This window comes from Fomitopsis serialis (genome assembly GCF_022376445.1).
Source record: "Fomitopsis serialis strain Sig1Antser10 chromosome Unknown B0H18scaffold_150, whole genome shotgun sequence".
Classification (NCBI taxonomy): Eukaryota; Fungi; Basidiomycota; class Agaricomycetes; order Polyporales; family Fomitopsidaceae; genus Fomitopsis; species Fomitopsis serialis.
The window spans coordinates 1-101284 of NW_025955110.1; the positions used below are offsets into that span (position 1 = coordinate 1).

General features: G+C 57.4%; 26 protein-coding genes and 1 non-coding gene across 27 annotated transcripts; 12 read left to right on the plus strand and 15 right to left on the minus strand.

Moving 5' to 3' along the window:
- Window positions 1-1239: 1239 nt before the first annotated feature.
- Window positions 1240-2108, minus strand: B0H18DRAFT_121916 (uncharacterized protein). The gene is made up of 5 exons (XM_048036712.1): window positions 2028-2108; window positions 1934-1975; window positions 1821-1873; window positions 1468-1761; window positions 1240-1270 (listed from the first exon to the last, which is right to left on the minus strand). Exons 2-4 carry the CDS (start codon window positions 1940-1942, stop codon window positions 1566-1568), a joined length of 258 nt encoding a protein of 85 aa, XP_047886762.1. The 5' UTR covers window positions 1943-1975; window positions 2028-2108; the 3' UTR covers window positions 1240-1270; window positions 1468-1565.
- Window positions 2109-2336: 228 nt separating this feature from the next.
- On the plus strand, window positions 2337-3674 carry B0H18DRAFT_1043956 (uncharacterized protein). The gene is made up of 5 exons (XM_048030693.1): window positions 2337-2469; window positions 2525-2765; window positions 2818-3383; window positions 3494-3543; window positions 3605-3674. Exons 1-3 carry the CDS (start codon window positions 2383-2385, stop codon window positions 3174-3176), a joined length of 687 nt encoding a protein of 228 aa, XP_047886763.1. The 5' UTR covers window positions 2337-2382; the 3' UTR covers window positions 3177-3383; window positions 3494-3543; window positions 3605-3674.
- Window positions 3675-4268: 594 nt separating this feature from the next.
- Window positions 4269-4828, plus strand: B0H18DRAFT_886608 (uncharacterized protein; the record flags this gene model as incomplete). The annotated part of the gene is made up of 3 exons (XM_048041129.1): window positions 4269-4439; window positions 4571-4574; window positions 4695-4828. Coding segments are annotated over 3 exons (309 nt in total), but the record flags the coding sequence as incomplete, so codon positions are not given.
- A 60-nt stretch (window positions 4829-4888) lies between these two features.
- On the plus strand, window positions 4889-6045 carry B0H18DRAFT_121762 (uncharacterized protein). Its single transcript, XM_048036694.1, has 5 exons — window positions 4889-5186; window positions 5242-5257; window positions 5317-5398; window positions 5459-5490; window positions 5547-6045. The coding sequence occupies exons 1-5, from the start codon at window positions 5051-5053 to the stop codon at window positions 5785-5787; spliced, it is 507 nt and encodes a 168-aa protein (XP_047886765.1). The 5' UTR covers window positions 4889-5050; the 3' UTR covers window positions 5788-6045.
- Window positions 6046-6344: 299 nt separating this feature from the next.
- Window positions 6345-9152, minus strand: B0H18DRAFT_1125286 (uncharacterized protein; the record flags this gene model as incomplete). The annotated part of the gene is made up of 12 exons (XM_048034992.1): window positions 6345-6660; window positions 6719-6804; window positions 6856-7044; window positions 7098-7345; window positions 7399-7419; window positions 7467-7502; window positions 7562-7645; window positions 7703-7822; window positions 7990-8293; window positions 8344-8416; window positions 8469-8522; window positions 8575-9152. The coding sequence occupies 12 exons, from the start codon at window positions 9150-9152 to the stop codon at window positions 6345-6347; spliced, it is 2109 nt and encodes a 702-aa protein (XP_047886766.1).
- A 758-nt stretch (window positions 9153-9910) lies between these two features.
- On the minus strand, window positions 9911-10009 carry B0H18DRAFT_t148. The gene has a single exon. It is a non-coding gene; the product is annotated as a tRNA-Met (tRNA).
- A 1000-nt stretch (window positions 10010-11009) lies between these two features.
- On the minus strand, window positions 11010-11738 carry B0H18DRAFT_1043991 (uncharacterized protein). Its single transcript, XM_048030694.1, has 2 exons — window positions 11269-11738; window positions 11010-11219 (listed from the first exon to the last, which is right to left on the minus strand). Exons 1-2 carry the CDS (start codon window positions 11405-11407, stop codon window positions 11032-11034), a joined length of 327 nt encoding a protein of 108 aa, XP_047886767.1. The 5' UTR covers window positions 11408-11738; the 3' UTR covers window positions 11010-11031.
- A 2015-nt stretch (window positions 11739-13753) lies between these two features.
- B0H18DRAFT_1043996 (uncharacterized protein) lies at window positions 13754-15113 on the plus strand. Its single transcript, XM_048030695.1, has 3 exons — window positions 13754-14286; window positions 14343-14459; window positions 14512-15113. Exons 1-3 carry the CDS (start codon window positions 13971-13973, stop codon window positions 15072-15074), a joined length of 996 nt encoding a protein of 331 aa, XP_047886768.1. The 5' UTR covers window positions 13754-13970; the 3' UTR covers window positions 15075-15113.
- A 3366-nt stretch (window positions 15114-18479) lies between these two features.
- On the minus strand, window positions 18480-18998 carry B0H18DRAFT_886615 (uncharacterized protein; the record flags this gene model as incomplete). The annotated part of the gene is made up of 1 exon (XM_048041130.1): window positions 18480-18998. A coding segment is annotated over one exon (519 nt), but the record flags the coding sequence as incomplete, so codon positions are not given.
- A 2012-nt stretch (window positions 18999-21010) lies between these two features.
- On the minus strand, window positions 21011-21269 carry B0H18DRAFT_1044000 (uncharacterized protein). The gene has a single exon (XM_048030696.1). The coding sequence runs from the start codon at window positions 21258-21260 to the stop codon at window positions 21096-21098; it is 165 nt and encodes a 54-aa protein (XP_047886770.1). The 5' UTR covers window positions 21261-21269; the 3' UTR covers window positions 21011-21095.
- Window positions 21270-25156: 3887 nt separating this feature from the next.
- B0H18DRAFT_1044003 (uncharacterized protein) lies at window positions 25157-25429 on the minus strand. The gene has a single exon (XM_048030697.1). The coding sequence runs from the start codon at window positions 25411-25413 to the stop codon at window positions 25231-25233; it is 183 nt and encodes a 60-aa protein (XP_047886771.1). The 5' UTR covers window positions 25414-25429; the 3' UTR covers window positions 25157-25230.
- Window positions 25430-25518: 89 nt separating this feature from the next.
- B0H18DRAFT_1044004 (uncharacterized protein) lies at window positions 25519-25905 on the plus strand (the record flags this gene model as incomplete). The annotated part of the gene is made up of 2 exons (XM_048030698.1): window positions 25519-25535; window positions 25603-25905. Coding segments are annotated over 2 exons (194 nt in total), but the record flags the coding sequence as incomplete, so codon positions are not given.
- Window positions 25906-26868: 963 nt separating this feature from the next.
- Window positions 26869-28330, minus strand: B0H18DRAFT_1044006 (uncharacterized protein; the record flags this gene model as incomplete). Its single annotated transcript, XM_048030699.1, has 2 exons — window positions 26869-28191; window positions 28213-28330. Coding segments are annotated over 2 exons (1441 nt in total), but the record flags the coding sequence as incomplete, so codon positions are not given.
- Window positions 28331-28719: 389 nt separating this feature from the next.
- Window positions 28720-29580, minus strand: B0H18DRAFT_1125289 (uncharacterized protein; the record flags this gene model as incomplete). Its single annotated transcript, XM_048034993.1, has 4 exons — window positions 28720-28886; window positions 28946-29311; window positions 29407-29438; window positions 29492-29580. The coding sequence occupies 4 exons, from the start codon at window positions 29578-29580 to the stop codon at window positions 28720-28722; spliced, it is 654 nt and encodes a 217-aa protein (XP_047886774.1).
- Window positions 29581-30269: 689 nt separating this feature from the next.
- On the minus strand, window positions 30270-31959 carry B0H18DRAFT_959628 (uncharacterized protein; the record flags this gene model as incomplete). The annotated part of the gene is made up of 7 exons (XM_048042836.1): window positions 30270-30520; window positions 30569-30667; window positions 30726-30809; window positions 30867-31034; window positions 31123-31438; window positions 31625-31657; window positions 31723-31959. 7 exons carry the CDS (start codon window positions 31957-31959, stop codon window positions 30270-30272), a joined length of 1188 nt encoding a protein of 395 aa, XP_047886775.1.
- Window positions 31960-32176: 217 nt separating this feature from the next.
- Window positions 32177-33402, minus strand: B0H18DRAFT_959629 (uncharacterized protein; the record flags this gene model as incomplete). Its single annotated transcript, XM_048042837.1, has 9 exons — window positions 32177-32363; window positions 32392-32459; window positions 32495-32623; window positions 32699-32711; window positions 32747-32850; window positions 32910-33001; window positions 33049-33110; window positions 33172-33187; window positions 33258-33402. The coding sequence occupies 9 exons, from the start codon at window positions 33400-33402 to the stop codon at window positions 32177-32179; spliced, it is 816 nt and encodes a 271-aa protein (XP_047886776.1).
- Window positions 33403-41715: 8313 nt separating this feature from the next.
- B0H18DRAFT_838686 (uncharacterized protein) lies at window positions 41716-42265 on the minus strand (the record flags this gene model as incomplete). Its single annotated transcript, XM_048039469.1, has 3 exons — window positions 41716-41898; window positions 41953-42126; window positions 42194-42265. Coding segments are annotated over 3 exons (429 nt in total), but the record flags the coding sequence as incomplete, so codon positions are not given.
- Window positions 42266-46086: 3821 nt separating this feature from the next.
- Window positions 46087-47831, minus strand: B0H18DRAFT_1125294 (uncharacterized protein; the record flags this gene model as incomplete). The annotated part of the gene is made up of 6 exons (XM_048034994.1): window positions 46087-46419; window positions 46470-46703; window positions 46758-46790; window positions 47016-47049; window positions 47101-47327; window positions 47382-47831. The coding sequence occupies 6 exons, from the start codon at window positions 47829-47831 to the stop codon at window positions 46087-46089; spliced, it is 1311 nt and encodes a 436-aa protein (XP_047886778.1).
- Window positions 47832-48810: 979 nt separating this feature from the next.
- Window positions 48811-53279, plus strand: B0H18DRAFT_1125295 (uncharacterized protein; the record flags this gene model as incomplete). Its single annotated transcript, XM_048034995.1, has 9 exons — window positions 48811-49150; window positions 49207-49400; window positions 49455-49748; window positions 49814-50555; window positions 50614-51507; window positions 51559-51909; window positions 51978-52315; window positions 52371-52598; window positions 52653-53279. 9 exons carry the CDS (start codon window positions 48811-48813, stop codon window positions 53277-53279), a joined length of 4008 nt encoding a protein of 1335 aa, XP_047886779.1.
- A 243-nt stretch (window positions 53280-53522) lies between these two features.
- Window positions 53523-54505, plus strand: B0H18DRAFT_1125296 (uncharacterized protein; the record flags this gene model as incomplete). Its single annotated transcript, XM_048034996.1, has 3 exons — window positions 53523-53696; window positions 53748-53972; window positions 54029-54505. The coding sequence occupies 3 exons, from the start codon at window positions 53523-53525 to the stop codon at window positions 54503-54505; spliced, it is 876 nt and encodes a 291-aa protein (XP_047886780.1).
- An 830-nt stretch (window positions 54506-55335) lies between these two features.
- On the plus strand, window positions 55336-55962 carry B0H18DRAFT_959632 (uncharacterized protein; the record flags this gene model as incomplete). Its single annotated transcript, XM_048042838.1, has 1 exon — window positions 55336-55962. The coding sequence occupies one exon, from the start codon at window positions 55336-55338 to the stop codon at window positions 55960-55962; it is 627 nt and encodes a 208-aa protein (XP_047886781.1).
- Window positions 55963-58231: 2269 nt separating this feature from the next.
- Window positions 58232-58906, plus strand: B0H18DRAFT_959633 (uncharacterized protein; the record flags this gene model as incomplete). Its single annotated transcript, XM_048042839.1, has 3 exons — window positions 58232-58418; window positions 58539-58636; window positions 58688-58906. 3 exons carry the CDS (start codon window positions 58232-58234, stop codon window positions 58904-58906), a joined length of 504 nt encoding a protein of 167 aa, XP_047886782.1.
- Window positions 58907-59716: 810 nt separating this feature from the next.
- Window positions 59717-60724, minus strand: B0H18DRAFT_959634 (uncharacterized protein; the record flags this gene model as incomplete). Its single annotated transcript, XM_048042840.1, has 4 exons — window positions 59717-60016; window positions 60072-60254; window positions 60298-60534; window positions 60590-60724. 4 exons carry the CDS (start codon window positions 60722-60724, stop codon window positions 59717-59719), a joined length of 855 nt encoding a protein of 284 aa, XP_047886783.1.
- A 1684-nt stretch (window positions 60725-62408) lies between these two features.
- On the minus strand, window positions 62409-65755 carry B0H18DRAFT_1125300 (uncharacterized protein; the record flags this gene model as incomplete). Its single annotated transcript, XM_048034997.1, has 10 exons — window positions 62409-62447; window positions 62498-63257; window positions 63306-63417; window positions 63468-63659; window positions 63709-63861; window positions 63909-64248; window positions 64299-64461; window positions 64512-64555; window positions 64872-65453; window positions 65507-65755. 10 exons carry the CDS (start codon window positions 65753-65755, stop codon window positions 62409-62411), a joined length of 2634 nt encoding a protein of 877 aa, XP_047886784.1.
- An 11756-nt stretch (window positions 65756-77511) lies between these two features.
- Window positions 77512-80101, plus strand: B0H18DRAFT_959636 (uncharacterized protein; the record flags this gene model as incomplete). Its single annotated transcript, XM_048042841.1, has 8 exons — window positions 77512-78018; window positions 78425-78594; window positions 78631-78825; window positions 78889-78910; window positions 79069-79209; window positions 79254-79289; window positions 79313-79492; window positions 79547-80101. The coding sequence occupies 8 exons, from the start codon at window positions 77512-77514 to the stop codon at window positions 80099-80101; spliced, it is 1806 nt and encodes a 601-aa protein (XP_047886785.1).
- A 2211-nt stretch (window positions 80102-82312) lies between these two features.
- B0H18DRAFT_1108209 (uncharacterized protein) lies at window positions 82313-83103 on the plus strand (the record flags this gene model as incomplete). Its single annotated transcript, XM_048032737.1, has 3 exons — window positions 82313-82476; window positions 82509-82598; window positions 82843-83103. Exons 1-3 carry the CDS (start codon window positions 82369-82371, stop codon window positions 83101-83103), a joined length of 459 nt encoding a protein of 152 aa, XP_047886786.1. The 5' UTR covers window positions 82313-82368.
- A 10780-nt stretch (window positions 83104-93883) lies between these two features.
- Window positions 93884-94744, plus strand: B0H18DRAFT_1044022 (uncharacterized protein). Its single transcript, XM_048030700.1, has 3 exons — window positions 93884-94071; window positions 94200-94354; window positions 94409-94744. Exons 1-3 carry the CDS (start codon window positions 93889-93891, stop codon window positions 94608-94610), a joined length of 540 nt encoding a protein of 179 aa, XP_047886787.1. The 5' UTR covers window positions 93884-93888; the 3' UTR covers window positions 94611-94744.
- Window positions 94745-101284: the final 6540 nt, after the last annotated feature.

Consider the following 101284-nt stretch of genomic DNA (forward strand, 5'->3'; position numbering starts at 1 on the left):
CAACTTACTGACAAGTTATACCGTAGTGTAACGCCACCAACCTGTGTCACGTCCGGCGTATCAAGCGCCAGTGTGCTGGCGCCTTACTTGCGGCGACCTATAGTCTCCTGTGGGCAGACTCTAAACGCGACCTCTGAGTGGGGGAGGACGGTAGACGAGTTGAGCACTATACCGTTACGTGGAACCCACAGGCCTGAGTAGCATCAGGCAGGTGGCTGGCCGCTGGGGATTAGCAGTAGGGTACCACAGTGGCGGGCTGTGGCTACGTACGTCCTACTTCGGCCTAGTACTTTGAACAATAACTTATGCAGCTATCAGCAATCACATACCCCACATAAACCAGCACACACGTAGCTGGCGGTAAGCCTACTCCCATACTTTCAGCATCACCTCGGATCTCTGTCTACCGTCCATCCAACTCGGCCTCGCACTCCAGAGCTCCGAGCATTGTTATACATTCACCGGCAGTTACGACGACGGTCGCCGGCGTCATCCACGCTGTGTCCAATCTCCATACTGTGACTCGGACCATGTGAACCTGTCCGATCGTCTGCACAGTAGCCGTGTAACTCAAAACCTTATTTTTTGAGACTCACTGTGCACAGGATCTGGATGCGGCTCGCGCCGATCTGTAGACATGAAGACGGCCCTGGGTATGCGGTGTAAAGTAATGGCTTGCTACGCGATCCGAGAACAATTCGAAACGTGGACACGCCGCACACGAGGCTCGACTTGACTCAAACCGGATGCATCCTCCTAAGTACAGGTTGTCTCGTCAGAGAATTCGGGGCTCTGCATACACACATCCATCAGCATGCAGAGTGAATGACATGAGGGCTATCGGAGACGGAAAGTCGATCAGAGCCAACGTTCTCCGACGGGTCGTCGGTGGCGCGCACCACCAGACTGTCGGCAACCAGCAAAGACCAGGGTGCTGCCTACGGAGGCATCAAACCCGTGGTACCAGCAAGTCCCAACTTGAAAACACCCGTCTCCCGTAGCTCAGGGCGAGTCTCGACAGAGGTACTGATGTCAAGCTAAGGAATGCAAGTTAGATGTATCGAGACTCCAAATCTAGCAGAACCTAACATGCTGATACAAATCCGGTCAATCTGGACGGTCTACGAATAGACATAAGTACCATGAGTTGGCAGGGTGTTAGCGACACGAGTAGTGGCCTATGAGACTGCCAACGTACGTATGTGCCACGCGGCGACACCTCTCAGCACGCCTGAGTCATACCGAGAGAGCGACGTGCGCATTCGCGGAGCTGTCAACGTTACGTAGCATCAAGCAGCAACGATCAGTATGTATGTACCTAGTTCGACAGAACGGATTGACAGCGTGCACATGCTTCGATGTCAGCGAATCTGACCCGCGCGAATCAGCATATGCACGCGTCAGACAAAAATATCCTGAGGCACGAAGGAATTGTCTATGTCTGCCTCAGGAGACTGATGCACGCACCGTCCATACCCCGAATTACTCCCCCAAGGCAGGCCTGAATCGCTGAGTGATCGGTCCGAGCGACCTAAGCGGAGGTATAGAGCGCATTCCGCCGTGGGCTACGATGAAGGGGCTGCAGAGACAATTTCCACCCGCAACTTGAGGCTGCGTCGATATATAACCACGGCGCCGTTAAGTCTCGACGCGTTGGCTTGCTGAAGCGAACCGCGATGTTCATGCCGGTGTTTGGCCGGTGTACTCGAAAACGGAGCACTTCGGTGTGCAGAGCGCATCCGGAATGAGCCTACTCCACCCCTGCGAAGTGTCTGTCAGTTGTATTCGTGTATCGCTGAGGGATAACAGGGTTCACCGACCTGATATCCGTCGACCTGGTACCTCTGACGTTTGGTTCGTCGACAAGCACAGGCTACTATCTGGCAGCTGAGCATTTGCGAGGTATGGGAGTGAATACAGATGGACCACGTACGTATGTCATGCGCCGAGACTGCGCGTGTGATTGCAAGTAGTACTGAGGTAAGTCAGACGATGACATGCCACGACAACTCTGAAGAATCCCGTACCGGTGATACTGTCCCAAGAATGAGACTATGTAGTCAAAGAGTCGGGGCCAGAGGGTCGAATGTTCTAGCCATACTCAGGTTGAAAGCAGTGCGATACCTCAGCTCCTCGGAGACCCCGATTGAAGTCATAAATCAAGAGGGTGATGAGCAGTACTTGCGTGACTCGCGAGGGTTTGTTCTCGAAGATGGTGAGTATGTACTAGAACAATGATAAGGCCTTCCTCACTGAGGTACTGACATCTGACTAGCACTTGTTCAACTGGCAAAGGTGCGCACTGGGTGCAGCAGCACAACGGGAGATCTGAGAGGCGCCGGCAACGCCCGACGCGTCGTCCTCCCCACAGCCACCGCGACCATGAGCGAAACGGAGCAATCCTGCGCAGCTTGCTCAAAAGCATCAGGCACCAAGCGCTGCTCACGATGCCTTTCCGTCAGATACTGTGTGCGCGTTTTCGGACATGGCTGACTGGATATACACGTGCTGAAACACATCGCAGAGCGCAGAATGCCAGCTCGCCGATTGGCCTACTCACAAGCGCGTCTGCCACCCCACCGAGAACAAGGACGCGTCGAGCACCTCAACGGCCGTCCCAGAAGGAATAGAGGAGGAAGTCGTGCGCATGCGCGCGTTTGTGGAGGAGGTCAGGGTCTTCACAGAGAGATACATGTCGGGCAGCCGGAGCGGTTCTGGGCAACCAGACCCTACGCCGCTCGTCGAGGCGCGTGCAAAGCTCGCTGGTGCGTTACGTCGACCTCTCTGCATGTCAAATGAGGCTGACTACGCCCACAGAGTTCAAAGTCTCTCCCGGATTTGAGTTCTCTCCCGCCGTCCTTAGCGTGTCCCAGCAGACGTTGCTGAGCATGATACGCACGTTCTGGATCTGGACCCTCTCGGGCTTCACACCTGAGCAACGCGAGCGGACGGCGTTTATGCTCGACGCTACCCCTCCTTACGGCAAACGCGTCCCAAGGTTCAACGGCAAGGCTGTCGTTGACAAACCCGGCGACTGTTCGGCACGCGTGTACGAAGGCCTGTTCCGCTGCCTTCCTCTCCTTGTGTTCCAGGTGCCCGGTAAAGAAACCTCGGACGAGGCTACCCTTTGGAGGGAGTTTGCCGAGGTCGCTGTCATGGCTTGGGAGGAGGACTAAGGCACGCCGCGCTGCCGTACGGCGCAGTCTGTCCACCTGCATACAGTCATCCCGAACATGCCATTCTCAAGGCCTCAACCGTGTAAAAACAACAGTGCTCCTTTTGTACAGTACCATGTCTGCGATCGCAATCGCTACGCGAAACGTATCTCCGCGAGCGGACAGAGCGAGGAAGGCGACCTGACAGCGGGCCATGAGTCAAACAAGGTGCGTCATTGGAGCCTGTCGCGCGGTGGGTAAGTACGATGATCTGCGCATGGATCTAGTCTTCTTCCCGGGCTTTTCGGATACAATGTGCTCAAAGGCGGTATGGGCAGGCCGGAGGAGTGGTTCATCCCGGCGGCGTCGCGAGACGACACGGGTGGCTGTGCGTACTTGCCACGCATTCCCCCATATGTACTAATACGTGTATCGCGCCTTCTCTCAAGTGGCCGATACGGCTCTGTCCGGGCTCCTTGCGCTTCGCCCCGAGATCCGTGCAGCATCTCTGAGCCAGGCGATAACACGGGACCTGCCTTGGTGGCGTATGCAGCAGTAACAAGAATTCGTTCAGTGTGGCCTGCGGCGAGCAAGCTCGCTGCTAGCTTTGGTGCGAACGGCCAAGACTACGCGCTCTGGCAGTCGATTCTGCCTAGTCACTGATCGCAACAAATCGACGCGGAATGGAGGTCTAAACAAGGACCGACGTGTCAAAATAGATCACGGTCCACCGGCTATCAACTCCCTCTGTTCGGCCTCTACCTTAGAGTGGACGAAGCAAGGAACATTGTTGGGATGTCGACATCGACGCCGCTCTTAACTGGGACGCTTGCGTGCTTGAGGCCTGTGGAACGCGCTGACGGGCCCCTGTCAATCCCATGGTCGCTCTAGTGGGTCTCTCGTTAACACCCGCGGAGGCGAGTTTGGTTGAAGGGTACGTGCTTGGCATGTGTCGATCGGCGCAGATGAGGCCCACTGACAGTTATTGCCACCACGCAGTTTCCTGCGATTCTATTACTACTTTGAGAACTACCTCTACTTTTCGGCGACGAGTGAGTAGACGATCGTTCGGCCTATGGTCGCGGATCGTCGCTCATCGTTCATGTCGCTGCAGCACTATGTTGTTACGACTGGTGTCTGACATTCGATCGTGAGGTCAACTTGATATGGAAGAGTAAACTGTCGCCTATCACAGTCCTCTTCTATTTTTTGCGTTACCCCGCGGTCTTGAACACCGCCGTCGAGCTGCTCAGCCGCGCCTCGTGGCGCTGGCAATCCAACTCAGTAAGCACTTCCTTCTCGATCGAGTGGGTACCAGTCTGATCTCCACGCTTCGAATGTGCGCCTAGAGGTGAGACTTCATGTTTGGATCACCCTACGGCTCTGGCGATGTCTAATAACACGTCTTATCTTAGCTGTGTGGTCCTTTTACGCACCGAGGTTTCCTTTGCAGTGATCATCTCGGTCAGTGCCGCCGGTGAGACGATACTCTGTACCCAACATCGCTTTCGCGCACGCTACTCACTCCGCAACCCGCAGTCTTTGCATCCCTCCGCATATATGCCATCTTCGACCGCAACGCATGGATAGCTGCCGCCGTCCTCCTCCTCGGCCTGGCCAACCCGGTCATCATCACCGTACGTCCTCCGTCGCCCGAGGGCACTCCTGGCTAACCATGCGATCCGCACAGTACGTCTTCATGCAGTCGCAACCCGTAGTGAGCGGCTTCCTGGGGTATGAAGTCTGCACGCTCTCGCTCAATAGCGGCCCTGCGTATTCGATATATAGGTAAGCCCACCCACCATTCTCCAGATGCTATGTGCTCGTAGACCTATTGCAGTTGTATGTGAAGTCGACGTCTTTCCGTGCTGATCGCTGAGAGGGTATTACCAGTGATGATGGGCGCGCGGGCTGCGTCGCTGTTGTCGGACGGCATGGTGTTGGTGCTCACAGCCGTGAAGACGTTTTGGATCAAGAAGCACACGTCGATCTCGAGGGGAACGATGATCACAGATATCATGCTCAGAGACAGTACGTACGACCTCCCTCTTCGCGCAATCTACATCCCGTTGACGAGTGATGCCAGCGCTGCTATACTTCGCGTGGGTCGCATATGGACGCCGACTCTTGTGGCCAGTGCAGAGACTGACGTTTACTGCAGTTTGCTCTGTGTCGTCAATGTCATCGGTCTGGTCACCGGGCACTTGACGACTGACATCGCCGGCGTTTTGTGTACATGCGAGGTACGTCGGCGCTCCCGCAGACTTCCCGCCTTGAGCACACTCCCTTACCTGTTTCGTCAGTTCATCGAGGTCTGGCAGCTGTGGTCATGCATGTGAGTCCCTCGTCGCGTCGCCATCCGACTGTCTCACTCAACCTCGGCGCGCCCAGCCTGAACTCGGTGCTGCTGTCGCGTTTGACGTTGGATCTGAGGGGCGCGGCTCCGGGGTTGGATTCGTCGATGACGACCGCTACGCGGAGCGGCTCCGTGCGGCCGGATGGGGATACGCAAGAGTCGGAGGCCATCGAGTTGGACACGGAGGTGTCGGCGATGTGGATGGGTTCCCGCTCTGCTACGGGTGTCGGTGGCTTGGAGACTGCAGATGCACCTCAAAATGCGGGGAGCCCGTAACGGCCGGATGCTCCTTCTCGCGCAGATTGTGTATAGTAATACTCCGACAGTCGCTATTGACTGTTGTCAGGCTTGAATCTGTCTGCAGATCGGCTTCTCACGCGCACCCACATAAGTATGTATGATACTTTTCATGACTCGTTGTCCCAGAACGTCTTTCTCGTACTGCATGTACTTATAGTACCGGGCCTGGGCGCCCTACCCTGCATCGAATCTCTACCGCTCGACGCTCTCCCAGGCTCTCGCTCGTACGCCCGCTCGCACGTCCGTATCGCGCGCGCCTCAACCTACGCGGTCCTATGAACGCGCTTTCAAGTCGACGACGGGTCGCCTTTGCGCTCTTGGAGAATCGGGGTGACGGCGTCATCGTCATTAGTGAGTCATACACTAGTGTTGCAGAGCCCTCCCGTTCGCCGTCCTCTCTTCCGAGTCCCTCGAGCCCTTCGTCCATCCTCGACTCTTCTACCGACTTGGTGTGTCGGGCGCGTGTATCCCTCCGACGCCGTCCGGGGCTAACTAACTAATCGCGGTACGTCGGCCATCAAAAGCCCACTTCATCATACGCTCTGCAGTTCGATTGCCGTTGGGATTGCGAAGTTGCTGGACGTCGATGGCACCGTGTCTTGGTCTCGGTTGGCGTGCTGCTTCTTCTGCACAAACTCGCGCATCCGAAGCTGGGATTTGTCGTACACTTGCTGGTACAATTCTCGCATCTTTTGGCGGAGTGAGAACCCACCGCCTTGCCACATGGTGTGCAGAGACAGGGCGACGAGGGCGACTGCCAGGCCCCATGCCGTCGTCGCCACAACGAGAGTCGGGATGTCGAGGATGCGGAAATTCTCGAATGCAAAGGCGAGAAGGAAGGCGAGGACTCTGATCCGTGAGTGGTCAGTGTGATTAGAGCGATGGACACATGCTGATCTAAACTCACGCCCACATGAGCAACACATATGGTAAACTGTGCACGAGGCTCAACATCTCAAGCCTTAGCCGTGGGTGCTTATACAGGTGAATTGTCTGCAAGCACAATCAATGGTCGTCGCATGTGCTTCTAGGAGAACTGCTCACAGCATCCATCGCCGTGTCTGTGGAGCCCATATGATACTGGCGGACGAGCAGCAATGCTATCATTGTCGCAGAAATGCTGGCGATGGTGGATATGTAGCTCGCAAGCTGTGATGGTATTCGAGAACCAGCGCCTGAGTCAACATCGTTGATGGTCAAGAATGATATGTTAGCGTTGAGCAACACGGTGGCCTGTCACATCATTTCCGTGAGATCACATTGTCACCATACTCGTCAGGACGTACAGTGACCACCACGTCTTGCCAGTCCCTTTCCAATTTGGCAACACATTTGGCCCAGGCCAGCTCCTGGATTTCCCCATCGATCCATACTGTCTCGATCATTTGAAGGTATGCATCGGGTACGCGAAAGAGGATCAAAGAGATAAAGGCAAATGAAGAAGACCGCTCCCCGATGTCGTGGTCGAATATGGGCTGGAAGCGGTCTAGCCGTGCGGCCCTCTGTCCGAACGAGAAGTTGTACCTATTATGAACTGGAACACCTCAGTCTATAGTTTGCGCACTAAAAATCTGTTAGTCTCCGTACCAACGTTATGCATCAGACGTCCTTGCGTAATCGTTAATCACTGCTACATTTGTGAAGAAGATACCTACCTATAACACAAGCAATATAGTCATTGCTGCCGAGCTCTACATCTCTAATGAGTTTAAAGCACGCCAATGATCTTGAACACGAAACCCTCACTGACCTTTCGATATTTCAAGCATCTTCGTGAGATACAGCATTTCGTCGGGCTTCATGGAAACGGTCGATGACTCTGATAGGATTTGGTCTGAACGACGCAGAAAGTGAATTACAATGGAGTCTTATCGAACAGCAGCAGACCCACCGACATTGGCATACATGAGAATGCACAGTACCTCAGTCCTCAAAGCTTCCGTGATTGTTTGCCCTACCGGGAAGTGCTCCATATGTTTCCTACCGAGCATATCAACATCGGTACCAATAGCTTACAAAGAAGATGAGCATCGGGCGTGTAGGACGTGGGATGGAGTTACATACAACAGCACGACGTGGTTTACTACCAATAATATGATTCAACGAGATGTTCTGTGCAAGCCGGCGAGAGTGCGTCAGATAATATGTTATGACACACGATGCTGTAGCAAGACCCACTGAGATGAAAATCCGATTGTATGTGTCTGACTTGCTGTACGTCGTCTTCGAGATCGTATTCTGTCAACCAAAAGAGTACCCTCTCGGCATGGTTTACATAGTAATATGTCCAGTAATGGGTGACATCAATGGCGAGACCTGCAACATGTGCTTCTTCCGGAACATCTTCCAGCTCGAGCACAAGCTCTGCATTGGGTGGCAATACGAAGTTATTCTTCTGCACTTCTTCGTCCAGCCGATGTGCGAAATCCTCGATCTCCTCTAGTATCGCCGGGTCATAGATCCATGCTTCTGTATATATTCTCTGCAAATAGTCGCCGGTGAGAAGCATAAGTCATGAGAAGGCAAACATACACGAGATCGATTGAAAAAGTACAAAGCGCCTTTCGGGTGGGTATGTGCTTCCCAATCACCTGGAGGCTCAGCCCTGTGATTGTCATGATGTACCTCGATAGTTACAGTAATCATCAAAGACGCACAATTTGTAGGACATCTTCACGGGCTCAACTTTATACGCGAGCTCCCTTTGTTCCCTGATAAAGCGAATGTCAGTGCTGGGGTTGAATGCACCATACTATTACTCACCAATCCTTCGCCGTTTTGTATCTGTCTGTTACAACTATAGGGTACGTCTTCTGACTTCGTCTCTCATGCAGCAATCGGCCAGCAGGCAAGGTAGTGGGCGAGTGGTCGCCGTGCACGAGGTTGCATCGGATCGACGAATTCGTTGAGGTCACGATGGAGTCTTCCTGAACAGTGAACGGGTATGGACCAGTTCCCCGAACACTCTCCCTTGAGTCCGCGTTTAGATCAGACAGCGTTCGACCCCCAGGTGAAGCGCTGTCGGAGAGTACATGACTCGGAGACCCAATACGTTGACCCTGCATCGAGGGGTACGCAGCAGGTTCGTTGCCTGCAGTGACGAACGCAGGAAGACTGCCGAGCACGTCGTTTGCGTCGCTCGCAAGTGCAAAAGGGGAATGTTCACTGATGCCCTTGTCCCTTTTCGTGTCAGGCGGCAGGCTTCGGTCTGCGCCTTTTTTCATATAACATTGCCAAAGGAGTCGGAGGAAAGCAAGAGGCCGTGCAAAGTGTCGAAGAGGCTTCCAAGAGGGGATATACTGCAACAATGCGCGTAGCTGTTGAAGCGGGCAACGAGACATGGCTGACGACTAGCACAGAGAGGGCAAGAGTCGAGGTATCGCGCACAACCACAGAAGACCGCAAACGTACGTTATAAAGCAGATAATAGACTTGTTCCGATGCTATGCACACATGGTTTCGAAGCAGTCAATACGACGGGCCAGCCACGTACCTTGCAGTGAACCTTTTTTTGCTGCTACCTGGCCGTGCGTCGGATATGCAGCAGCATCGTTGAAGCTCGAGGAGTAAGTGTTCCGCCATGTAGATGTTTGGGGATGGGACTCACGCTTGGAGAATTGAGCGTTTCAGACATACAGATATCTGTGGGCTTCGAACCGCAAGGCGCTCGCGCTACAACTGAGAACCATACTTATCGCCACGAAGACACTCACGGGAACGAGAAGTGAGCGCTGAGGCGTCGCAGTTATGTACGGTTGCTTGCACGCATACGCAATGCTGAGCAGGCCTCAAAGTTCAGACGTCCGAACAGACGACATCAGTACGACATCGCGCCGCTAGTGCTTGACTGAGTACTGAGCAATTGAATGATTATTGAGGAGCCATACTCACTTACTACGACTCGTCCTCCATCTATCATTATTGTTCATCATTGTTCAGACGTTCAGTACTAGTGAGCCCAGTGTACAGGCCAACGCCGTGGACCTGGAGGAGCAACGGGGTAGGATTGTGGACTCCAACGGTAAACCTCCTCCTTTACACGTGACGCTAAACAAGCGCTTAATTCTATTTTCAGGTAAGAGAAAAATATACGCCGAGTTAGCAACTCCTGGTTTCGATCCAGGGACTTCGGGGTTTCTAATTACGTAACATGCACGTGATTTATGAGCCCCGCACGCTTCCACTGCGTCAAGTTGCTATAGTTGATGAAGCACATAAAGCATACAGATCCAGAGCAGTCCTTATGTTTTTTGCAGCTGAGACTTGTGCGAGACTTTTCGTCCGGTTTGATCAACTCAACCGCTTCTTGCAATGACGTTCGGTGAGGTTTGTGCTCGTCAAAAGCTCCATTCATGTTGTTGACGTCGACACACGCACGCTGCCGGAATTCCCCATGGCAGGTGCAGGGACAGCTGTCACATCAGACATCCTGGACGCAATGCACTACTCCGAGCATCGTCGCAACGCCGACCGCATTACTTACGGGTGGTACCAATTAGGTGGTACACATATATCACAGCAATTTCGACGCGGCTCAGAACATCATCTCCTCGGAAGTGGCGAAGAGGTTTGTTGGTAGACTGTTTTTCCAAAGACGAATCCGAACCTTGTCACGCGGTCATCGTGAGCAGACAGGAAGATAACTCGATCACGGATGTCCCTGCGATCGCGGCGTTGCGTTAGGTTGCGTTGCGCACATCCCTTCACAGATGGAGCGTAGTTCAAGGCCGTTCGACGGACGTCGAGCATGTCTCCCCATGACCACAATATTGTCGGCGCGCTGGATGCGTAGCTGAACGCAGGACGATTGTCACTTCTTCTCAGAAGCCCCCCTCCACACTCTGAAATACCAGGTACATATTTCCGACGACGGAGGCCGCAGTACCCACTGAATTGCACCTGTCCCAGAAGTCTCGAATCGATGGCCAGCGTGTCGACATCAGGCAGGAAGACCCAGAAGCAGCCTCGCAAGAAGGCCCCCTTCCACCGTGCCGCTCCCGGCCAGAACGTCGTCTTCCTCGACAACGGCGTCGTCACCCATCCGGGCCGTTCCCCTCTCCCGCGACATCTCCCCGCGCAAGTAGTCACGTCCGACATGGTCACAGAGACCGTTGTACCCAACGCTGGGGCCCACGCCGTCGGTCGAAGGGAGCAGCTTCGCGGTCTCTCGCTCCCTACGACGTCTCACTTCTCGACATTCGCTATGGCTTCGCCCTTCGTTCAGAGCTCGCCTCTACCCTCCTCGACGCCGTCGCGAGCCGAGACTCCCGAGGGGCGCATACAGTCAGGTGCCGAGACGTCCCCCGCAAATTCCGAGCCGATGGAGCTATGCTGGCACATCGAAGACGAGGCGGAGGTCGCGCTGGGGTATGAGAGGTTGAAGGTTAGCAGAGCCGTGAAGTCGGAAGGTGTGTGTAGAGCGGTGTTTTCCCCTCGATTGCCTGACCATTAAACCAGAGCCACGAGATACCGTCAAGTTCACCACTTGCGTAGAACAGCGTGAGGGGCCGCCACCTACTGCCGATACTGCCCAATCCCACGAAACTCGTGACGTCCCTGCCACCGCGACGACCGCTGGGAGGACAACAAGCCGCATTCTGGAACCCGTCAAGGATGTCTACTCCCTTCGCGGACGCCCAATGAGGCAAGCTGCAGTCAACGCTCTGCGTAGCATCACCGACGCGCAGCCCGCACCACGCACTCGTCGCACGCGCAAGACCGAGCCTCCAGCAGACGAAAACGCGCCGGCCGCCAACAAGTCAGGCACTCGCATACCTCCGTCGCCCAATGTTAGAGCGGAGGGGGACGACATGCTCGTGGACGACAATCTGGTCAAGCCTCCCTCGGCGACCGGTAAACCTCTGAAGCGCAAGCGCGGGTCACGCAGGCTCGGACGTGCGGAGTCGCGCGTGAGCGAGGAGGCCACGGAACCCGGCGAAGCCGTCGAGGTGTGCGCTGCCGAGCGTTCCCCTGTCCCCGGAGTCGCGCATACATCCAGTGGTGACGCGACCGCGAGTCCGCAGACCTCGCCCACTACGCAGACACAGGCGAAGCGGACGCGCTCGGTGCGCAAGCGGACGAAGTCCAAAGCTGCTAAGAAACGCGAAGTGCAGAGACCGCCGACGCCGGAGTCGGAAGATGAGCCAGACTTACCTGTAGGCGCGACGCCGGGTGACTTCAACGGTGACGATGAAGGTCGTAAGCGTCCACGGTTGGAGGACGCTAGCGAGACGGAGGAAACGGCAGGTCCGGCCTCGGTCGTTGAGTCAGCGCGGGAGGAAGTGGACGTGAAGATGGTGGAGGAGCCGGCTCGCGGTGGCGTGGAGGGCAATGAAGAAACTGCTGATGTTGATGAAGCGAGCGGGTGCCCTCGACCGGAGGACGCTCAAGAAGATCGCGCGGATCCTGAGGTGGATGTAGAAATGGAGCAGCCAGCACGAGGCGACCCTCAGGAAAAGCCCGGGTGTCCAGATGTAGACCCCACGAGCGAACGCCCTTGGCCGAGAGACGACGAGGAATGGTGTCAGCGTCCCCGGCAAGAGTGCGCCGGCGAAGATCTCAGGGAGCCTCGGAGTCTCCAGGAACGGTCGACGAAAGATCGAATGCATGTCGAGCGGGATGATACGCCGGTTGGAGTCGATGACGCTGGCGACGGGGGGCGCAAGTTCCGTCTTTCGGAAGGCGACAGCGAGGAGCCCAACTTTGGAACCACTGAGGGTACGGGCGGCGTTGAGGTATCTTCTGGACCTATTCAAAATGAAGACCTCGATATCAACACCCTACTTGATGCTACCGACGCGCTTGCGACGATCTCTTCGTCTCCAAGTATGGGTAATGGCGGCGTCGACATCGCAGAAGCACCACTTACAGTGCCGGTCTCGGCGGAACAACCGCAGCCGTACATCGAATCTGTCAGAGACGTGATCGAGCTCGAAATGGACGCAGCCGTCGAAGCAATGCTCGCCGGCGGGTCGCTCACCGAAGAACAGCTGGCTGCTTTGGACGCACACATGCTCGACGCTGGGACCACTTGGGGAACCTCTGTCGTCGACGAAATGTTTCCTCTCGACACGGATGCGCATATACCTGGCTTGGCACTACCGGACTGGATCATGGATGGCCTCATGCCTGACTCGAAGGCGTATATGCTCGGTTTGGAAGACTACTTGTCGACTTCGCAGGCGCATACATCAACCCCCGCGGACCCGTCTGAGTTGATGCCTGCTATGGGACTGGACGTGCTAGGTCTGGATGCGCACCTACTGCCTCTCGCTGAACTCGAGGCGCTCGTACCGGGCTTAGACGACGGTACACTGGGACTCGATCTGGACTTGGCGGCTCTCGCGACGCACTCTGACGTTACTGGGGTCGATCTTTCTACTGGTACCGACAGCAACGTGGGCGTACGTGTGGATGAGGGTGGTGGAGGCGGAAGGCCGCAGCTACGCCTCGTTCCCGTTGATCCTGCTGCATTCCATGCACAGAGGACTGGGGTGTTACCTCAGTGGGTTCTTACTTCTGGGACCTCGTACCAGGATGTACTTCGTCGGGATCCTGTAATGCCTGGTTTTGACAGTTCTGTTCCTGGTCGCGCGATCACGCCTATTCAGCGTGTGCAAGGGTCGGGCACGCGAGCACACGACTTGTCACTGCAACGGGATGTGTGCGTGGAGGATCAGCTCCCTGTCGACAATCTGGGGCCTTCTTCGTTCGTATCGCCAGGTAGTCCCGCGCATATGTCAAATGGCCCGTCGCCTACGCTCGGTGTTCAGCCCTTGCCTGCGCCACAAGGACATCATCATTCGGACGCTCTGCCGGCAAACTCGCTGTCGAGCGGATCTGCGACGATGGCCACTGCCGAAAATCCTCGTCAACGACTATTTGGTACTCTGTTTGCCTCGAATACGTCTACGGATTTTCTCGTACCTCAGGCTACTGAGAGCGATGTCTCTGCGTCGTGCCCACCTCCCCCGCAAGCGCTTGGACCGCGCCTGCAGCCGATCCCACTGCCATCCCCGGAGGCCGTTACCTCGCCTACTGTACGTTCATCAATTGGTTCGGATACTACTCAGCAAGCAGAGTCTGCCACGGCTTCAGGTGCAATCTCGACCGACCCGTCGACAGAAGGTCCCTCTTTCGGCGGGGCAGCGTGGTCGGCTATGTTCCATCACTTAAAGCAGACGAAGCAGACGGTGCCTATTCGAAGGCGAATTGGAGTGTTGCGGAGGTACGAGGAGGGACGTGAGTGGATATGGGATGACGGGAGTGTTGTGAAGGGAACGGGTGAAGCAGGTATAGAAGATATGATGGGGGAATGGGAAGAGATCCAGCAAGAGGCTTATGGCGAGGGGGAAACGCAAGGCATCAGCGGGAGGCCGGACTGTTCCGACAGAGAGGAGCATACAGGCGGGGAGCGGTCTATGCAACCTGAAATCATTGTGATCGACGACGACGACGAAGAAGAAACGCATTCAAGTGAGTCTGATTCACGAACGCAGAGTTGAATCAGTCGTATGCTGACAGACACACAGCCTATTCAGGACCACTTCATAAGTGTCCGCTGTGTCCGCGCACCTTCAAACTCCCAAACGGCCTCGCGCTTCACCTGAAGTGGCATTGGGGTCAGACTTCATTGGATTGGAAACGAGGTGCGTGTGCGATTTCGACGACGTCAATGTCTTTACTCATAATTCGTTGCAGGGATCGGCAAGCACGGGCGGATTATAGAACGAGCAAATGAGGCAAAGGAAGCTGCTGAAGCTCGTGCCAAGGAGATCACAGAGGCTCAAGCCGCCAGTTCATCACCAACCCTGAAGCCAGCCTCTGAAGGCACGGCTAGGCAAGACTCAGATGACATGTTCATCTCTTCAGCAACAGGACCTGTGCCTCGTCCAATAACGGCCCCTGCAGGTCCAGGTGGTTTCTGTATGCCCTTCATGCCAACGGCGACCTCCGAAGACCCCTTCAACTTCTTTCCATCGCGCCCGTCTATCGAGAGTCGGAACGATGCGCCACGACCTTCACCCACGCTGCTCCCTCCCGTCCGCGCTGGTGCCTTCGATATCGGGGTTGGGAGTTCGCGCGGAACATCCGACCCATTGTCCACGCCAGAACTAAGTCCGGGCCCGTCGAGGTCCAGCGATGGAGATAGCATGGAGTGCAATCGCAACCGGGAGTCGTCCTGGAGCGATGACTTGTTCGGGCCGGATGAGGAAGAAATGCAGGTACGCTCGACTACACTTCATGGAACACGGGAAGCTTAGTGTACATCTTGGTGCACAGCGCGACAGCCCTGTAGGCCTTGGGTCGCAGCTCGGAAGAAATATAGGGACCAACGATGACCACGACCGTGAAGAAACATATCGGGAGCACAAGGGTAGTGGTCTCGAGTCAGGACTATCCCCTCTGGCCAACTTCGCTACTTTGCAGTTGTTACCATAGCCATCAGAATAGTATACACCGTTGTTGCACTGTCACCCTACTGTCTCGTTTTGGTAGCCATCGGATTTGTCATGTTTTCCGCATACTGTCACCTAATGCCATGGTTTGACTCGTTCCCTTGTCTCGTGCGAGCCTATAATGAGGTCGCGCCCCTGATCGGCTTCCTGTTTTGAGGTAGGTTTGTTGAACATGCTCGATTGTTCTTTGTCCTTCAAGGTGCAGAGCGCGACACGATGTCGTCGTGGTGATGGTTGCATTCAGAGGGTAGATTTATACGCCGACCACTTGGGCGATATCCGCTTCACAAACCGACAGAGTCAACCGGGTGGTTGAAACGTGTTCAACAGATATACTCACTTGTGCTACACACTTCGAGGGCCCTGCCGTCATTGTTCTGAGAGAGCTCCATAGCGCCTACCCACCCAGATTCTTCTGTGAAAACGAGCGACTCAACCGTGCTGAGTACTGCTGTACTTGGTTGACTGTGGATATGGATCGCCGAATGTAGGTCAAGCATCAGTCGGGACAGGAATATGGAAGTCAGTCTGGGAGTGTAAGGGTGAGTGTTGGCTGTACCTTGCTATGCACGCGGCGTGGAAGACTCACATAACTGTCAGAGTTGAGATGGCGTCGATGAACTGGGAAGGGATAGAAAACTGTCGTAAGATAGGACCGCGGGACTTTGTTTGGTGGTCCACTCACTTCAAGCTGAGCTATGGCAATGCATATTCCGACGATATTTAGGAGAAAGAGAAAGCTGGAAATCAATGATTACACGATGGAACCGATGAGGTTGGATGCGGCGGAGTGATCGTACCCAAAGTATATGGCGGCTGGTAGCGAACTAGCTATAAGCCCCCTGCTTGAGCTGGTGTATATGACACGTACTGTCAGTCACGTATGGCGTACCGTTTGACGCTTTATTATCCCAGATCTAATCTTTGTAACACTCTAGATCTAATCTTTGTAACACTCTATATCTAAAACTTTCGTGCATCGTATATATAAAACTATCGACACTCGTATATCTAAAACTGTCGACACTCGTATATCTAAAACTTTCGTGGCTCGTATATCTAAAACTTTCGCATTGCCAACATATCTAACAAGTCTTTGGCGCCCACCATCGTACTTATGATACTCGCTCACAACAATATATTGTTCTCGCGCGACACGCTCAACGCGACCGACGACGCGTGATGAGCGTTGTGCGTCACGAGCCCGCGTCGGCGGTGTGCGCTCCGAGCGCTGCTCTCGACCGCCACCACCTCGTCCTGACCTCGTCTGTGACCGCGATTCGGGCAGCCACACCGACCGCCCGACTGCACTAGGGCATGCGGCGACCCTGCGAGCAGACAAGACCTCCTCCTCCTTCCCCGCCTGGTCGACAAGCTCCACCCGGGAGCACTTCACTCGACTCTCGCATGAAAAGGGATATTGATTTATCGTAGGGATAGTGACAAGCCCCTAAGGCTGCTTGTACCATCGTTGGCAATCACAAATGAGGGAGCATTAAAATGGAAGAAGTACAAGTAAAATTGGAGCTGAAGTATGGTTCAGTGTCTGGTAATTCAGCAGGAAAGCGAAACACTCAACAAGATTTGGAAATCAGGGAGAGGACTAGTGATAGAAGATGTCCCGATAGTCGTGCCTAATGCGCTCTGCGACAGACTGGATGATCTGCTCCTCCTTGTTCCACTTTGGGTTATACTTCATCGCCTGCACAACCTGACGATGGCACGAAAAGCACAATCCCATCTCTTGCGACCAGTCAGTGATTGACTCGAGAAGGACCTGGTCTGAAATCGGGTTGTCGGGATGCACGAGCTTGGGGCCAAGTGCCTGATGCCATGTCGCCACCCATCTGGCACTGCATCGAGCCGCACTGGCCTCACAAACTATACCTTGAACATAGGTCGGAGGGTCCCAGGCGAGGTGCTTGCGGTGGCGATCAATGCGGCGCCAGAGCATGTTCACCTGATTTGAGATGTTGGCATCCTTGAATAAGTGGAAATGAGGTGTGTCCCACTCGACTGGCCCAAGCAGTAGGACAGCACGCAGGCCAGGAACAAGCCACTCGTCAACCCCGTACGAGAGGCAACATGCAACCTTCGCGATCGCACTCCAATCGTGGTTGCCAGTGAGAGGGAGGGCATCAAGCTTCTCCACCGCATAGCTCCGTGCTCTCGTGATGTCCCACATTGTTGCCAATTTAAGGATCCCGACGAGCTCTGGCACAGAGGGGGTGAACAGGGTTGCCCGCTCTCCCAACTGACTGAGTCGCCCAAAGTTCAGCAGCATAATGAGAAGATCGCACTGCACGACTCACAGTACTGGACCGATCATCCACTCAAGAAGGGCTTCAAATGCAAACGTGTCGACATGCGAGAGATACAGCGGGCTCGTCTCCGAGGTCCCTTCGGACCAGTTATCACCAGGAGGTATGTGATACATGTCGTTGAAGACAGACGAAAGATTGGCGAACAGGCCGCGATAAAGCCGGTACAGGGTCGTACCAACCTACAATGGGTTATCAATGAATGCAGGACAGTATATGTAAGTATGCTCACACCAATCACTGTGTTTCCATCTTGTAACCAGTATCGCGACGATCGTGTCATCGCCCGAACTGCACCACTGATGAGCCTGGCTCCCTAAGTCGCTCAATCGTAACCATCAACTCAACCCAGTCAGCAACAGCAGCACTCACATCGGGATTGGCAGGTATCATAGCATTAGACCCTGTGCCATGACCTGCTAGCGACGATCCTCCCAACCCCTCGCCGACCTGCTGAGTCGCTCCAGCCTGACGCCCACCATAGGGGATCAGCACTCCAGAACCCCATTGGGCATGCTCAAATGGTGTCTGCGAAGTCATGCAGAGTGCAGCAGCAGTGAGGACAGCAGACGAGAGCAGCGGTGAGGGCAAAGAAGTGAGAGCAAGTAAGCGAGCCTCGCTGCGCGGAGCGAAGGCAGCAGCCGAGATTCCTGCCACACCGCACGAGCCACACCCAGCCATTGACTCTGGCTACTGCAGCAGGGCTGATACTGCAGTAAACGACATAACCTACATACATAGTATACCTACCTAAGCTCACTACATCTATCGGCTTCGCACTCCCTGCCTACCCGCGCACCACTTGCGCACCCTCTTCAAACTCGTACTCCCGCCACTCGTACTCCCCCACTCGTCCCCGCCACTCGTACTCCCCCTTACTCGCATTCTCTCACCTCCTTGCCTGCACCCCCTCCCACTCGAAGGGAAGGCATGGGCTGTCCGTGCCCTTGCTGACCAGCCCGAAGCCAAAATCGACCCTCGAGCTCTCATCGTACTCCTGCACCGCAAAGCCAGCCGCGCTGAACCACCGGCTGGGATCCCGCACGTTCGCGTCCTTCCAGATGAGCGCGTCGAGCTGGCTGAGTGCAGGTGACGCGAGGGCGGTGTGGCTCTTGGGAACAACGTACACGTTGTCCTCCAGCAGTGCGGCGAGCGAAGGAGGCGCGGGCAGGCCGCTCCGCGCGTAACGCCTGATGCTGCGGATGGGCGAGTGCATGCGGAGCGGTTCCTGGAGGGTGGCATTGAGAATAGGCAGCGACCTCATGTCCTCGTATGCCATCTCGCGGAAGCTGCCTCCTGGGAGCCCGAGGTGCTCGACCTGTTCCTGATGCAGCTGCTCGCTGAGGGGCTGGTCAGAAAGAACGGTGGAACAAGCGATGCGAGACGTACGCAATGGCAGGGTGGTTGGCAAGGCGCAGGAGGATCCCAACTCCCTCTATGAGACAATGGTAAGCCTGGGTGGCGATAACCTTCAACTCAATCAGTACCCTCTTGGAGGCCTCTACGTAGCTCGGGCGCTGGGTGGGGTCGACGAAGGGGCTCGTCAAGATCTTGTGGACAACGGCGGCACCATTAGCCTGATCGCCCAGCACGTCGGTAAGGACGTGATCGCCCGGCGACGAGAAGAGGGCCTCGACGATCTGCGTAGACGCCTCGGGCTCGACCTTCTGGTTGACGATCCTGAGCACTGTGAGCGATGCGAGCTTGTGGGTACGCAGGTGCGAGAGGTGCGGCGTGAATCGAGGCGCAAGCAAGTTGTACCTAGACGGGAAGTTCGACGTGTCCAGCAGCCACGCCAGAAGCAGCGCGCCGATCGGGTTCGTCGCCAACGGGATCGAGTTAAGGATGATCGCAGTAGCGATGCGGCGCTGCTGGCTAACCGTAATGTTGCTGCTCTCGAGGCAGGCACGCATACTACGAGCTCCGAAGCGGCCTTGAGCGATCTCCCAGAGACGGTCGGCCATCGCGTCGAACAAGAAATCGGTGGCGGGTGCGCCGAAGCGCAGGCAGCATCTACCCGGCTATCAGTATGCATCCCCATACACGCGTACTCTCACACTTACTGCACGACGTAGTTACCGAACTGGTCCAACAAGAGCGGCGGGACGTAGGGCCTCAAGTTCTGCGTGACGAGCCACTTCGTCTGGAGTCTGCACGCACTCGATGATCTTCTGCGCGGCCCAGGTGCCGCTCTTGTGGATTCCGATCATGGCGAGGTGCGGGCTGAGGCGCTCGAGCATGGCAAGGCGAGGCGTTGGAGAGCACTTCTCGAAAAGCTTTTGCACGACCTAGAGACACCTGTCAGAACCGATTACGGACGTCCGAAGCGGGAGACATACCGTGTTACCAAGCCAGCCGGACGCGAGGTCAACGATCTCCCCGTCGAGGAAGTCGGCCGCGGTATTGTTGATTTCTTCGGTAGAGATAGTGCTCGTGCCGAGCCTCTTGCGGAGCTCACGCAGCTTCAACGCATCGCACCGTCTGTTGTGAGGCCTCTCAGACACCAGCGGGATCGTCGTGTAGTACATCATCGGAGGGCGGAACTCTGCTAGTACGTCAGTGCTGGATCACTAAGCCAATCCCAGTTAACTCACCTGCAAGGGCCTGAATGTCAGCCTCAGCGTCGGGACTTCCACCACTGAGCTCCTTCATGACCAGCTGCTGCTCCGTAACCGCCGTTGTCCAGCCCGCAGGCTTGCCAGCCGAGTCGAGCATGCCCGCATGCGCCCCAGAGGCAATCATGCTCAACAACAGGTTGGACCGGTAGTTGTCCACCGCGCCGCTGAGGACCTGCTGGTCGACGGGGATAGTGGTCGCGCCCTTGATGTTGCGCAGCGCGTCGATGGTCGCGCCGACGCTCAGGTCGCCAACACCCTGGACGTTGAGGCCGTTACCCTCGTCTTGTCCGCCGGTGCCCTCTGAACCGTTCTTGACGGGCACCTTGGCGAAGCCGATGCGGATGGCGCCGACGTCGCTGCCCAGGACGTCGCGGCCGCTGAGAGCCTTGCGAGCGCGAACTGCATCGTCAAGGCACTCGAAGTTGGCTGGGGCACCAACATCAGCCTCCCGAACATCCTCATGTACACAGACAAAAACTTACTAGAGCCACAGTTCTTGTGCGTGAGAACCCTCGCAGACTCGATGGGGCCGTGCGGGCTGAATACGCTAAGAATGGTCGCAGGCGTAGTCGTCGATGGAATCGACCCAATCCAGAGCGCTCTCGTTGGGGTAGACTGCAGCTGCGCATCCATGCCCGCCAGTCCGACGTTGTTACCCGTCGCCTTACCGAGCCTGCTACCAGGCGAGGTCGCCGACGGGCTGTTCATGTTCGTGCCCTTCGTGGGAGCGACCGGCGCGCTATCAGCCTTTCCGAAGCCAATGCGGACGGTCTGCCCGTTCGGCATGCCAATGTCTCCGCCCAGGCGGTTCAAGATGTCCTCCTTAGCGCGGATCGTGTCCGCCTGGTCGACAAAGTTCACGAAGCCGCATTCCTATTGTGTTAATGTTAGCGCGGTGGGAATGGGAAATCAATGTACAGGACACGGACCTTCTCAGGCAGCAACCTGAGCGACTCGATGGCACCGTACGGGGCGAACACGTTGATGAGCTGTTCGCTGGTGGCGGAGCTATCGAGGTTCCCGATCCAGAGGGAGCGGGTCGGCGTTTGCATCTGGGAAGACCCCTCCGACTTCGGTGACGTAGCGCGTTTCTGGTTCGTCAGCGGAGCGGCGAGGTACGAGTTGCTTCTGGAGAGTTCGCCATTGAAGAAATGGACTGAAGGGGAACCACCACCTCGGGCATTAGCCTTGCCAGCACGAGGGATACCGCCCACGCTCGTCTGGATGGGCGTATCGTTGTACGCCTGAGCTTCAGCCGCAGCCTGGCGGCGGGCCTGCAGTGCTCGCGTCGTGTCGTCGAGGTTTCCAACCGAGATAGCGCGGGGACGTGAGCCAAGACCGGCGGAGAGGTGGTCGCTCTGCTTGAAGCCCTTCGCCATGTACGCAGCCGAGAGATAGTCGCTCTCCGTGTCCTGGTAGGCGTTGAGACTCTGCCTGCCATACATACGCTCATCGTAGAGCTCCTCTTCTTCCTCTGCACTGGGAGTGTGTGGCGTCCCTTAATCCTCGGGCCCGGTATGCGCTGTACCCAGTCTCTATTCAGAGGGACTGTCTACACGTAGCATACATGGGGCGATGAGGATGGTAAAGGACTGAGGTCTCGCAGGTGCGCTGGCACGCCATACGAGCCCTCGAACAAACAAGAACAAGCATACGAGATTAGATATACCGTAACGGGAATATCCGTTACACCCTCCCCCACTGGACACGACCACGGGTCCCAGAGATAACCAGAGAAATGAAAAGAAAGAAGGGATTGTACACGCGACAACACAACGGTGGTAGTGATTGGCAATACAAGGGTGGTGCCATACTGTAGACAACGACAAACTACTTCGTGTCAGTGAGCAGCATGGCCATCCACTCTCGTCATACATAACTCGATGGAGTTATGCAGCCTGCAATAGTGATGGCGACAGTTATCGGCAACAAGAAAATGGTGACCTGTCACTGTGTCGAAGAACTGTGAAGTTCTCCAGACACATCGCGGACGATGGTGATAGGGATGTACCTCGAGCATGAAGCTCGATCTCTAACCCATGAGCCCGATGCGCAACCGTGCTGGACACGACCGACGTGATTCTCAAATCACCGTCGACCTCCTCATCGTGGACGTCGACGGAGAGGTCCAACGTCTGTGCGTGGGCTACAGACCGACCGGATACATCGGTCAAGCAAGTAAACTCGCCGATTGTACCGCGATGTATCGTCGTGCCGGGTGCGACTCGCAGGTCATCCCCCGGGCCGACTGTACCACTGTTGTATACAGTGACTGCCACGACAACCAATGCGGTTGTCGTGGTCATCACGGGTGGTGATTGCGGGGTAGGGAATGGTGGCGCGAATAAAGAGGGTACGTCCAATAAGGACGTACCTTTGCTTTTCGAGCTCGCAGGCTCGTCTTCTTCGCCTACACCGCACCCTTCCTCCTCTCCTCCTTCTGCCTGACCTTCCTCATCTGATTCTCCTGGTTCTGCATCCTCGTCCACGTTTCCTCCATCCTTCCATTCCTCGCGCGATCTCCGGGGTGCATGCGAGGTCGCCGACTCGTGGCGCCTGTCGTAGTCGCCATGGGTGTCGAGGGCCGCGGGGAGGTCGATAGGGGTTAAAGTGTGGGTCCTTGGGAGCGAATCCTCGGCGAGAACTGTAAATTTCTCGCCGAGTTGAGGGTCAGAAAACCGTTCTGGTCGGTCGGGGTCCGTAGGCGCCGGCTGCTGCACTACACTTAGTGCAGCAACTCGGTCACGGTCTTGAGCTCGCGCGTCCATTAGGGCTACGCAATCGTCGAGCTGCACCGTCGACGGGGCGCTTGGTTCACAACGAGAGTGGCGGTCGCTCAACCAGTCGAGGTCGAGGTTGTATCGCAGGCTTCCCAGCTGAACCGTGAATGGTTCAGTTGTCTTGACGGGACCGGGGGCTTGCACTTCCTGTTGGGAGTGCAAGTCTTCTGGACAGACGGCAGCGCGTGAGTGGGTACCATCAGGGACGGAATCGATGCCGTTCCACGACCCTGTCAGTTGAACTACTGCGGGTTCAACTGCACCGGATGTTCGCACTTCCGTGATGAAGTGCGGACCGTCTTGATGCGGGGCCGGGCGTAACCTGTCGCTGCCGGACGGAAGGTCGAGGAATTCACGGAAGAGGTCGTCGGGGTCGTCCCGCAGCTCGGCCAGTTGGACCACTGGTGGTTCAACTGCGCTGAAGCAGCCAGGGACCCGTACTTCCGCGGGGACGTACAGGCTGTCCTGCGCGGTGCGACTAGCCAACGGGAGGTCAGTAATGATCGGGGGATGGTGATCACTGACGCCGTGTACGTCGAGCGGCGGGCTAGACGTACACACCACATCGCGTGCAGTCAAGGTTGAATTGGGCACGTTGGGCATGCATCGCTGCATGTCCATCGTGCCGCCTTGCGAATTGGAGGTTATGACCGCGAGGTCGTCCCCTAGCGTAGGTGTGCTCTCTTGCAGAGCGGGCCTGATCCCGGGCAAGGAGGATGTCGAGATGGGTACGTCCATCAGGGGCGTACCTTCAGCTCTCGATCCTTCGTGCTGGTCGGTAGCGTGTACGTCAAGCCTTGAGCTCGGCATACTCGCTATCCGATGGTCGGTGATATATGGGTGGGGCACGTCGGACGTGCGAGACTGCATGTCCACCGTGTCGTCTTGCCAGATGGGGAGCCCGTGGACGACCTGGAGGTCGTCCCCTAGCACAGTCGTACCTTTTTGCGGAGCGGACGGTACGACTTCGCAGTCGTACCTGGGGACAGCAACGCCATCTTCGTGGCCTCCAGTGCGCACGACAAACGTTCCGTTTGTCGCTGCAGCTCTGGGCACGTCCGTTGTTACGCAGGGCACGTCGGACGTGCAGTTCTGCGTGTCCACCGTGTCGCCGTGCGTACTGCCCGGTACAGCCTGTAGGTTGTACCAGGGCCTGTGCGTGCGATGTGCGTGGCCAACAGAGCGTACGACGACCTTCACGTTCGTCGATACGCCTGTTGGCGCGGTCATAGGTGGCGGCGAGTGTGGCACGTCGGACGTGCTGTGCTGCGCATCCGTCGTGCTGTTGTGCACTGACAAGGGTACGACCCGCGGGTCGTTCCCTAGGGCTGCTGTCGCTGGCGGGGGTACTGGCACAGGCGGAGGCGAGTCGGGTACGTCCAGTGAGGGCGTACCTGCGATTTGTGAGCCCTCTTGCTCGCTTTCTCTACTCGCCCCGCACCCTTCCTCCCTCTCTCCCTTCGTGCCTTCCTCGCACCCTTCTCGTTCCTTCGGGATCTCCTCGCAGCCTCCACGATCCGCGTTCCTCGTGGTCCTCTCGGTCTTACGGCTCGGCGCTGGGCTTGAACGCGCGGTGTTCAAGTCCGGAGTCGCGCGGCTGGGTTGCGTGTCGCCAGAGTCGCAGTAGTGGTCGCCAGAGTCAAGGCGCGAGACGAGGGGAAAGAGACGAGGAGCCGGGGAAGAATAAGGTGGCGAACTTGTACCGCGAGGTACCAGTTCGTTGGTCGCCTCTGACTGAACTGGCGGCAGTTCAGCCAGGCAGTCGCGAACGCGAGTTCGCACTCGCGTTGGGACGCCACGCGCGTCTGGTTCGCCAGACGGGCGCTCGATGTGGCTGCCCAGAGAGTGGAAGGGGTCGAGAACGAGGGTTCGGTGGTGGCGGTCGAGCGTAGTGCGGTAGGCGCTAGCGCTCGGGTCGCTCTCCACAGGCTCGTGACACCCAACGCCTGTAGCGTTGAGCACGTCGCGCGTCGCGTCGAGCAGGCTGCTCGTCGTGGCGCGCACGTCGATCGACACAAATAATATATTTCTTGTGTCGCGGCTCATTTCTGAGCTCGCGACGAGTGTATCTACGCACGCGGGCTCGTTCCCGCTGTACACAGTACTGTTGTAGTACTGTGTGCCTATACCCTCCCGAGCGCGGAGATGCGTCGACTCGACGCACCACTCGTTCGGCTCGGATGCGAGCTCGATGACGGACGTGTCTTCGAGCTCGGCGCGTGCATCATCCTTCGGGTGATGCCTAGCTTCGTCGCTTGGGCCGGGGCACCTCGGGATGGCAGTGCCTCCAGGTGGCATTGAGCAGACCCGACGGCGGTCTCGGGCTGCTCAGAGCGCTGTGCGTACCCGGCTTCGTCTTGGCGAATGACGGGTCCCGGTACGACCTGAAGGTCGTCCCGAAATTTGAGCGTGATGTCATCTCCATGATCACAATTGATCATGAAGGCGGAGATGAAGAGACGGTGGCCCGACGAGCCGCGGGCATTGCGCACGACCGGCTCTACATTCGCCGTTACGCACACTAATGTGGGCATGGCAGATGTCGAGGTAAGTACGTCCGCCGAGGGCGTACTTTTTCTTCTCGACACTCTATACTCACCGGTAGTGTGTACAGGTGACTGGGACACGTCGGATAAGCAATGCTGCTCGTCCGTCATGTCGCCTTGCGGAACAAACAGTACGACCGCGAGGTCGTCCCGTATCACAGGCGTATCGCCTTGACGGTCGGAAAGAACGACCATTAGTTCGTCTCCGAGCGCCTTCGCGCGATCGTCGTGGCCCCCACTGCGCACGACAGACCTTCCGTCAGTCGCTGCGGCTCTGGGTGCGTTCATGGCAGCACAGGGTACCCTGGACGGGCAGTTCTGCGCGTCCAGCGTAGCACCATCGCCAGGTACCACCCGTAGGTTGTACCAGGGCTTGTGCGTGCGAATTTCGTGGTCAATGGAATGAAGCACGTCGGGCGTGAGGTGCTGTACGTTCGTTATGCCGCCTTGCCATCTGGAGATTACGACCGCGAGGTCGTATCGTAACAGGCGCATGTCATCTGTGTGGTTAACAGTGCATACGATGAGCCCGTTCATCGATGCACCTATTGGCGAGAGCACTGGGAGTACAATCGGCAATGAGGAACTCGAATGCTCGGGTACGACCTGGAGGTCGTTCCGGAGCATGAATGTACTGTCTTCGTGACCAGCACGCACAACGATCTTCCTGTTCGTTGATGCGCGCGCTGGCTCGGGCAATGGCAATATAGCCAGCCGGGCGTTGGGTACGTCCAGTATGGACGTACCTTCGAGTTTCGAGCATTGTGGCTTGCCGGTAGTTTGCACGTCGAGCGGACGGCTCGACGTACCCACTACGCGACGGCTGGTGAAGACTGGATAGAACACCTCGGACGTACAGTGCAGTGCGTCCGCAGTGTCGTCTTGCAATGTTGACGGTACGGCCGCAAGGTCGTCTCGCATCTCAAGCGTGCCGCCCGCGTGTCCAATAGTACGCGCGACGAGTTCATTGTTCATCGCTACGCCTTCAATGCTCAAGCCTCCCGGCTGGTCGGTAGCGTGCACGTCGAGTGAATGGCTCGGCCTACCCACTACACGACGGTTGGTGCAGGATGGACGGAACACGTCGGACGTGCACCGCTGCGCGTCCGTCATGTCGCATGGTAGCATGGACGGTACGACCGCGAGGTCGTCCCGTATCACCGGCGTACCGGCTCGAGCGGAGGGTATGACCCCTGGGTCGTCCCGCAACGCGTACGTGCCGTCTTCATGGCCTGCGACACGCACGACGACCTCTGTAGTCGTCGATACGTGTGCCGGTGTGGGCATTGGAGAAGGAGGCGGTGGCGAGTGGGATACGTTCACCAAGGGCGTACCTGCGTTTATTGAGCCTCTCTGCTCGTCTTTCATGCTCGCCCCGCACCCTTCCCCCTCCTTCCTTTTCCTGATTTCCTCGCATTCTCCTCGCTCCGTGTCTCCCGTGTTTCGCGCAGCCTGGTTGCCTGGTGCTGGGCTTGCACGCAGGTCGTGCGAATCCTGGATCGTGCGACTGGGTTGTGTGTCGCCAGAGCCGCGATGGGTGTCGCCATACTCATGAGACTCGAGAGGAGAGTCTCCCGAGTCGAGATGCGAGACGCGAGGGCGGAGGGAAAGGATCGGAGAGGAAGGCCCTGGCGGTCTTGTACCGCGAGGTGCCAGGTCGTCGGAGGGGTTGCCGACCGCGAGGTGGCGGTCGGTACTGACCGGTCGATCCTTCAGCTGAACCGCGAAGGGTTCAGCTGTCCAAGGACAGTCCGCGGCTCGCACTTCCGTTGGGAAGTGCGAACCGGGTTGGAACGCGGTTGCACGCGGGCGGTGGCGGCCAGAGTGAAGGTCGAAGTGGCGGTTAGCATGGTGAGGAGTACTTCCAGCGCTAACGCTGAGAGTGCTCGCTCTCGGCGCGGGCGCGTGACGCTCGACGCGTTGAGTGTCGAGCTCGATGCTTGCCGCGTCGGGCACGTCGTCCGGCGCGATCATATATTTTGAGTCGCGGCTCATTTCTGAGCACGCGACATGTGGATCTACGAGCAGAAGCTCGCCTACATCCCAGGATGCGACGTAAGGTCGCGTCCCTATGCCTTCCCGGGCGTAGGGCCGAGTCGCCTTGTCGGACAACTGGGGCTTGGGCTCGGTCTCGGCGACGGCGGCGTCGTCGAACCGGGTGCGTGCACCACTCTTGATGGTGGTACCGAGTTTGGTCAGCTCACTGGGAGCAATCGGAGACGGAGTCTCCGGACATCTCTGAGCAGTCTCGATGTCGGGCTCGATCTGCTCAGGACGCGGCCCCTTGGGCTCAGACGCGGGCTCAACAGCGGCAGCGCTGTCGATCTCTTTGCGCGCACCACTCGTCGGAGAGCTTTCCAGCTCCTGTGGCTCGATTGGAACAGGCGGAGTCGGGTTCTCCTGGCAGCTCTGAATGGGTTCGACCTTGGGCTCGAACAGTTCTGCGTGTGCTGTGCGTTCGACCTCGCGGTCGGACGGTGCCTGCTCCGCGAGTGCTCCGGACGAGTTCTCGGGGTCGGAGAGCTCAGTCTGGCAGGTCGTGCGACGGTGACGTCTGGACTCGTTGTCCTGCTCCACGGAGCGTCTGAGCGATGTAATAGCATCCTCTAGATGCTTCATCGAGTCATCGAGTGTCCGGAACCGCCTATCGGGGGTGGCTCATGTCTCGACCGGGATACTCTTCAAGAACTTCGCAAAACTGCCAAGAATTCCATCCACCTTCGCATCGACCTTCGCGCGGTGGGCCTTCCGAGTACTACGCGAGTGCTTGGGAGAGTGGGTTGTCGATCCAGCCATCTTCTTGAGTGGTTGCGAAGTCGACTAGATTTTGATGTAAAGCATAGAAATTCGAAGTTTCCAGGTTGTTGCCTAGAGTAGATAGTCCCCAGAACAGAAGCTGTTCTGGAGCGCAAAAAAGTGTGGCGTCCCTTAATCCTCGGGCCCGGTATGCGCTGTACCCAGTCTCTATTCAGAGGGACTGTCTACACGTAGCATACATGGGGCGATGAGGATGGTAAAGGACTGAGGTCTCGCAGGTGCGCTGGCACGCCATACGAGCCCTCGAACAAACAAGAACAAGCATACGAGATTAGATATACCGTAACGGGAATATCCGTTACAGAGTGGCGAGCAGAGAAGCTCCTGCAGAAGGCCGGTACGGGTTGGGCTCGGTAGTAGCGCGAAGCCTAGGCGGGCGCCGGGTTCGCAGCGAGATTGCCTGTGATCGCGGCTTGGGCCTGGTTGTGCAGCTCCGAGATGGTAGCAGCGGGCGGGTGGCGGAGGGTCTCGTCAAGACCCAGATAGTCCAGTGTGTGGACATCGAAATCGTCTGCGCTGGAGTCCATGGACGTTGCTGAGCGCAAATCGTCCAGCACGGGCATGCCACCATTGCGGCTGGGCATTCAGGTCGACGAGAAGAGGGACGAGCCGAACGCGTTGGAGAGACCGCCGAGGGGAGGGTGAGCGAGCCAGAGCGGAGGCGGCTGTTCCGCTCAGTCAATGCAGAGGAAGCAGCTGAAGAAGCGACCGAGGCCGAGTGACGTAAACCAGGTCGCACGGGGGCCGTCGACGCGGGCGGTGCGAAGCTCTGCCGCTGGAGCTGCTCCTGAAACGAGTCCGCCGACACAGTGGCAGCAGCCGCTGCTGCCGAGCTGCGAAGCGTGCTCGATGCCGCGGCGAAGCGCTGAGCCGCGAGCTGGACGTTGGAGGGCAAGGTCCCCGCCTTCGCCCTTCGGAAGCCCGCGGGGTAGTTGGCCGGCGGCAAGTCACCGTTGTCGCCTACTAGTAGGGAGTTCGTAGACGAAGATAGGTCGTTATTAGGAGGAGAGCCGCCAGAAGCCAAGGCGCGCAGCGCGGGGGCCTGTATCTAGGACCTATCCCCTGTTTCGCCTCGAGCTCCCTCGCTCTGGAAAACGTTGTCAGACGGCGGCGAAGGCCAGAATATGCACCGCGGCACACCTTTTGGCGAACGCTGAGGGCGCCGGGGGCGGCGTCTTGCCCGAGTTGACCCTGGAGGAAAAGCCGTTGCACTGATCCCCGCTTGTCATCGCGCCCGCGCGCGCTCGAGTGCGGCGCCAGACCAGCCACGGATGCGCTCGTCTTGCTGCGCGTCGGCGCCGCGCGCGCGGGCAGTGCTGATGAGGCCACCGAGCGCGGGTTGTTCGTAGTCAGTGGGCTTCGTTGCTGCGCGAAGGCGAGATCGACATTGGTACTGAAGCTTCCTTGATCCCTTTGGATCCCCATGGATGCGGTCACCTGGCATAGCCAAGGTATGCATCACTTTGGTTCACCGCCAGAACGCCGGGCACTTGTGCAGTACTAGCAGGAATTGGGTGGTTGATGAAAAAGTGCCCTCGCGAAGGTCGCGCTCGCTGGCACTGGCCGTGGGAACGTATAACCCTAGACTAAGGTTCGAACTCGCTGCACCTGCAGGGGAAAGCCCTTAGTCCCAGATGCCTCGCCAAACCCACTGCAGCGCTCGCAAATCGAGCTATTATTTCAGGATATTGTAATGGTAGAGAACGAGCACAGGTACCACGAAAATTAGCAAGATCAGGAAGTGCAATAGCCACTCGTATCCAAGAAGCAAAGGATGTTGTAGCCTGAGCCAGTGTCGTGCACGAAGATCGGAGCAGTGTGGGTATGTAGTATAGTTATCAGGCGCAGAAGAAAAATGAGGGGATAGTACGAAGGGTAGCAAGAATTAGCACCAATCTGCCACCTACTCAGCAAGGACCTAGTAAGCCCACGGGTCGTCGGCAACTTCACCCCTCGACATCATCACAGGGGGTGGGATCCACGCAGATGCACGGGTTTCCCTTGAGGATCCTGCTTGCGAAGAGAAGGGTTGAGTGAAGGGAGGTCGTTCGGGGCTGGCTTCGAGGGACACTTCGCCAAGGTCTTCCACTGAGGAGCTGAAAACGATCGGATTTGCTGCTGAGCCAAGCTCACTCGTGCTGGCTGAGCCAGTTGCATTAGACGAGCTACCTACGAGAGTGTTAGTTGCGAGCCTGCAACAAGATCGGGTGGTCGCACCTGCAACTGAATTACCAGTTCCAGGCTCAGGCTCTGGGGTGCCGAGCTGGATGCTCGCGAGACTACTTCCAAGAGTTGCGACCACTTTCCCGAGCTTCCCTAGAGAGCCCTCGTCATCGTAATCAACCCCATGACTGAGTAGGATGACAATGCTTACGACTTGTCTTCGATTTATGAGCTGGTGCTGCCCATTCCGACACATCAGTTTCATCGCCCGATTCGGCCTCTGCATCTGACGAAGCTGAGCAGGTAATATGTTACGACCCTTGCGAACAACAAAGTCTGAAAGGGGACTTACAGCCAACATCTGGCTTTGAACCGACCTGCTCGTCTGAGTTGCTGTCCGAGCTGGGAACGTAGTTCGCGAGCTGAGTGTCGGTCCAGTCCCTGCGTTGAGGAACATCCGTCGCACTTTGGGTAGTGCCCCACGATTGCCACACTGATTTCGGGATAGATATGGACGATACTGAGGATCTCATTAGTAAGAGGTGTACAATACAAGTCGGACTGCCCACCGAAGCACCACGTTCGGTCTTGCCAGCGACTGGTCTTACCATGGACTGCTCTGCAGATCCCCACGAAGTCCATAGGACGGTTGTCGTTGAAGTAAGGGATGATCACGCGCCGCCTATCCCTCGCCACAATCCTCCAATGGTAGGATGATCCAATGTCTACCCCTTGAGCAGCGAGCCAGTCAAAATATAATGGGAAGCAAGCCTTGAGGAGGTCGTTGATATCATCCCGAGTGATGTCAGGTGAAATGAGGATCCTGTCGTCACCTGGAGTCTCCGTGACGGCGAGCCCACAGCGCTTATACATTTCCAGTTGGCTCGTTGTGTATGCCGACGACGTTTGGATGTCACCATTGTCCTGCAGAATGGCGACAATCAGCACAAAACCACGGCATGCACCACATGAAAAGCACACCTTCAACCCATGCGGCAACAATAAGATACAACCAACCTCAAGGGGTGCATGTTTCAACAACGACGATGAGGTCTGACCAGCGAGCATCCTGGTTAGTAGTTGGTACACGAATCAGGGCGAAGGCCATACCTTGCGAGACTCAGAGCCTGAGGGGCCTGCTGCCTATTGAGAATGCCGCCATATCTCGTCAGCGACACTGAACATGACTTTTTGAACGACGATCATACCTGGACCGCGGCCTTCGTCACTTTGTGGGCGACACCCTTCCCCTTCCCCTTCTGCTTTGACTTGAGCCCAGCATTCGTCTCGCGCCGCGCAGCACTGAGCGAGGACTTCAGTCGTTTGTGCTCTGGCTTGGACGCGCGCGCGATGAGCTCTTCGACGAGGTCTTCAGTGTTGTCTTCATCTGGTGAGACGGCTCGGGCCTTGCGCTTGCCATGCTTGACCGACGGCGAGCGAACCATGAGCTACGACGAGGGAGCTGCGAGAGGTGGGTGGTGAGCACGCGACGCAGCCCGCAAGATTTGTACTCGACGCAATTCGGGTTTCGGGCATCCCCTTCGCTTCGGCAGTACTGCGAGGAAAACATGTGGTCTATATGCGGGCCAATGCCCTGCCATATTCGTAGCCGATGAGGCGCCATTTATTGCCCAGTAACTTGTAGCCAAACATCTTGCACTACTAGCGTCCGAAAGCGATGCCAAGGCCCGCCAGGTTCCGCGGGAAGTCGACATCGAAGCTGCTCTTCGCGGCGAGCTGCTCTTCGCGGCGAGGTGGTAGCCGAGCAGCTGCAGGCGGATGGACTGAAGGCAGCCCACCTCTCTCGGCGCGCAGATCGTCCTGGCACCATATCTGCCGCCTCACCACTCTGGCGGACGAACATGCAGGCAACGTACTTGAGAATGGGAGTCTTCCTGCCACGGAAGCCGTTCTCGTGCTCAGCGCTAACCGGGTTCTCTGCCAACTCCTCAAGAGATCATGCGCGTTGCGACCACGCACTGGTGATCCGCGCCACACCCGCAGGCACGGTGCACTGGTCTGGCTCTGCTCGAAGTTGGCGCGCCCACGCAGCGTGTTGATGGCAGATGCGGGCTGCTCGTAGCTTTCCGCGAGCTTGATCTTGAGCATCTTGATGGGTCGCGCACGCCCTCCTCGGTCGTGCTCCACAGCCAGTGGGTGCGCAGCTCGCCCTCAATAATGTACGTTATGGCAACATCTTCGAGGTAGAGTGTGAGGCAGCAAGTCGCTCACTTGATGAGGAAGCTAAGGGCCACAGCGAGTGCGCACACTCCCGAGCATGCAATGAAGCCGACCGGGTACCCGGCGGGTCCGTTCTCCGCACTCATGGACCAGAGCTACGATGAGAGCGGACGATCAGCGAATCGAATAAACAGCATTAGAGCGTCCGACGCACTGTGCCGCCCAGGATGGGGCCAATGAATCGTGCGAGGCTGACGGTGCTTTGCGCGATGCCGCTTGCAAAGCCCACGACATGCAGCGGAGACACTGGGGAGACGTGAGCATCGGGCATTGCCGCGAGCGGGAGGACGTACTGTAGTTCAGTAGCACGGATACTGCGGTGTACACGAACGTGCCTCCACAGAAGCGCACGGCCCTATTGAGCAACAAGGTAAGCTCTCACGCCTAAATGAAACCATGCACTTTCGGATACTTACGTGCTTATTGCGAGAGCTATTAGTACGCGGATCCGAGTAAATCAGTCATGATCCCCACTTCGTAATATGAGCTTTGTAATACGTACCGGCCATGAGAACCGGGTTCCCATCGTCGTCTGAACTTGCAAACACACGGTACAGAATGACAGACAAGTATGCTGGTATGAAAAGGAGCGATCCAATGCGGAACATCGCGATATGCGAGAACCGACCCCTCGGAGGGCTAGACATATGCGTCAGGGCTGATGAACTGGTCTATGGGACAAATACTCACCCGATGTTCCTACGTGGGCGAGACACGGGTTAGAATTGGGGATGAATGAGAGAATAGGCGTCTAGCTCGCGGGTACAAGTAGAACTGGTAGGCTATCTGCGCTGTGGGGTAGGCCCACATGGGAGCAACGGTACGAGCTCGGAACGACACTCTCTCAGGCGGCGGGCAACGCGGAACGAAGCGACATCGATTAGTGAAAGGACGACTCGGCGAAGGACGACCAAGTAAATACGCGGAACGAAGACAACTACTGTACATGGACATCAGGTTCCTCCGCCACCTCATCCTCGACCTCTCCCTCCTCCATCGCCTCGACGTCCCGAGGGTGCGCGAACCGCAGGCGACGCGGTATCCCGGAGTAGCCGTCCGGAACGTACACTCCTTCCGACAAGCGAGCGTGCAAGTCGCGGACGCTGACCTCAACCGAACTCAGGCCCCGGGCGATGCGGACGGCCTCGGAGCGGGCGTCACGGTTAGCGGCGCGGCATTCGTCAAGAAGGCCTTGGAACCGGGTGAGTAGACCATCGAGGCTGTCGGAGGAGGCGCGGAAGGAAGACAACTGCATGGGACGCTCCAAGTATCGAACCGGAAGGAGCGGGCGGCCGAGCTCGGCGTCGGACTGCTCAGCGGTGACACGGTTCGGAGCCCAGGCGATCAATGGATAGGGTTCGCCGACGTAGCTGTGCTGAGACGGGAGAGTCAGGAACACCTGGTCGAGGTACTCGATCAGGTCCTGCACGTCGGAGTATCGGCGGACGAGCGGAAGGGACGCATCGCCGTGGGCAACCGCGCGAGACCGAGAATCGAAGAGCATCCGCTGCGCGGAACGGAGGAAGGTTGGCGAGACGTGGAGGACGAGGCGGGAGAAGGCACGTACGATGAGCCATCGGGCGCCATGGGCCCAAGCGAGCCACTCCAGGTCGCTATCGGGGTTCAGACGGGGCTCTACCACACGCTCGTCACGAATGAGGTCGATGAGGCGGTAGAAACGGGTGGTGTAGACAATGGTCGAGGGGTTCGGTGGGATGTCGGCGGGCATCGAGGACTCCAACGACGGTGGACCGGTGAACGGAAGAGGATGGCAGGGACGGCGGAGGGAGATCCACGGGGGCGGAAGGAGTAGGAACGGAGGGGAACGGGTGCCAGCGAGGTAGGAACGTGGGAAAGGCAGCGGAGGGGGGCTAGGAGGGTAGGGCGGAGGAGAGGGGAGTTAGTTACCTACCACTACCTCTCAGGACTCAGTATCTAGGTTGCACCGGGCAATCTCAGGCTTCAGGTCCCGTCTCAGGCTCGCGTTCAGGCTAAGGAAGGTCGCAGGAGTTAGGCTCAGGCTCAGGATCCAGGAGAGCTCAGGTTAGGAACGTCGGAGGGAAGGCTATCGAGTATACCAGGCTCAGGAAAGGCAGTCTTCACTAAAGGACATCGCGGACGAAGCGTGCGGCGCACCACCCCATCTCCCCTTTTCCCTCCGCGAGGTACCACGGACCTCGCTCGCTTCCTCCGCGAACCGTCAACTTGCACCAACGACCCCCGCCCATCGTTTTCACCGATACCAAGAATTCCCTTCCGCGTCGTCCACGCACCGGGGACTCGCAATCACCACAACTGGAGCCCACCGCGAGGGGGATTTCGTTGGTAAAATCTTGTTGACCCAACCCCGGTGCCACGTCATCCTGCCTATCACACGGTCCCGAGCGAAAACTCTCGCTACCGTCCCTTATCGTCAGAGCCTCACACCCCTACGAGAAGTCTACTCGAGGAGCTCGCTATCGCACATCACTCTCCGGACTCGCCGTACGACCCATCGCTCAGGGTACCCGCGCTAGACGGCATTCCCCTTCCGCGCGCTGACGACAGTGACGGAGAGAACCCGTTCCTCGATCCGGCTGACAGCACCCTCACCTCCGCACCTGCATCATCACCAACTCGAAGCTCAGCGTCGAGCGAGTCGATCCCATTAGCAAACGTACCTCGGCGGCGAGCATACTCTACCCCGTCCGCGCCTCCTCCTCGACCAAGTCAGTGGGCAGCCCCGTATCGGTGCCGGCCTCAGTTCCGCTTCCTCCCTCACCATATCCTATCAACGTTCCACTTCCAGAATCACCCGTCTCGATATACGCATCACTGCCGTCGTCGCCTGTCGACGAAACCATACCCCTGCTCGTAGTCCCTTTAATCCCGTCTCTCGCCATTCCCTCCGACATATCGGAGACCATTTCCTCCGTCTCATCTGTTACTCCCTCCGACGAGTCCCGAGCTCGTTCTCCTTCCCTCCGGACTCCTTCCGCACAACTAGAAAACAAAATGGCCGCCATCCAGCCACGCAGTATGCCCGTCCGCGGGGATCGCACTGCTCCAAAGTTCGACGATCAGCCTAGGTCGCTCGCGCGGTACTTCGAGGATGTATCCGATCTCTTGGCGCTCGCGAACATTACCGTCGAGGAGGAGAAAATCCGATATGCTCAGAGGTACCTGAACCCCGATCAGTATGAGCTGTGGGGCACCGTAACCGTCCCCGACAATCCGACGTTCGAACAGTATAAGGAGGGGATCGTGAAACTGTATCCGGGGTCGGACGGAGCATCGAAGTACTTAGAAACCGATCTAGACGCGATCGCTGCGGCCGGGCTGAGTGCTGGGACGGACACGCGTAGTGGGGAGGCCGAGTTCTATCGAAAGTTCCTCCCAGTGGCCCGCTACCTAATGACGGAAGGGCTGGTGTCGAAGTCGCAGGTGCACCAGAAGTATCTATCCGGATTCGACGCGAAGTCGGCGGACGCGATCCGTCGGAGGGTCGAGATCGTCAACTCTACGGTCGACCCCGCGAAGGGGTACAGCCTTGAGCAGCTGCATGGGGCAGCGCAGCAGTGTCTCAGCGCGGTCAGTTACGGCGGCGGAGGCAACACCCAAGGTGGGGGTACCGGTGCGGGAGCCGGCGGAGGAGGGGGGTCATCTGGCGTTAAGCAGGAACCGATGACGGAGGAAGCCCTGAGCCGAGCCTTCGTGGCGGCGCTAGGGGCACTCCAGCAGACGCATGGGAGCGGAGGAGGCCGCGGAGGAGGGTACGCTACCGGAAACTATAGCGGAGGAGGGTACGGCGCGGGGAACTATGGCGGAGGAACCTACACGAGCGCGAACTACAATAGCGGGGGGTACGGCGGAGGAACGGGTCGAGGAGGACCGGTCTTCGGATATCAGCCTCAAGGACCTGGGCGCGGAGGGTATGGCGGCGGAGGCGGAGGGTACAGCGGAGGCGGAGGGTTCGGCACCAGGACATGCAACTTCTGCGGCGAGGTGGGACACTTCCTGCGCGAGTGTAGGAAAGTCGGGGAATACCTCCGTGCGGGGAAGATCAGACTCGACGACGAACAGAAGATACGCTTCCCTGATGGGGGTTTTGTGTCGCGGTATGGAGGCGGATTCCTGATCGACGCTATCGAGGCGAGGATGGCTAACTTGGGCGGCGGAGGGAATGGAGGGCAGCCGCAGCAGCAAGGGAACGTCGGAGGGAACGACGGGCAGATTCGGGATGGGCCGCCGCATCTAGGAGCGAACATTGTAGAGATCGTCGAAGGATATACGGTCGAGGAGACGACCGAGGAAGAGGACTCACTCAGGCGCGCCGAGGACTTAGAGGAACGTGCACGTGTCTTAGCGGCGGAGGCGGCTCGAGTGCGCGGAGGAGGGAAGAAGGTATCCTTTAGGGATCCTCCAGCGGAAGAGGATGCGCGCGGAAGCAAGCCCAGCGGAGGAACTGTGCGCGGGGCGGTTGGGAAGCCGCCGGGCATCCCAGCAAAGGGGGTATCAGCCGGAACGAGCGGAGGAGGCCCGGTGGCGAAGGATCAGGGGAAAGGGCGGACGGCCGAACCACAGTATCGGTTCCAGGCGAAGATCAACGAGGGAAAGGACCCTCGAGCGAAGGCCGAAGATCTGGCGCGGCGGATGATGTACGAGAGCGATCAGAAGGCGAGCTGGGGGAGATTCTCGAGATCAGCCAGGAGTTTCGGAAGGTAGTTGACGAGCAGATCAAGACGCAACGTGTGCAGGTCGCCGGCATGGCGGAGGAAGCGGTGTGGAACGTGGGGACCACCGAGCTGTCTAGCGGAGGGAACGTATTCGACAGCGGGTACTGGGACTCCTTGACGCTGCGGGAGCTGCGGCCGCTGATCAATGGCGTCGGAAGGGCGGCGTGCATCCTGGACTCAGGGGCACAGATGGTCCTGATGCGGAAGGATATCTGCATCAGGGGAAACCGCCCATTCCCTTAAAGCCTTTAAGACACTTATAAACTACTTTAAAAGCATTAAACCGGTCAAAGTGAACAGAAGAACACTCAAGACAAGTCCCCGGTTATGAGAAGGCCGAACACTTGGAAAATTGTCAAAGCATTATTGGATGCTTTTACACCAGCTCCCTCAGGCGGGTGATGATCCTCTTGCCGTGCTTTTTGTTCCCTTTTGTCATGCTTTGGAGGTTCTGTTGTTCTGCTCTTGACCCTCTGTTTAACACTAAAAAGAGGCTGTCTGATGGCTTTCAAATCTACTCATTTTTGGTGGTTCTGGCGCTCCCCACGTTGCGGCGAAAAAAAGCATACATTGGACCACTATGCAATACCACTAATACAGAACTGGAACCCACGAAAGCTATACAGTACTGACTTCCAGCCAATGTAGGAAGTTACATGATGACAGGTATACGGCTGGAAAATGGGACACGTACAGCTGGTACAGTGAAACATCAAGAGGAGGCCAAGGCATAAGTATACGACAACATGGGCGATATTGAGACATACAGAACCAGGAGAAGAGATAGTCATAATCCGGGAGCACGGGTGGGCAGGGCTCGGATGCAGCGGGGAACCTAGGATCATTGTTGTAGATTAGTACGACCATAAATGAAAATGAATTGAAACCCTCTCTAAGAGGACTCACTCGCCGTCTACTCGTCACTCTGTGAGAAGTTGCTCGGCCCAGCATCGTCACTGGTGGGGGCCCAGAGCTTGCTGATCAGGGAGACCGCGGTGGTAGGGCCTACTTTCTTCCTACCCTTCTCATCCACGGCCCCACGGTTGTCGTCAGGGGCCACTCCCGCAGTGACACTAATGCAGGTAGGAAGGTCAGGAACTCTGGTAGATAGTACAGGACACTCACCGAATGTGCGTGGCAAGTGTCTGGTCCATGGACTTGCAGAACCTTGCGCAACCCTCGTTGTATACCGTCGTGTTCTTGGGATCCGCGCTCAACCGAAGCTCATCAATGCTGAGCTTGAAACCATCGTGCCTATGAGATACACTCCGTCAGCCAGTCAAGGCCGGCATGCTACTGGTATGAGACTCACAGGGGGGCATAGTTCTTCTCGTCGAAAGCCACCGTGACGTTCCCCTTCATGGCCTCGTCGAGAGACACAACAATCTGGCGCACATCATGTTATCCACAGACCGTACATGAAAGATGAATGTGCCTACAGCGCTGCACACTAGTGCGATCATATTGCTGGAGAGTGGGATCTTGTTGATGTCGAACCGGTCTTTATGCTCGGGGCGCAGAGCCTCCGGATTGGCTCCCATCCACCATTGACGTGCTATGATTTCTGCAATCGCCACGTTATGGAAGGGGGCTCGATGGTTAGCCACCCACAGCTAATTTTATTTCAGCATTCTCCAGCATGTAAATGTGAGTATACTACGTACCGATGGATCCACCCTGTAATCTGGCATCTGGAGGTCTCCGTGGTGAAAGGTGTCCTTGTCCTTGAGGAACCTCACACGATCCTCGGTAGCCTTCCGAAGCTTCTCTGCACTGGACCCGAAGTCCGACAGGTTGAACGTCAGGAAGGACTTCTCAACCACCCGCTTCGCCTTCTGTTTGACTTCCTGGCGGAACTGTGCAGCGACCTTGTAGACCTGGACAAATGGGTCTACCCCTAGCCCAGAGGATGAGATAACGGAACATATACTCACCTTCCCCGACATGATGGCCCTCATTCCCATGTTCTCCCACATTCCCATGTTCTCCCACACGGGATCGTAGATGGCCTTGAACTGCTTAGTTTGGTACATCGGGTACTTCTTCTGTGTTTGCTCGATGACCTCTAGCGGGGCTTGCTTCTTCTCCATGCTGCTGGCGTATTTGCGGGGCCAGGCGTTCACCACGGCGAGGTATACCCGAAACTCTTGGGTCGCACGGTGCAAGAAGCCTTTCAGAGGCTCCTCGTTGAGGAGTTCCTTGGACACCTCAATGGTATCGTCCCTAGACTCCTCGTCCTCCACCTTCACAGACTTGGACCGAGCTTGAGACTTCGTCTTCGCCTTCTGCTTGCCCTCCAGCTTCACGTCCATCTAAGAATGAAGTTCAAGTTAGCAGAGGGTCCCCGTGGCGATATAAGCATACCTCATCAGCGCCGCTGCGAGTGGGGGGATCACGTCCATCCGATCCGTTACCCTCACTCCCCTCCAGCTGATCATCCTCATCCGAGACCTTGTAGGATTCTGTACCACTCCCCTCGGATTCGTCCACGGGTGATGCCTGTTTTGCCTTCCCCTTGCCTTTCCATCCAGCTTTCTTCGTGGGGGTCGTGTCGAACACTGTAACACGTGCAGCGGTGAATGACATATACAGCAGAGTGAACTCACCGACAGGCTCAGGAGTTCCTACATCCTCACCGCCATCCTCCTCGTCCCCGTTCTCGCTCCCATCACTGCCATCTGAGACCCCACCTTTGACCGTGCCCTTAGCCATACTTCCTTTGACCTTGACCGCTTTCATCCCTGCGTATCTTCCATGTGTGCAATGATGGACGACTGGTTGTGAGTGGCTTACCAATGAGAGCGGAGAGCTGCTGCTGATCCTTCGACACCTTCGGGGCAGGCTTCTCGGGCAGACGAGTGATGACAACTTCGGGTTCTCTTGCCCTTTGGGGCGACCGGTCTTCAAGACATGAGTGCAGACTTGGTCCGGGAATATGCACATAGACAATGCAATGACACTTACTGGGGATGATCCTCGCATTGTCCTCCACGACAGTCAGCTCCGGGGATTCAACTCGAGCTGACTTGCGCGAAGCTTGAGTTCTTGGCTTCTTCTTAGGCTGCTTCGTGCGTTCTTCTGTGTCGCTCGCCTCTTGGTCGGACGTCTGGAGGTGCTTCCTCTTGGTAGTGCTAGAGGCTTTCGTACGCGAGGGCGACGCCGGCGCTGAGACTATATCATAGTGTCAGTCCATGTGTTGGCAGGCGCATGTACTCACGTTGTTTCTTCTTTCCCCCTTGCCTGTTGACTTGGACGGCACCGTATCCTCATCCTCCTCATCCTCCTCATCCTCTCCAGCTTCAGCCTCGGCATCATCTTCTCCCTCTTGGTCATCCTGCTCCATCGCGGCCGCGTTGTTATCCTGGATTGCTGCAACAAGATGTAGTATACTTCGATTGATCTGGCCACGGTAAAATCTTACTTTGCCGCTTCTCTTTCGCCGCTGCTTCCTTCCTCTGTTTTGCGATGGAGCGAGCCATGGCGTTGATTTGCGATGCCGATGCACCGCTCATCTTTGTCTTCAAGAAGTCCTTGATCTCCTGTATGTCCCCGCTGCTGGCAACAGTGGAATCGGAAACCACATCGGACTGAGTCTTCTGGGAGCCATTCGCCTTTGACGGCGGTTTCGGAGCCTTCTTCGTGGTCTTCGCTGCTGCTGCAGCCTTGGAGCGTGTCTGCGGAGTAGACATGGTATGAGGCAACAACTAGATATGAGTTCGCAGAATGAGATCGGAGACAGACAAACTGCGAGGCGGGTCGACGACTCAAACCAGCGTTGAGCGTCCGCGCTGTCGATAACGGAAGAACCGAAGCCCCTTCGGAGATGCGGAGTGAAGCACTGACTGAGTCCGAAAGCTCCAAGTCCCAGAAGCTGCTCACCATCTGAGCAACGCTTGATGAAGAGTTTAGGGTACTTACAACCTAGACCATGGACGAAGAGAGAGAGATGCAAGACGAACAGATTGGAGCGAGCATGACAGCCAGATCAATTGGTGGCAACCGAAGACGTACGTACGTGTCGTAATATTAAAAACCCTATTTAAAATATACATTGCCCTCCCACCCATTCCGGCTGCCCTTCGTCCACTTGTCTATTTCCTTGTCCGTGTGTAGTACAATAGAAGCACGGCAGCCGGTGTAGTGGAGATTGAAGTGAGTTATACTGAAAGAAGGAAAGGCCACAGCATCGCCATTGCGAAGGGGAACCACGAAACCGGGCTCGTACATACATAGGTCCCCGCCCTCGAAGTCACCAATGGGCAAAACAACGCACAATGTTTTGTCCATGGAATCCCTGTGAGCGGAAGTGGCAACATTCAGGTTAATGACGAGCGAGAGGAATGGGTGCACAATCGAGCCGGCGTTCCCTGGCAACACTTCCGCGTCAACGCTCATCTCCGCGTATTCTTGGGGAAACAAAATTTGGATCTGGTACACATTAGTTACGGATAGAACAGTGAGAAATGTCATTATCTGACGTACTTGCTCTCTGATCCATCCAAACACCTCGGCAAAAATGTGCTCAAGATTGTGGTAGACCCGTTCATGCTTGTGCATGTCAGCGGAGGGGTATGGCAGCATTTGACTGTAGTTGGTCCTGGAGCGGTCCGCCTTTCGAATGAGGTGCGGATGCGATTCACTGCAAACTTGGTAGCCCTATGGGATCACATAACACTCTCAGCTATAACGGAAAACAAACCAAGTGAGGCATGGGCGCACATACCCTTGTGCCATGCCTATTGTACCAGGCGAAATGCAGCGCCTCGAAAGAGTACTGCGGCCCCTGGGAGCATGAGCTCATGGTCTCAAGTCCAGAAGGTTCCTCATCGAAACAAGAGACGAGATCCGTGAACAGCCTGTGTCTCAACTTCTCTGGCATGTTCGGAAAGATACACATGATAAGCGAGCCCTTGCGGTCGCGGATCTCAACAGGGTCTCTGCAACAGTTGTACAAGAATTCAATATCATTGTTGAGAGTTGACGTGAAAAGCACTCACGTGGACATGGTGGGTGCAATCTTCACATACTTGTTATCATTGTTGATGCGCGAGCCTTCCTCATACATGGTTGAGAGCTGAACAAGCCAACGTAGTGTAGCATGTAAGTCAAAGAGTTAGATGGTGTTTGAACGAACTTACAATATATCGCAGCTCGTCGATGGTTCGAGGCTCCCGGGCGGCGTTCGCCCGGCCGCGCTCTCTCTCTGTCCACGAGAACGCCTCATCCGCAGTGGCTGGGACTGGAATTCTTCTATGGGCTTCGTGGAACAGGTCATAAGCTGCCGTAAGCGATATTCTTGCAGGGCGCTGTGCAGTAAACTGTGAGGCTGATGGTGCGGTAAACTGTGAGGCTGATGGCGCAGAGATGGGCGTAGCGGTTGGTCCTGGTTCCTCTCCCTCCAAGGGTTCGTCGCAAACCGTCAATGGAGAGGGAGGGGCTTCATTCTCTTGGTTATCTGAACCGTAGAGCCATCGTCCAGCCAACATGACTAGCTGGGTCTCCTTAGGGGCCTGTAGGGGCTGATAGAAGGCCAGCCACACATTCTTGTTGCGCGGCACCGGGCCGAAGTTACTGTGGGGAATAAAGATACATGACGTAGAGAGTCGACAACAATGGACATGGCACTCACTTGAGCTTCAAAGAAGTGAAAACTAAATCACATCGATCCAGGTCGGAGCAGATGAGCGAATCGTGTAGCATGCCATAATCCGCACATATACGGGGTGATAAGAGGGTGTCGAACGTCAGTGGGAGTATTTGTCGCAGAGTTGATAACAGTGGAATGATTTTGTTGATCACAACCCCACCGACAGCCGTCTCTAGTGAAACGAAGTGGTCGGTGAGTGATGGAACCCGTCATACCAAGGAAACGGATGGCTAACCAGGATTTGGATTGCGAAGTACACTTGCAACCTGCCAGGCAAAATTGCCAACCGGATGAAGAAGACTGTGCTTCATATCCGCTATGGCGATGAGCATGAGAATGTATATGGAACCTACACAAGTTTATTGACAGGAGCATTGAAGAATAAAATAGTGACGTACCTCCCCACGCCATGATGGCAAATTTACTCCCACATTCCACCCAACGACGGAAGGTACGATCGCACACGGGGTTGTCTAGATGCTTGACTTGCTTCTCGTAGACACCGTTAACGCTCAGCGAATGGAGATGTTGTAGACTAGATACAAGGAAATGTCAACTGGAACTCGGTGGCACAGTGGGGTTATGATAAAATAAAACACACCTAGAGCACTGAACACGAGCTGCAGGTACTGCACCATGAAGAGAAAGTCGGTGGCGGCACTGACGGCCGTCATACGCTTGCACCTTTGTATGATGGATGAGAGGGAATCGTCCAGGAACGCGGTTCTCTATCCCCATCTCGTTGCAATGCTTCCACAATGGCGTACAGCGAATTGTTGTCACTGAGGGAAGCATCGAGGCCGTTGATGAAGCTCTTAACCGGCTCTGAAACTGTACCCTCCGGGGCATGTGTGTTCATCCATTGAGAGCCGGTGGCCCTGACTGCTTCTCCGCCGTTGCAGCGGTAGACTTACTCTTCTTTTTAGAGCAATTTTTGATGCTCTTGAAGGCCTGATCTGCACGTTTCCCAGATTTCTTGTTGCTCGAAGCTGCCAATTTTGAGGTATGCTTTTTCGTACTTTGGACGCGCTTGACGAGACTTCTGCAGTGCGTGATCTCTTGGGCTGTCAATTGATAACAATACTGCATACTGCGCACCTTCCAGACCCTCCCCATTGGCAAGTACATGCGGAGCCTGAGCCGCAGACGTCGACTGGATGCTGGCGTGATTGTGTCCCAAGAAGTCGCCTCAAGGGAAGATGGCTGGATGTTCGGGGACTGGGCAAGCCTCTCCCTAACGCCTTGTAGAGGTTGCGTCGAGACCGGCAAGTCGTCCAGAAGATTTAAAAGAGCCTCTGCTTCTGCTATCGTCAAGCTCAGGCATACTTGCCCGGTGTGTGGTCATGATCGGCGGTGAGTTGGACTTGGAGTTAGGCGCCAGTGGACATGGTGGATCGGGACATTGATATTGAACATTGGAACTGCGAAGAGAGCACGCTAGACCGTAATGCATACAAAAGGTTACAAATCGGTGCGCAGTGTAATAGAATACCGGTGAATACATCCTTAATCTACCCCAATGCGTCCATCAGTCTGCTGTCTGCCCACTGCATCGCCGCTCGAGAGAGTCGCTGGACCATGGAATCGTGAAACACCTTCAAGGCTTCCCCGGTCAGTTGACAGCTAACAAAACCACGACCTCCTCGAACACCTCGTCTTCCCGACGGATGAACTCTCGAGTGGTGTAACCAGGGAGGTGCTGTGCCATCCATTGGCAAGCGGGGCGGAGCGATTGCGGTGGACGGTGTACAAGGGCCGAGGACCACTCAAGCCTCCCATGTTCAACGCCATCGCGTTAAACGTTCTCCGAGTGAGCACGCACATTCGCAACATCTCCCGCCAGAACTCCTGCTCGGGGGAGATAGATCCAATCCACTCCGGAGAGGGATCCATCTTGAAGGACTAGGTCGGACCTCTTGTGAGGGGAACGGCACGAGAATGAAGGTAAGTCCACTCACCACGGTCGGGAAGCGATCTACGATCTTCTCCATGGTCGTCCCCCTGTCCACCTCCTCCAGTATCTCATCAAATCGGTCGCGGAGAACTATGACGGCGTCTAGCTTCATGGCTCATGCAGGAGGACGCCATGTAGGGCACGAGGCGGACATGCGAATGCCGACCAGTGCTCTTTGACCTCGATAGAGTGCGGCTGGTCCGGGTCTCCTGCGGGAAAGACGGGGCGAATGTTTTGGGGCGGTGGCTTCCCGGCCTTCGGCGGGACACCTGTGTCTTGTCCTGATGGGTCCACTCACCGAGGGCCTCCTCCCCTTCATCCCCAGTGGCACGCGCTTTCGTCCAGCTTTGACGCATGATACTCGGGTACCCTTCGAATTGCCCAGGGGCCCGTGATTCGTGGCGTTCCCGAACAAACAGGAACATGAAAGCGAATAATGGCCCGACTGCCTGTCGAATGAGCTTGGCCACCTTTGGAATTGTTCATGTCACTTTGATCTTAGCACAGCGAGTATGATAAGTATTTACTTACCTTCTTGAAGACGTGAGGGGCTGTTCCGAGACGCAAACCTCGATCATGATCAGATGGAAGTTCATGAACGAAAATGGAAAGGAGATGACGACGTCGGGAATGGTGTTTGGGTCGCCCTTGATAAGCATGGTAAGCTGTGCCAGGAGTTGGTGCTGCAGTGTGAATTGGGGGTGATGGCCGATCTGGCGGAGCATGTTGCAGACGTAAGTAAAGATGATGTTTACCAGGGTCTCATGCACAGTGGAGGGCGGTTTATAAGGTGCCATGCTGAGCTTGGGGGCGAGGACAGAGCACAGAGGGAAAGGTCGCTCCTCATGGGCGCAATGCCCGCGCGTTTCCGGCGCTGGTTTTGAGCCGCCCACGGGAAGCTTCTCACAAGGAAGCTTTTGTGACAGGGAAGCGGATAATGGATCGATACACATACAATACGCTCGTACAAAGTTCGGAGGGTATACATAGATAGATGATGCGATAATCTACTCATCTACGAGGACCAGACGGGGGTCGTCTCCAGCAGGGCTCCCCGCTCGAAACCTCTGAGTCCGCCGACGAACTCATGCGCTACATGCCCGACGGACTGGTCGAGGAAGAAGATGATGTCATTGAGGCATTCGTGGGCGAGGAGGTCCACCCGCTCCTTCCACTGGGGCTCCGTGGGGATGGCGCGCTTGAGGGCGCGATCAAGAGGCGTGATGCCCAGATGAGCATAGCTGTATGAGTGTATGATGGAATATAACCGATCCTTGAGGATCCGCGCCCATCCACTGGGCTGGTTTGCAGCTGCGACGCAGGAAGGTGAGGCTGCCAGGCAAGGAGCCTCTGTGCAAGGATGAGTACGGTGACCCATAGATGTGAACCCAATCTTACCAAGAAGTGCGATGTCTCCTTCTCCCAGTCCTCTAAGCCTCGCGCCTCCTCCACACATGTGCGGAAGTCGCCGAACTCAGCCCGCTCGTACGAAATGAGGCATGCCTGTAAGGCGGGCATATCCTCTTCCAGAGCTAGGAGGGGCGAGTGATACCCGGTACCCGTGCTGGTTGGGACAACCAGCGCGATAACGAAGCCTTGAAGGGTGGACATGAGGTCCAAAGCCCCGGCCATCTGTTCCTTTCATGAATCCTTGTTAACTGTAACAGCTTGGAGGCTTGGACATACCTTCTTCATCTCGTACTGGAGCTCCCCCACTGACTGCACCCCATGCAAAAGAAGAACTCAGTTCCGAGTTCATCCTTCTTCCTGATAGTCCTAACCACCCGCCCCTCATGCGGAACTGTACATCGACGGTGAGAAGATCGCATTGAGAAGTCATGAACGTATCCTGCATCTCGACCCGAAATGCACTCCTATTGAGGAGACTCGCGAAACGCTGGGCCATGGCGATGGAGGAAGTCCATGAACGGTGGGTCCCAGAACCACTGCTTTCCGAGACTCCGGCCAGAAGTCAACGCTGTGTAACGCGTTAGCCGGAATAAGAGAAAAGGGTGTTCTTGGAACTCACCGCACGCGTTGAAGGAAAGCTAACCACATGCTGAGCCGAGGTTGGTAGGAATCATCGTCCGAATCAGTGTGGTGCATTGAAACGTCGTCGTCGTCATCCAAATTAGCGTGGAGCATTGATGTGTCTTCATTGTCCGACGCGTCGGGATAAGCGGGGTTCAGCTGCCAGAGTTTGGACAGTATGTCCTGCAGCACCCAGCAGCGACGTTCCTCAATGTGGGGTATGTCCTGAGGTTGAGTATTGACACCAACCATTCATGATATGTGAGACTGACATCTCACCTTCTGCACGAAGTGATCGGGGTTGGAGAGCTCCCAAATTTCCCGCAAGCTCCATATCTCCTCGAATACGTACACCATGAAATCGTGATCCACCGGATTCACTTCAAACTTCTTCAAAATGGCCCAGAACTCCGACGGTAACGGTTCCGAGACGATGGTCCGCTGAGAGCTTTCCGCACCGAGAGGTCGAGTGAGGCGATGCGCCTTGTTATCGAACGATTGCACGCTGACCGGGCTGGCCGGAGACCAGTCAGAGGCGACCTTGATAGGACGGTTGATCTGAGGAGGAGTTTGAGGCAGAGGGGTGGAGTCGATCTCGGAAGACGGCTGACTGCCGTCAATGTCAGAACCGAAGTCGGTTGCCCCGGCAGAGTCGGAGTCGATATCCGTATCAGAGCCAGAGAGATTCCTTGCGTGAGGAAAGCCAACAGAACGGCGAGGCGTCGCCATGTTGAGAGCGAGTGTATGTCGTGGCTGCAAGAGGAGTGAGGGAGTCACCGTTCAAGTTGTCGGCACTTGTCTCGTTCATGGGAAATTGAATCGGGACAACAGACCACAACTAGTGCGGTGTCAATCTGTGCGCTTTCATTTCAGTCAGTTCGCTTCTACCAACTGACGACATAGGGATACCTTGATGGGACCACATCAGAAGAAGGCAGCATGAACGTCATGAACGTACAATTTTTGCGACAGACCGTCCGGCATATATAGCTCGAAATACACGGTGGGCTCTTGCGGTTTGTGGGGGCGCGGCAACTTCTTAGGGTCAGCCCAAAAAGGAAGGTGGACATGGAATGTCCAAGACCCTTTCCCGGTAAGCCTTCACACCATTCAGAATGCAACGAGATATGCAACGGCACTCACGCAATGCAATCAATACCGAGAGACTGTGAAAAGTACGTACAGGTGAGTAACTTCAATAGCTTAATAAAATGTCAGAGGTACGGAGGTATCAGTGCTCACAGAGACAACCAGTTAGAAGGCAAGGCGTCGTAATAAATCCTACAGTGATAAAGCACCCATGGATGCGGCAGATACGCTTGCCCAAGTTCTATAGCTGTAAGGATATTAATGACGGTGGCATAGATCATGGAGGTGGGTACAAAAAAGCGGTGGTGGAGAAGCCCATATCCACGCCGTAACATGGGCGTTTACGTCCGTCTAAGCGACTGAATGAGTATGAGACGCTGAGCGGAGACCACGCGCCGTCGCTCATATTCTTCCCAAGGCTTTTCTTACGCTTTTCATCTCATCCAGAGCGTCATACTGTCCCGGTGAGATTTGTGTGAAATATCCTCTATCAGGGATCATGTACTGACCTCTACTGACTGGCCAGTGCAAGATGAACGTACCATTCCTCCGCCCAGGGGATTACGACGACAGGACCTGTCCGGCATGCGACAGACCATTCAGGACAGCACAGGGCATGATGGCTCATTTGAGCTCTGCAAAGTCCTGCAAATGGTACAGGAAGGGCAAGAACCCCGTTCCTCACGACCGCCTGGTACCTGAAGTTGTGGAACAGGTACACGCCGTTATCCAGGACTCGAGCGACGCGGACGAGGAACCACTGGATTTCCATGACATCATGGAGAACAGGGATCTGTTCCGGTTCGTTCTGCCTACTTCTACTGTTGATGATGGGCCCAACGGAGACCAGGGTGAAGCGTCTTCGTCTTCATCCAGTTCTCGGCCTCCCCCGACAGCTCGACTGCCAGCTCTGGATGACGACGAAGACACCCGGGTGGAGGATGAAGACCCCGAGCGGGGTGCGTAATCAGAATGGAGGAGACCGTTGTCGACACGTGGAAGGCTTATTTTGGAGAGGATGTTGAGCAAGAGGACCCTCCCGAGGACGCAATGGATGTGGATGGAGTGGGTGTGGATGAGCAAGCGGCTAAGGATCCTAACCTCAAGTGGAAGCCCTTTGCATCCGAGCTAGATTGGCGGGTGGCAATGTGGGCTGTCAGAGAAGACGTCGGGCAGAACTCACTGAACAGGTTTCTTCTCATACCGGGGGTGAGTTGGCCACGCCTGTGTGGGTTTAATCACTCATTACGAGTCTTTGCGTAGGTTGTTGAGAAGCTGGAACTCAGTTTCAAAGACGTCCGACAGCTTTTCCAGAAGGTGGACAGCATCCCGGACCGAGCATCATGGCAGACTGCTACGCTCACCTTCCCTGATCGACCAGATGAGAAGCACATGGTGCGGTACAGGGACATCATCGAAGCGATTAAGGCCTTGGTTGGCAATCCAGCGCATGCCAAACATATTGTATACCGGCCCAAACGAGTCTTTGCGGACCAGTCGCGGTTGAGGCGCATATACACGGAGATGTGGACGGGCCTCTGGTGGGACACCGTACAGGTAAGTCAGACAGCTCATCAATGGTACAACCAGTAGAATGTTGCTAATGCTATGTTCCGTGCTAGGAACACTTACCTGAGGGCGCCGCCCTCGCGTCAGTCATATTGGCCACCGACAAGACTCAGCTGACACAGTTTTCCGGTAACAAGTCTGCTTACCCCGTCTACCTCACCCTCGGCAACATACCCCGCGCCATCCGCCGCAAACCGTCCGAGCACGCTTGTATCCTTCTTGGGTACCTGCCTGTCTCTAAGGTCAGCAAGAAGGGCCTCACCAATCGCGAAAGCAAGGCTCGAACGCAGAAGCTCTTCCACGCTTCCATGCGCCTCATTGTCGAGCCCCTCATCAAAGCTGGTGTCGAAGGTGTGGAGATGACCGGAGGTGATGGCTGCGTGCGCAGGATATATCCTATCCTCGCCGCATATGTCGCTGACTACCCCGAGCAATGCCTCGTCACTTGCTCGAAGTACGGGACCTGCCCGAAGTGCCAATGTCCAGCGGACAAGCTCGGGGAGAAAGACCCGAGCAGCCCTCGCACATCCGAGCTCACAGAGAGTATCATCGACGATGCATGGTCGGGTGGTCGCAGTGCGGCTGCGGCTGAAGTCGAATGCATGCTACGGGACGTGAACGGTGCGGCGCGGTCGCCGTTCTGGACCAATCTCCCTTACGCAGACATACATCTATCCATAACACCAGATGTTCTCCACCAGCTTTACCAGGGGGTGTTCAAACACGTCGTCACTTGGTGTCAAGAGCTTCTCACCGCAGAGGAACTAGACAGCCGCCTCCGATGCCTGCCCCTGCGTACGGCATCCGTCATTTCCGTAACGGCATCTCCTCTCTTTCTCAGATATCTGGGAAGAGAGGAAAGAAATGGCTCGAGTCCTCCTCGCATGTCTCGTTGGCAAGGTCTCAAAGTCAACAATGCTCACCTTCAGGTCTCTGTTGGATTTCATCTACTTAGCGCAGTACCCCACGCATGACGACACTACCTTGGAATACATGGAGGATGCACTCAAGACGTTCCATGCCAACAAGCAAGTGTTGGTCGACCTCGGTATACGGGATGATTTCAACATACCTAAAATCCACTCCCTTCTGCACTATGTCCAGTCCATCCGGCTCTTCGGGACGACGGATAACTACAACACGGAGATGTTCGAGCGACTTCACATCGACTTCGCGAAGGACGCTTGGCGAGCATCAAACCACCGCGACGAGTTCCCGCAAATGATGCGGTGGATCACCCGCAACGAGAAGATGGCTCTCTATGAGATGTTCCAGAGGGAACGTCAAGCGGAGGAGGATGCTGAACACCCGGAGGACGAAGAACATGCCGAGACCGGTTCATCGGTACCAGAAGAACCTCCCCACTCTGTCACAACGGAAGGCGTGGACATAGCGGGGACATCTATCAAAATAGCGAAGTACGCACCTGCTCCTCAACAAAACCTAGCTATGGTTCAAACCCGCCATCACGCACCCGGATTTACGACCGCACTCGTTCAGTTCATCAACGCTTTGCAGCCTGACTCACTCCGACTCAACAGACAAGACCTCTCCAGAACGTGGCTGCCGTTCCAGCGCGTCGATGTCTTCCACAAATTCGCATTCACACCTTACGAGCTGGACGACGGGAGGATTGACATTGATGTTGTGAAGGCCATACCGGCTTCGGTGCGATCAGGGCGGAAAGACCGCTTCGACACCGTCATCGTGTTGGAGAGCGGAGATGCGGAGTCCACCGGCGTACGAGGTAAGTAATTGTTTCTATACCCACCTGCTGAACGGCTAATTATGTATACAGGGACAAGAGCGGGGAGAGTGAAGGTTATCTTCGCTCTACCGCGCAAGCTCCCTGCGGTGCAAGGCGGAGGGTCTGCACCTCCATGGTGGCCACGGGGTCCGCTCGCGTATGTAGAGTGGTACACTCGCTTCGCGCCTGCGGCTGACTCCTCCCACTTGATGTATTCGGTCAAGAAACCGCCGTCCTCAAGCAATGGTCTGCCACAGGGGAAGATTATTCCCCTGTCGCAGATCCGGCAATCCTGTCAGCTTACACCCGTTTTCCCCGGCGGTCCTCGCGGCACTGTTCCCGACTCCTGGTCATCGGAAAACGTGTTAGAAACGGCTAGTACTTTCTACGTTAACAACTGGGGTGGATTGTATGCGTACCAAACACTTTGGTAGCCTCTAATAACAAGTACAGTTAATCCTGGTCTCCAGTGCAGCATTCTACGCCTACAAAATTGGGAGCGCCAATGGGTCCCATGTTCGGCGCTAGTGGTAAATTAATCACTTCTCACGCCTCGTTCAACGCTTTGGCGTGGCTTTCGTACTCTCTGAAAACGCTTTTGCTCTCTCTTATCCTCTTCACCGTCCACCCGTCCACCATCATGGCTTCTTTGGATCCTCGCGTTCAATTCCACATCTCTACCTTTATTCCTTCCTTCGGCGACGTTTGCAAGAAGGTCAAGCGGTGCCCCCATGTGCAGAAGGGTTCCCTCAACCACCTCACCGTGGTTGAGATATCGAGGACGGGTCTGGGGACCCTGTGGAGCCATGTGAGTTACAAGTTCCATGATGAGTCTTGTTGAGTACTGACAGAAGCATACATAGTGCCCGAGGACTGTCAAACCCTGCCGTACCTTGCCCAGCAAGTTGCAGCCGAACGACGATGAGGTTGCCGCGGCGCGCCCGTCCATCAACGCTGCACTGCCGGAGGAGGGCCCAAACCGATTCATTTTCGTCGGCGGCATCGAGGCGTGGCACAAGAGCCCCGAATTCCCGGAGTGCCTTCGAGGGACGGACGAGATAGGAATAGTGGAGGTATTCTTTTATTACCGGGTGAGTTTGTCAGTCTCTGCGTGTATGTATACAGGGCTCAAAGTAACTGGGCAGGATCACGTTGCGCCCATCCAGCTGCCCCTCATGTGCCGTGTACATGGGGACTGGGAGATAGAGCTGCCGTTCCGCCAGCCGGTCACTCAGGAGGTCATTCCATGCCTCAATGGCTGGAAGAGGGACCCTAAGGAGTACCCGGCACGCTTCGACATTTACGACGTCCAGCAAGCTAAGTTCATTCCCCTCGGGTCCGTCAACGAACCCATTCGCATCCCCCTACCCCTTCGGCACGTCATCCTCGTTAAATACGAGAGTATCTACGACACCATGTGGCCCCTCTACTGGGCTAAAGGGATCCGCCCTTCAGGGGCTCTGGGCGGAATCCTGGCCAACATGTACCCCCGCCCGTCCATCTGGCCCGTGGGCTTCGATTTCCCCAGGACCCGCATCAACGCGTTGTCCGTGGTCCGGGTTGAAGGCAACCACCGGCCTCACGTCTTCACGCCAGCGGAGGGCGATCCGGACTGTACCGTGGAGAGAATGAACGTTCGAGAAGATGAGGTCTCAGCGGATGGGGACTCGGATGCGGACACGGATGTCGACTCGGATGCCGACTCGGATGCGGACTCGGATGCGGCCTCGGATGCGGAGGATTGGGATGGTGAGACGGCCGTGGGGGACTGAGGAGATCTGAATACATGTACATCCCATCTTTGTAACCGTCTGTGTACTATTTTTTTGAAGACTGAATAACAATGTCCTAGTGTAAAAGTACGAGAATGCAAAAAAATACACATGAGTGGGAAGCGCCTATGTCTTGGTGTGTCTCACGCGTCCCCGAACGCTTTGACTCGTCTTTCTATCACTCTCAAAAGGATTTCTACGCACCCTGCTTCCCCTTTGAGCTGCCGTCCATCGTCTTGCACCATGGCTTGCCTAGACCCCCGCGTAGTTTTCCACATGTCGACGTTCCTGCCATCCTTTCGCGATATCTGCAGAACCGACCTGACGTGCCCCAATACGACGACGCCGGGCTCTGCCAACCACCTCGTTGTGGTCCAAGTCTCGAGGACGATGGGAATTGGGACCTTGTGGGAATACGTGAGTGTCAGAACATTCGCTGGCTGTAGAGTACTGATGAAAAAGTGTCAGTGCCCCATGTCTGAACTCTGCAAGACGAGGAAGTGCGCCATTCAGCCTGACCGGGTGGATGTTGCCATCGCCCGTCCGTATATCTACACCCTGCTGCCGCAGAACTGGCAGGCGCGGTTCACATTCATCGGCGCGATATCGAGTTGGAACAGAAGCCCGGGAGTGCCGCTTTGTCTTAGAGCGGAGGGTAGGAAGGCGGTGGTGGAGGCGCTATTCTACTACGAGGTGCGTGTATTACAATGATCTCAAAGCAACTAAGGAGGCTCACACAAGGCCCGTAGGAGGACGTGGAGCCCTTGATACTCCCGTTGCTGTGCAGGGTGCACAACAACGAGATTGAGGTGCCGCTCCGCCAGGCCCTCACGGAACAGGTCATCCCTTGTCTCAACCGCTGGAAGCGGGTTCCCGGTGAATTGCCCAGGACCTTCCAGATCTATAACGGCCGGACACGGCGGTTCCAGGACCTCACTTCCATTGATCATCCCATTCACGTTCCCCTTCGCCTTACCCGCATCATCATGTTCAAGTACGCGCACATCATCGCGACTCCATACGCGCACATGTATGGTCCTGGCGACCGTCCGTTGCGTCCTCTGTGCAGCCTCCTGGCGGGGATGTACGACGTGCGGTTCATCTGGCCGGTCAACTTCCCTTATCGGCGCCGCCGCCTCAATGCCGTATCCCGCGTTCACGGCGGGGAGCTCGTCCACCCGGATGAAGACGACCCGGAGTGCACCGTGGAGATCGTAGAAGGTTAGGGGGACGTAGGCGAGGGCCATACACAGTGAGCGGGAGTGCGAGAGTGCCGGATTAGGGCGGTGGATGCACTGGCAAGGCTGCGCGTATATTCTCCGTACGTTGTAAGAATTGGAATGCATGTAGTGTACTTCTAGAGCGATTGGAATGTACTGGGAAAGCAGGTCTCTAATTGTGAAAGAGTTATAATATCATTCTCTTCTCTTTGCACCGGGCGCTACCCTCGGAAGTGTTGCTTCCGCCCTCCACCAAGCGTCTCTGAGTACATTCTCTCCACTTCATCTGCCCCCTCCCCTGTCCACCGCCATGCCGCTAAACGCCAACCTCAGATACTTGTACTCAACCTTTCTCCCGAGCTTCCGTAACGTTTGCGAGGATTCACAGGCTTGTCCGTGGCAGGAAGCAATCAACCACATTACCGTGGTCTCCGTATCTAAGCAGGGGAAATGGGGCGCGCTATGGGAATACGTGAGTGGCCCAGATTTCTTGGAAACTATCCTTCATTACTGATGAGCCCACTCGGGGTCAGTGTCCTGTCTACGATAGACAGAAGTGCCCGACAGTGGCGCGAAACGTCCAGCCACGCCCAAGTGACATGAAGGACGCTGGACCGTTCCTAACCGAATTGCCCTCGTCACAGTGCGAGGAGCGTTTCATCTTTCTTGGAGGAGTTCAGGAATGGCATCGCAGCGTCGGACTGCCGGCCTGCCTGCTCGAAAGCCAAGGGAGCAGAGGTGTTGTCGAAGTATATATATACTATGAGGTGCGTCGTACAAATCTTGGCTACACTCACACAATGCTTATTCCCTACACCTAGGATCGCTGTCCACCCATGTCGTTGCCCCTCATGTGTAGGGTGCACGATCATGAAATCGAGCTTCCTTTCCGCCAGCCAATCACTGAGCAAGCGCTGCCTGGACTCAATCCGTTCAAGAAGCGGAAATACGGAGACCCACCGCAATTTGAGGTCTACGATGTAGACAGCGGAATGTTTCTTCCTCTCCGCCGGCTCACTCTAACCACCCCGCTCCACCTTCGTCTCCCCCTTTCCCACATACCCGTATTCAAGTACGCCCACGTCAACCACATCAGTAACCCGCGCGATATCGCCCTCGGCACTCGTAATCTGGGTGCCTTGTGCAGCATGAAGGTGGGCATGTATGACCTGCCCTTCGTATTGCCCACCGCCCTTCCTATACCCCGTCTGCACATGCGTGCGGAATGGGTCCTCAAACGCCGCAGCTTTCCCATGACCCTGGAACGTCCGTTAAAGGGAGAGCCTGGATACAGCGAGGAGGTGGTGGGGGGCGAGGTGCCAGTGGACGCTCCAGCGCACATGGCAGAGGATGTTGCGGATGATGAAGACGGGGTGGAAATTTGGGAGGTAATGTCCAATGGCAAAGAAGTAGCTTACGTTCCAAACCGCACCGGGGGCTACTCGTGGGTAGAATCCGCTTGAGTACCATTGAAGTTGACACCTTTTCATATTGAACCCATCTCTGTATGCCATGCACAAATCCTCAAACATGTATTCCTACGGTGAACGGTTCTCGGCTACCACTAGCTCAGAGGAGAACAACATATTTAAGGTGAAGCTCACAGCGAAGTCTCAAATTAAGATTGCTCGGAGAGTTAACCAAGTGCTTTGAAGGGCTCCAAAGCCGGTTTGACTCACTTTAGAATATGGGTTTTCTCTTTGACACCTCTCGACCCATGCGCGCTGTACGAGTCCCGCGGCTACAGAGTGGTTGGCCAACATCCCATTCCAGGTAAGCCCGAGGCAAGCCCTGGCGCGCCGCTCTCGACGACCGCCAGACTCGAGTCCAAGCCGCTACTTACTCGCACTACTTGCACGTCGATCCATCTGCTTGCTCGCACCCATTTCAATGTATTCACGCACGCTTGCTCGCCCGTATCCACGCCCATTGCTCCTTCGTCTGCGGATGTTCCTTGTGCGTGTCCGCCCACACACTCGCTTGCTCATGTACTCATCTGTCCGCTCTCAGTCACTGCCAATCACCTACTTGCCCGCTCACACAGCCGCCTATCCGCCCGCATGTCAATGCATTCGCGCTATCCCCTGGACCTTCAAACACGAAAACAAACCTTGAAGGTGGAGGGTGGTTGGAATGGGAAGGGCGACTCGGGGAAGAAGGGAAACAGCGAGCGCGAAGGCTCCAAAAGTAAAGGTGCGCCCCAGCTCGATACATGTACCAAGCAATATAACTGTTGTCGCCAGTGTACGCCCGTGTAAGGGTACCGGTAGGTGGATCATTGTGCCATGGGCATGTTTGCCCCCACACCTGCCCGCTCATATGCTTGTCTGCCCACTCTCCCATTGCCGTTCCCGTACCTGTACGCCTGCTCGCTCGTCCGCCCGCCAACTGACTCGCTCTTTCGACCACCCGTCCATCCTTTGGCTCGGTCGCCCACCTGCCTATTGACTGGATGGCATCCCCGCCTGTTGACTTCCCGCCTATCCGTTCGCTCGCCCGCACGCCCAGACACTCGCCCACATGCCCAATCACTGGGCCCCGAGCCTACTGAGTAAGATTTGACGTTTCGAACGGTAGACCCGGAGTGAGATTCGGCCGTCTAAGACGGTGCGGCCGGCGCCGGCCGGAGGGGTCCGGGTCAACGTTGCAGACGGTAGCGTACCAACGTTCCGGCCGCAGGGCTGGCCGGCCGGATACCTCTCGTCTCCAACGTTCCGGCCGGCCTGCACCCTGCCCATGTGTCCCCCAGCGGTGCACCCGGAGCACCCCATCCCCCGTTCCAACGTTCCGGCCGGAGGACTGGCCGGCCGGACACCTCTCGTCCCCAACGCTCCGGCCGGCCCTCCACCCTGTCCCTGCGTCCCCCAGCGGTGCACCCGGAGCATCCCATCGCCCGTTCCAACGTTGCGGCCGGAGGGCTGGCCGGCCGGATACGTCTCGTCCCCAACGTTCCGGCCGGCCTGCACCCTGTCCCTGCGTCCCCCAGCGGTGCACCCGGAGCATCCCATCGCCCGTTCCAGCGTTCCGGCCGGAGGGCTGGCCGGCCGGATACGTCTCGTCCCCAACGTTCCGGCCGGCCTGCACCCTGTCCCTGCGTCCCCCAGCGGTGCACCCGGAGCATCCCATCGCCCGTTCCAACGTTGCGGCCGGAGGGCTGGCCGGCCGGATACGTCTCGTCCCCAACGTTCCGGCCGGCCTGCACCCTGTCCCTGCGTCCCCCAGCGGTGCACCCGGAGCATCCCATCGCCCGTTCCAGCGTTCCGGCCGGAGGGCTGGCCGGCCGGGCACGTCTCGTCCCCAACGTTCCGGCCGGCCTGCACCCTGTCCCTGCGTCCCCCAGCGGTGCACCCGGAGCATCCCATCGCCCGTTCCAGCGTTCCGGCCGGAGGGCTGGCCGGCCGGGCACGTCTCGTCCCCAACGCTCCGGCCGGCCTTGTACAGCACCAGCTTACCGCTAGAATTGAGCCCTGGATCAGGCAAGCCAAAGGAACGTCGGCTGGTTGGACGATGCGTCAACAAATGGATGGCAGATGATAATATTATCTCCCATCAATGTTGATAAGTAGTGATCATGCTGCGGGTCAGCCATCCTTTCGAGTCCTTATCTCGGCCATGAGGAAGCCACATGCTATACACAAGGTAACCATGAGGCCGCTTTTTTTCAGGGACGTGCATCCGGCGTTGTCTGGGGACTTGCGACGTCGCTCGTACGACTCTGCATCAATCCCCACCATGGTCACAGTATCCCAAGTGCACAACCAGTACTGCTCGTATCTGGAGGCATTGTACCTCTACTTCCTCTCGGTGCCGGCATCGCGCCCCGGCGCCGCTCCGCTTCCCGGACTACTCCTCGACGTCTATCTGGTTCGCCAGGCCAGGCGTGCAGCGCAGATGCTGGCCGACGCGTACAGGAATCGCCGTGAGCCCTCATCAATCGTTCGCCTACATGCTCATCCACTGATTCACCAGGCAGGGACTGTACAGTGGGATGCGTCAACTCATCCATGCACTGTACCGGACGATGATGAATTGGCCGGAGTGCAATACGAAGACTGCCAGGATCCGCTTACCATTGCTGACAATCAGGGCCGGGTGCTGATGTGGCACCTTCCCGGCGTGATCACGGAGGTCTTCCAGGTACGCCAGAATACATATGTCCACCACCAACTGTCTATGACCGACTACAAGAGAGCGATATGGCAAGCCACGATCGGTCTCAATCCACTTCTCTCCCAGAATCGCCCCAAGGCGAGTGCAAGCTGGAGGGAAAATATCGAGAATTTCCGGGAGCCGCAGGAGGGGGACGACCTTAAGCCGGCGTGTGTCGCGTTTTCGCCGGGGTGGTTCTGGCTCGGACACGCTGTACGTCTCCGGATAGACTTCCCGAATTGTTCGCTCAAAGTTTAGCAGGGCGCCAACGACGTCCCACTGGTCTCTCGATTGCTCACCGATCCGAACACCGGCCCCGCCGGTCGCATGTGGTTAGACCAGATGGCCCATCCGCATATCATCATATCCGGCATGCTGCGCATCATGCACCCGGATTTGTATGACGCCGGTCGTGCCTCTATTGAAGCTCTGCGAAGCGACCCGGACCGGGCCAGCATTGTAGATTTGTGGCACAACCCTTTCAATGCCCTTTCGGTAATCACGAACCGAGCGAGCCCGGTTCATCGGGACATGCTGTCTCCGAAGGAATGGTACGACATCCTGATGACGATTGGTGGCGATCACGACCAGGTCATCAAGTTCCCGACGTTGGGTCTCCGACTTCCTTACAAAACCGGAACGGTCACCGCATTCTCGGGCACTCGGCTCCCCCATGATGTTCCACATGCGTCGGCGGAGCGATTATGTGTGGCATACTTTATGCGACGGAATGTACATCGCTGGGCTGGGATGCCGGACGTGAATTGGCGGAACACTTGGGAGTGAAGGTACTTCGAAAGCGGGATATGTGTTGGGCTGGGGGGGAAATGGTTCGTTTGGGCACTCGTAGTGTTTAGGGTTACGAGACCAGTGCTCAACCCCGCGGCTATTTTACACATGTGTGCACTTCACTAGCCCCCGACTACACATCGTTGACCGGCCGAGATTGAGTTTCCTCGGGCCGGGAACACCGCGTGTCATCTCGGTGAAATGTGCATGTCTTCATTGTAAGCAAGCAGTGGGAGAAACACATGGATGGAACATGGGTGGAATGACACAAATTCTACACTACTCATCACCAGCCTGAGTGACCCGGAAATGAGACGCCACTGCCGGGGCCCTTGGAGTCATCCCGCGCTGCCAGGCTTCCCACTCTGCCGCATTCGCTCGGGCGGCAGCGTGCCAGAAGTTGAGCTCCGCCTGGATATAGATATCCATTGTCTGCATGGCCCCTCCAAGTTGCTTGAACCACTTGAATAGATCGTTCGACATGCCTCCCGGCATCATTTCCGGGCTGAGGGGCGGGGGGTTCGGGAAGCGGGGGAGATATGCCCGGCTGATTTGCTCGGCGCGAACAGTAACTCCGTCCTACGACACAAATGTGCATAAGCAGAGAACGCAAATGGTGGTTAAATTGTCGTACACGCAACTTCTCTAACTCCAGTTGCTGCTCGAGACGGCGGTATTGTTCTCTCGACGCTCCGAGCTGCTCGGCGATGATCTGATCCATGTTGCGCTGGTTTTCACGCAGCTCCTGCAGAACTGCTTCCGGAGTGTTGCTTTCCGGCAGGGCGGGGACGGTTTGCGGCAGTTGATCTTCCGGTGCCTGGGATTAGCATCGCTGGAAACTTGTGCTTAGACCGAAACACTTTACCGTTGTGCTCGCCGGAAGGAGTGTCGCTGGTTCCGGTGGGAGCGGGCGTCGCACTTTGCCCTGGTGCGATGCCGGATACAGCCTCGATCACATTCGTGACAATGGCCAAGTCGTTGCTTCCCCGGGGTGCCACAATCTCACAGTAAGCGGTCATTGCTTCGGTAAGACCATACGTAGCGGCCACCTCTGGCTTCAACAGCTCCTGGAGGCCGATCATGAGGGCAGAGACCGACTGCATTGGTCGTATGTTAGCTGCACGACAAGCAAACGATACCGGGGCAGCTTACGATGCCCACGAGAAAATTGTTAAGCGCGCCGGGCATTGCAGGATTCTGCTTGGCCTCGGCGAGATTTTTGAGGGCCTTCGGAATCATGATGTGACTTTGGCTGTCCGCGAGGAGTTCGGCGAGCATGGTGTTCATTGTTGTTGAGCAGCTCGGTCCAGACAACGCGGATAGTGTACGATACAGGAGTAGGTGTGGACAACATGCGAGTGCGAAGCGTTATCATCAACTGATCGCCGATGCTGAGCACGTGATTACATTCGGGGAGACATGCCTTCTTGGGTATAGTCTGCTCGGCACGTGTGGCACGTTGCCGACAGGCCATTTTGCAGCCCGCCTTCTGTAATGGTAACTGTGATATTTTACCCCCATCACCTTCCTCAATCACACCAAGCTCTTACTTGTGTTGACTTGCCATATGGACATGGTGCGTTCTCATTGGTCCGCACCTATCCCACCGCGCGCATTGACTGGCATTGGCAGTCTTTCCGGCTCGAAGCCTTTCCTTTCCTCAGCTGGGAATTGCTTCCATTCGCATTGTCCACCCCGTGAGTGCTTCCCACGGTTCAATGTACATCAAGATTGTGACATTAATATTTAGTTATGCCGAAGTGGTGCCCGAGCGGCCACACACATATTCGATCAGGCGATATCTGTGTGGACAGATCGTCATGTCGGTGACGTACGAGAGCAGCGAAATGTCCCTTGACATTTCCGGGATTGATGCCAGGCTGGAAAGGATTATGTTGCTGTTTGATGTGGTGGAGGCGCGGGATGGAATGTTGATGGATTGAGTCCTTTGTTCCAAATGCTTACACATGTACTCCTGCTGTCGTGCTTTCAATTGCTCCAAATGAGCCAGGATGATCACCGAACTCCCATTACTTGGCATGCGACATTGCAGGATGCCATCCCGGGCAAAAGTACATTTCATGTCCTCGTATGAATTACCAGAGCACCGACAGTCCCTCTAAGATACGACTTTCCTCTGCCAAGGCCACGCGGGCACTATGTATACAGGCATACGGCATTCCGGCCAACACCTCGTTCACCTAACCCGGGCCGAGTATTTGCCTGGTCGCTCGGCCCGAGCTTTTGAAAGAGTGCTCGGACCAAGGGTTTGGGAAGTGCTCGGGCCGAGAGTTGGGCACACAACTGAGGCCTTGAGTTCTCAACATTGCTCGGGCTAAGAGCATGCCTGATACCTCGCGCCGAGAGTTTGGACTGGTGCGCGGGCCGAGTGGTTGGTCACATTCTCGGGCCGAGGGTTTGGACTGGTGCGCGGGCCGAGTGTTTGGTCATATTCTCGGGCCGGGAGTCTCGAGTGGTGCGCGGGCCGAGTGTTTGGTCATGTTCTCGGGCCGGGAGTCTCGACTGGTGCGCCGGCCGAGAGTTTCGTCATATTCTCGGGCCGGGAGTGCGGACTGGTCCGCGGGCCGACTGTTTGGTCACACTCTCGGGCCGGGACTTCGGGCAAGCATTCGGACTCGGAGCTGGGACCATGGGGCCAGACAGCTCGTCACAACCCTCGGAATATGTAAACTGTGTAGCCGGGTAGGTGGTACGATCACAAACTAAATTTCTATACTGCCACTACATCACGACATTTGGCTCCAGGTACAGATCCCGCCATGCCACCTTCGCATCTTCACGCAGGCGATCAAACAGTGCGCCTTGTGCTCGGCAGTGCTGGGAAAATCCTGGGTACTCGGTATCGGAGTTAGTGGTCGCTAGTTCCCGCCACCGGCATGCTTCATGATGAAAGTATCGGCACACGGAGTCAAGCTCCCTGCGCAATATGGCGGCTTCTTCCTCCAATCTGTCACCTTTGAACGGGCATGGAACCACTGTACCCTGTGAACTATGCGCGATGTCAGCAGTTATTCAATGTCCCACCGCCGTCTCACGTACTGATTCCCAATCGTCATTGCTCCGTATGTCGCCACCGACGTTAACATTCCATATCCACGAGGGGGACTTGTGCCGTTGGCCGGCCTTGTTGGGCTCAGCAATGGCGGTTACTGTCTTTAGATCGTCTGGGGTGAGCTGCTGATATTTAGCTTGATCCTCTGCAGACAGGCCGAGCACTTGCATGGCCGCTCGGGCCCGGCGATAGATTGCGGCTTGAAGCTGTACAGCTCGGTCGAGTTTACCCAACTTGGTGAAGGATCGGGTGCGCTTCTTGTTGCCATCTTTCCTCCCGTGCCGAATGGTTGTCTGGAACTCAAACGATTTCTTGCCGATGAGAATCCGAAGCTGCTGCAAGGCATCATTTGCTTGTCCGCGCCGCAGAGTGAGCTCGTGCGCGGCCAACCGTTGCAATCCATTGGCGGTAAGAGCATTCCGAGTGAAATTCGAAGGTAGCCCGAGTTTGGTATGTTCCGCCGCCTTCACTGGGTATGGTGCGGGCGGTTTACTGGGAAAGATCGACCATGGATTGTCGGCATGTGCTGGGGGATCGTTGGGATCGTCTTCCCACTCCGCAGCCGAGTCGTCATCCACTGCTTCCTCCTCTGCCACGCCCCAGTCATGCCTTCGGTGAATTGCAGCCGCTCGCCGGTGGAACCGCCGGATCTGACTCTCGAGAGGCTTCCTCCGTTTGGCCAGCTTTAACTCTTGAGCCCCCGTCACAATGGCCCCCATTTGCTTTATGTCTTTCTGGATTGCGAGTCTGCGGGGTGATCAGAAGTAACCCGGAAAAGGCGGTCAAAGCACTGACTGTTGCTCTTCAAGCTTAAGGCCATCGGCAATCCAGTCCGCTGTGCCAACGCGGTCCCCGCCGTCACCCTCTTCTTCTGCCAGCTTAATCTGAAGTTCGAGCCGCGAAGGCACTGTCACCAAATCAGCCCTGAGCTCGGCATGGAGAGCAGAGTGTACCAACTAATTTGTTTCTTCGCTTGATACCTGTCCATTACCTTCACATCCCGAAGCCTTCGTCGTTGTACTATCCTGAGTTCCCTTCTCCACTCTCCCAAAATCTCGGCATCGACACTGGCCTCCTTCGCGGTGAGGTCGGCCTTCATGTCGGCCAGCAGTGGCCGATTGGCTTTGATTTTTCTTCTCAGCGAAGCCACTGTCCTCCGTCAGCCCAATGTGTGATGCCACAATCAGCTAGACCATACCCATGGTGATCATCTTCTTCCAATTCCAATTGTTCATGTGCCGGTCGAGGGTTTCCTGCCGGTGGGATGTTGACATTGAGCGGGTACTACCCGACACGGGATTGATCCCCGACCATTGGGTTTCGATGATCTCGCCGTCAGCTCCCCGGCCCCCTCGGTGAAGGTGAGAGAGTGCCGGAGCTCGCACTCCGCCTTGTGACCGTGAATGTGAAAGAGGCCAATGCACTTGTATAGGACGAGGCCCCCCGGCATTTGAAGATAAGGATTGTCGTCAAATCGGTCATGGAGATGGACGTGGTACTGGCACATGATGTCGTATGATACATAGACGTGCCCAATACCTCTCGAGCGGTAGCCGAGAGCATTGGACAGGGAGTAGTCCATGTTCATCTGACGTTCGCCCTTCTGATAGTTCACTACCGAGTGCGGAAGGAAGCACCCGTGCCTCAAACAAGATGTTGCGCCGATCCCGGTGACAGCGAGCTTATGCCGGTCGGCGTTGGCCTGGGAGACCGCCTTGTGGTCGTTGCAGCTTGAGTGCTGTGGACGTGTTAGCCACACGTTCGTATGCCGGCTGTATACACCCTCACCATCTTCACGTCCTTCGCTACTCTCAGGTGCTCCTCGTATGGGCCGGGATGAACCATGAACATTTTCCCCGGCATCAACGGTACGTCGTTCTCGGGCTTGCGCATTTTCATTTGCTCGGCGTGGAAGTTCCCATCCATGACATATCCTCGGGCATATAGGTACCTCCAGAACAGTTCAGCTGGCGTATACCGGCGAACAGAGTAACTACTTACTTCCTATCATCCACCTCCCAGTCCTCGGGTATGTTCACTCCGGGCTGCGGACATGCCGGGCAAAAGTGAGCAAGGTCTCCGTTGCCCGGGGCCTCTCGCCACTGTGGCCCGTATCCAAACTGTTTCTTCGCCTGGAGCAACGCCCATTCGCGGCTCACTCTAAGCACTCAAGGTATCGATCCTACTTCCATTTCAATCATGTGCTTTGCTGGTATTCTGGACGCTCACTCACCGGTACTTCATGGGGAAAAGCCGGATTGGTGGCCCGTCGAATCCGTGCGTAGTAATTCATGGCGGTAGTCTTACACTCCAGATTGTCCAGCAGGAAACCGTCAAGTGCCCCAAAGGTGAAGCACGTACGAGCCTTCGCTGGCTCGCCGGATACAACCCGGCATCGAGAAGCTGCGATGTGTGGTCACCGGCGTCGGGACAGCCGCACCACGTCACCGGGAGGAAATGCACCCCGGTGGTGTCAACAATAGTCATCATTGCGGGCGGGGGTCGCGGAGGTGAGTCGGCGTGGTGAAGAGGGTCCGCTGGTACATCGCCATCATCGTCGGCCGCGCGATCGGTCGCCCGGTCCATCTCCACTTCCTCGTCATCCTCCACGACAACCGCCGGCTGGGGGCATTCTCTGCCCCGGTGGCCGAGAGTGATTGAAACTCCAACTTGACGGAGCCATGAGGGCTCCCAGTATCCTCCGAGGTTCCACTGCTCAACCCGGTGGAATGGTGTTCGCCGGTGCTCGGCGAGACAGCAGGTCGGGCAGAAGATTGGATAACCAATGCACGACATGCACTTCCATACCCCGCCGCCACTGTTGCAGCTCGAGCACATATAGCTCCCCTCGGCACTGAGCGCGGGAGGCTTGTAGTGGGCGTACAACGATCGCAGATAGTTGTGCTGGAGGGGAATCCACTCTCTAAGCATCTCAGGTTGTGTCTGATTGAATTGGTGAGGCTCTGTCTACGATACAACATGGGCACTTGGTATACCTGCGGGGCACTCTGTCGAACTGTGGGGAACTCGCAGAAAGTCGTGTTGGCAACATCATCGGTTGGTGGCGTCCAGCTGGACTGTCTTGTTGTCGACCGAGCGGTTCGATGGGGTGTAGCCGGCGGAGTCTGCAACCCGCTATTCTGCACCTCGACAAGCCGTGACCTCACTCCCCTTGCAGTCCTTCTTTTCGTCAGTGTGAGTTCTACCACTGCAGGAGAGGTTGCCGTTGGCCGCAGTCGACCCATGGTGTTACCAGAGCAATCAACAGCTCAGCAGTTTGATAAGGGCAGAGTTCAGCTCTGTATTGCCATTGCTCACGTCAAAACTCCTGCAACCATTGCGATTGCCACTAGTGCAGCAGTATGCAGCGGGCCGGCCGCCCGTGTTCCGGGTATGGTGCGGCCGGGGCCGGGATCACCGACGTGGAGTCGCTAAGTGTTGCAGTTCGTCTAAATCAGACAGCATTTAGGATTCCATGATGGTTCGCATGAGAACGGGGCGCATAATGGCCCGGCCGGACATTAGTCAGTTGCGTATATAATGATGCGGCCGGCAAGATGTCGATCACAACGGTCCGGCCCGCCCGCCCGGTCACGTGTCCGGCGCAGTGAGTTTCATCCAGTCAGACGAGGTGCCAGAAGCATTTGCTGGATGCTATGTTGGAGCCAGATCAGTTTGAGCCTTCCTTGGCTTGCCGGTCGGGACGGCCGGTGATGGGTCTTGTCTTAACCTGGTAACCGGAGTCAGTGACCGGACCCGGCGGCGAGCGGGATCTGCGGTACGGCGAGTACCATGGAACTGGAGAGCTACAAGTCACACCTTGGTGACTCGCTGGAATCCAATGTGGGTTCGTCCGTGATGCTCCGGCCGGAACCCTCCCATTCTGGGCGGCCGGCGTGCCAGCACATCAGAGTTATGGTGATAAGTAAACAATGAAACGAATGTCGTGTAATGGTTGCAGGTAGAATTTGTGTAAGCCCGAGTACAGCGTGTTAGCTAAGCTCAGAATCGAAAGGTTGTGGCGAACAAGGCTTGGGGTGTCACCGAATCCGTCACCCCGAGGCTACCGAACTCTTGCCACCACCATCTTCGTCGACAAATCACACCTTGCTCACCTAGCATTCTCACTTCACCAGACAACTCGCAATGGGCAAAGTCACCTGGCAAGAACCGGACCTAGTGATCCTGAACAGCAACCTGGAGGATTATCAACAGGCTTCCGAGGATCCACAGCGACGTCAGGAGCTCGTGGAGAACAGCATTCAACGGCTGGAAGAGCGGAAGAAAATCAAGTTTGATGCTCAGTTGCGAAAGGTATGCATTCGACGACGATGATAGAACATTGGTGGCTCATCTCCGGCAGCGCGTCGATAAGTGGTACTCTAACCGACGGGGGTCGAAGGAGCAGGTCAAGAAGGAGATGTTTAAGCTCGGCAAGGACATAACGTGGAGGACGGTCGCGGCCCGCGACCGGGAGGATGAGCTGGGGGAGATCATGGCGAGGATTGCCCGGGAGAGGGGGAAGGATGGGTTGGATGACGACGACGACGAGGAGGAGGAGGGGGATGAGAGGGAGACAAGGAAGGCCAGGCGATGCCGAGCCGCCAGATCCCGGCCATCTACCAAACCGCCTTGAAGGAGCTCTGCGACAATCTCTCGCCGGAGGACCAGGCCGACTACATGCAGGTCGCCAAGGATTGGAACACGCAGGTATGGCCGGCCGACCTTCAACGGAAGCAGCTCGAGAAGTACGGCACCACCATGATCCGGGACTTCATGAAGATCATGTGGAGGAAATGCGGGGCAAGGTGCTTTCTCCTCGTCGGGATCCCGATGGCGGACGGGAAGAACGGTGTGTTAGAGTACGTGTGCCCACCGTAGTGCTAGGCTTCGAATCGTTGAATACATTGTCAGGTTTGACTTCAACGACGAGATGATACTTGAAGAAGATTCCCCGAAGGTACCGAAGTTTACTGCCACCCATGCCGAGTGGAAAACCGGCCTGCTGTATGACATGTGGAAGGCATACATCAAGACCGTGTTCGGTATGTGAGAGCTTTCGGCGGCGCGAGCGAGACCTAAATCCGGAGCAAACAGATGGGAATGGATTCGAAGAGGAAGGAGACCACGGACCGGCATCGGTCATCGAAAACATGGACTGGGAGGAGGACGAGGACGGGTATCCGCTCATGCCGCCGGCGGACCACGACTGTTTCAAAAAGACGAAATTGAAGCGTATGTTTTTGGCGACGTTCGTTCGGAAGACGTATGGTACGCGTGTCCGGGATTGATACGCATTCCATTGTTGACATATTATCAACAGTTAATTTCACCGGACGATCAACAGTCAAAGTGCCGTGGCAATCACTGTCAGAACTCTCGGTTCGTTCATCGACCCTGAGTACCTCCCCGCCGGCACCGTGCTGAGCGACCCGAATAAGATGCGCACCGGGGACCTCGACGCAATCCTCACTCATTGGCGGGAGAGGCAAGACGACCATCCGCAGGGTCCGGTGCTGCGGTTTAGGGCCTGGAAGAATTCCAAGCTGGAGATCGTCGTCCCGGAGCCAGTAAAGCCTAAACCTTCGGCGAGGCGACCTAAGCCACAGCGTAGGCAAGCCACGCCCGGACCGTCTCGCGCGCGCCGGCAAGAACCTGCCGGCGATATTGCTAGCGATGAGGCGTCCGCAGAGGAGAGCGAAGCGGAGGAGACTTTCAGTGACCTATTCAAAGCCGACTTGAGTACCGATGAGGAGGAGCAGCCAGCCAAACCGTCGCCGAAGCGGAAAGACAAGGGAAAGAAGAAGGCGCAGTCGCCCGAGTTGACGGACGATGAAGCACCTCCCCCACCCCGTAAGGACAAGGGCAAGGCTGCCGATCGAGGTGCTCCACCCTCGAAGGCCCGGCCCACTCGGGAAGTATCCCTGACGACAACCCGGTGCCGGCAGGGAAATCGGGCCCACCGAGGGGATTGCAGCGCCCGCAATGACGGCTCTGGACGGTGGGAAAAGGCGGTGGTCATATCCAAGGCCCACCGAGCAAACCCCGGCCCAAGAAGAAGGCCGCGAATCCCAGCAGTCCTCGGCCCGAGGTAGTCCCGGAGGGCCCGGTCCCCAAGAAGGCTGCAAAGCCCATACCCGGCGACGGTGGGACCAAAGGGAAAGCAGAGCAGAAGGCCCGTAAACCGTCGCTCACCTCCAAAGCGAAGGCGGGCCCCAGCGGAAAGAAAAGGGCTCCGGTGGAATCCAATGCCGAGGACGACGACGAGGTGATCATCCTACCAAGTCCGGGTGAGTATAAACCTGCTTCGGCTTGGGTGTATTCTTATTCCCGTCCACTTCACAGTGAAGCCGAAGAAGGCCAAAGACACGCCGGCCGTCCGCACCGGTCGTCCTGGACCACAGCCGCATGAGGAGAGCCCGGCCACCGCTGGGAAGAGTTGGGAGGAACGGCTCCAGTGGCTCCGGGAGCTCACAGCCGATGACGGGGTGCAAAACCTGGTCAACAAACTGCCCTACCTAGTGAGCTCCACCTTGACGTGCTCGCCATTGATGTTCTGACGAACCACATCTAGTCCGAGACCGGCGCATGGCAGTCCAAGACTAAGTGGGACTGGGCAGTTGGAACTACCGCCGAGCCCGATGCACGCCGGACATTCACAATGACAAGGACGTCCTAGCACGGTTCCGTGCGTGGCTCACAAGGATAGGTACCAGTCTTGCGGACACCCCGATGAGCCGAGAGAACGGACTTATGGTTACCTTGGCGATTGCCATGGTTGTGAAGGACATCGAGAGGAAGATCGATCACCGGAGCGACGAGGAAGACGAGATCCCACAGTACGTGCACGGATCACAACTTGGTTGGAGCTTCGTCGAGGAGCTCGGCGAACACTGCGAGACGATAGGCAAACTGTGGGAAGACATGGCACATAGGATGCAGAAGAAGCGGAAAGCTGGAGATGTGCCCGAGAAGTCGTCAGCGATCGGCGCCCGGATCAAACGGTCGAAGCCAAACCCATCTGAATCGCCCGCCAATGGTCAATCGTCAGCCCGGACGTCAAACACGAAGAAGTCTGCGTCGCCGGCCAAGATTAAGTCTCAAAGCAAGACCACGACGGCGACGCGAAGGTCAACCCGCCGGCGTTAGCTGTCCGTAGTCCCCTCACATATGAGTTATCGTACTTTACATTATGTCGCCGAATCAATGTCAGTCTCATACAGCTGGATTGAATGCCGGCGTGGTATCCCGATAGCATTGCCTCTGTACAGTTGCCCACTGTGTAATGACATGCCGGCCCCGATATTCGAAGACCATCCCGGGCCGAGACTTGACAAAACTCCCGGGCCGAGACCTTCCCAAACTCCCGGGCCGAGACTTTCCCAAACTCCCGGCCCCGAGACTTTCCAAAACTCCCGGGCCGGGAATTGGACGAGTCTCGGGCCGCGACTTGGGTGCCTGCTCGGGGCGAGACGTTGGCGTCCCGGAGGGCTTAGGGCATTTGACATGCCTGAGAGGTAGCAGAGTCAGGGTTGTGATATGCCCGCAATAGCCGGTGCCACTGCGGGGTGCAAGTCCCGGCCGAGAGTTTCCTGTGATGCTCGGCGCCGGTGGAACGCTTAGAGCCCCGGGCCGAGATATCGGGAGTGAGCTCGGGCCGGGGGTGACTATGTCCTTGGGGATATCCAGTCGACATTCAGAGGGTGTGCTCAAACCATATATTGTGTACATAATTCCGCGCTATGGTACATTGATTCGATACAAGTCCTTCGGTGCCGCCGGCGCATGTCACAACCCCGGGCCCTCTCCCTCAGCGACGTCGCCATTCCCCATCTCCTGCGACTGACCTTCCTTTTGCGGCCCAGGGCCCCCATGGGGCGAGCCACATCCACGCTCTCCGGTAAAGTGGGGGGAGAGGTGGGGGGTTGCGCAGGGGGAGGTGGCACCCCAGTGATTCCACCGGAAGTCGTTGGGAGAGCCAGCGACGTGCTCGGGGGGGTGACTCCATCTCGGGGACGGTGGGCTGCGACGGGGCCCTTCCATCTGCGTTCGTCTCCGATGGACCGACGGAGGACTCGGCCTGTGGCGCCGGGAGCTCCGGACGGGTCACCTCGTTGGCCGGCGTCACTGGACCTGCTGTGGTGGGCGACGGCTCGGGAGCCACAACCGGGGAGCGGCCGGCACGCTCTGGGTGCATTGGCCGCGGCGGCGAGGAGCTGGGGGACCTGGCTGAACATTGGCCTTGGGACGAATGCACCGAGTCCGCCGGCTCCCGTACCGAATTCGCGACTTGCCCACAGGAGACGAGGGGGCAGTGGTGGGGGACCGGGGCGTCCTGGGTCAATGGTCCGGGGCCGGGAGATGCGGACGTGGCCATCACGGGCACCGGGGCTTCCTGAGTGGATGATCCGGGGCCGGGAGATGCAGAGGCGGCCATCGCCGGCAGCTGTTGCACATGAATGTTAGGCTGCAGTCGAGCAATAGTGAGATGTATGAGAAAGGACATACCTCGGTGGGCGCAGGGGGGACGACCGGTGCGTGCCGTGGCCCCATCCTCAACCGGAGGCCTTGGGGAGGTGGGTGCGTCTTCAACGACCGGTGCCGGGACGGGTGTTGGTGACCGGGACATGGCACCCGCGTTCATCTGCGGCCCCGCTTCTTCTTCATCGGCCTGCAGCGCCTCGCGGAGGATGTCCATGTACTCCTCCCGGTTAGCGTCGCCGGTCAATGCATAGCCTGACCGGAATGTTAGCCGGAGCATGCCAGTGTCATGGCACCACTCACCGAGGAGACGCTGATTCTCCAGCAGTGTGCTGTTCATTGCCTCAAGGGCAGCCACGCGTTCGTTCAGCTGCGCGACATTATTCTCCAGCTCCAGGATACGGAGCTCGGTCCTCTCTCCCAGCTCGGCCTGGCGTTGCAACACCACAACGGGTGCGCCGAGCGAGCCACCGTCGCCGCCGGGGACCACTGGATACATGCGCCCTACTACGTGAGCTAGATGCATTCTCACCAGTGCAGACAGCACTTACTGATGTCCGTGGGATCGGCTGGTGGGTCCAACGCAGTCTTCGCCCGCTTTCGCGGGGGCTCTTTGCCGGCCGGTGCCTTCGACGATCCCTCGCCGCGATCCGCTTTACCTTTCCCCTTCGACGGGGGTGCGCTACCCTTTCGCTTCGAGGGTTGTTTGGTGACGGGTGTCGGGCGGCGGGACGGCGTATTACTGCGTCTCGTGCTCCGCCGAGACGCCGTCGTTGCGACCGAGCCCTCGTCGCTTTCGGTGCCCGACTCGCCGTTTGTCGTCGGGGGCCCGTCGGCAACACTCAGGGAGCGGTCGGAGACCACGCTGCTCGCGCGGGAGCTGCCCGCTGACGACTTCTTGGACGACTTCCCCCTCCCAGACTTCTGCGGCTTGAACGTCCCCTCGGTGTCGATGTCCTCGCACTTCGTCTTCTTTACGTGGCAGAAGTCGCACGCGGCCTGCTTTCTTTTCTTCGGCTTGCCGTCTTTCCGGAATGCCGACACCTTCGGGACGGAGATGTAGCAGGGGAATCCCTTGCACGCAATGCAGGGAGGATCCTGCCGACGAGGTGAGCGGCACATTTAAATGTGATCGGGAATACTCACCCGCAGCTCCTTGTCCCCCTCCTTCCGGGTCTCCTTCTCGGCGCGGTAGTCCATCCTGAAGGCCGCTCGGTCCTTCTTAGCCGCTTTCGCCTTCTTCGCATCCACCGTAGCGTCCGGGGTGTCCAGCTTCAGGATCCCTTTGCGCCCGGCTTTGCCTACAATCTCTATGTCAGTCAGGGGACACATTGAGACGGTGGGCAACTCACGCTTGCCCTTTGACTTCGCCGAGACCCTTTCTTCCTCTTCCTCCTCCTCCTCCTCCTCCTCCTCTTCGAGCTCCTCCTCGTCGGTCGAATCATCAAACTGGGGGCGGGCACGATCCTTGCCTTTCTTGGACCGTGGCGGAGTCGCTGCGCGTTTGCGCTTCTTGGATGCAGCCGTGCTTCCAGTCGACCTCTCGCCACCGGTCTTCTTCCCCGTGTCCCGGGATCGCCTGGGCTCCTCTTCATCGATCTCCATGCGATCCTCCTCCATCGGTATCTCCTCTTCTCCATCCGAGCCGTCTCCCGCAAGCTCTTGGAAGCGCACCGCGGGGCCCTGGCGAGAAGGACCGGGTGTTGCATGCGTTGGGCCGGGTGCCACATGAAAGCCGGCCGGCGCGTCGGGATTGTACCAATCGCAATCCGGCAGGCGCTCATCGTCCGGACTGATGTTGGACAAGCGAACCGGGACGCCGATGGCATCGACGACGTTGATCTCTACAATGGCAGAGAGCAGCAGCAAGGGAACCAGAGGAGGTTCCCCCACCGAGTCGCAGAGCGTGATCTGCTCCATGACATCGCGCTAATACACCCGGTAAGCATCCTCCGTTTGATGAGCTGCATGCATTACTTACCAGGAGTGCCTGCAGCTCGTCGAGCTGCCGACTTGATGTCAATAACCCGGAGAAGTGAGATGGCGCGAACACTCACTATTTCCTCCAGTTTTTTCTCCTCCTCATCCTCATACACCAAGCGCCCTCCGAGCATCTCGAGCAGGCGGTTGTTTGCATCGTGGAGGTAGGCGGCTATTTGCTCCGGCGACATTGCGGTCCTCGGAGGAACGTCGTTGTTGGCCGGTGGGGCGGCGGCGGTGGCAGCGTCGGTCGACATGGCTTGGTAGGGCAAATGCGAAGCAGAGTTACGGAAGCGAGGGGGGAGGGCGTGCTGAGAGCTTGCAGGCGAGGTGATGAGAGCAGGAGACAAGCGACGCGAAGCCACACCGATCGCGAAGTCCAACGTGGCTGGTCACGTGCACCCGGCGGGCCGCGGGATGTTTAGCCGAACATGAACATCGTGATGGCGCGTCGCGCCGTTCTTCCCATCCGTCCTCTATCATCTTTCTTCACATTTCTTCGCGCTACACTCATGTCTGCTCAAGGTAGGTCTCAGCACGCATCTCCGGATCATCGCTGACTTCTCCGGCCAGATTCTACCACTCCACTCGCATCCGGCGAGCCACATGTGGCCGCGGCGAAGCGACCGGCGTCTCAGGAGCGGGTGGCTGTCGAGCCTCAGGTAAGCCAATATTACCTACGAGGATTTGGTTCCTAACACTACTATTCCATGTCTGCATGCAGGCTCCAATTGTCGGTGCCGGGGATGCGAAGGTCGGAAAGTACCTGGTGCGGCCGGGAGGCTTCAATGTGCCGATGAAGCGTAAGGGCTCGCATGCCCCGCAAGAGAAGGTACGTGCATTCTTTGTCTTACTGTTACACCATAACGCTGAGCGTCGAGTACGCAGGAGCGATCTCCATCGGTCCGGCGCAACACGCATCCTGCGGATGCCGACGAATCATCTGAGGCCCCGGTGAAGCGTCTCAAAGCTTCGGTAAGTGCTCAGACTACGTTCCGTGTGCACATAACGCGTGTTGACCACGACGATGGACAAGTTGACCACCACACAAGCGGGCCCCACGCATGCAGATAAGATTGGTGCGGGCATCTCGGAGGCACTGCCGGGTCCGGACACCATAAATGCGGCAAGGGAGGTAAGTACTGTTCACACTCCCATTGCCCATGTTTGCGGTTTTCGCTCTAATCACTTCGATGTACCACCCTGTAGGAAAATCAGCAACCGGCACAAGTGGCTCCCGGGACCACGATCAAGCTCGGAACATTTGGTGTTCCCTTCAAAAGAATGCCGAAGGTATGTCTTGCACACTGCGTGGGCTGTTCGACGCTTACGAGACTTTGTATTCGCGTTCAAAAAGATGCCAGGGATATCGGCCATACTGGGCAGGTTAAGCCAGCTGCCCTTGTAGCACATCCGGCCGCATCCGGCGATCCCGAGGTAGCAACGCCTGAGCCGGAGGTTGCTATCGTAAGCCACACCAAGCCGGCCGGGAGAAGCACACGCAAGAACACTGACGTGGAGGTCGTGGACGAGGGGAGCCAAAATATTGCAGAGAGTGCCAACCGCAAGTCCGCGCCCCCTGTCCCCGTGGCTACTAAGCCTCGCCCACGCCCGCGCATATTGAAGGACCCTCGGCCCGATCCGTTTGGCCCAGCCATGGTGGGTCAGGACAAAGCCGCTAAGCCCGTCGGCCTGGCGGTGCGATTCCGGTCTCAGGGTGAGGGATCAGGCCACCACGTCGGGGCTGATGCCACGGTTGAGGATGACCGGGTGTCGCACCACAATGCAGCTGAGTATGGCGGGGCTCCGGATCAGAGCCATCTTGAGGGCAACAAGGTCATGGCTTCTGTAGGTGCTCATGCCATCCTGTCCCATATATACTCATCGTTAGCCTCAGCCTTCGGAGATTACGCAGGTCGTGCTGAACAGGACTGAGCACGGTGAGTGTTGTTTGTAGTTACAGTTCCACACTGCCTGGTTCTCGGCACTGCCCCGAGTGTCATGTGCGTGACTCCAGCCGACGCTCGTATACACGCCTGCTCAGCGGCGTCGGCTCGGGCATGCATCCGGACTGTATGACCACCAGGTGTCAAGTCTGATGACGCCGTGTTTATAGCGTACCGAGTACACGACGAGACCATGTTGCTCGGCAGGGAAGAAGACCCGTTTTTCACGTTTTCGGTGACAATGACTGATCGTCACGATCCCGAAAATCATTTGTGGGAGGCAGACAGTCACCCTGATGTGGACTGGCCGCCAAATTGTATTGTCATGTTTTCCAAGGCTTGATTACCTGATTCGCTGACATATCCGTACTCAGTTCCCGGACCAGCCTTCACTGGTGCCACACCGACACGAGTCGCCGAGCTCCAGGCGGAGAAGGCAATCATCATGGCTCGCATTGACGCGCTTACCGCGCTTCAAGCAGCCAACAATCGTAATCACCGCGCCGTTGACTGGGTAACGGAGTACTATCAGGCGCGGGGTCGGTCGGGGTAACGGGCATAGTTATAATGTGTGTAGTAAATCGTTGGAATGATCTGAATGCTATACTGGTCCCTCACACTGAAGTCGCCGAATGATATTTATCACGGATGGGCACTGAATATAAATGGTAAAACGGTCGGTGAGTCACAGGCCGGACCGTCGAAACGTCGGGCCGAGCCTACCCAGGCAGCCCTGGGGTAGGTACTGCAGGCCGTATGCAACGCCGGCCGGACCGTCAAAACGTCGGGCCGAGCCTACCCAGGCAGCCCTGGGTAGGTACTGCAGGCCATATGCAACGCCGGCCGGACCGTCGAAACGTCGGGCCGAGCCTACCCAGGCAGCCCTGGGTAGGTACTGCAGGCCGTATGCAACGCCGGCCGGACCGTCGAAACGTCGGGCCGAGCCTACCCAGGCAGCCCTGGGGTAGGTACTGCAGGCCGTATGCAACGCCGGCCGGACCGTCAAAACGTCGGGCCGAGCCTACCCAGGCAGCCCTGGGTAGGTACTGCAGGCCATATGCAACGCCGGCCGGACCGTCGAAACGTCGGGCCGAGCCTACCCAGGCAGCCCTGGGTAGGTACTGCAGGCCATATGCAACGCCGGCCGGACCGTCGAAACGTCGGGCCGAGCCTACCCAGGCAGCCCTGGGTAGGTACTGCAGGCCGTATGCAACGCCGGCCGGACCGTCGAAACGTCGGGCCGAGCCTACCCAGGCAGCCCTGGGTAGGTACTGCAGGCCGTATGCAACGCCGGCCGGACCGTCGAAACGTCGGGCCGAGCCCACCTACCGAGCCCCGGGTACGGCCGACAGGTTACATCAATCGCCGGCCGGAACGTCTCAGCAGTACTGGAACTGGCATTCTGAGATACCGGCCACCACGTCTGGTAGGCATTCATGGTTGACAGGCCGTCACGCTTTGAGTGGTTGTGCTCACTCGCCGGCCGGAGCGTCTCAGTCGAACAATGTTAATGGACGGCCGAGCCTACCCAGACGTGTGGGGGAAACCCATGCATCCTGGCCACCACACCGCCCATGGCATCCGTTCAGCGTCGGCCGCCACGTTCCCAGCATTCCACGGTGCCACCGGCCGGAACGCTTGCATCGACCGACTGCTCGCTCCGGTCGGCCTCCGGGCCAACGTTCCAGACGGCCAAATCTCACTCCGGGTTTACCGTTGGTAACGGGTTAGACACACTAAATAATGTGGGGCCCCCACCTATTCACCAGCTCTCCCGGACGGCCATTTGCACGCCCGTTTCACCGCTGATCACCCGCCCATCCGTTCGTTGACTAGCGCACCTGTTCATCCGTTCGCTCGCCCGCCGACCCATGGACCACCATCACTAGCTCAACTGCCCGCACCCATCAACTTGCCGCCTATTCACTCATTCACCTGGAGACACATTCACTCGCGTGCCCACACACCTATTCGCCGCTTTCCCGCATGTTCATTTGCGTGCCCGTTCCACCGCTGATCCCCTACGCCCGCCGCCGTTCTCCGTGCACGTTCATAATCTCCCTCCGAGTAGGCCGCATTCCCTGCGCACGTCGGGTCCTGTAGCCTGCAGACCCCGATTTAACACGCTCGTTCAGTGTGACGGTGAGTTCGTCATCATCTTGCACTGGACAGTTGGATTGACATTGGGCGGAAGGCTACGGTGTGCACCTGCATGAACCTTAGGTGAGGCAATATGTATATCTGTGCTACGAGCGGGACCTCTAATCACTGCGTATCGATAGCGATCGCGAAGCTGAGCGACTACAAGTCGCGCGCACGAATTCTCCTCGACCCAGAGAGAGCAGTCCGGAGACGTGGGTGGATGAGGTCGAGGATGTGAGGTCGGATGAGAGTCCACGAAGGAACGGGTCATGTTTGGTATGGATGGGATCGAGAAGGACAGGTGGAATGTGGTGCGTGGTAACCTTGTCCAATTGGAATGACGGTTGACTGACTTGCGAGCAACAGGAATGCTCTCCATGCACTAATGACGCCATACAAGGGTCATGGTGCCCCGACTCAATGCACCGAGTCCTGCAGAGGCTCTGCGCCGGATGGCGAATTCAGAGTGCAGAGAGGGTGTGCCCTCTGCCCTGCTGACGGCTGTCGCCCGACTGGCCTTCACCGCATCACAGCCCCATCGTCGCCGACTCTTCCCCCGCCTCTTCTTCCTCTCACTCACCGTCACCCTCTGCAATCAGTACACTGCCTGGTGGGCCGTGCCCGCGGCGAAGGCTACAGAGGTCGTCATTGTCGAGGCGAACAGCGGAGGCAAGGGCGCGAAACCGAAAACCACCTCGCGTCAGGCCCGACTGGCGCTAAACCAAAGACCTTCAAGGCTATACAAGGCCCCCCCGTCTCCCGCCCAGCCGCCGCTGCGCACCGTCCACCTCAATAACCCCTCGGAGGTCCCGAAGACTATGAGGGCGACAATGCAGCCCTCGACCACAGCCAGCGTCGCTTACACGCCCTACTTCCGCGAACACCACAGGAGTGACGAGAGCAACAGTGAGGGCAACGATGAAGGGGTAGGCAACAAGCTCCAGAAGAAGGGGAGAAAGGTGCGTCCACAACCTCGCTGTGTTGCGCGTACGCTCATTGCTCTATGCAACAGAACCGTGCCTCCGAGTAATACCACACGGCCGACCCTTTCATCGACGACTCTGCGCTCGCGCAAGACGAGCGAACCTTCTTCGCGCATGGGCAGCCCAAGGGGTTCTACGTGTCAAGTGGACAGGTGGTGTTAGTGGATAGTTAGTGAATACGTGCGTGTTTCCCTTCGTCATGTGCTCTTGCGTATGTGGGACGGGTGGCTCGAGAACTTTCATCATTGGTCCTAACCTACTTCATTCAAGTTCCTCCAGTATCGAAGAAACCAACGCGAAAGGTTTTCGTTGCGCCTTCTGTGTCCGTCGTCACCGCGCTGGCCTCCGCTGTATCCCTGGCTACCTGCGCAGAACATGGCAGGGAGCACACACGGACCAGCCCACGTTCGTCACGGCGAGCATGTCCGCGCCAGAGGGTGTCCGCACGCGGTGGTGGCCCGCCGACCTCAGCCGGCCGACGCTGTACAATCTCGCGGTCACGCTTGCGCTGGGCGACAACCTTGGTACCAAATCGTCACGGCGTCGTACACGGTGCGTTCGGTTTTCCGGTGGATCAAGTTGCTCCAGACGCCGTATAGCGACCAGTACGGATGACGTCGCGAACACGGGGATTGGGTGGGGGGATCAGTGGCATCTCGCGGTCAATGGACAGGAGTTCTACGGGCAGGGGACGAACATCCACCCGTTCGTTCCGGACTCATGGGCATCTGAGAACGTGCTGGATAAGGCGAGTACCTTCTATGTTGACAATTGGGGTGATTTGTACGTGTATCAAACTCTGGTAGTCTACTGAGCTATGTAATAGATTGAACTTCCATCTTACAGGCTCATTGAGCCAGAAGCGCGCGTGTCTCTGTGTTCGGCGCTAATATTTCAAAACTTCTCACGCCTTGTTCAACGCTTGCGCGTCGCTCTCGCACTCTTTGCGAAGACTTTGTTTTTACTCTCACTCACTTCACCATCCACCCGTCTACTGCCATGTCTTCTTTGAACTCGCGCCTCCAGTTCGACATATCGACCTTCCTTCCTCCCTTCCGCGAGGTCTGCAAGAACGCCAAGCCGTGTCCCGTACTGCAGAACGGTTGCCTTAACCACCTAACGGTGGTTGAGATATCCAGGACGGGATTAGGGACGTTGTGGAGCCACGTGAGTCCCTAGTAATGCGGTGCTGTCTTGTTGAATGCTGACAGAATCTACTCAGTGCCCAATCCCTCACCAATCCTGCTGTACGTCACTGAGCACGTTGCAGCCGAACGACCGCGACATCGCCGTGGTGCGCCCGTACATCAACAACATACTGCCGGAGGACGCACCGCACCGCTTCTTCTTCGTCGGAGGCATCCAGGCGTGGCACCGGAGTGTTGGATTCCCGCATTGTCTTTACCAGAAGGACAAGCTAGCTGTGGTTGAGGTTTTCTTTTACTTCGAGGTGCGTTTGTTGGTCTCTGCGTGTATTGTTGAAGGGCTCAAAGGGACCGGGCAGAATTTCTATGTCCCGATGATGTTGCCCCTTATGTGCCGCGTGCACGGCGACTCGGAGATAGAGCTTCCGTTCCGCCAGCCCGTCACCGAGCAAGTCATTCCATGCCTGAACCGCTGGAAGCGGGATCCCAACGAGTTCCCGGTACGCTTCGAAATCTACGACGTCGACGAAGAGAGGTTCGTTCCCCTCGCGTCCGTCGACGAACCGATTCGCATCGCCCTACCCCTTCGCCACCTAATCGTCATCAAGTACGAGCATATCCACGGCACTCTCTGGCACCCATCCTGGGCTAAAGGAATGCGGCCTGCAAGTCCTCTGGGCGGCATCCTGGCGGACATGTACCCCTACCGGTTCATCTGGCCGGTGGACCTCCCATATCCTCGCAGCCGCATCAACGCCTTGTCCGTGGTCAGGTTCGATCGGCTCCGCGGAGCTCACGTCTTCACGCCCGCCCAAGGCCATCGGAGGTGCGCGGTGGAGACGATGAATGGTCCGGAGGATGTGGACGAGGAGGCTCAGAGTTCCGATGGTAGGATGGCGACTGACGAGAACTAGGTAGACGTATCGACTAGTTCCCGTTACCATGGCCCTTTTCTGTACCGTCTTTTTGTATTTTTTGGAGAGGGAGCTGGGGATGAAATTTCTGGTCTGTGCTGACAACAAGGACATGGACTCGGACGCGACTTTCTGTGGCAGAAGGAGTTCAGTACCACCCAGTTTGACGTTGCCAGTATAAGTTCTGTCACGCCTGTAACACATGGTACAGTTCATACGGAATAGAAATGGATTTACGGGCCCACAATAGCGAGCCTCAAGCTAAAAAATGTATCCGTAATCCCGCCAGTGGTTGGCCCTCTAAGATGATAATTAAATCAAATGGATGCTATGCCTACCAGAGAAATCAAGTCAAGAGCAAGTGAAGAGACTAACATAATTCCAAATTGACTGCGATTACGGTATACAAAGCGTTGAAATATATCTCAGGTACTTCCAAAGTGTTTGGTCACACTTATACATTACTTTGGGTTACTTTGAAAATCAGGCGCTCTCTTGGGCACATAAAGTGTTTTTCCTGATGTGGGAGCGCGTCGGAGGGAGTCTTCGCCCCGACGAAGGATGCGTAATGGAAAGCGCGAACAAGATGACCACTCGGACGATAGGGAAGGCCATCGGGATGGAGTTCGTGTTCGATGACGAGGTAAAGATCGTCATGAATGTCCAGGTGGTAAGGGACGCTCCTTTCGAGGTGCTCCTGGGCCGGCCCTTCTTCGCCGCGAGCTGTTGCGAGACCCGGGACTTCAAGGACGGAAGCCAGACGGTCGTCCTTACCGATCCGCAGAGCAACCGCCGCGTGATGGTACCGTCCTTCGAGCGCCGCGCGGGGTCGAAGAAGAAGAGTGAGGGACGCCCGGCCGAAGATCCTCCCGCGGAGGATTTTTAGAAGTCGATGATGCAAGCAACGCGAGCGGAGACGATCTTATGGGCCACTATTCAGTATATGTCTGGGACGGAGAGGGTGCGGAAGGAACGGGAGCGCCTACCGACAGGCTTAGCGACTATGGATCGTCGATGGACTCTGCAGATACCCATTTCCCGAGTTGTAACGAATCCTTGGAATTTAGCGACACAATACACGAGACCGTTGCTCAGTATGGGGATGTGGGAGGCAGAGAGACTATCGACGAGACTGAAGGATGTCGAGACAAGCCGGCGGGAGGAGCGCGTGGGGATGGAGAACGATATGATGAGTCAGCGGAGGAGGACTACGAGTCGGCGGAAGAAGACTACGAATCGGCGGATGAGGGACTCGAGTCTGCGGAAGGAGGATATGGTTCAGCGGAGGAGGACTACGAGCCGGCGGAAGAAGACTACGAATCGGCGGGGGAGGATTTCGAGCGGGCGGAGGGAGATCGCAACGCAACGGAAGGAGAGTATGAGTCTGGAGATGGGGCGGAGGAGGAAGACGGATGGGAGGAGGAGGAGGTGTTCAAAGTAGAAACACGGATGGGAATCGAGGTGCTGGCCTACAAGAAGGTGGCTCGGAAGGTACGACCAGTGGCCGCAACGCTCCCCGAGGAGTTTAGGGTGGTGCGAAGGGCGCCGACCGATCCGCTAGCGGGCATGCCCGTTATGCCGATCGTCGCGCCGGAGTTCATTCCGCGCGGAAGGTACACGCAGGAACGGAGGGACGCACTAGACGTAGGACGAAGCGGATTCCTATGGCCGGAGGAGGCGAAGCTGGTGGACTGGCTCGTAGGGATGCACGACAAAGTCTTTGCGTGGGACGAGACGGAGAAGGGGCGGCTGAGGGAAGAGTATTTCGATCCTGTGGTAATCCCAACGGTCGAGCACATTCCGTGGGTACTGAAGAACATCCCGATTCCTCCCGGTATTTACGACGAGGTCGTCCGCATCATCAAGGACAAAATCGCGTCCGGAGTGTACGAGCCATCAAGCTCGTCGTATCGCTCGCGATGGTTCTGCGTGGTCAAGAAGGATGGAAAGTCTCTCCGACTGGTACACGACCTGCAGCCACTAAACACTGTTACGATCAAGGACATCAGCAAATGTGCACGTTGCTTATTCTGGGCTTAAACACCTTAATAAGTCGATCAAGGGCATTCAGTGAATAAGTGATCGTGCTTAATTAACGAGGTACCATTTCTTATTAAGGGGCGTGCTACTTGAACCGTCTTAATCAAGCTCGACTAAGTTGTGTGCTAAGCTGACATTAAGACTTGTAATCGTGGATCAAGTGGCCTTCAAGAACATCGATCTATTCATTCAAATCGTTCCATGGGACACAAATATATTCCGGAAATATGCCAATTCATTCTACAGTGTACGTATGGAATTACAATATACTACTGTATTCGCTGGCGTACACGAGCTGGGCATGGGCACCATACACAGAGCCGATCCGCGAGCAAGTAGGTAGGTCCATGGGCAATCACGTGGGCAGTCGCGTGCGCGAGTGGGCGGCTGGCTGGCCGAACGGGTGCACGGGAGCGCGGGCGAGAGGCGGTGCATGCTAAAGGGGTTGTGGGCGAGAGTGAGTGCAAGTATGTGGACAGGCAAACGGGCGGGTAGGCAGGCGGAAAAGCGGGCAGGCGGGTAAGAGGGCGATGACGAGAGCATGAGGGAGAGCGGGCGAGAAGGCGACGGCAGTGGGCCATTGAGTGCGTGGGCGAGCGAGCTAAGCAAACGAGAAAGCAAGGGTGAGTTGCGGCGCGGGCGACATAGCAAGGAGGGCGAGGGCGAGTGGAGGGCAAGCGAGTGAGCTGTCGACCCTGCAGGACGCCGAGAAAGTGGACAAGCGGACGGACAAAGAGAAGCAGGCGAGCGCGGATGTCGACGTCTCCCCCGTCGACGCTGCGAACCCGGATGCGGTGGGCGTCGTGACGAGCAGCGTGGACGTCGCGGTGAACCAGCCGGTGACGATGGCGGTCGTGAAGGAGACGACGCTCAGCCCGCTGACGTGGCTCCCGAGCCTCGCGTACTTGACGACGTTCGGGTTCGAGCTCGCGGTGGACGCGAACCTCTCGAACGTGCTCTAGCAATTGAGCGAAGGTGGGCAGGCAAGGCAGGCGGGCGGGTGCGAGCTGATGAGAGAGCGAGCTGACGAGAAGGCGAGGGCAGAGAGCTATCGAGAAGGCGAGCGCGGCGAGCTAGTGAGAAGGCGAGCGTGAGCGCGCGAATAGGCAAGAATGGGCAGATGTACAAGAGGGCGAACGGGTAGGCAAGCACAGGCTCCTCCGAGTCAGGCGTTGTGCGTGCGCGCTGTATCATCTAGTGTTCGGTGTTCTCTAGTGACAGGCTCGGCAGGAGACTTGAAGCTTGAAGCTTGAAGCTTTGAAGGGCCATACTCACCTTTGCATCCGTGCAATGACTCGAGCCTGCGGCGCCGCTGCACGCCATGCCGCTCCGTATCTGTGCATTTCACCCTTCTTGCAAGGAGAAATCATGACGTGGTATGCATATGCCGTGCACCAGAATGTTGGACGTTGCGATTGGACTTGCGCGTTGGACGGTCAAACGTTGGGTTGGAGAACGTTGAGCGCTTGAGCATTGCGGGCGACGTGTCATGTCGGAGTCCGATTGGATTTCCGTTTAGGGCAAGCAGCTGTGGCACTTGGGACGGAAACAACTGCGCCATTTTTTAAATTTCATCATCAAGCGTCGTTCAGCTTTGTCCATGAACTGCTCGGAAACATAACTACGAGGCCACCAAGTACTAGACCTCGCTCCTGCCCAGACTCTTGGCGCTCTCACCCGTTACGCCGCACACCCACTCGCGACTTCTCACCTCTTCTCACATCTCGCGGCTGTGGCGACCCGCACTCTGGCCGCGCCGACTCGCACGACGGGGAACAAAGGAGAGGACTGACAAGTAAGGGTGTAGCGAGCACAGAGAGCGAGCAGAAGGCTGGAGATTTGCAGGTATGTATTGAAATGCTCATCTCGTCTCCGAGTCTGCTTCCAGACCCCAGATTCCAGTACCCGAGCTGCCAGCGACGTAACGAATGAGAAAAATGCTGTGCACGCTGCTGGCAGTGAACATGGGGCATCCATTCTACGGCCAAGACGATACGTGCGATACAGCCGTGTAGCTGCGCGTACGACACTCATCTACAGCCGCATGTCACGCAGCGGATACGCTAAGCTGGTTTCCAGGTGAGCATGTTGCCGACGAGTGTCCCTGGTGCGTCTAACATCGTCACAACTTGCGGATGATGAGACCGCGATGCGGTCTACGGGGCACAAGGCAGCACAACGAGCCGAGTCATTGTGCTCGTCATGCGCTCTTCGAACAGTTATAGCGGGGCATCGCGCCTAGGTCGCGGCCCACCTTTTCTACCTGCGACTGCTACCCTGCGTGACGAAATATACAGCGCGCGCCATGAACTGAATTAGATCAGTACCTGCTTGCTCGCCGTTCGCTCACACTCGCCCGCCCACCTGCTCGCTCATTCACGCAAGATCGCCCGTGTACTTGTCCCATACGTTCGCGAATCGCACGTTCAGTGGCTCGCCCATCAACTCGCTCGCTCTCCTCGGGTGAAGATGACTCTACAACAATCAGTACTGGCAGAGAATGCGTGCGCGCTCACAAGATGGGCTTCTCATATTATATGACGTCGACGAGAGACAATGGTAGCATACTACATAGCATAGGGAGTGGCCAGATGTAATGTACCCTCCTTGATGATTCTATATACTATCCGCGGAACTTCGGTGGTCTGTCTCAGCTGCGTCAATAATCATTATCACGGTATGCAGACTTCAAGGATTGCATTTGCCAGAATGTACTTACATACTTAATTGTACGTTGTTCCTTACTCGTGCTTGATATCTGCTTATGTCTATCCTCACTGTTTCGCGCTTGTCTGATCAAGTACGCAAGGAGAGTAAGTGATTATCAAGCAAGAATCTAAGACATGAAGACTCGTAAGGTCCGTCAAGACGTGCTAAGTAACGTGCACATTTGCTGATGGATGCGGCGGTCCCTCCGTTCATCGAGCAGCTGGCGGAATCGTTTGGCGGAAGGGCATGTTACGGGGCCCTGGATTTGTTCGTAGCATTCGATCAGCGGGGGCTGGCGATCCGGTCGAGGGACCTCACAACGTTCCAGTCACCACTGGGGGCCCTGCGATTGACGGCAGTACCGATGGGATATACGAACGCGATGCAGATCGTACACGGGGACGTAACGTTCATCATGCAAGACGAGATTCCAGACGTCACGATACCATTCGCTGATGACGTGAACGCAAAAGGGCCGAAAACTAGGTACGAGCTTCCCGGCGGAGGGTACGAGACCATCGGAGGGAATCCAGGCATAAGGCGATTCGTGTGGGAACACCTGGAGAACATGAACCGCATCCTCCAAAGGATGGGTGCCGTCGGAGGGACGTTCTCGGGAAAGAAGGCACATCTGTGCGTACCGGACGTGGTAGTCCTGGGACATAAGTGCACATACAGCGGAAGGGAGCCTGACGACGCTAGGGTGCAGAAGATCCGGGACTGGCCAGCGTGCAAGACGGTGACGGACGTGCGGGCCTTCCTTGGGACGATGGGGCTGGTTCGGATCTTCATCAAGGACTTCTCAAAGATCGCGAGACCACTCACTAGGTTGACGCGGAGGGAGGTTGACTTCGGATGGGGGGCAGAAGAAGAGCTGGCGATGGAAACACTGAAAGAAGCACTTGTGAACTGCCCTGCGCTCCTTCCGATCGACTATACTACCGACCGAGTAGTGATTCTGGCCGTGGACTCTTCGGTCATCGGCGTCGGGTTTGTCCTACTGCAGCGGGACGTGAAGGGGAGGAAGTGCCCGAGCAGGTTTGGGTCAATAACGTGGAATGAACGGGAGTCGCGCTACTCACAAGCAAAGGTAGAACTATATGGGCTCTTCCGGGCGCTGCGAGCGTCGAGGATACACATTATCGGCGTGCGGAGGCTGGAAGTCGAGGTAGATGCGAAGTACATCAAGGGCATGCTCAACAACCCGGACATTCAGCCGAATGCGGCGATGAACCGGTGGATAGCGGCGATCCTACTCTTCGACTTCAAGCTGGTGCATATTCCCGGAGTGCTTCATTCCGGGGCGGACGGGCTGTCGCGGAGGGAACGAGCGGAAGAAGACCCGGAGGAGGAGGGAGATCCCGAGGAGTGGATCGACGAAGCATGCGCGTTTACGATTGAAACCTGGAACTCTAGCGAGCCGAGCTACCGGCGGAAGGGGCTCCGAGCACGGGAGGAGGCGCGGATCCTCTGCTTAGTGATTGGGGTCGCAGGCCTAGACGCGGAAGAAGTGGAGATTCCGCGGCATGACAAGGCGGATGCGGCGGAAGAGGATCTGGTACGCATTGAGGAGTTCCTGAGGACCGCCGAGAGACCGGAGGAAATGGTGGACGAGGCGGCGTTCAGGAAATTCGTGCGAAAGGCAGGACGGTTCTTCTTACGCGGAGGGAGACTCTGGCGACGGGACCCAGACGGAAAGCATAAGCGAGTGATTCGGAGGGAGCGAAGGTTAGAGCTATTGAGGCAGGCGCACGACGACCTCGGACATAAGGGAGTACTTACGGTGCGGACGAGGCTGCTGGAGCGTTTCTGGTGGCCGTTCCTGGACCAGGACGTACGGTGGTACGTGAGTACTTGCCATGCGTGCCAACTTAGGAGCACGCAACGGCTGAAGATCCCTCCGACGGTGGCGACTCCGCAGGGACTATTCCACAAGGTGTACATGGACACGATGCACATGCCCGCCGCCGGAGGATACAAGATGGTGGTTCAGGGGAGGTGCTCGCTAGGATCGTACCCAGAGTTCCGGAAGCTGCGGAGGGAGACTGGCCCGATACTTGGGGCATGGATATACGAGGATATTCTCTGTCGGTGGGGGCGGTGGCGGAGATAGTAACAGACAATGGTCCTGCGTTCCTTGCGGCGATGGAGTACCTGGCGAAGAAATACGGGATTCGGCATATCAAGATCTCGCCGTATAACTCTAGAGCGAACGGGATCGTCGAGCGGAGGCACTTTGACGTGCGTGAAGCAACGATGAAGCTATGCGGAGGAAACGAGTCGAAGTGGCCGTCAGTAATTGACGCGGTGTTCTGGGCGGAACGGGTATCGATACAGAAAAGTACGGGGATGTCACCTTACAGAATCATGCACGGGGTGGAGCCAATTTTCCCGTTCGACCTAGCGGAGGCAACGTACCTGGTCCCGGCACCGGAGGAGATGCTGACGCAAGAGGAGTTTATCGCGCATCGAGCCCGACAGTTGCTGAAGCGGAGGGAGGATCTCAACGATATACATCGGAAGGTACTTAAGGCGAGGTATAGGTCGGTCAAGGAGTTCATTAAGCGGAACGAACATACTATCAAGGACTACAAGTTCGAACCTGGAGAACTAGTGCTAGTACGGAACTCCCAGATCGAGACGGAACATAGTCGGAAGGCAAAGCAACGGTATCTGGGCCCAATGATCATGGTACGGCGGACGGAGGGAGGATCATACATCCTCGCGGAACTGGACGGGAGTGTGTCTAGGCATAGATACGCTGCATTCCGGGTGATACCCTATCGCGGAAGGGACAAGGCGCGGGTTGAGATTGCGGACTTAGAAGAATGGGAGGAGTACCTACCAGATGAGAACGAAGAGCTTGAAGAGCGGTTTGCCGTGGACGACGAAGAGGAGGAGTCGGACACGGAGGAAGGGGATTGACGGAGAGAAGGGGAGGCGGGGAGTCAAGCGGAGGGGGGAAAGGTGGGGGTGTCGCGCCGGAGGGAGAGCGTGACTGCGGAGGGGCGGAGAGGCATGGGCGGACGAACTGGATGGGGTGGAGCGGATATGCTCAAGGACGTATGAGAGCTGGGTCTCGATGACGTCGAGGGCGGCCTGGACGGAGGAATCGTTTTGGATAGTGTCGAGACGGGAACGGACGTAACCCCGGAAGCCCTCCAGGGCACGAACCTTCTCAGCAAGAGTATCGAGGCGACGATCGACGGTCCCGCGGTCGAAGCCGGCACGGATTTCGAGGCGGCGCTGGGTGTTAAGGTAGGACTCGTAGTTCCGGCGGTGCTCCAGGAACAGGTCGAGGAGCCCGTTGACCTGGATCGCGATGCGGGTGTCTCCGCGATCGATATCCCGAGCATGGGCCTCGAGCATCGTGTTGACGGTGCGGCGGAACTCGACAAATTCGTTCCAGATTCGTTCCTGCTGGCGGGTTTGCCAGGCGGAAGAGGCCTCTAGACGAGCGAGGCGCTCCTCGATAGGGATGGCTGAGAGCGGAACCGGAGCGGAAGGATTGACCGGTATAGGCGACGGAGGGAACGGAAGGGGAATCTCGTCGGGATTGAAGAAGGGACGACGCTCGACGCTGGAGAGGCGGCGAGCGGTGGAGGGGACGCGAGTCTGAAGGCCGCTCATGCGGAAGAAAGAGGGGTAGGGAGAAAGCGATGTGCAGGGCGGGATAGTTGCTCGGGGCGCGGTTTAAGAACGAAGCGGGAGGTGGAACGGACGGACAACCCGCATACCCGAGGCAAGGACGGATTGATGGCGATAATGAGGGTAGGAGTGGACTGTGGAAGGGGAAGGAGGAGGATCAGTAGCCTTGAGGCGTCGGCACAGCTCGAAATCAAAGGGATCAACGAGCTAGGCGCACAGGATGGAAGCCTCGAGGTGATTGCGCAGGGCGGAAGCCTCGAGGCGATTGGGGATCAACGGGCAGCCCATCCGGTGACAAGTGGGGGAAACGAATGCGCGGGCTCGGGGAGCCTATCACACGGGCGGACGAACATGGCGCGGTCGGCGGGGCTCGTGGAGTAAGCAGAGATACATTGTACAATGGCGGGACTCGACATGGAGGGATGTACATCGGGGGAGAAGACTACTGCGCAATTACGACTACCTACTGGCCCTCCTCCGACTCAAACTCACGCTCAGGCCTCTCCGGACCTTCCATTTCCACGTCTTCCTCCAGCTCGTCGTGCTCATCTTCTGGGTCGGGGATTTCAGGGGCGCCGAGCAGACCGGGGCGGCGGAAGAACTGCCGGACTTCGCCAGACCGGCTGGCCATCCAATCGAGGCGATCCTGAACGGTTCGGAGGCGAGGAGGAGCGGCGGGCGCGGTCGAGGGGGCGGGTGGAGGCTGCGAGGGGCCAGCGATCGGCTCGGAGGATGCGGAAGGGGCGGGAGGCTGAGGAGGCGGCACAGGAGCACCGCGGAAGGGGAAGTCGGCTCGGATATCCGAAGGGCGGGGACCGACGAGGGTGCCTCCCGGGGTAGTCACCCAGTCGTAGAAGTCGAGGGCGGACTGAGGGAGGTCGGGATGGTGGCCTATGTAGAAGAAGCTTGGGGCCCCCTCCTCTGGAAAACGAGGAGATAAGTCAGCAAGGACGGCAGGCGGGAAAAGGAGGGGCGAAGACGGGACTCACTGAAGGCGCTGAACGCGCACCTCTTCTTCCGGGAACTACACGCGGCGCAAGCGTGGCCCGGAAGGGCGTCGATGCGGCACCGGAAGCGGTTGCGACGGCACTCAGGGCAAGGAGTGGTCGGGGAGTAGACGTAGGGCCCATACCGCGGGCGCTCGGCATTGGAAGTGCGCTGCGGCACCGGAGGGAACTTGTCGGGGAGAGCGGGGGACGGAAGGACGATTGTCGGCGAAGGGGGAACGGCCGGGACGCCTCCGCGGTTGGGAAGCTTGAGGTGGACGCGGCGCGGCATCGGGCGAGACGGGCGAGGAGCGGGAGGAGGGGACGGTTGGGTCGGGCGGTAGAGCCGGGTCCCGATGTCGCTGGCGAAAATCGCCTCTTCCAGCGCGCGAGGCGACATGGACCGCTCCAGCGCGTCATCCTCGATGGTGTCAATCGGAGGTGGGGTCGGTGGCGCGCGAGACAGGGCGGTGCCGCGCGGAGGACCGGGGGGAGGAGACGGTATGGAAGGGGCGATGGGAGGCGAGGGCGACGGCGCGAACAGAGGAAGGGGGGGGCGGGTGTGCCTCTCTCAGTAAACAGAGGCGAAGAGGCGGGCGGCGGCGAACGAGCCGACGGCACGGGAGGAGGGACGGAAGGGCCCCGCTCGGTGAACGCGAGCGAGGACGCGCGGGCATAGCGGCCGGAGGCGGAGGGAGCCGGCTCAGGGAAAGGGAACCCGAACGGCCCAGCCACGGAAAGGGTGGGCTCGGGCGCCGGAACGTCCTCAAGGGCCACGAGATGCACGGTGGGCGGGGGAACGGGACTGTTCCAGGCCGCGGGCTCAGGCATCGGCTCGTCATACTCGAGGGAGGACGGAAGTTGAGGTTCGTGGGCCGGCGACCGGGGAGGCTCGGAGACGGGAGACTGACGCACCATCGGCTCGTCGTACTCGAGAGGGGACAGAGGTCGAGGTTCGGGGGCGGCGACCGGGGAGGCTCGGGGAGGGGAGACAGGTGTGCGGCGGTGGCGGGGAGAGGGGACGGATGAGGGACTGGTGACGGGGATGGAGCACGAGAGGCGGGGCGGCGCGAAGGGGCGAGGACAGCCGGGGAAATCTCGAACGTGGTGCCGGCCCAGTAGCCGGTTGACCCATACCGGCGGCCACGCAGCTGGGCCTCGCGCTGGAGGGTCTGGAGGGGGCCCTGGTACCGGGATGGTTGGCTGGCAAAGCCTTCCAGTCGCTCCCAGAACTCGTCCAGGGCGGCCTCGGTTTCGGGACGCAACCGCGTCTCGAACAGCCCGTGCGTGAGGACGTAGTCGAGGTGCACGTCGTACACGGCCTATGACATCCGTTAGGTGCGGAGGAGGGAAGGAGGGGACGGGGCGCTTACCCAGGCGTAACACAACTGACGACCCCAGACCAACCACGCACCCGCTTGCGCGTGCGATGGGTGGCGACCCATGGTCGGTTGGCGAGCGGCGACAATGCTGATTCGCGCCTCAAGGGCGACCAGTTCGGCGGAGGCGGCGAGGCGGGTCGGATAGTCCTCGTCAGGGAGCCCGGCGGTGAAGTCCAAGGTAGCGGAGGGAGACGGGAAGGGCGAGACATAGCTGGTGAGGGGAAGAAGGAGCGAGACGAAAGACGGAAGGGAGAGCACAAGCCGCAGCAGGTCTTATACGCGGAAGAGGGGAGGCCTAGCCACACTGATCGGAAGGAGATTGCCCGATCAGGCTGCGATCCCAGCCAATCAACGCGTCGGGCGGAGCGCTGGAGAAGCGAGATGGGCGGAGGCGCGCGGCCGATCACCGATCACTTAGGACTTAGGACAATCCTAAGGGCAGCGGAGGCGCGCTGGATTAGGAAGGGGAGGAGTCTGACCGAGGACGGTCAGAATTTCAAGGTGGGGGTAGATGTGGGGTGGGCCCACATGGGAGCACCAGTACGAGCTCGGAACGACGCACTCTCAGGTGTAGGACAACGCGGAACGAAGCAACGTCGATTGGAGGAAAACGCCTCGGCGAAGGACGACCAAGTAAAACTGCGGATTGAAGACAGCTACTGTACATGAACACTAGGTCCTCCGGCACCTCATCCTCGACCTCTCCCTCCTCCATCGCCTCGAAGTCCTGAGGGTGCGCGAACCGCAGGCGACGCGGTATCCCGGAGTAGCCGTCGGGAACGTACACTCCCTCCGATAAGCGAACGTGCAAGTCGCGGACGCTGGCCTCAACAGAATTTAGGCCTCGGGCGATATGGACAGCCTCGGAACGAGCGTCACGGTTAGCGGTGCGGCACTCATCAAGGAGGCCTGAAACCGACTAAGGAGCCGTCGAGGCTGTCGGAAGAAGCACGATAGGACGAGAGCTGTAAGGGACGCTCTAAGTAGCGAACCGGAAGGAGGGGACGGCCAATCTCTGCGTCGGCTTGCTCGGCGGTGACTCGGTTCGGGGCCCAGGCAATCAGAGGAAAGGCTCGCCGACATAGCTATGCTGCGACGGAAGAGTGAGGAAGACCTGGTCGAGATACTCGATCAGCTCCTGCACGTCAGGGTAGCGGCGGACGAGCGGAAGGGAAGCATCGCCGTGGGCCACTGCACGGGAACGAGAGTCGAAGAGCATTCGCTGCGCGGGGAGAACGGCCGCTTAGAAGGACGATCGGGAATCAGGACGGAGGAAAAAGGACGCACGATTAACCATCGAGCTCCATGGGCCCAGGCAAGCCATTCGCGGTCACTATCGGGTTCAGGCGAGGCTCTACTACACGCTCGTCGCGGAGAAGATCGATGAGGCGGTAGAACCGGGTGGTGAAGACGATGGTGGACGGGTTTGGGGGAGCATCGACGGGCATCGGAGACGGTGGGGAGCACTGAGGGCCTGGCGGAGGAAGCGGAAGAAGCTGGAGGAGGGTACGGGGAGGTGTCGGAAGGAGACGAGGCGGGTGCGGAAGGAACGGGAAAGGAGAGAAACGGATGCCAGCGAGGGTGGGACATGGGAAACAGCGGCGGAGGGAGACTTAGAGGGGGAGACGGAGGAAAAGGGGAGTTAGTTACCTACCACCACCTCTCAGGACTCAGTATCTAGGTTGCACCGGGCATCTCAGGCTTCAGGTCTCGTCTCAGGCTCGCGTTCAGGCTAAGGAAGGTCGCAGAAGTTAGGCTCAGGCTCAGGATCGAGGAGAGCTCAGGTTAGGAACGTCGGAGGGAAGGCTATCGAGTATACCAGGCTCAGGAAAGGCAGTCTTCACTAAAAGACATCGCGAACGAAGCGTGCGGCGCACCACCCCATCTCCCCTTTCCCTTCCGCGAGGTACCACAGACCTCGCTCGCTTCCTCCGCCAACCGTCAACTTGTACCAACGACCCCCGCCCATCGTTTTCACCGATACCAAGAATTCCCTTCCGCGTCGTCCACGCACCGGGGACTCGCCATCACCACAACGAGCAGACAGGCAAGTGGACAGGCGACAGCACACGCCCACTGCGAGTGTGCTGGGCGAATGCCCAGCACGCAGACACAGCCGACGGATACACACGCAGGCACGCAAATGGGCGCGCAGGCAGGTGAGCAAATGGACGAGCGGAGGGTAGGCGGACGAGCGGGCGGGCGGACGGGCGAGCGGGCGGACGGGCGAGCGGGCGGACGGGCGAGCGGGCGAACGGGCAGACGGACGGGCAGGCGGGTGGGCAGACAAGCGGACGAGCAGGTAAGTAGGTGAGTGAGCAAGCAGGCGAGCAAGCGGGCAAGCGGAAAAGCGGGTGAGCAGGACAGCGGGTGGTTGGGCAAGAGGGCAAGCGGGTGAGAGGGAAGCAGGCGAGAGGGCAAGCAGGCGGGCACAGAGCACGGACCAGCACCACACGCACGGTGACTGCGAGCGTGCAGGGTGAATGCCCAGCAGGCAAGCACGGCCAACGACCGTAAGGTGGGCGCGTGAGCGAAAAGCGGGTGACCGCGACGGTGGGCAGGGCTGGGGCGCGCAACACGCCAATTGCGAACACAGAGGGCGACTGCCCTGGTGCCCCTACATGCAGATACAGCAGACGTCCTCGTAGATAGAGTTCTTGTAATGGTAGTATGAATATACCCTATAAAACTGAGACTGATATATTCACACCACAACACCCCTTACGACTCGAGACTAAGAGAACCAGTACAGAAGTAGTGTAGATAGACACCCCTACTGTACACGACTCACGAGAACCCTGGCCTTTTATGCTGTACTCATCTATTGAAGTAGATGCCACTAAACATGAATTAGATCCCTTAGACATACCTTAGACATGCGGACATAGTGTAATAACGTCCAGAAAGCGAATCGTAGGTATGTTGCAGCTCTAGGGGGGACCGTTATTCGCGTCCTGATTGGCCAGAAACAGTCCGAGCACATCGGGTTTGCCCAATTTGGTTAGGAAACAAATAGACACAAATGTTCGATTCACGGGGGCGCCCGCAAAACTCACCTCTTGCGCGTGCAATCTACAAGGTGCTACATCCGTCCTTCTACCCTCTACCCAGGCGCACCCTCTTGCCTCTTATCCTGTTCCCCGTGTCCCTTCCTTGCCACTCGCCGAATCACACATCAAGACTCAACAAGTACGTCCGATGGCACGTCAATGAGCACATGCGAATGGCGCGTCGGCATGGCCAATGCCCAGCTACTTACATCGAGACATCTCGCAGCATAGTAAGCATGGACTGCATCCGTGTAAGGAGGAAGCTAACCGACTCGACTTGAAGGGCTGCAGCGTGCACGTTGAGGTAGAACTGCACAGCGAGAACAGCCCCGATCAGGAGACACTTCACAACGGGCGCAACATCGGGAAGACCCTCCCTGCGGACTACACACGCAGCATCATGCACACCGTCGTCATCGATGGCATCGACCGCAGCCCGTACGCCCCTCCTCCTCTTCTCAAAGACCGCCACCAAACTATCCGCCATCCCAGCTGCTGCGGTACGCACATGCCCACCATCCACGACCTCTTCGTTGTCCCGCACATGGAGTTGCTCGCCACGCGCGCGAGCTCGACCTCCGTGCGGCTCAGCTGTGGGATGCTGCAAGTCCCTGAACACGTTGTGGAGGGCGTGGAGGAGCGCAACTGCAGGACGAAACATGCGGAGGACGTCGAGGCTGAGCTTGCGGGGTAACGAACAGGCAGGTGAAGGACAGGGAATGACAGTGATCTTGTCTGCCTATTACATAGTGCTTAGTATACTCCCCAATGTCGATATTATGCACGAATAATGAAGCACTATAAGACCACCGCATTTGTCACAGCGGGATAATTTGTCGCGGCCTCAAACATACCAAATCGGGAAGGCTGCCGCTTGATCCCTTGGCCCTTTACTTACAGTGTCCACGAACTGCATCAAGGCTTGAAGTTGAAGCAGTAAGTCACAATTGGCATTGCAATGAATGTATTCCTACTAGGTGTATGTCGTGGCGCACGACATACATGCTGTCCATCTGCTGGATCTCGATACAGGGTATCTAGGCACGGTGCATAAATCACTATAAACGGCAGTGTATCTAGGCCCAGAAACCGTCAGATCACAAATCACGATTGCATTACCCGATCCGGGCCCGCAGCGGTGTTAGGGCTCGGCGGTTCGAGTCCTGGACACAGGGGGCGGGCTACCTGACGAAACTAACAGTGGTGGTCGCTCGGCGACCAGAGCGGATGGAAAGATAAGTCGTGAGGTCGTTAAGGAGGCGTATAGCCCGTAGAGGTCGTACGAGGACTGTTGAGTCCTCGTTAAGGTCGTTCACGCAGCTGTTGAGCTCGCGCTGGCAGTCGGCGACGAGCCTGACCGTGAAGGAGTCGGCGACGAGCCTATCCTAGGTGCAGCGACGAGCTAACACCTTCGAAACGAGAGCGCGACGAGCACTCTCGTTAATGGCCAATCCCGCAGTTGTACGGCGTGAAGAGTTCGCGCGCGGACGATGTGGTTGGGAGTAAAAGGCTGCTTTCCATTCTAGTAAAGCGCGCGTCTTCGGCGAGACGCGCGCCTAAGTATACAAGACATGAACAAGTAAGTGAATACAGTACGCGTCGTAAGTATCTAGGCTCGGGCGGTAAATACATGCGGGTCGCGGTTATTATACGTAGCACGGAAGAGATTTATGTACACAGTCTTAATCCTGTCCGTAGCGTCCGTAACAGAGCCCCCACCGCGGCTCGCAAGTCTTGAGCGATGTCTGACCGTGGCTCCAACTCTAAGAGAATCCTTCCCAACGCGTACCAGTGTTTGAGGCGAATCACGTCGTCGTCGCTATCGAGGCAGCGCGGCTCGGAGAAGTTAGGGTAGTACGATGAGTTCGCCCCCCAGGCTCGTCGTAGACGGTCGCGCACTTCCGCCCATAGGACTCCGCGAGCTTCACTCGAGGTCGCGTTCCTCAATGCTGGGAGTCGGCCGACCACCAACCGTTCCACGTTGAGTCGGAAGTGATAGGTCCCCAACTCCCATACTTCCCGGTCGACTTCCCCCGGCGTTGGATTGCGCAGAGGGTGGACCTCTTTGTCCGAGAGCGGACGTACGTTGGACCTCTCAAGTGCCGCCTGCAGATGTTGAGGGGCCTTGAGACGATTCTTCCAGCCCTTGTGCTTGGTGGGGACCCAAGTTCCCGGGAGCTTGTGCAGGGCGTCGACATGAGTTTGACGCGTCTTCAACCACCGAAGAATCGCAATGTACCCGTCGTCACCCTCCATCCGCAAGACAGAAGGGAACGGCATGAGATGCGCATTCTCCGGAGGGAGCTGCGGTTCCGGACCCCGGTCGTGTTCCCAAGCTAGACGTCCCACGGAGATGCTCGTATCGTCCTCGAAGGGGCGTCGAAGGAAGTCGTCGACCTCGTTAGCCGTGAAGAGAGGCAACTTGGTCCTGACCGGTACTCCCGAAGAGAGCGTGATGACGTGGAAGTCGTCCGGGGGAGTGGGATCTCTGGGGATCTGCTCCCTAGTCGAGCTGAACGCCGTCCGAGAGTTGGTCAACCTTTCTCCAAGAGGGACGCCTACACGCGCGAAGAGCGAGCGCGGCTCTTCGAATCTGTCGAGAAGGGGACGAGCGGACTGTCGTTCCGCAGGGGGAGCTTCGGGGAAGGCGATCCCCGGTAGGCTGCTCTCTAGACGGTCCGCAAGCGAACACGTAGGCTTGACCGGCGAGGGTTGCTCTATTCGGTTAATCAAGGAAGGGGCCGGCGGAGCGATAGGCGGGGCGAACGTGGGCGAATGACGGCGACCGGACTCTGTCCTCGCAAGGCTTCGTCCTCTATCCTCTCGCTCTGCTGTCCTTCGGCCGGGGAATCGTCGAGGCATGAGGCGGGGAGGAGAGCGAGGACGTCTTGAGCTGGCGTCCGGTCGGTAGGAGTCGCCGGCTCTCCAGTCACGTCGAGGCGAACGGTCGCGGTAGGAGTGGCGAGGAGGGGAGCGGCGAGGAGTGTTATCGTACGGGCGCGAACCACCGTATTCTCGCGCTGGACGAGGAGGGGAACGGCGACGTCGAGGAGACCGAGAACGAGATGGTCGACGTTGTCGTCCCCTGGGAGAGGGTGAGCGACCTCGGAGAACAGGAGGATTGCCAGTTCGAGGTACCATCGGCGAGGGGTCGGGATCCCTCTGCTTGCCCTTATCAAAGCTCGTCAGGCGAGGCGGCGAGGGACTTCTTCTTTGCTCGGGCTCCTGGGTTGGAGCCGGCTCGGGCGAAGGAGGCAGGGAGAACGCCATAGGCGAGTCTCTTCGGAGGGGCGAAGAGTTCGCACCGCTCCGAGGAGGTGTGGCCGGGCAGTCCTCTGTGAAGATTCTCATCGGCGAGTCACCTCGGAGGGGCGAAGAGTTCGCGCCGCTCCGAGGGGGGGTAACCGGACGATCCTCCGCGATGGCCTCGGGCGCTGATTGATTGTTCCAGGCGTCTTCGTCCCCGGGAAAATCGTCGAAGAAGGAGCCGCCGGTAGAGTTGACTCGATTCCCGAGGCAGAGGCGGGAGCAAGGGGAGAGGCGGGATTCCACGCTGGTACCGGAAACTTTACGTAGTTAAAATCCGGGTCTTCATCGGCACTGTCCAATTCATCTTCTTCTTCTCTCAACCTCTTCCTGCTTTTCTTGTTCGAGGGGGCCTTGGGCGCGTGATCCTCGTCGTCCCAATACTCCAGTAACAGTCGGAGGTCGAGGCGGGCGAGGGACTCTTGGACTACGGTGGATGGGGGAGGCTTGCGAGTTACGCACCACACGGGGACTCCGAACCAAACCAACCGTTTCAGCACTTCCGCCTCGTTCTCGTCGACCCAGCTTCCGATTCCGATGATATTGGTAGCGGGCGCGCTCATGTATCCCTCGTCGAATACTAGTTGCAGATATCTCTTATACGAATATCCTCGCAGTTCGAGGAGATGACGCTGGATGAGGGCTACATCCTTCCGGAAGGGGAATAGTTCTTGAGAGAAGCTGCGGAAGCGGTATAGCGCGTCCTGGACATCCGCAGGACGTAGACGTAGACCTCGAGGGGGTGAAGGGTCGGCGAGGAAGTAGTCGTTCGCCCTTGTGAGTTCGGCCTCGTAGAGGTTCTGGAGCGCGCGAGAGAATTCGGGGGTGGGTACTCCCCTCATGTTCTGGAAGCTCTTAACGGAGAACGTTCCCTTCCTCCTACCGCGCGCGACGTCGAGGGTTACGTAGGCGGGGTCGACGCCTTCTTCAGTAGGAGGGACTTCGTAGATGAAAGCGCGGTGCCCTTGCGCACTGGCCCAGTATTGGGGGTGGAAGCCCGGCTCGAAGAGACCCGTACGTCCGTCCGCGAAGATCTCCTCCAATGCGTCCTGTTGAGGAGGGAGCGAGGGCACGTACGGAGCATTAGGCGAGACCGCCCATACGCCAGGACTCAAGACGACCGCCGAACGGACCCGGAGATGCGCTTGGAAGTAAGTCCAAGCCGAGTCGCGGGCGTGGGTCCGGGCAGGCGCGACGCGATAGTCTTGAGGGAGGAAAAGAGACTCGCGGAATCGAAGGAAATTGGACGAGGAGGGGCCGGCCATACTTGTATCGAGCTGCGTACTCGGGAAGGAAGGAGACGATGAGGATTCGACGATCGAAGAAACGGATGAAGTTCGGACAGTCCAAACGTTCACTCGTTCGACGGGGCGGCAAGGAGCGAAGAGTTCACTCGCTTGCGTAGGGGGAGCGACGGAAGAGTAGCAAGGAGCGAAGAGTTCACTCGCTTGCGTAGGTGAGGCGATGGAAGAGTAGCAAGGAGCGAAGAGTTCACTCGCTTGCGTGGAAAGGGTTATGTAGAGAGAGGGAGAGAGAGAGCGCGGCGGGCGCTCAAAGTGAACTTGTGGCTGCACTCGCCGCGTCGCGGTCACGTGTTCAGCGTGGGTGGTAGAAGCGCTGACGCGTAGGAGAGGAAGATTAGAGGAAAGTAAAGTAGGTATTTCTTAAGGAAGAGAGAGAGAACTATCTACGGTTGTTTTACTACAGGAGTCGTTCTTGTATTTACTACTACTAATCTTAGTACATGTATTCTCAGCGAGTGAGGCCTTGAGAAGTCTTATAATCTCGAAGAATTTCGTGCGCGTTCCGAAGGTGAGCTGCTGGCTCCCAAGTATCGTGTACGGGTCCGTAGTGTTTCCATCGTACTAGGAACTCTAGTCGGTTTCTCTTTGACCGGTTTCTCCTCCAAGCTACTATGCGTTCCACTTCGTACTCTTCGGAAGCGAGCAGGTCGGATTGGCGAGGATCCGGCAGCGTAGGCCGGTCTACCCCTTCGTAAGAAGCGTCAGGTTCCCGGTACTTCCGTAGATGTTCGATGCTGATGACAGGGTTCATAGGGTAAGTGTCGGGAATAGCGAGTCGGTAGACCAGAGGGTTGACTTGTTCTTGGACCGGGAAGGGTCCGAGCATACGTTGTACCAGCTTTTTGCCAGTACCCTTTACGTCTACTAGTTCAAGCGAGTGCGGATTCACCAGAACTCGGGAGCCGACCGGAAAAGTTTCGGGTCTTCGTCCCTTGTTGTAGCTTCGAGCTGCCTGTTCTTGAGCTATGGCTAGGGCGTCACGAGCTCGTTGGCGGTGGAGCTCCATTTCGATGGCAAAGTCGGTGGCGCGCTCGCTGGCGAGTTGAGGACGTTCTACGTATCGTTCGTCTTTGATCAGGAAATCCAAGGAACCCTTGGGATGGAACCCGTAGAGCAAGAAGTACGGGGTTTGACCCGTAGCGGAGTGAACGGATGAGTTGTAAGCGTGCGCGAGAGCCGGCAACCATTGCGACCACGTATTCCGGTCTCCTTGGATGTAGGCTCTCAGCATGGTCTCGATGCGTTGATTCACGATTTCGGTTTGTCCGTCGTGCTGCGGGTGATGCGAGGAGGACAAGCACAGGTGAATTCCCAACTCAGCGGCCACCGCTCTCCAAAACTCGGACGTCCATCGACCGTCCCGGTCGCAGATGATATGTTCCGGGATGCCGAACCGATAGACGACGTGTTGTACGAACAAGTGAGCGAACTCCACGGTGTTCAGAGTGCCTTCGCAAGGTATGAACAGTCCATGCTTCGTGCAGCGGTCTACTACCACTAGCACTGCGTCGTAACCGTCTGACCGCGGCAGACCAGTGATGAGATCGAAAGAGATCCATTCGAAGGGACGGTTAGGGATAGGATTAGGTCGCAGCAATCCCGCTTTGGCTCTTCGGTCGGTCTTGATTTCTGACAAACGTCGCAGGACATGGCGTAGTCGCGCACGTCTCTCCGGAGGGAAGGCCAAAAGAATCGTTCGTTGATTCTCCAGGCCAGTTTCCTAGGACCTTCGTGAGCCGACTCATAAGGAGAGTCGTGTAACCGAGCGATTAAGGGGACAACCTCAGTTCTGGGTACGCATAATCTGACGGGGTCGGAGCCGGTACGGATGTACAGCAGTTTCGAGTCGTCTGTGAAGAAGCACTGTCCGGAGAACCTCTGCAGGCCCGGTTCATTGGCTTTCTTCCATTTGTCTCGGAAGAAAGGGTCCTTCTCGTAGCCCTTAACGAAGTTGGCCTTGTACTCTGGACTCAACTCTATGAGTAGAGTCGGCAGTGAGACGTCTTTGTCGGGTGAGTACAGGTAACTGGGATCTTCTGACGCTTCCGTACTTGTCAGACTTGTTACCGGTTGATCTTGAGTCGTGGCGGGGTGAGCTAGACGATTTATGCTTGGACGGGGAGGTGTTCCTCCCGCGGCTTCGCTATCGTCGTTTGGAAGGGGAGGTGTTCCTCCCGCTTCCTTGCTCGTTCGGCTCTCTGCGTAAACGTAGTCTTGATAGTGGTTGTCTTCGCTGGCAAGGGGAGGTGTTCCTCCCGCTTCCCAGCTGGTTCTGCTTCCCGCGTGATCGTCCTCTTGTTCGTAGTTGCCCTCGCCTGGAAGGGAAGGTGTTCCTCCCGCTTCCACGCTATTTTGGCTCTCGGCGTCCGGGAGTTCTTGATCGTTATCTCCTGTGTAGTTACTCCCGCTCCCCGCCCCCCACGCTGAAGCCTAAAGTGTCGTGGTGAGCGGTGGAAAATCCGGTCGACGGTGGGGTAGCTTCAAGCACTGTTTCCCATGAGGCGTGGACCGACGCAGCGGCCGTCAGTCTTGTAGCGGGAGTACGGTCGGCTGCAGCTTCCGCGGCTTCCGGGGTAGCTTGGTCCGGAATGATGGGGACTGAGCGATCCTCCTGTGGTGATTGGTGGTCCGGTGGTAGACGGGGTAGCCGAGATAGTGGGTCCACGTTGGAATGAACGCGTCCGGCGCGGTGTACGATGTCTAGGTATGGCATGAACGCCGCGAAGACCGCCCCCAGGCCGCTAGTCGTCTGTTGGTG

What these genes read in the sequence shown, in the direction of transcription:
- B0H18DRAFT_1043996 (XM_048030695.1), top strand. Translation starts at nt 13,971, where the DNA reads ATGTTCCATCACTTAAAGCAGACGAAGCAGACGGTGCCTATTCGAAGG. An exon ending in CGAAGAAGAAACGCATTCAA is followed by an intron (nt 14,287 to 14,342) that starts GTGAGTCTGATT and finishes ACAGACACACAG; the next exon opens with CCTATTCAGGACCACTTCAT. An exon ending in TTCATTGGATTGGAAACGAG is followed by an intron (nt 14,460 to 14,511) that starts GTGCGTGTGCGA and finishes AATTCGTTGCAG; the next exon opens with GGATCGGCAAGCACGGGCGG.
- B0H18DRAFT_121762 (XM_048036694.1), top strand. Translation starts at nt 5,051, where the DNA reads ATGATGGGCGCGCGGGCTGCGTCGCTGTTGTCGGACGGCATGGTGTTG. An exon ending in GCGTTTTGTGTACATGCGAG is followed by an intron (nt 5,399 to 5,458) that starts GTACGTCGGCGC and finishes CTGTTTCGTCAG; the next exon opens with TTCATCGAGGTCTGGCAGCT. An exon ending in TGGCAGCTGTGGTCATGCAT is followed by an intron (nt 5,491 to 5,546) that starts GTGAGTCCCTCG and finishes CGGCGCGCCCAG; the next exon opens with CCTGAACTCGGTGCTGCTGT.
- B0H18DRAFT_1043991 (XM_048030694.1), bottom strand. Translation starts at nt 11,407, where the DNA reads ATGCGGCTTGTTGTCCTCCCAGCGGTCGTCGCGGTGGCAGGGACGTCA. An exon ending in CTTGACGGTATCTCGTGGCT is followed by an intron (nt 11,220 to 11,268) that starts CTGGTTTAATGG and finishes CTCTACACACAC; the next exon opens with CTTCCGACTTCACGGCTCTG.
- B0H18DRAFT_121916 (XM_048036712.1), bottom strand. An exon ending in ACCAGGTCGACGGATATCAG is followed by an intron (nt 1,762 to 1,820) that starts GTCGGTGAACCC and finishes GACACTTCGCAG; the next exon opens with GGGTGGAGTAGGCTCATTCC.
- B0H18DRAFT_1044022 (XM_048030700.1), top strand. Translation starts at nt 93,889, where the DNA reads ATGTTCGATTCACGGGGGCGCCCGCAAAACTCACCTCTTGCGCGTGCA. An exon ending in ACAAGTACGTCCGATGGCAC is followed by an intron (nt 94,072 to 94,199) that starts GTCAATGAGCAC and finishes CTCGACTTGAAG; the next exon opens with GGCTGCAGCGTGCACGTTGA. An exon ending in GATGGCATCGACCGCAGCCC is followed by an intron (nt 94,355 to 94,408) that starts GTACGCCCCTCC and finishes CCGCCATCCCAG; the next exon opens with CTGCTGCGGTACGCACATGC.
- B0H18DRAFT_1044000 (XM_048030696.1), bottom strand. Translation starts at nt 21,260, where the DNA reads ATGCAAACGCCGACCCGCTCCCTCTGGATCGGGAACCTCGATAGCTCC.
- B0H18DRAFT_1043956 (XM_048030693.1), top strand. Translation starts at nt 2,383, where the DNA reads ATGAGCGAAACGGAGCAATCCTGCGCAGCTTGCTCAAAAGCATCAGGC. An exon ending in GCCTTTCCGTCAGATACTGT is followed by an intron (nt 2,470 to 2,524) that starts GTGCGCGTTTTC and finishes AACACATCGCAG; the next exon opens with AGCGCAGAATGCCAGCTCGC. An exon ending in GGCGCGTGCAAAGCTCGCTG is followed by an intron (nt 2,766 to 2,817) that starts GTGCGTTACGTC and finishes CTACGCCCACAG; the next exon opens with AGTTCAAAGTCTCTCCCGGA.
- B0H18DRAFT_1044003 (XM_048030697.1), bottom strand. Translation starts at nt 25,413, where the DNA reads ATGGAGATGACATCACGCTCAAATTTCGGGACGACCTTCAGGTCGTAC.